The sequence below is a fragment of the Ranitomeya imitator genome, chromosome 2, assembly GCF_032444005.1.
Source record: "Ranitomeya imitator isolate aRanImi1 chromosome 2, aRanImi1.pri, whole genome shotgun sequence".
Lineage (NCBI taxonomy): Eukaryota > Metazoa > Chordata > Amphibia > Anura > Dendrobatidae > Ranitomeya > Ranitomeya imitator.
This window is the reverse complement of record NC_091283.1, coordinates 457,928,987-458,073,165: the sequence shown is the minus strand read 5'-3', so window position 1 is coordinate 458,073,165 and position 144,179 is coordinate 457,928,987.

The following is a 144,179-nucleotide window of genomic DNA, read 5'->3' as shown; positions in this document are numbered from 1 at the left end:
TTATGTTAGGCCTTTGAAGCCTGTCTGCGGCCCGTTCTTTCAACTACTACTACACTGACCTGTCTCCTGCTGCCCGTGTACCCCTGGAACCAATTATAAAGTGCCTACAGCCTGTCCAATTTTATTATGTTAGGCCTTCGAAGCCTGTGTGCGGTCCCTCCTACCACTAGGCCTCCACTGACCTGTCTTCTGCTGCCCGTGTACCCCTGGAACCAATTATAAAGTGCCTACAGCCTGTCCAATTTTATTATGTTAGGCCTTCGAAGCCTGTCTGCGGTCCCTCCTTCCACTAGGCCTCAACTGACCTGTCTCCTGCTGCCCGTGTACCCCTGGAAACAATTATAAAGTGCCTACAGCCCGTCCAATTTTATTATGTTAGGCCTTCGAAGCCTGTCTGCGGTCCCTCACGTGCGACTCCACATTTGTAATATATGTCATAAAATGTCCATGTGGTTTGTTATATGTGGGGGAGACATCACAATGTATCAGGGACAGAATATCTAAACATAAATCCACCATTCGCTGTGACAACTTACTACTACCACTACCCCATCATTTCCATGCAATTAAGATTTCAAATTTTGGAACAAGTCCCCAAACCACGTAGGGGGGGTAACAGAACACTTATGCTCAAGAGACGTGAAGCATACTGGATTCACACACTGGATACTTTGTCACCCAGGGGTCTTAATAGGGAGTATGAGCTGTCTGCGTTTATATGATGAAACTGTATAATATCTTGACTATCTTAGATTTATAATTGGACTGACTGAGTTTTTTGTCTTTTAGAGTCGTCTATATTAATGATTGGCACATCACGAACCACCTGAACAAGCACCACTCTCTGTGCCACCACTCATCACGAAAACGTATCGGTGTATGAATGGCACTACTATCACGAACTAGCCTCAATGGATCCACTCATATAGACCTCTAGACACCACTCAGCACGCACACACTCTGTGCAGAATCATGGTACCCATAGCCATAAAGCAGATTTGTTGCCATGACATGTGTCAACCCCCTTTTTGTAACACTCTTTATCCACAGCGTTCTACCTCAGCCACACTGCAGGATATGTAGCTACACTTCTCTTATTACCCCTCCTCTTTCCAGCTCTCCTTATTTTCCCCTCCCCCTTTCGGTATAGGATTATATCTCCCGGTTTCTTTCTTTCTTTTTTTGTTTCTATATATCCCCGCTACAGCGGCCGCATTATACATCTACCCTGGGGTATTACACACCTATTTTAGATACGTCCACCACATCGTTATTCTAGTGGAACGCACTATCACACAGTGGAACGCACGGCCATCTACTTCTGCTCTGGCCGGGACCGACTGACGTCATTTCCGGTCTCGGCGCTCCACTGCAGGGGATACACACGGCTTTAAATAGCGCGGGCTCCACACATACCTCAGACAAGCGGTGGACACCGCGTCAGTGAGGATACTTCGTATGTCCAGGCGGCCCCCTCCAGGTATGTCTTTTACTACCCCGGCACAGCATACTCTAATAGGCAGATACTAGTGCGTGAAATCCTGTATCCTCATTCCCCTTAGCCCCTGTATTAATGCTTGCTGCTCCAGAGGCCACTGCCCCAATCGATATATTGCACTTATATAAGGTAACTACTTAAGTTTGGGGTTACTTTACCATACGGTCTCAACAGGTCGTTCGCTACACGTTTTTTATATTTATCTCTCTCTTCCCCCTGGCTACTTTTACCCACTTCAGGGGATACACACGGCTTTAAATAGCGCTGATTCCGCACACACCTCAGAAAAGCGGTGGACACCGCGTCAGAGAGGATATTTCGTATATTCAGGCGGCCCCCAATCCAGGTATGGCTTTCACTACCCCGGCATAGCATACTTCAATAGACTGATATCAGTACGTGATCCCTGTATCCTCATTACATTCCCCACAGCCCCCACGCTTGCTGCTCCAGAGGCTACTGCCCCAATATATATACCCCATATGTAAAAGGTAATTATCTAAGTAAGTGGTCACTTTATCATATGGTCCCAACTGGGCGTTTGCTACACTCTTTTATATATATATTTCTCTCTTCCCCCTGGCTATTTTTATCTTAGATTTCAGCTCCCATATACTTTGGGTTTCTCATATTTGATCACCTTTCCTTTACGTAGCAGTGATTGGCTGTGAGTATTATCCCTTTCTATCTGGACCATAGTATCTTCAGCCCCGTCTCTAAAATACCTATTCTTTCTATATACTGCAATAGGCACTTCATACTACCTGTATCCTAACTAAGGACACGACTGACATTTTCTCTAAGGCACAGCACGGTATGTGTGTTTTTTCCTTCCACCATAAAATACATTGAGCGAGTATGTATATGCATGTGTTCACTGCAATGTCATATACTTAATGATTTCCTGTAATAATTTGGCTATTGTAAAACCTTGTATATACTTTTGTTCTTTCTTTGTTTTTGTTTGGACACTGTATTTTATGTATATATCTTTTCTTTGGAAACATTGTAGTGACTGATGAAAGCCTTATAAGGGCTGAAACGTTTCCAGTGCTACCTCAATAAACCTATCACTGAATATGATTTAAGTTGAGTGCGAGGCTTTTATATTAATTGCTGGATGGTTTGGGAACCTAGTCTCTGCACCAAATTATAGCAGTGCACACGGTGTTTGCCTACATACATTTTATTATCTTAGGCCTTCGAAGCCTGTCTGCGGCCCGTTCTTTCAACTACTACTACACTGACCTGTCTACTGCTGCCCGTGTACCCCTGGAACCAATTATAAAGTGCCTCCAGTGTGTCCAATTTTATTATGTTAGGCCTTCGAAGCCTGTCTGCGGTCCCTCCTTCCACTAGGCCTCCACTGACCTGTCTCCTGCTGCCCGTGTACCCCTGGAACCAATTATAAAGTGCCTACAGCCAGCCCATTTTATTATGTTAGGCCTTCGAAGCCTGTCTGCGGCCCGTTCTTTCAACTACTACTACACTGACCTGTCTACTGCTGCCCGTGTACCCCTGGAACCAATTATAAAGTACCTACAGCCTGTCCAATTTTATTATGTTAGGCCTTCGAAGCCTGTCTGCGGTCCCTCCTTCCACTAGGCCTCCACTGACCTGTCTCCTGCTGCCCGTGTACCCCTGGAACCAATTATAAAGTGCCTACAGCCTGTCCAATTTTATTATGTTAGGCCTTCGAAGCCTGTCTGCGGTCCCTCCTTCCACTAGGCCTCCACTGACCTGTCTCCTGCTGCTCATGTACCCCTGGAAACAATTATAAAGTGCCTACAGCCTGTCCAATTTTATTATGTTAGGCCTTCGAAGCCTGTCTGCGGTCCCTCCTTCCACTAGGCCTCCACTGACCTGTCTCCTGCTGCCCGTGTACCCCTGGAACCAATTATAAAGTGCCTACAGCCAGCCCATTTTATTATCTTAGGCCTTCGAAGCCTGTCTGCGGCCCGTTCTTTCAACTACTACTACACTGACCTGTCTACTGCTGCCCGTGTACCCCTGGAACCAATTATAAAGTGCCTACAGCCTGTCCAATTTTATTATGTTAGGCCTTCGAAGCCTGTCTGCGGTCCCTCCTTCCACTACGCCTCCACTGACCTGTCTCCTGCTGCCCGTGTACCCCTGGAACCAATTATAAAGTGCCTACAGCCAGCCAATTTTATTATCTTAGGCCTTCGAAGCCTGTCTGCGGCCTGTTCTTTCAACTACTACTACACTGACCTGTCTACTGCTGCCCGTGTACCCCTGGAACCAATTATAAAGTGCCTACAGCCTGTCCAATTTTATTATGTTAGGCCTTCTAAGCCTGTCTGCGGTCCCTCCTTCCACTAGGCCTCCACTGACCTGTCTCCTGCTGCCCGTGTACCCCTGGAAACAATTATAAAGTGCCTACAGCCTGTCCAATTTTATTATGTTAGGCCTTCGAAGCCTGTCTGCGGTCCCTCCTTCCACTAGGCCTCCAATGACCTGTCTACTGCTGCCCGTGTACCCCTGGAACCAATTTTTAATTGCCTACAGCCAGCCCATTTCATTATGTTAGGCCTTCGAAGCCTGTCTGCAGCCCGTTCTTTCAACTACTACTACACTGACCTGTCTACTGCTGCCCGTGTACTCCTGGAACCAATTATAAAGTGCCTACAGCCTGTCCAATTTTATTATGTTAGGCCTTCGAAGCCTGTGTGCGGTCCCTCCTTCCACTAGGCCTCCAATGACCTGTCTACTGCTGCCCGTGTACCCCTGGAACCAATTTTAAATTGCCTACAGCCAGCCCATTTTATTATGTTAGGCCTTCGAAGCCTGTCTGCGGACCGTTCTTTCTACTACTACACTGACCAGTCTACTGCTGCCAGTGTACCCCTGGAACCAATGTTAAAGTGCCTACAGTCCAATATTTTTTTATGTTAGGCCTTCGAAGCCTGTCTGCGGCCCGTTCTTTCTACTACTCCTATACTGACCAGACCACTGCTGCCCGTGTACCCCTGGAACCTATTTTTTATTGCATAGAGCATCCTTTTTTTAATAGTAGGCGTACAAAGTCTGTCTGCGGTCCACTATTGAAATTGTCCTCCACTGCCCAGAGCAATGCTGCCTGTGTACCCCTCTAACCTTTTTTAAGCTGCAGTGAGCCACATTTTTGGTTTAAGGCCTACTACCTGTGTCTGTCTGCGCCACTCAATTCAGCTGTGTTCCTTTGAAAAAAGCTGAGCGTCAATAGTCTTGTTTTCAGCCTCTAGGAATTTTAAAACTGCATTGGGGGTACAACTTTGGTAGGGCCTACTAACGGTGTCTGCCGCCCCAAGGTGTGCCCCAGGTTTCGTCCACATTGCTTCGGTCTTCCGACTCTCGTTTAGTAGTTGTACAAAACTACACTGCATTAGGCCTACAAATTGGGTATGGGGTGTAGAGAGATGGTGTGTTACACTCCAAGGTGTTCCCCAGGTTTCGTCCACATTGCTTCGGTCTTCCGACTCTCGTTTAGTAGTTGTAGAAAACTACACTGCATTAGGCCTACAAATTGGGTATGGGGTGTACAGAGATGGTGTGTTCCACTCCAAGGTGTTCCCCAGGTTTCCTCGCCATTGCTTCGATCTTAATGCTCTCGTTTAGTAGTTGTTGGAAACTACACTGCATTAGGCCTACAAATTGGGTATGGGGTGTAGAGACGGTGTGTTCCACTCCAAGGTGTTCTCCAGGTTGCCTTTCCTGAGCTTCTATCTTCAGGCTCTCGTTTAGTGGTTGTTGGAAACTACACTGCATTAGGCCTACAAAATGGGTATGGGGTGTAGAGAGATGGTGTGTTCCACTCCAAGGTGTTCCCCAGGTTTCCTCGCCATTGCTTCGATCTTAATGCTCTCGTTTAGTAGTTGTTGGAAACTACGCTGCATTAGGCCTACAAATTGGGTATGGGGTGTAGAGAGATGGTGTGTTCCACTCCAAGGTGTTCTCCAGGTTTCCTCGCCATTGCTTCGATCTTAATGCTCTCGTTTAGTAGTTGTTGGAAACTACGCTGCATTAGGCCTACAAAATGGGTATGGGGTGTAGAGAGATGGTGTGTTGCACTCCAAGGTTTTCCCCAGGTTTCCTCTCCATTGCTTCGATCTTCTGGCTCTCGTTTAGTAGTTGTTGGAAACTACACTGCATTAGGCCTACAAATTGGGTATGGGGTGTAGAGACGGTGTGTTCCACTCCAAGGTGTTCTCCAGGTTTCCTTTCCTGAGCTTCTATCTTCAGGCTCTCTTTTAGTAGTTGTTGGAAACTACACTGCATTAGGCCTACAAAATGGGTATGGGGTGTAGAGAGATGGTGTGTTCCACTCCAAGGTGTTCCCCAGGTTTCCTCGCCATTGCTTCGGTCTTCCGACTCTCGTTTAGTAGTTGTAGAAAACTACACTGCATTAGGCCTACAAATTGGGTATGGGGTGTAGAGAGATGGTGTCTTACACTCCAAGGTGTTCCCCAGGTTTCGTCCACATTGCTTCGGTCTTAATGCTCTCGTTTAGTAGTTGTTGGAAACTACGCTGCATTAGGCCTACAAATTGGGTATGGGGTGTAGAGAGATGGTGTGTTGCACTCCAAGGTGTTCCCCAGGTTTCCTCTCCATTGCTTCGATCTTCTGGCTCTCGTTTAGTAGTTGTTGGAAACTACACTGCATTAGGCCTACAAATTGGGTATGGGGTGTAGAGACGGTGTGTTCCACTCCAAGGTGTTCTCCAGGTTGCCTTTCCTGAGCTTCTATCTTCAGGCTCTCGTTTAGTAGTTGTTGGAAACTACACTGCATTAGGCCTGCAAAATGGGTATGGGGTGTAGAGAGATGGTGTGTTCCACTCCAAGGTGTTCCCCAGGTTTCCTCGCCATTGCTTCGATCTTAATGCTCTCGTTTAGTAGTTGTTGGAAACTACACTGCATTAGGCCTACAAATTGGGTATGGGGTGTAGAGACGGTGTGTTCCACTCCAAGGTGTTCTCCAGGTTGCCTTTCCTGAGCTTCTATCTTCAGGCTCTCGTTTAGTAGTTGTTGGAAACTACACTGCATTAGGCCTACAAAATGGGTATGGGGTGTACAGAGATGGTGTGTTCCACTCCAAGGTGTTCCCCAGGTTTCCTCGCCATTGCTTCGATCTTAATGCTCTCGTTTAGTAGTTGTTGGAAACTACACTGCATTAGGCCTACAAATTGGGTATGGGGTGTAGAGACGGTGTGTTCCACTCCAAGGTGTTCTCCAGGTTGCCTTTCCTGAGCTTCTATCTTCAGGCTCTCGTTTAGTAGTTGTTGGAAACTACACTGCATTAGGCCTACAAAATGGGTATGGGGTGTAGAGAGATGGTGTGTTCAACTCCAAGGTGTTCCCCAGGTTTCCTCGCCATTGCTTCGATCTTAATGCTCTCGTTTAGTAGTTGTTGGAAACTACACTGCATTAGGCCTACAAATTGGGTATGGGGTGTAGAGACGGTGTGTTCCACTCCAAGGTGTTCTCCAGGTTGCCTTTCCTGAGCTTCTATCTTCAGGCTCTTGTTAAATAGTGGTTAAATGGAACAACTGCATTTGGCGTACTAGTTGGTTTGGGGCCTACTAACAGTGTCTGCCGCTCCTTGCTGTTCTCCTGGTTTCCTGTCCTGAAATTCCATTTTCAGGCTCTCGTTAAGTAGTTGTTAATGTTAGACTGCATTTGGCCTACTAGTTGGGTTGGGGCCTACTATCGGTGTCTGCCACTCCTTGCTGTTCTCCTCCACTGAACAAAGCTGTGCCGCCTGTTTACTACGGTTGCCAATTTTGAACTGCATTTCGACTACTTACTGATTTGGGCCTACTCTCTGTGTCAGCCTCTCATTCCAGTTGTCCTCCACTGCAATGCCCCCTGGTTAGTCCTGTGTTACCAATTTGGAACTGCATTTAGCCAACTTTATTCTTTGGGCCTATATCTGTGTTTCCTCCTCATCCTGCCCATTGCCCAGCCAGTGATAGATGAGTCTGCTGGTACATTGACCCATAACGCAAAATTCCCCGTGCACGCTACACAGCAAGATTGTGACCCTGCTGAAAGTCAGGTTCCTCTTCCCGCATACCATACCACCTTACACGGGGACAAAGAGGAAGGTGCAGATGAAAGTGCAGGTTCCTTCATCAGGTAGGGGGAGGGAGGAATACTAGTTGGCGACGTCACTGGCACAGGGCCTCTCATAGTACGCAAAAGTGTTGCTGCCGGTGGGAGGCGCCCCCGCCGTGCAAACACACCGCTGTACTTTGAGGGGCCCTGTGCCAGTGCCAATGCCCACGAGTGGGCCCCCCTGCTTGCTCAGGATCACAGCACTTGCAAAGTTGAAATACTTACCTCTCCCTGCTCCACTGCCGTGACGTGGTCCAGATTTCCTGGGCCCACTAATTACTTGAACCAGCCCTACCCCCCACAACTTTAGCCAAATGACCCCCAATTTCAAATGCCTTCCAATTATTATAAGGTAAATTACGATTGACAAGCTTCTGTAACAAGAATGGATGTTTTTGCCATTAAAATGGGCAGTGTAGGTGTTTTCCTGGCCTCCACTCACTGCCGACTATGCTCCCCCATTGACTTGCATTGGGTTTCGTGTTTCGGGCGATACCCGACTTTTCGCGATAATCGGCCGATTCCACTCGACTCGACTTCTAAGATAGTCGGGTTTCGCGAAACACGACTCGACTCTAAAAAGGTCAAGGTCGCTCAACCCTACTCCAGATGTCTTAAGTGCTGATGAGATGTCTCAACTGTGTCTTAGATGAAGAGATACATTTTAGTTGCTTAATCAGCAATCATATGTGCATAAATCTCAATATTCCATATATATTCAGATAACCAATAACAGAGGAGCTAGACAATATGTTAATTAACTAACCACCCCTAACCACTCCTTTCTATATGCAATTATAAAACTATGTATCAGGAAATAAAGGGTCAGTATTGATGGAATGCTTTCCTGTCACAATGGTGTACAGACTCATTCTTGATGAGCGCTCAAAATACTCAGTCTTATTGGGAACGGCCGCAGCACACACGGGATAGATTTATCCAACCCAAATTTCCATATCAACGTAGCATATAATTGAAAATAAGTCAGTTCTTACCCCCAGTGCTGACACAATATAGAATGGTGATGAAAAATATCTTGACGATCAGCAGCGAGATGGGTAGAGGTAAGTAGAGTAGTTTGAATCAACATGAATAGCTGCCCCGGCCGGTGGCAGCCATTCCTTGCAGAGCTTCGGGTGAAAGTGGGATCCACTAGAGCAGACGCCGCGTGTGATGTGAGCAGTGAAAGCGGCTCATCTGCAGGACCTTCATGACGTGGTGACTCACGTGACCGCTGTGGTGACCCGAAGGTGTGTACGGAACGCAGTAAGGACCAATAACCAATGTGTTTAAGAGACGTCTGTCTCCTTCCTCAGGGATTGTCCTTACCCCGAATAACAGTCCTTATATCTCCTCAAGCAATCAACTTGATTATTGAAAACCAAAAAGTTCTACTCCACTGTTAAGTCCTCTGGGTACAATGGTATCTAATAGAAAAATCCATTTTGTCTCCACTCTAGACATAGCTTTGATATAGTTGCCTAATCTCCAATGGTGGTGTACTATTGCGATACCCACTATCTCCATCTGTTTGACCATTCCATTATGGTGTTCTATGAAGTGCTTAGAAAGGGGATGGCCCAGAAATTAGTTTTTAATATTGCGAATATGTTAGTTAATTCTCACTTTCAAGGGCCGTTTAGTCCTCCCCACATACAGTTTTTTGCATATAGTTTTAACTGCTTCTAGCCCAGGCAATACTTTGGGCCTAGTAGCAGTGTCTGCTACTCAGCAGAGTACCCCACCCATGAAGCAAGCTACACCACCTGTTTATTTAATTGCTAATTTTTAACTGCATCTAGCCCAGGCAATACTTTGGGCCTAGTAGCAGTGTCTGCTACTCAACAGAGTACCCCACCCATGAAGCAAGCTACACCGCCTGTTTATCTAAGTACTAATTTTTAACTGCATCTAGCCCAAGCAATACTTTGGGCCTAGTAGCAGTTTCAGCTACTCAACAGAGTACCCCACCCATGAAGCAAGCTACACCGCCTGTAGATCTAATTACTAATTTTTAACTGCATCTAGCCCAGGAAATCCTCTTGGGCCTAGTAGCAGTGTCTGCTACTCAGCAGAGTACCCCACCCATGAAGCAAGCTACATCGCCTGTAGATCTAATTACTAATTTTTTACTCCAGCCTTTCTTGATTTTAGAGGGGCATGACATGCCTATATCTGTGTCTCCTCCTCCTTTTACTCCTCCATCTCTTTTCTTTTCGCTTGTCTATATGTACTTGTGACTTTTCCATGTGTTTGTTGTGTCTTCTGAGCAGTTTGTCAGCTTTTTTTTCCCAAATATCTATTTTTTTCACTACTAAATTTAAAAAAAATGGACATGTTTGGTATTTCCGTAATTGTACTGATGAGCAGAGTGAAACTGCAAGGTCATTTTAACCACAAAATGCTCACCGTAAAAACAATTCCAAAAAACAATGTCAGAAGTTTTTTTTTCACAATTTCACTGAACTTGAAATTTGTTTTTTCAAGTACACTATGTGTTAAAATCAATGATGTCATTCAAAAGTACAACTCATCCCGGAAAAAGCAAGCCCTCAAATCTCTATATGGACATTAAAATAAAAAATGATGGCTCTTGAAAATAAAGGAAGTGCAAAATGAGAGCTCAAAGCTTCAAAATTGCCCCTTCAAGAAAGGGTTAATTCACATTAATGAACTATTTCCTATTATTAATGTACCATACACAGACACATTTTGTGATCTGTCAGTACAATCAGGGCTACCATCAGGGCATTACTGCCCTGACTGACGTATGGGGCCCGATGAGCAGAGGGGGCCCGCATTGGGCCCTGTCTCTTCTGCCCATTGGGCCCCAGCGGCAGGGTTCTGCCGGTGCAATAACTGAACCTGCGTCCGAGATGCAGGTTCAGTTAAACTCTATTGCCGTGTGGGCCCGCATGGCAATAGTTAAAAGTCGCCAGCCAATCAGAGGCTGGCAGCTGACGTCAGCGTGCACGTCACTGGCGTATGACGTCATTGTCATTTGCCAGCGAGTACGCGCTTGAAATGCCTGGGGTGGAACGTCGGCGCTGGAGCGTGGCCAGGTAAGGAGAAAGTGTTTTTAGTTTTTCATTTTTATTGAAAGCTGCAAGCCCAGGTTAGAATGGAGACAAGGGGCAGAATGGAGACATGGGGGGCAGGATGGGAGACACGGGACAGAGTGGAGACATGGGGGGCAGGATGGAAACACGGAGCAGGATGGAGACACAGGGGGCAGGATGGAGACACAGGGGGCAGGATGGAGACACGGGGCAGGATGGAGACACGGGGCAGGATGGAGACAGATGGGGCAGGATCATGGGGCAGGATCATGGGGCAGGATGGGGACACATGGTGCAGGATCATGGGACAGGGTGGATATGATGGAGACAGATGAGGCAGGATCATGGGACAGATGGGACACATGAGGCAGGATCATGGGACAGATGAGGCAGGATGGTACATCACATGGGGGCAGAATGGATACTCCGGGCAGGATGCGAGAACATATGGCTGGAGCCAGGAATGAGACACAGGGGGGGGCCAGGATGGGGGATATTATCATAGGGGCTGTGAGATAGCGATCACTAATGGGTTGGGGAATACTCGCTTGGCAGCGATAAAACACACAGCAGGACTGTATTTTCTTCAAAAGTTCAACTGGGTTTATTACTCCATAAGCCCTAGCGGCACAAACACAAAATAACAGCCTTCAGATCCGGCAAAACAAAGTAACAGTGTTCATAACATGGTCCTACTCCATCAGGACTGTGACCATACTCGGTAGAGTCCAGTATTCAGAGTCGCTCTGGAGCCAAACACACACAGTCTGGGTTACCTGCTTGACAACGTTGCAGGTTTTCACCGGCTGACATCACATGGGTCCTATCCTCCGGAGAAGCTGCCTTACGGGGATCACCAACTTGCCTGGCAGGCACACATCAGTCAGTTCCAGACCCACCGAAGGACTGTAGCTTCCCCAACACAGTACCCGTCACCGGCTCTGCAGATCCATGGCCTCACCTTGTGCTCTTCAGGGATCCGATCCACACATAGGACCTCCCAAAACAGAGGCTACTTAGGATCACGGCTTCACCTTGTGCTCTTCAGGGGTCCAGTCCACACTCTGGACCTCCCAACACTCAGGCCTTTCCTCTCACAGGACCTTACAGCCAAGAACCAGGTCCATACACTTAGAACCATGCAACCCATACCCTGGTCACATTATGGAGCTGAAACCACCCCCATAGGTGGGAGGTGTGTGTGGTTAGACCCATCCAGCTTTCCGACTATCCCTGCAAGCCTCCATTTAAAGTAAACAAACACTTGTGGAACTACAGGTTCCAGAACAACATTATTGGCTTATAGTGCAGAGGAACTCCTTTGCGACACATACCGGCCATTTACAATAATGCTGGATGTTGTCTCCCCATCATAGATATGCTTCCTGCTGCCATGCATTCCCATGGCCTCAATACGCCTCCGTAACAGGGGTCACTGCATCACAGGGCTAATTAAGGGATATTATTACTGCAGTGATGTATTTATTTTATTTTTGGAGGATATTGTTATAAATGGGGGCAGTCCTATTACTGTGCAGAGCGACACTATGTCGCCTTTTTTTCTTCATTTGGTGTAGGGTAGAAGTTGGGAAAAAATTAAGTAATGTGTTCTGCAAGTGGTGCTCTAGATCAGTGTTTTTCAACCAGTGTGCCGCGGCACACTAGTGTGCCGCGACACATGGTCGGGTGTGCAGCGGGGAACGGGAGTCAGCTGTTCTCTGTGCCGACTGTCAAGCTGACAGCCGGCACAGAGAAGCTGCAGCGCGCCGGCTCCCGGAGATCAATTGTACTCGCAGACATCTACCAGCTGCGAGTACAATTGAGGCTCTGACCGCTGGGTCAGAACGACGCCAGCAGCGTGATCAAGTCATGTGATCACGCTGCTGACGTCACTATCCGGCGCGCAGGAGAAAGAAGAGACTTGGTGGTAAGTGCTCCTGTGCTGTGGAGCTGAAGACACCGAAGATTCAGCGTGGGGTGGGTTTATGGGGAGTATGTGGGGGGATTTATTAAGTGTGTGGGGGGATTTATTCAGCGTGGGGTGGGTTTATGGGGAGTATGTGGGGGGATTTATTAAGTGTGTGGGGGGATTTATTAAGTATGGGGGGATTTATTCAGCGTGGGGTGGGTTTATGGGGAGTATGTGGGGGGATTTATTAAGTGTGTGGGGGGATTTATTAAGTGTGGGGGGATTTATTCAGTGTGTGGGCGGGATTTATTCAGTGTGTGGGGGGGATTTATTCAGTGTGTGGGGGGGATTTATTCAGTGTGTGGGGGGGATTTATTCAGTGTGTGTGGGGGATTTATTCAGTGTGTGGGGGGATTTATTCAGTGTGTGGGGGGATTTATTCAGTGTGTGGGGGGGATTTATTCAGTGTGTGGGGGGGATTTATTCAGTGAGTGGGGGGATTTATACAGTGTGTGGGGGGGATTTATTCAGTGTGTGGGGGGGATTTATTCAGTGTGTGGGGGGATTTATTCAGTGTGTGGGGGGATTTATTCAGTGTGTGGGGGGATTTATTCAGTGTGTGGGGGGATTTATTCAGTGTGGGGGTGATTTATTCAGTGAGTGGGGGGATTTATTCAGTGTGTGGGGGGGATTTATTCAGTGTGTGGGGGGGATTTATTCAGTGTGTGGGGGGGATTTATTCAGTGTGTGGGGGGATTTATTCAGTGTGTGGGGGGGATTTATTCAGTGTGTACGTGGGGGGGGGGCTGGAATTTATTTAGCATGTGTGGGGCAGGGTGCATTTATTCTGTGGAAGGGGATGGATTTATTCTATCGGAAGGGCAGTGGATATATTCTGTGGGGGTGAGTGGGGAGATGGGGGTGGACACAGTAGCGAGGGGAAAAATGTGTGCTGACAGTACTGGGAGCAACGGTGATGGGATGTGTGAGGACAGTATGGGGAGTCGGGGGAATGTGTGAGGGGGGAATATGGAGAGAGCAAAGGGGTATGTTAGCAGGGGGGGGATGTACAGGAGGAGGCTATTAGAAATGTGTGCAGACAGTATGGGGGGATGAAAGTGTGAGTGGACACATAATAGATACTGAGTAGTGTGAGGGTAACAGCCAGGAGGAGACAGTATGCCAAGTAGGAGGAGTGTAATGAAGGGGCACAGTAGAGAGACTGGGCTCTCTATGAGGGACACCGTATGAGAAGGCAGTGTGAAGTATGGAAAAGAGAGAGAGGGTAGTGTGGATGGCATGTACCATAAGAGGGACAGTGAGGGTCATATTATGTGCTGGGAATAAAGTGAGGGGCAATTATTTACTCAGGGGCTCAGCCTAGGGCAGATATTGTTATTCCGGAGCATTATAATAACACTGCTATCTTTAAGGGTGTTGTGTCGGGATGTGCTGCAGAAGACAGGAGAAGATGGAAGTCTGCAGAAACGAGCTCTGCCGGTGGATGAGAAGAGTCATCATGGCATCTGGACAAGGTGAAGATGAAAAGAAAGAGGCGACTCCACAAACAACGTCATCTATCAGGTACCTGGATGTAAATGTGTTTTTTTTGTGATACTAATTCTCATTTTTATTTGTTAGGAACATTAAAGGGGATGTCCAAGGTTGTGATGAGTCTGCAGTCATACTATGTGACTGCAGACTTCTGAATTCTCACAGTGCACACTGCTATCATAATTCTCTGATGTTGGTGATTTACATACATGCGGTCACGTGCTGACTAGACATGTGTGGCCTCATTCAATGAAAATGAATTGACTGAGGCCGGACACGTCTAGTTAGAATGTAACCAGAAGTATCCAAATCACATACTTGTGCTGTCATGACCGTCCACTCTGGCCACCGGCAAGGGAGAATCCTGAAAGTGTGCAGTGCTTGCGCTGTGAGAATTCAGAAGCCTGCAGTCACATAGAATGACTGCAGACTTTCATCTCAAACCTGGACGCACCATTTTGTGCCATTTTGGTTGGTGGTGTGCCTCGGGATTTTTTAAGTATAAAAAGTGTGCCGCAGCTCAAAAAAGGTTGAAAAACACTGCTCTAGATAACTGTGTTATTTCCTGCAGAGACGAGCCCTGGCTGGAAGACGTGATAGCGGTCTGTGCTGGATGAAGATGAAAAGTGAAAATGAAGGACTTGACCTACAGACATCACTGGTGAGTCAGTGTGTTACCTGTATACTGACACTATACACTGTATACTATATACAGAGGTCGTGTGTACAATGTCACTGGTGATCACTGTATTTCCTGTACACTGACAGTATACACAGAGGTACTGTGTACAATGTCACCAGTGATCATTGTATTACCTTTACACTGACATTATATACAGAGCTCCTGAGTATATTGTCACTGGTAATCACTGTATTATCTGTACACTATGCACTATATACAGAGCTCCTGTGTATAATGTCACCACTCACCAGTAATCACTGTATTACCTGCACCAGGACACTGCATACTAGGTACAAATCTCCTGTGTATAATGGCACTTATGGTGATATTAGTATTTTTTTATTAATGATCAGTATTGTAGTATTCAGTCACTATGTGGTGGTGATGTGTTGTCCGGCCATGATGTGGTGGTATTTGTTCCTTGTGTATGCTGTTATTTGGTCACTATGAGATGGTAATATGTTGTCCGGTCATGGTGTGGTGGTATTTGTTCCTTGTATGTGCTGTTGTTTGGTCACTATGTGGTGGTAATATGTGGTCTGGTCATGGTGTGGTGGTATTTGCCACTTGTATGTGGTATTATTGGTTACCATGTGGTGGTAATATGTGGTCTGGACATGGTGCGGTGGTATTTTTCCCTTGTATGTGATATTATCCGGTCACTATGGTGGTAATATGTGATCTAGTCATGGTGAGATAGTATTTGTCTCTTGAATGTGATATTATTGGTCATTTTAAAAATTGAAAAATGAATAAAAATATACCTAAATTGTATTGCATATTTTAACAAATGTTTAATAGGTTAGAGTAGAGTAGGGCCCGGCCAAAAGAGTCTACCTTGTTATGGTGGCAGCTTAAAAAATCTTTTGGCCAAAGAAAAAGCTGCTGGCTATGTATGTGATCTGGTGATGGGAACTGTTAATGTGTGATTCGTGAGGATGTGGTGCAGATGTGGAGTTTTTCTGAGTGTGCAGTGGGAATATAGAAGGTTTGAGGGGTGGAGCCTGGGCGGAGTCTCAAAGGGGCCCTGAAAATTTTTCCAGTATGGGGCCCCAAAATTCCTAGTGGCAGCCCTGCAGCCACCTGTTACATTTCAATGTTTAATTCATAAATGCTGGTCCATGCATACATGCTGTGCAATTATACTATGTGTACTCTGGGTCAGTAGGATGGTTGGAGAGTTGTGACGTGGGGGGGAAACAAGAGTAATAGGGATACCACCTCTGAGGACTGTACTGTGTGTGATATTAAGGTGGAGGAAGAGGAGAAGAGGCCACTTGATGCAGCACTTGCCATCCACTCAATCACACACTCTTTCTGTCCCTCATCTACAAGGTGTACCACTGTGCAGCTGCCAAAGAAAAGTAGTCAAGTAGTCCATCCAGTTACAGAAGTTGTCAGTTCTGTTTGGATAGGAAAGCCGGTGTTTGTTCAGCAGTGCGTTCAGTAACATTACCATCTACTCCATGTATACTTGGAACACCAAGCCTATTCCCCCTTCCACTACAACCTCGCTTTATCCCACTCAAGTTGGATGTATCCTTATCCTTTTTTAACCAGCTGTTTCACAACCCTAGGCTCCTGTTGTGAATTCTGCTCTTGGGTTCCCTCCAGTGGTTGTAGGTGGGAATGCAGTTGTCTCTGAGTCACGGACCTGGCCAGGTGTATCGGATGATTACAATTCTGACTGGGATATTTAAGTGGGCAGGATCCTTTAGCCCTTGCCAGTAGTCAATGTTCCTTGTGAAGTGTTGGATCACTTTCTGGCTTCTCCTGCTCGCAGCCTATTTCAGCAAAGATAAGTGTTTGGATTTTGTTTCTGTGGCACACTGCCAGTGTGCTTGTTTCAGTTTTATTCCTGCTCTGATTGTAGGATTCACTGGAGTTGCAGATTTACGCTCCTACATCTTTTAGTAAAGATGTAGGAAGTTTTTGTATATTCTGCTGTGGATGTTTTGAAGGGTTTTTTATATTGACCGCACAGAACTCTGTCCTATCCTGTACTATCTAGCTAGAGTGGCCTCCTGTGCTAATCCTGTTTTTCTGCCTGTGTATGTTTTTTTCCTCTCCGACTCACCGCCAATATTTGTGGGGGGCTGTCTATCCTTTGGGGATTTTCTCTGAGGCAAGATAGTATTCCTATTTACATCTTTAGGGGTATTTAGTTCTCCGGCTGTGACGAGGTGTCTAGGTGTGTTAGGTACACTCCACGGCTACTTCTAGTTGCGGTGTTAAGTTCAGGATTGCGGTCAGTACAGTGGCCACTTTCTCCAGTGAATGTTCTCATGCAGCTCCTAGGTCACCAGATCATAACAGGCTCCCACCTGTCAGTCACCTCTCAGTAAATTAACATTCTATATTTATTTGCTGGAATAGTGTGGCTGGACCACAGAATTAGCACAAATGATTTAGATGATGAAATGTGGAATCCTGAATGAAGAACACAATTAGTACAAATGATTTAGATGCTGAAATGTATACTGCTGGCTGGAGCACACAATTTGCACAAAGGATTTAGATTCTGAAATGTGTACTCCTGGTTGGACTACATTTTTAGCAAAAACTATTTTGATTATGAATGTTGCCTTTCATCTGCACCAGAGTATTAGTCCAAACTATTTTGATGATCAAATGTGGCCTGTTGCCTGCACCACAGTATTAGCCCAAATAATTTGGATTCTGAAGTGTGAACTCCTAGCTGGACCACAATTTTAGCACAAACGATTTAGAAATTAAATGTGATCTCTTGCCTGCACTACAGCATGAGCACAAATGATTTTGATTATGAAATGTTATCAAAAAAGATATATACATGTGGGTGCATGTATCAGTATTCGTGATGATTTTTAGCCCTTATGGGAGAAAAACAAAGCAGTGGTAGTATATGAATAGCTGTGTGATCTAAAAATCACCGCTATGGCAATTCATCAAATGGATTCAGACCGCCCCTTCAGAATCCCCCTGTGTTTTCCAATGTATGCTACATAAGAGGGTTCTAGAGCACCATTAATGAGCTGATAAAGTGCTTACCCTAATAGGAGGTCCGTAAAGGTGAAGAAAATCTCGCTGGAAAAAATAGTCCAAATGTCCAAATATCAATCGATATCGCTCCTCTGTACCCAGTGTGTAGCAGCGTCCAAACCTGGTGCGATTGGTGGGAGCAGCACTTACGGAGGACCTGCGTGCCAGAGTGAGCAGCGTGACCGCGCACTGGGGCAAAGTACGGATGGCGGTAGGGACCAAACAACCGACGCGTTTCGGAGACGTCTGTCTCATTCCTCAGGAATGGCCCCTACCCCCAAGTAGCAGTCCTTATATCCGCCATCCGCAAAATGAATCACTGAAAACCAAACAGTTCAATTCCACTATTCAATCCTCTAGGAATGATGGTGTCCAATGTAAAAATGCATTTTGTTTCTGCTCTCAACATGGTCTTAACGTAGTTCCCTCCTCTCCAATGTGGATGTATTTTCTCAATGCCTGCAATCTCCATATATTGTGTCATTCCATTGTGATGTTCAGTAAAATGCTTTGAAAGAGGGTGACCCAAGAACTTGTTCTTGATGTTTCGAATATGCTCACTGATTCTTACTCGCAGGGGTCTTTTAGTGCGCCCCTCATATACCTTTCTACATAGGCATGTTATAGTATAAATGACCTCTGTGGTGGAGCAGGTAATGAATTCTTTAATCATAAACTCGGTGTCACCATTAGTGATCTTTATTTGTTTATGTGTTTGGACTTATTTACACATGTTACATTAGCCAAAACAATTTTGATTATGAAATGTGGACTAGTGCCTGCGCCACAGTATTAGCACAAAGGATTTATATTATGAACTCTGGCCTAGTGCCTCCACTAGAGTATTAGCCTAAACAATTTTGATTATGAAATGTGGATTGGTGCCTGCACCACAGTATTAGGCCACACGATTTTGATTGTGAAATGTGGAATGATGCCTGCACCAGAGGATTAACCTAAATGATTTTGATTCTGAAATGTGGCCTGGTGTCTGCACCACAGTATTATCCCAAACAATTTTGATTACGAAATGTGGACTGGCACCTGCACCACAGTATTAGCTCAAACTATTTTGATTATGAAAAGTGGCCTGGTGCCTGCACCAGAATATTAGTCTAAATGATTTTGATTATGATATGTGGCCAGGTGCCTGCACTAGAGTATTAGCCAAAACGATTTTGATTATGAAATGTGGACTGCTGCCTGCACCAGAATATTAAAACCAGAAAAGACTTGGCACTCTGAAGAAAATTTTGGCGTGCAATGAAAATGTTTATTGATATGCATCCATAAAGGCAAGTTGAACATTTTCGGTCCACATCTGAACCTTCATCAGAACAAATATACTGGTATTGAGAGAAAGATGTATCCTGTCTCTATCAGCTCCAAATGACATTTTGGGGTAGCCTGGATGCAGCCGGAATCCTGTATGAGTCAGTGCATGGGGAGAGCGATTGAAGTCGCTTTAGGAGTCGCCACAATATTAGCCCAAGCGATTTTGATTATGAAAAGTGGACTGGTGCCTGTGTGAGAGAACACCAGGGCCGTAATCGTGGCTGAGAATATCTGTTTACACGCGCCCTGGCCTCCTGCCACATTAAAACAATGTTTCCTTTTTAGCGTACCTTCAGCTACATCATCTGCTCCATCAGGATCCCATCTGAATGGCCAAAGTTCTGCTGCTGGCATTGTTGTACAAATAGAGACAGAGTCCACATTCAACTTAAAACAGCTAACTTTACTGGTTTCTTCTCTCAGCGCATCCATGTCTTTTGCAGCATCAACTTAGGGTTCCACTCAGTTTACATCCTTCGCTTTCCGTGTGCTCTCCCTCATGTCCTTCAGCACATTCTTGGATTGGACTGTCGTATCCAGGCTCGCAGCATCCTCCCTGTCCAGCTTCATTACTCTAAGGGTATGTGTCCACGTTCAGGATTGCATCAGGATTTGGTCAGGATTTTCCATCAGTTTTTGTAAGCCAAAACCAGGAGTGGGTGATAAATACAGAAGTGGTGCGTATGTTTCTATTATACTTTTCTGCTAATTGTTCCACTCTTGGTTTTGGCTTACAAAAACTGATGGAAAATCCTGACCAAATCCTGATGCAATCCTGAACGTGGACACATACCCTTAGGAGTTCCCCTGTCCGCTTTACCCCAGACAAAAGGGCATCTGGCCAGGTAGTAAGCTGCTACATGATAGAGCCACCTGCGTTTCTGTGCTGCTGCAATTCCTGATCTCCTGGCCTTGGATGTCTGGGTTTCTAGCTTCAAACGTTATGGGGCGCACTGTGTTGCCTCAGGCTCTAGGACCCTCCAGGACTGCCTGGGCTCTCTGGCGCTCCTGAGCTGTCTGAGCTCCCTGGTTCCAATGAATTGTAACAAGGAAATTCTCCTATCTTATCAACAGCTGGCCCCTCCCACGTTAACTATTTACTGTGCTAAGCACTACCATGTCCCCATCCAGTGGACTAACTAAGGTACTGCACTTTCCCTCTAATAAAGCAATATACATTGTACATCAGCACATAGGGCAACAATAAATACATACATAATAGTACACTTAGTATTGTACACAGAAGTAGAGTCAACATTATGAACTCTGGTATGGTGCCTGCACCACAGTATTAGCCTAAATGATTTTGATTATGAAATGTGGCATGGTGCCTGCACCACATTATTAGCCCAAATGATTTTAATTATGACATTTGGAATGGTGCCTGCATCACAGTATTAGCCTAAATGATTTTGAATATAAAATGTGGCCTGGTGCCTGTACCAGAGTATTAACCCAAACGATTTTGACTATGAAATGTGGCCTGCTGCTTGCACCGCAGTATTAGCCAAAACAATTTTGATTATGAAATGTGGACTGGTGCCTGCACCACAATATTAGCCCAAATTATTTTAACTATGAAATGTGGACTGATAAATGCACCACAGTATTAGCAAAAGGATTTACAATATGAAATCTGGCCTGGTGCCTGCACCACATTTTTTATTTTCACGGCTCTGCGTTATAAACTGTAGTGAAACACTTGGGGGCTCAAAGTTCTCACAACACATCTAGATGAGTTCCTTGGGGGGTCTAGTTTCCAATATGGGGTCACTTGTGGGGGTTTCTACTGTTTAGGAACATTAGGGGCTCTGCAAACGCAATGTGATGCCTGCAGACCATTCCATCTAAGTCTGCATTCCAAATGGCGCTCCTTCCCTTCCGAGCCCTCCCATGCGCCCAAATGGTGGTTCCCCCCACATATGGGGTATCAGCGCACTCAGGACAAATTGGACAACAACTTTTGGGGTCCAATTTCTCCTGTTACCCTCGGAAAAATACAAAACTGGGGGCTAAAAAATAATTTTTGTGAAAAAAAAATGATTTTTTATTTTTACGGTTCTGCATTATAAACTTCTGTAAAGCACTTGGTGGGTCAAAATGCTCACCACACCTCTAGATAAGTTCCTTAGGGGGTCTACTTTCCAAAATGGTGTCACTTGTGGGGGATTTCAATATTTAGGCACATTAGTGGCTCTCCAAACGCAACATGGCGTCCCATCTCAATTCCAGTCAATTTTGCATTGAAAAGTCAAATGGCGCTCCTTCGTTTCCGAGCTCTGTCATGCGCCCAAACAGTGGTTTACTGCCACATATGGGGTATCGGCGTACTCAGGACAAATTGTTCAACAACGTTTGGGGTCCATTTTCTCCTGTTACCCTTGGTAAAATAAAACAAAGTGGAGCTGAAGTAAATTTTTTGTGAAAAAAAGATAAATCTTAATTTTTATTTAAACATTCAAAAAATTCCTGTGAAACACCTGAAGGGTTAATAAACTTCTTGAAAGTGGTTTTGAGCACCTTGAGGGGTGCAGTTTTTAGAATCGTGTCACACTTGGGTATTTTCTATCATATAGACCCCTCAAAATGACTTCAAATGAGATGTGGTCCCTAAAATAAAATGGTGTTGGAAAAATGAGAAATTGCTAGTCAACTTTTAACCCTTATAACTCCCTAACAAAAGAAAAAATGTTGGTTCCAAAATTGTGCTGATGTAAAGTAGACATGTGGGAAATGTTACTTATTAAGTAGTTTGTGTGACATATCTGTGATTTAATTGCATAAAAATTCAAAGTTGGAAAATTGCGAAATTTTCAAAATTTTCGCCAAATTTCCATTTTTTTTTACAAATAAACGCAGGTAATATCAAATAAATTTTACCACTATCATGAAGTACAATATGTCACGAGAAAACAATGTCAGAATCACCGGGATCCGTTGAAGCGTTCCAGAGTTATAACCTCATAAAGGACAGTGGTCAGAATTGTAAAAATTGGCCCGGTCCATAACGTGCAAACCACCCTTGGGGGTAAAGGGGTTAAAGGAACGTTTTGTTTTGAACTTGCTTGGGTCACTGCCATTTCACTGCGTGCTACCATTGCATCACAGGGGCAATCACTTTTTCACACAGGGCCCAGTAGGTTTGGATTTCTTTTTCCGTTAATAATAAAGACCTTCATTTAAAAACTTCCTTTTGTGTTTATTTTTGTTATCTTTGTCGAATATTTAAATTTGTTTGGTGATCTGAAACATTTAAGTGACTAAGAGAAAAATAGGGCGCACTTTCACCTTAATGATTCAAGAAGCATATAACAAAACCATGAGAATATTAATAGGGTGCATCACCTTATTTGGATAGCTGAAACATTTAAGTGTCACAAACATGCAAAAGAATAGGAAATAATCAGGAAGGGGCAAACATTTTTTCACACAACTGTAGCTACATACAGTATGTTGAAAAAAGGTTCATCAAGTTCAACATTTCTCCATCAATTGTACATTGTGTCACTAATTTAACTATAACCCATAATGTTATGTGTATCTAGGAAGCTATGCAGCCATTTTTTAAAAGCTGTTACAGTGTCTGCTATTACTACCTCTTGTGGTCGGGCATTCCACATTCTGAATACTGTTAAGAACCCTTTCCTATTTAGCTGCTAGAATCACCTTTCTTCCACCTCTAATGAGTGCCCCCTGGTCCTTAGTATAGTCTTTAAGAATAATGTCCTTCCGTATTCTAATCAATACAGAATAGCATGGAAAAAGCACTGTTAAAAGATTGCCATTTACAACCAGTGACCTCTAAGTAGTCATAAGGGCCACGCCGTGCATAGACCTTCTCATGACTTGATTAATGTCCTCCAGTCCAGTTTTGTGAATCACAACTATCTCAAGTAGCCAAAAGCGTATATGTAGTGTACAGATGAAGACAATGCTAGTACACCTTGCTTCACTGACACTGGAGCAAGGGGAGCTCTAATATTATTGACTCTTGAGCACACTTTCTCAGTTCTTGCTGCAACTGACCAGTGATCTCACAAAAATATTTAATATTACATTGACAAGTGATGTCGGGCTGTAATCAGAGTCTTCGTCACTACGTTATGCTGCATTTCGGGACGGCAAAAAGCAGGTAATACATGCCCTTTAAATGTGGCTCCTAAAAGGTTAAAGTTTACACCCCATATTGTGATGATCATTGAACAGGTCTGTGATGGTTTAATAATTCTGTAGATTGTCCTGACAAAACATTATACATGATTCAACATTATAGTAGCACAAATCTCGATTTGGAAGTGACAATATTTGACCAATGTGAATAGACGAATACTGAAAGATAATTATATTTAAAGGGAACCTGTCACCCCCAAAATTGATGGTGAGGTAAGCTCACCGTCTTCAGGGGCTTATCTACAGCATTCTGTAATGCTGTAGATAAGCCGCCGATGTAACCTGAAAGAGGAGAAAAAGAGGTTATATTATACTCACCCAGGGGCGGTCCTGCTCCGATGGGTGTCTCAGGTCCGGAACAGCGCCTCCCATCTTCATTCCATGACGTCCTCTTCTGGTCTTCACGCCGCGGCTCCGGCGCAGGCGTACTTTGCTCTGCCCTGGTGAGGGCAGAGGAAAGTACTGCAGTGCGCAGGCGCCGGAAAGGTCAGAGAGGCCCAGCGCACTGCAGTACTTTGCTCTGCCCTCAACAGTACAGACAAAGTACGCCTGTACCGGAGCCGCGGCGTGAAGACCAGAAGAGGACATCATGGAATGAAGATGGGAGGCCCCGTAGCGGACCTGAGACACCCATTTGACCAGACCGCAGCGGGACCGCCCCTGGGTGAGTATAGTCTAACCTCTTTTTCTCCTCTTTCAGGTTACATCGGGGGCTTATCTACAGCATTACAGAATGCTGTAGATAAGCCCCTGATGACGGTGAGCCTACCTCCCCATCGATTTTGGGGGTGACCGGTTCCCTTTAATATGTCCCACTGGGGACAGGGAGCGATGACAATCTCTGTTCTATTGAATATGTTGGCGTCCTGAAACATAAAAACTTGAACATAATATCCAGTATTAAGCACATCGAGAAGCCAGTTTAAATCCCTGGGTAGCTAGGATTTATGGACAGAAGTATTTTTCAAACCCTTCATACTGGAAGTAATATACATATTAAAAAATATAGTAACAAGACCTAAGAGCTTGCACTCCAGTATATAATCACAAGGTGTGCAGGGCTCAGTCATCTGAGGAAACATTGGTCTGAGATGAGAAAGCGCTGTCGGCAGTTTCCTGTGGGAGGAGCAAGACACAACGATCAATTGAAGGATGCATTGTAAAATCAATGCTTTGTATAATCAGGGCACTTCAAGGGTAAAGATGCCAAAACACAAGAAAAAATGTAAAGCCACCCCTTGCACGACTGCTTGTAAGCAGAGCAGGTTCTGGCCTGGATGCAAACACAGCAGGATCCGACCTCTCTGAGGCCAATATCCACCAGACATGGTTAGCATTTTGCAAACGCAGATGTTAACCCCGTCTGCTGCACGGGAGCGGACAATCTGTATAGAAATCAATGAGTCCTTTCTTAAAATCTTGCACATCCCTGACACGTGCTTGCTGGAACAAAGCGAATACAGATCTGCACGTAATCTGCTGACAAACATATGGATGTAAGCAATTTTTGCATTACTGATGTGTAGTGTATAATGAATATTTTATTCTTGCACATTTACACAATAATAACAGCGTAAGTGGTAACTCTTTCACTGCTGGAGAAATTGCCCTGCATAGAGTGAAGCTTCACTGAGTGGCCGGATGATGGAAACTAATTGAAATAGGAGAGGGATCCGTCAGAGGAACTGCAGGGAAAGCACGAGGAAAGATTTGTTGCTTATACGCACTGATAGCTTCATCCGATTCATTGTTCCAGGATCACGCAAGTGGGTAAATTAATTACGTTCTGAATCTGAATCTCAAAGATAATAGTGGTATAAAAAATATAATGGAAGTGTGTAGAAAAAAAATGTTGTGATCAAGCTAAGTTCATACGAGTGTATAAAAAAACAAATCGTACAATTTTCATTTGGAAAAAGTGGACGATCTTTGATCTGTATTGTCATCCGTGTGGAATTCCTATTTATACTTTAGCAGATTGAATATAAGACCAAAAAATGGCAATATATCCATAAAAAGTGGATGCATTATGGTTAATTTGTAGGAGATACAACATTTTTTTGCACACCCATAGACTTTAATAAGCGAGTCTCATCCGAAATAGGGAAGAGAACAATACATTCTGCAATTTTTTTTAAGTGGATATTTGGTCCATGCAGGAGTGGACACAGACTAAGGCCGGAGTCACACTAGAGCATAATACGAACGAGTGCTAGGCGATAAAAAATCAGATAGCACTCGGACCAATGTTAATCTATGGGGCAGCTCCTATCATCAGTTGTTTTCTCAGCCATATTCAGGATCCGAGTGAAATCGCAGCATGCTGCGATTGTCAGTGTATCTCGGCCAAGACTCGCCAATGCAAGTATATGGGTGCGACAAAAAATCGCACACCATACGGACCAACAGTGTGACATCCGTATTGCATCCGTATGCAATGTGATTTTAATATGAGCTTTTACATAGAGAGAACTGCTGTATGTAAAAGCTCATGTTAAAATCGCATTGCATACGGATGCCATACGGATGTCACACTGTTACTAGATGCGAGGAAATCACATCCTTGCATTACACACAGATGAAATACGGATCACTGTTCGGGAACATTTGTGCGATTTTCGGCCGTCAAAATCGGACCGATTTTTTATACGGTAAGTGTGACTCCGGCCTAAAGAGGACCCTCAGGCTATGTGCACACGTTGCAGATTGGTGTGCGGATTTTTCCTCACTGTTTTTGTAAAATCCGCAGGTAAACCGCACTGCAGATTACCCGTGGATTGCCCTCGGATTTACTGCGGTTTTTGTGCGGATTCCACCTGCGGTTTTACACCTGCAGATTCCTATTAGGCCAGTTTCACACGTCCAGATAATTCCGGTACAGGAGAAATCGGTACCGGCGTTATCCGTGTCCCTGTGTCCGTGTGCTCACGTAGCACATCAGTGTGGCACACGTGCAGCAGCCGTGTGCCGACTGAGGACCACACGGACCTTGCAGGAGACAGCGCTACAGTTAAGCTCTGTCCCCTGCTTTTGGTGCTGAAGCCGGCATTCATTCCTTCTCCCCAGCAGCGTTCGCTGGAGAGAAGGAATGAAAAATCAAGGTTTTTGGTTTTTTTTTGTTAAAAATAAAGTTTCGGATCATTTCCCGCCTCCCATCCCACGTGCGCCCGCCCGCTTGCCGAGAAATACTCACCCAGCTCCTGCGATGTATGCTCTCAGCGCCGGCAGCCTGTCCTGTGTGAGCGGTCACGTGGTACCGCTCATTACAGTGATGAATATGCACATATTGCCGGCACTTGGGAGCGGAGCGTGCGGCTGCATAGCAACACATGGAGCTGCACTCACCGCTCTGGAGTTCCGGCGCCACAGCTTGGTTTTCACATGCGAGACATGGACGTTTATCTCACAAGTGGAAAGGAGCCCTTAGGCTGTGTGCACACGTTCAGGATTTTTCTTTTTTTTTTTTCGCTATAAAAACGCGATAAAAACACATACATATGTATCCCATCATTTATAATGCATTCTGCAATTTTTTTGCACATGTTGCATTTTTTTCCGCGAAAAAAAACGCATCACGGTAAAAAACGCAGCATGTTCATTAATTTTGCAGATTTTTTGCGGATTTCCCACTATATTATTGCATTGCAAACCTCCGGAAAAAAACCCAAAAAATCCGCAAGAAAAACGCATGCAGATTTCTTGCAGAAAATGTCCGGGTTTGTTCAGTAAATTTCTGCAAGGAATCCTGACGTGTGCACATAGCCTTATAGAAACCTAGTGCCCACTATGATATTTTTTTTTTACACAGCGTAAATTGACCTGCGGTGCATGTTTCAAATCCTCAACATCAATTTTTCTTGTGGATATAGTGAGTTTTATGTGCTTTTTCTCCTAGTAAAGGTGCATTAGAATTAGATGGTTAAAAAAATGCATGTAATTCACTCCACCCATGACTGTATCAATAAAGGTTTGTCAAAGTCAAATACTGGGAATTGTCAAACATAAAGCAATTTTACTTCAAACATGACATACCAAAAAGAGACAAAAACGCAGTAACAACGCATTTTTAAAAAACGCATTCATGAACACAATGAAAATAACAGAAGGAACTTAATTTAGCTATTATGTTTAGAGAAAATCTGCAACAAAAACTTACTAAATACTTTGTGTAATTGTTGCATAAGGCCACGTTCAGTATTTGGTCAGTTTTTTACCTCAGTATTTGTAAGTCAAATCCACGAGTGGAACAATCAGAGGAAAAGTATGATAGAAACACGTCACCTCTTCTGTATTTGTCACCCACTCCTGGTTTTGGCTTACAAATAAATGTAAAATACTGACAAAATACTGCTAGTGTGAACATGGCCTAAAGGGATATTCTGATTTCACATATTTGGCATATTCACTTGCTTTGCCATAAATGACTGATTGATGTGAGTCCCACTTCTAAAAACTACACTTACAGGTGCTTCTCACAAAATTAGAATATCATAAAAAAGTTAATTTATTTCAGTTCTTCAATACAAAAAGTGAATCCCATATATTATATAGAATCATTACAAACAGAGAGATCTATTTCAAGTGTTTATTTCTGTTAATGTTGATGATTATGGCTTACAACCATTGAAAACCCCAAAGTCATTATCTCAGTAAATTAGAATACTTTATAATATATAAAATAATACATATATAATATAATAAAATGCACTCAATACTTGGTCGTGGCTCCTATTGCATCAATTACTGCATCAATGTGATACAGGAAAGATATATATCTTGGTACCGTGTTAGCCAGTGGAATTTGCTCTTCAGACCATGTGGGGTCATCATAACAGAAAAAAAAAGGGATTGAGATCCAGCTCCTAAAATTCGGTAATTTTTATTAGATTCCAAAGACGATAAAATCCACAAACATGGAATAACCAAACTCCCTCCCGGTGGGTGCCCCTGCACATGAAGGGCTATACGGCCGTATAGCCCTTCATGTGCAGGGGCACCCACCGGGAGGGAGTTTGGTTATTCCATGTTTGTGGATTTTATCGTCTTTGGAATCTAATAAAAATTACCGAATTTTAGGAGCTGGATCTCAATCCCTTTTTTTTCTCTGGAGGACTTGTTCGTTTACCTGCAATGGAGATCCGTGCACCTGTGATCGTCATCGGTGAGCTGGCTTATTTCTTTTCTCTTGTTGTATCATCATAACAGAACCAGACCTCAATCAGAGGACAATAAAACATTCACACTCCTTATCTATGAACTGGCCCAATATTTATGGACATAACTGTTTATCACTCACATAATGGCAATTCTCCTTCACGTCACCTGTCTTATCTATGGCATTTTTCTGTGCCGCGTTGTGCATAAATATGTGATTCTTCAGAATTTCTTTTAGTCTATGCCTGATGAAGAGACCTGAGTAGTCTGGAAAGCTTGCAATTTGTTACTATCTTTTCAGTTAGCCATTAAAAGGTATCAACCACTGAGGACTCTCAGTTCTAAATATTTTGCATCAATGTGGCGGGCATGGAGGCGAACACGGGTCATCAACCTATTAACTGTCTAACTGGATATGACGGTCACCTCCATCAGGACGTTGCATGGAGCTCAGTGACCAGGTGACACTCAACGTCATGATGTCATAGAGCCAGACAGTAATATATCGGATGAGCAGTAGCCTACTTACGATGCACAATTATCGTGAACGAGCATTGCAGAGCATTGCACCTTTACTAATATATATTACAGGTTCTTCTCCTCTTCTTGTTGCACATCCAGATTTGTCAATGAGTATTCTCGAAATGAAAAATACTTCACATAGCAAAGATGTTTTTCGGTTGGACGAGGCCGATAGAGTAGCATAGGATCAGATAAATCCATCAGCTGACATTTTGCTGGCAGGAGAGCTGTGCGGTTTGGAAAGATTGCTTCGCTACCAAGAAGAGGAGAAGTGCCTGTAAGGGTGATTTCACATTGTGTTCAGGCACCCATTCGGTGGCCCCATCAAGGCTTACTTCCAAACCACCAGCAAAATGGGATATGGATGTGTGCGTGGACGGGGTCATAGACTATTATTGGAACATGCGCTCTATCATGCATCATTTTCAGGAGTGTGCGCTTACTGGAGGTGGACACCTAGATGCAGTACTAGACAGGGTGCCTGAACACAATGTGAAAGCACCCTAACACTTATTAATGCATAAGTGCCAAACAATCTTGTCCTCAATACACTTGTTAAAATATATTGGCCAACTTTTTTACGCTTTCAAGTCAATATATATAGTCATTGAACACATTATATATAAGGTAAGTTAGTTTTCATTTGCAGCAGCAAATGAACTTTGATGATTATTACAAATCTGCCTTAGATCTACACTTTGCTGCTAAGATCTTGAATTTACATATTATTGGTGCAGGTCCTGGCTATTCACCACTTTGGCCAGTAGAGAGCATTCTTGAGTAGTGTAAACCGTGATATGGTGTCATTGGCTGGCAACTCAATGATCTTTAGAGAATTAGAAAAGAGTCGGTTGGAGAGTCATTGAGTCCAATGGAGCGGTGATGTGTCATTAAACCTCACAGAGGACCTGGCATCAGCACTTCACTGTTCTATGCATTGAAGGCTAATGAATACACTGTGGCCGAGAGTATTTCTGCATCTGTATTCCTGAATGTTCACACATTAATTGCCCTTCAATTGTCAAGGAACATATGAAGTGTATATATATATATATATATATATATATATATACACACACCAGTATGTATAGTATATATATATATATGTATATATACATATACTGTATATGTATATATATATACAGTATATATATATATATATATATATATAACTTTTTGTTTCTCGAGCGATCAGTCCAATGGTAGAGTAAAACATACCTTTTAATTATCCATTAAAAAGTTCCAGATTTCTTCAGTAACAATATTGCATACATATGAAGTGTATATATATATGGACTATCTACTATATAATTGTCTAAGGGTCACTTCAGTCTGTCTGTCTTTCTGTCTGTCTTTCTGTCACGGATATTCATTGGTCGCGGCCTCTGTCTGCCATGGAAATCCAAGTCGCTGATTGGTCGTGGCAAAACGCCCACGACCATTGCCACGACCAATCAGCGACGGGCACAGTCCGGCGGCAACATGGCCGCTCCTTCCTCCCCGCAGTCAGTGCCCGCTCCATACTCCCCTCCAGTCAGCACTCACACAGGGTTAATGGCAGCGCTAATGGACCGTGTTATGCCGCGGTGTAACGTACTCCATTAACGCTGCTATTAACCCTGTGTGACAAACTGTTTTACTATTGATGCTCCCTATGCAGCATCAATAGTAAAAAGATCTAATGTTAAAAATAATTAATAAAATAAAAAATCGTTATATACTCATCGTCCGTCGGCCCCTCGGATCCAGAACAATCCTTTCCTGCTCCTCGTGACGCTCCGGTGACCGCTCCATGCATTGCGATCTCGTGAGATGATGACGTACCAGTCTCGTGAGACCGCTACGTCATCATCTCGCGAGACCGCAATGCACTCTTGAGACCGGAGCGCGCGAGGAGCGTCGGTAAACGCTTCCTGGATCCAGGGGCCAACGGAAAGTGAGTATATAACTTTTTTATTTTCTTTTTTTTAACAGGGATATGATGCCCACATTGCTATATACTACGTGCATCTTGAAACAGCCATATCGCTAGTTTTCAAAGAGTCCTGTATTTTAGATTATGTTATTCGTGGGTTTTTATTTGCATCCCGAACAATTTTCCTGGCAGTTGTGGATGACATTTTTGTTGGTCTACCTGACCGTGGTTTTGTTTTTTTCATAGGCCCCTGATTTCCCATTTGTTAATCACAGTTTGAACGCTGCTGACTGGCATTAGTAATTCCTTGAATATCTTTTTGTGTCCCTTTCCTGTTTTATACAGTTCAACTACCTTTTCCCATAGAACTGTTGACAATTCTTTTGCTTTCCCATTGACTCACAATCCAGAAACGTCAGTGGCTGGATGAAAGATGCAAGAGTCTGTCTGGATCCCAGAAACTCACTCAGCTTTTATACACACACACTGATTACAAACAAACAGGACACAGGTGAGGATATTACCTTTAGTAGTCATTCAAACCCATTTGTGTCAACTTCTGTGCATGCTATCAGTCTAAAATCACCAGGGTATGTAAACTTTTGATCAGGGTCATTTGAATGTTTTGGGTTGTCACTATGATTTAAAAAGAGAAAACATAGTAGTTTGACAATAAATGGCTTCTAAAGTCAGTCAATCAAGAAACAGCTGACTGCAACACCAAGACGCTGAACTCATGAACCCACAGGCTGTCAGCATGAGCCGGCGACTAGATCTCGGGTGCTGAACCGAGAAAACATCACAATGCAGCTGCGAGTAAGGGAGGAGATGGCAGCACTCACCGATCTTCAACAGGTTTGTGTTGAAGCGCTTGAGCAGCACGAAACGGCCGTTGTTTGACCTGTACACTCTGCTGTATATGCTCCCCCGAGCCGTGAAGATTTTACTGCAATAAAGTTTTACCAGCACTGAAGATTGGTGAGTGCTGCCGTCTCCTTCCTTACTCGCAATAAATGGCTTCACCCAACCATTAACCATGAGTGGAGAAAAAGTTTTGGTGTTATCATTCATATTCTCTGAAAAAGGCCAAGAAAGCAAAAATTATGTGAGTATGTAAACTTTTGAGCACAGCTATATATATATATATATATGTATATATATATATATATATATAAAGACACATATGCTTGTTTATCTCAATATCTGACATGAAATCAGAATAAACCTTTCCCGTTTTAGGTCAATTAGGATTACCATAATTATTAATATTTTCCAAACGACAGAATACTGGGAGACAATGTTTTAAGGCAGTTTTATTACGTACTACAAAGTCAAAAGTTTACATACATTTATTTCATTAGTATTTGGTACCATTGCTCAAAACTGAATGACTTGGGTCAAACGTTTGGGATATCCCTCCACAAGCTTCTCACAATAGTTGGTCGGAATTTGGGCCTATTCCTCCTGACAAAACTGGTGCAACTGATCCAGGTTTGTTGGTCGCCTTGCTCGCACCTGCCTTTCCAGCTTTGCCAATAAATTTTTAATAGGATTGAGATCAGGGTTTGTGATGGCCATTCCAAAACATTGACTTTGTTATCCTTAAGCCACTTTATTACCATTTTGGCAGTATGCTTCGGGTCATTGTCCATTTGGAAAACCCACTTCGCCCAAGCTTTAACTTCCTGGCTGATATCTTGAGATGTTCAATATTGCCACATAATCTTCTTTTGTCATGATGCCATCTATTTTGTGAAGTGCATCAGTCCCCCCTGCAGCATAACAACCTGAAAACGTGATGCTGCCACCCCCGTGTTTCACAGTTGGGATGGTGTTCTTAGGCTTCCAAGTTTCTCCCTTTTTCCTCAAAGCGTAATGATGGTTATTATGCCCAAAAAGTTCAATTTTAGTTTCATCAGACCACAGGACATGTCTTCAAAAATTAACGTCTGTGTTCCTGTGTGCATTTGCAAACATTAATCTGTCTTTTTATGTTTGAAGTAATGGCTTCTTCCTGGCAGAGTAGCCTTTCAGCCCATGTTGATAGAGTACATGTTTCATGTGGATATTGACATAATCTTACCAACTTCTGGCATCATCTTCACAAGGACTTTTGCTTTTGTACTCGGGTCAAGCATATTGGAATGCTCGGGTGCTCGAGCAGCCTGTGGGAAAGTCGAGCATTTTTGTCGCGCCCCCCCGGAGGTCTTTAGAGGGTCTAAACACAGCAGAAATCATTGGGAACATTGCTCAAATGACATGGGGAAGACCCCTGGAAGCGTTTCTGAATCCCAGGATACTGCTGTGAACAATGTTATCTGAGTGTTATGTCACTTTTACAGAATTACCAAAAAACATACCAAAACGCAACCAAAATGGGTTTTCCTGGGAAATATGTTAAAAAACAAAACAAAATGCTCCTCCACACCTTGGGCTATGTTCACACCTATTGTTTTTGATGCATTTTTCAACTTGAGTATTCCTTTCAACCAAGACAAATGCATTCAATGGGAAATGTCATTTTAACATTTGACAACCTTATCTGCCCATGTGGTGTGTGCCACATCATCAGACAAATCCTGTTTCATTTATGAAGGAGAGACTCTGAAAGTCTCAAAGCCTATTTTTATACGGTCCTCAGGGGACCTATACTATTCTTAAAGGGCCAGCAGTCGGCCCTCACTATTCTTATAGAGTCATGAGGCGGCTATGCTTTGTTGTTCTCATTATTAAACAGTGTGCCTCTTATCATGTTATTGCATATGCAGTGAGTGGCAGGGCTGCCCAAAACTTGGATGCACCCCAATACCCTTTTGATGAGACTTACAGGAGGGCCACCTGAAAGCAATGTTCCCATTATTAGGAAGTTGGTAATCCCATACTGTTTGCTTATACATTGCATGCAAGGCCCTAATATCCCTTTAAAGAGACATGAAACCAAAGTTCTCATTATTATGAATTTTGTATTTCCATACAGTTTGCCCATGAAGTGAATGCAAGGCCTGCTCCAAATTTGGACACACCCCAATAACCAAAAAAACAGATGTCCTGGATGGCCACATGAAACCAAAGCTCCCATTATTCTTGTTTTTTTTTACTCCCATACAGTTTGCCCATGAAGTGAATGCAAGGCCTGCTCCAAATTTGGACACACCCCAATAACCATTTGAACAGACGTCCTGGATGGCAACATGAAACCAAAGTTCCCAGTATTATGATTTTTGCACTCCATACAGTTTGCCCATGAAGTGAATGCAAGGCCTGCTTCAAATTTGAACACACCCCAATAACCCAAAAAACAGATGTCCTGGATGGCCACATGAAACCAAAGTTCCCATTATTAGAAATATGGTATTCCCATAGTGTTTGCCTATGCATTTAATGCAAGGCCTGCCCTGCCCCATAGTTACATGCACCACCAATAACCCCTTGAACAGACGTACTGGATGGCCACATGAAACCAAAGTTCCCATTATAATGAATTTTGTACTCCTATAAAGTTTGCCCATGAAGTGAATGTAAGGCCTGGTCCAAATTTGGACGCACCCCAATAACTCAATAAACAGACGTCCTGGATGGCCACATGAAACCGAAGTTCCCATTATTCTTATTTTTTTTTACTCCCATACAGTTTGCCCATGAAGTGAATGCAAGGCATGCTCCAAATTTGGACGCACCCCAATAACCTTTGAACTAATGTACTGGATGGCCAATTGAAAGCATTGTTCCCATTATTTGTAATTTGGTACCCTGATACTATTTGGCTATGCAGTAAATTGTTGAGCCAGAAGAACCTGCATTGGAGAATGTCAGTGTTGAGGATGAAGACACGGCCTTTGAGCATTGCAGTTTTGAGGCTAAACACCCGGCAGTGTAGCATTTCAGTGTTGAGCATGAAGAACATGCATTGGAGAATTACAGTGTTGAGGATGAAGACCCGGTTTGAAGAATGTCAGTGTTGAGGATGGAAAACATGCAGTGTAGATTTGCAGTGTTGAGGCAGAAGACACTGTTGTGGAGAATTGCAGTGTTGAGGATGAAGACCCGGCAGTGGAGCATTGCAGTTTTGAGGCTGAAGCTCCAGCATTTGCAAATTGCAGTGTTGAGGCTGAAGAACCTGCATTGTTGAATTGCAGTGGTGAGCCAGAAGAACCTGCAGTGGGGAATTGCAGTGTTGAGGCTGAAGAACCAGCAGTGGAGAATTGCAGTGTTGAGGCTTAAGAACCAGTACTGGAGAATTGCAGCGTTGAGGCTGAAGAAACTTCAGTGGAGAATAGCAGTGTTGAGGCTGAAGAAACTGCATTGGATAATTGTAGTGTTGAGGCTGAAGAACCAGCAGTGGAGAATAGCAGTGTTTAGGATAAAGACCCGCCAGTGAAGCATTGCAGTGTTGAGGCTGAAGCCCAGGCATTTGCGAATTGCAGTGTTGAGGCTGAAGAACCTGCATTGTTGAATTACAGAGGTGAACCAGAAGAACCTGCAGTGGAGAATTGCAGTGATAAGAGAACCTGCATTGGTGAATTGCAGTGGTGAGCCTGAAGAACCTGAAGTGGAGAATTGCAGTGTTGAGGTTGTGGAACCTGCAGTGGAGAATTGCAGTGTTGAGACTGTAAAATCTGCAGTGGAGAATTTCAGATTTGAGACTGAAGAACCGGCAGTGGAGAATTGCATTGTTGAAGCTGACCAACCCCTACAGTTCCCATTATTAGGAAGTCGGTCTCCCACACTGTTTGTTTATCCTGTGAATGCAAGGCCTGGCCCAAATTTGGATGCACACCAATATCCCTTGGAAGAGACGTGTAGGAGGGCCTCCTAAAAATATGTTCCCATTACAAAGGAACAGGTCTCCTATACTTGTAATGCCCATGCAGTATGGTATGGGCTGACAAACATTTCCCCCTGGGGGTATACATCAACATAGTGATAAAAAATATACTTTATGGGCATCATAAACACCCTTTAAAGCAATAATGTGGGTGCTGCATCATGGACTACGGTCACCCTGGTGATATAGTGGTGGTGGATAAAGAGACGTGGAGGAGGGCCTCCTAAAAAATCTGTTCCCATTACAAAGGAGTGGGTCTCCTATACTTGTAATGCCCATGCAGTAAGGGTATTGGTTAACAAACATTTCCCCAAGGGGGGTATACACAGCATAGTGTTTAAAATTTACTTTACGGGCATCATAAACACCCTTTAAAGCAATAATGTGAGTGTTGCATCACAGTCACCCTGGTGATCTAGTGATGGTGGGTGAAGAGACGTGGAGGAAGCCCTACTAAAAATCTATTCCCAGTACAAAGGAGTGGGTCTCCTATACTTATAATGCCCATGTAGTAATTGTATGGGCTGACAAACATTTCTCCAAGGGGGGTATACAGCAACATACTGTCCAAAAGTTTATTTGCGGGCATCATAAACACCCTTCAAAACAATAACGTGGGTGTTGCATCATGGATCACGGTCATCCTAGTGATATAGTGGTGGTGGATGAAGAGACGTGGAGGAGGGCCACCTAAAAATCTGTTCCCATTACAAAGGAGTGGGTCTCCTATATTTGTAATGCCCATGCAGTAAAGGACTGTGAGCGCCAGCCGGAAAGCACAGCGTTGACGTCACCGCTGTGCTCTGCTTTCCGGCTGGCCGGCGCTCACAGTGCAGAGAAGCACAGCGCCGGAGGACAGACACCGGAATGTAAGTATGTAGTGTTTTTTTTTTTTTACGTTTACGCTGGTAACCAGGGTAAACATCAGGTTACTAAGCGCGGCCCTGCGCTTAGTAACCCAATGTTTACCCTGGTTACCAGTGAAGACATCGCTGAATAGGCGTCACACACGCCAATTCAGCGATGTCTGCGGGAGTCCAACGACTTTCTGCTCCGACCAACGATGGCACAGCAGGATCCTGATCGCTGCTGCGTGTCAAACTGAACGATATCGCTAGCCAAGACGCTGCAACATCACGGATCGCTAGCGATATCGTTCAGTGTGAAGGTACCTTAAGTGTATGGGCTGACAAACATTTCCCCATGGGGGGTATACAGCAACATACTGTCCAAAAGTTTATTTGCGGGCATCATAAACACCCTTCAAAACAATAATGTGGGTGTTGCATCATGGATCACGGTCATCCTGGTGATATAGTGGTGGTAGATGAAGAGACGTGGAGGAGGGCCACCTAAAAATCTGTTCCCATTACAAAGGAGTGGGTCTCCTATACTTGTAATGCCCATGCAGTAAGTGTATGGGCTGACAAACATTTCCCCATGGGGGGTATACAGCAACATACTGTCCAAAAGTTTATTTACGGGCATCATAAACACCCTTCAAAACAATAATGGGGGTGTTGCATCACAGACCACGGTCACCATGGTGATCTACTAGTGGTGGATGATGAGGATGAGGAGAATGAGGAGGACTACAACAGTGAATAGGCCAAATCAGGAAGCATTTACCCATGTGTGGGTGTGAAGAGGTGCATGGTAATAGAGTTCCCAAAAAAAGACACCGGATTTCAGTTTATGTTTCGCTGCTATCATTCGGTGGTGTACAGAAGTCTGTCCCAATCAAGCCCTTGATCATTTTTATAAGAGTCAGCCTGTCAGCATTTTCAGTTGACAGGCGGATGTGCTTATCAGTTATAATTCCACCAGAGGCACTAAATACCCGCTCTGTCAAAACGCTAACTGCAGGGCAGGCCAGGACCTCCAAGGCATACAGAGACAGTTCATGCCACATGTCCAGCTAGAATACCCAATAATTATAAGGCACAGAGGAATCACAGAGGATGTTGGTATGGTCAACAAGGTACTCCCTCAGCATCTTCCAAAACTTTGGACTCCTTGTGAGAGTACCACGTGCCTCAGGGCCTGTGCGATGGGAGGGTCTGAGAAAACTCTCCCAGGATTTTGCCAGTGTTCCCTTCCTCTTCTGGATTGGAGTTGTGTCTCTCTTACCTATACTCCTTGGTTGTCCAACGACTTGTGACCTCTGCTGCCAGCGTTTTCAGATGGGAATTTTTTAAATAATTCCTGAACAAGGGCCCTCTGGTACTGCACCATTTTAGTACACCCGTCTGCCTCTGGAATAAGAGATAGAAAGTTCTCCTTGTAGCGTGGGTCTAGAAGTGTCACCAACCAGTAATGACTGTCACCCAAAATTTTGAGAATGCGAGTGTCACGGGAAAGGCAGCGTAACATAAACTCAGCCATTCGTGCCAGACTGCTAACAGGCAAGACTTCTGTGTCCTCACCAAGAGGACAACTGACCATGCTCTCCTCCTACATGTCCTCAGGCCTTCCACGCTGACCAGTCGGTATGACAGTTGTGCTTGTAGTACCATCTATAGCACCTGTTCTTCCTCCTCCTCCTCATTGTCACCCAATCCATGTTGGGATGAGATGAGGCTGGGCTGTGTGTAATCACCTTGTATGGTTCCTTGCTCCGTCTCATCAATCTCCGCCTGCAATGAATCCTCTTTAATTGTGAGCAGAGAGCTTTTCAGAACACAGGGAAGTGGGATGGTGATGCTAATTAAGGCGTCATTGCGGCTCACCATCTTGGTGGAGTCTTCAAAGTTTTGGAGGACTGTACATATGTCTGACATCCATGTCCACTCCTGAGGTTTTATGCGTGGAGTCTGAACTGAATACCGATGGCCTTGTTGATGCTGATAGTCAACAACTGCCCTCTTCTACTCACAAATCCTTTTCAACATCTGCAGTGTAGAGTTCCAACGCGTGGGGACATCACACAATAGTCGGTGAGCCGGCAGCTGCAAATGCTGCAGAAGCACAGCAAGGGCAGAGGAAGCTGTAGCTGACTTTCCAAAATGGGTACACAGGAGGCATACTTTGATAAGCAGATCCGGTAGCTCTGCGTAGCTTTTGAGAAACTGTTGAACAATGAGTTTAAGCACAAGGGCCAGGCATGGTATGTGTGTGAGCTTGCCTCACCTCAGAGCCGCCACCAGATTCCTGCCAGTGTCACACACAACCATGACTGACTGGAGGTTCAGCGGTGTCAGCCACAGATCTGCCTGCTCTTTCAGAGATGTCCACAACTTTCAGCATTGTGCGGTTTGTCACCTAAGCATATTAGCTTCAGCACAGCCTTTTGACGCTTGGCTGAAGCAGTGCTGCAGTGCTTCCAGCTTGTGACTGTTGTGGTCATTTCGGAGTTGGAAGTTGAAGAGGAGGAGGTGCAGGAGCTGTAGACTGTAGGGGCAACCATGATTGATGTAGGGCCCGCAATCCTTGGCATCAGGAGGATGTGTTCCATCCCAAGGTCCAACAGGGTCCCAGCTTCTAGAGTGAAAAATTTAAAGGGGTCTGAATACTCTCTGCACCCACTGTATATGTAATATGGCCATACAGGTGATGGAAATGTTAAACTAGTTCTACTTGTATGCCTCATATTAGCAGTCTTGTTTTTGAGAAATTGTATTTTATTCCTGTATGCTAATGATTTCTTCTAGGCTCCGGGAATGTCTTCATTATCATACCACCCCACTCCCATCAGCATCACAATGTCCTGTGATGCATAATGGTGGCCGTGGAAGTAGGCACGCCGGAGGACACTGCAACGGAAATAGCAGGGACTCGCCGGCGCCAGCACAGAAGAATGATGAAACCAATGCCCATAGAAGGATGGGATAGATACATATAACACACTATGGCATGGTGGAGGCGTGGGATTCCGGGGTGACCAGTAAGCATCACAGGACACTGACGGTGATGGGAGGGAGGTGGTATGATAATTAATACAGGAGGAAGAGATTTCTTCCAGGCACCGCAGGAAGAAATCATTAGCATACAGAAATAAAATACAATTTCTCAAAAACAAGACAGCAAATATGAGGCATACAGGAAGAACTAGTTTAACTTTTCTAATTCTGTCACCCATATGCCCATATAATTAGGTTATATTCCCTTTAAGCTCTTCTTAAGTTTTTAAAATTTGCTCGATATATACTTTGACAGCACATTTCATAGTCATCTCCATAGACTTTAAGGTCTCAGACAAGTGAATGTACTATGCATATTTTGTAGAAAGCAGTAATACGACGCCTACTATAGTGGATGAGGCTTCTGTGTGACTACAATTTCATACATACTCATACACTACCGTTCAAAAGTTTAAGGTCACCCAGACAATTTTGTGTTTTCCATGAAAACTCATACTTTTATTAACCTTCGTCCGGCTGACTAGGTACAATTGTAACTATTCCGTTTTAAAATTGCAATAACTTTTTTTCGAAAAGTCGTAGAGGGCTGAAATTTCGTGACATCTCTGCAGTTTTGGTCCAAAATATATTGGCCAAATATCACAATTGTACCTCTGCAGCCAGTTAACGTTGTAAAATTATGCAGCCTGACGAAGGTTAAAGGGAACCTGTCACCTGAATTTGGCGGGCTCTGTTAACAGTCCGATGGGCGATGTTTTCTGTTCTTTCATGCACCCCTTCCTTTCCCGCTGGCTGCAATATTGTCTTGAATTTGATTAGGTTTCCTCCATAGTACACGTGTGCGCAAAGCAATCTCGCCTTGCGCATGAGCAGTATGCTTTGCCCAACTGCGCGCAAAGCCGAAAAGCATTAGTGCGCATGCGCCGGCGCACTATGTCCCGGAGCACAGCAAAATACTTCCGGGACATAGTGCGCCGTCGCATGCACACTAATGTTTTTCGGCTTTGCCCGCAGTTGGGCAAAGCATACTGCGCGTGCGCAAGGCGAGATTGCATTGCGCACGCGTGTACTATAGAAGAAACCTAAACAAATTCAAGACAATATTGCGGCCAGCGGGAAAGGAAGGGCATGAAAGAACAGAAAACACCGCCCATCGGACCGTAAACAGAGCCCGCCAAATTCAGGTGACAGAGTCCCTTTAATCAAATTAGTTGCCAAATGAATTGAAAATCTAGTCAAGACATTGACAAGGTTCGAAAAAAAGATTTTTATTTGAAATAATAATTTTCTCCTTCAAACTTTGCTTTCGTCAAAGAATGCTCCCTTTGCAGCAATCACAGCATTGCAGACCTTTGGCATTCTAGCAGTTAATTTGCTGAGGTAATCTGGAAAAATTTCACTCCATGCTTCCAGAAGCCCCTCCCACAAGTTGCTTCCTGCTTCTTCCCTAAATAGTTCTTGCATAATTTGGAGGTGTGCTTTGGGTCATTGTCCTGTTGTTAGATGAAATTGGCTCCAATCATACCCTGTATGGCATGGCGTTGCAAAATGGAGTGATAGCCTTCCTTATTCAAAATCCCTTTTACCTTGTACAAATCTCCCACATTGCCAGCACCAAAGCAACCCCAGACCATAACATTACCTCCACCATGCTTGACAGATGGCGTCAGGCAATCTTCTAGCATCTTTTCAGTTGTTCTGCATCGCACAATTGTTCTTCTGTGTGATCCAAACACCACAAACTTGGATTCGTCTGTCCATAACACTTTTTTTCCAATATTCCTCTGTCCAATGTCTGTGTTGTTTTGCCCATATTAATCTTTTCCTTTTATTAGCCAGTCTCAGTTATGGTTTTTTCTTTGCCACTCTGCCCTGAAGGCCAGCACCCCAGAGTCGCCTCTTCACTGTAGATGTTGACACTGGTGTTTTGCATGTACTATTTAAGGAAGCTGCCAGTTTAGAACCTGTGAGGCGTCAATTTCTCAAACTACAGACTCTAATGTACTTGTCTTGTTGCTCATTTGTGCAGCGGGGCCTCCCACTTCTCTTTTTACTCTGGTTAGAGCCTGTTTGTGCTTTCCCCTGAAGGGAATAGTACACACCGTTGTAGGAAATCTTCAGTTTCTTGGCAATTTCTCGCATGGAATATCCTTCATTTCTAAGAACAAGAATAGACTGTCGAGTTTCACAAGTTTCACATGAAAGTTATTATTTTCTGGCCATTTTGAGAGTTTAATGGAACCAACAAATGTAATGCTCCAGATTCTCAACTAGCTCAAAGGAAGGTCAGGTTTATAGGTTCTCTAATCAGCCAAACTGTTTTCAGCTGTGCTAACATACTTGCACAGGGGTTTTCAAGGGTATTCTAACCATTCAATAGCCTTCTTACACAGTTAGCAAACACAAAGTACCATCAGAATACTGGAGTGATGTTTGTTGGAAATGGGCTTCTATACTCCTATGAAGATATTGCATTACAAACATAACGTTTGTAGCTAAAATAGTCATTTACCACATTAACTATGTATAGAGTATTTCTGATTTAATTAATGTTAGCTTCATTGGAAAAAACTGTGCTTTTCTTTCAAATATAAGGAAATTTCTAAGTGAACCAAAACTTTTGAATGGTTGTGTAGATCTTTTTTTTCTCTAAACTTCTGTGTAAATCTGACAGCAATCATCATCTGATTCCATATGTGCAGACATGTTGAAGCATTACATGTGTAGCCAGCATTGAAGGGGGGTAGTTGAAGACGTCGTGGCAACACAGGGTTCAATGTGATGTTTGATACAGTGGGTACGGAAAGTAGTCAGGCCCCTTTACATTTTTCACTCTTTGTTTCATTGCAGCCATTTGGTAAATTCTCAAAAGTTAATTTTTTCTCATGAATCTACACTCTGCACCCCATCTTGACTGAAAAAAACATACTGTAAATGTAGTAATTTTTGCTAATTTATTTAAAAAGAAAAGCTGAAATATCACATGGTCATAAGTATTTAGACCTTTTGCTCAGTATTGAGGAGAAGCACCCTTTTGAGCTAGTACAGCCATGAGTGATGAGCAGTGCCTGATTTTCTCCACACATACCACTTAGAATTATCACCAAAAAGATCTATCTTTGTTTCATCAGACCAGAGAATCTTATTTCTCATAGTCTGGGAGCCCTTCATGTGTTTTGTTAGCAAACTATGTGGGCTTTCATATGTCTTGCACTGAGGAGAGAAGTCCGTCGGGCCACTCTGCGATAATGCCCCAACTGGTGGAGGGCTGCAGTGATAGTTGACTTTGTGGAAATTTCTTCCATCTCCCTACTGCATTTCTGGAGCTCAGCCACAGTGATCTTGGAGTTCTTTTTTACCTCTCTCACTAAGGCTCTTTTCCCACGATTGCTCAGTTTGGCTGGACGGCCAGGTCTAGGAAGACTTCTGGTGGTCCCAAACGTCTTCCATTAAGGACTATGGAGGCCACTGTGTTCTTAGGAACCTTGAGTACTGCAGAAATTCTGTTGTAACCTTGACCAGATTTGAGCCTTGCCACAATTCTGTCTCTGAGCTCCTTGGCCAGTTCCATTGACCTCATTATTCTCATTTGGTCTGACATGCACTGTGAGCTGTGAGGTCTTATATAGACAGGTGTGTGCCTTTCCAAATCAAGTCCTATCAGTTTAATTAAACACAGCTGGACTCCAATGAAGGAGTAGAACCATCTCAAGGAGGATCACAAAGAAATGGACAGCATGTGACTTAAATATGATTGTCTGAGCAAAGGATCTGAAATAATACTTATGACCATGTGATATTTCAGTTTTCTTTTTTCTTAAATTTGCAAAACATTCTACATTTCAAAAAAGAAGAACAAAAAAAAGATAAAGCGCACTCACCGGTGATAAACCCACAGATTTATTCGGACATAACTATATGTGCTGCAGGGAGGGTAGTGAACACACAGGGACGACGGCCGTTTCATGCTTAAAGCACTTCAACAGGTCTGTTGAAGTGCTTTAAGCACGAAACGGCCGCCGTCGGTGATAAATCTGTGGGTTTATCACCGGTGAGTGCGCTTTATCTTTTTTTTGTTCTTCTTTTTTGAGATTCTTTCTGAACTGTGGCAATAGCAGCACCCCGGTGAAACACTTTTGTGTTTATAAGGCTATATGCGGCATGAAGTTACAGCTTAAGAGTGGCATAAAGGTCTAACTAATAACAGCAGTGCGGATGTATATATTTTCTCTCTTTTTTGCATAAAGCTGTCCGGACATTCTACATTTCAGCCAAGGTGGTTTTTTTCATCCAAGATGGGGAGCAGAATGTACATTAATGAGAAAAAATTAACTTTTTTGAATTTACCAAATGGCTGCAATGAAACAAAGTGAAAAATTTAAAGAGGTCTGAATACTTTCCATACTCACTATATATTAACATATTGTCTTATATATGAGAAAAGGTGTTGTATTTTATCTGTATGGCTGCTTTGCGTCTCGGTTCTCTTGGAGGCTCTGCCTCAAAGCCGTCCCTGGGAATGGGGTGACGACTGTTCACTAGGGGGACCATTACCATAATAGGGATATAGTTTTCACTACACAGGAAAACATAGGTAATACAATAATTAGTCCATTAGTTTTAAAAAATGGCATGGGGACAACCCTATTCTTGATAGCCATGATAAAGCTTACAGCTGACGGTTGCAGCCTACAAGAATAGTGGTCCCATCAGCCTACGCCTGTGACCGGATGCAAACTTTTTAACTGTTAAGTCGAACCCACCTGTTATGATCAGGTGACCTTGGAGCAGCATGAAAACTTTCACTGGAGTAGATGGTAACTATACTGACTGCAAATCCTGATCTTAACACCGCAACTAGAAGTAGCCGTGGGGTGTGCCTAACAAATCCTAGACACCTCGACACAGCCGGAGGACTAAATACCCCTATAGATGGAAATAGGAATTCTACCTTGCCTCAGAGCAGAACCCCAAAGGATAGGCAGCCCCCACAAATATTGACTGTGAGTAGTAGAGAAAAAGACACATGCAGACAGGAAACAGGATTTAGCAAAAGAGGCCACTCTAGCTAAAATAGGAAAGGATAGGACAGGATACTATGCGGTCAGTAATAAAATCCTTCCAAAAATATCCAGAGCAGAAAATACAAAAACTCCACCATCTAACTAAAGATGTGGAGCGTATATCTGCAACTCCAGAGAATCCAACAAGACTGTGAAAACACTGACACAGTCTAAGCTGGACAAGAGAAAACAAATGAATAGCACAGAATATAAGCACACAGATTGTGTGCCACAGAAAAAGAAACAGACACTTATCTTTGCTGAATTGGCAGCTAAGCAGGAGAAGCCAGACAAAGATCCAACACTTCCCAAGAAACATTGACAACTGGCAAGGACTAATGAGTCCTGCAAACCTAAATACCCCAGTCAGAATTGCAATCAGCAGATACACCTGTCCAAGACTGCAGCCCATGGACAACTGCATTACCACCTACAACCACCGGAGGGAGCCCAAAAGAAGAATTCACAACAGTACTCCCCCCTTGAGGAGGGGTCACCGAACCCTCACCAGAGCCCCCAGGCCAATCAGGATGAGCCAGATGAAAGGTACGAACCAAATCAGCAGCATGGACATCAGAGGCAAAAACCCAAGGATTATCCTCCTGGCCATAACCCTTCCATTTGACAAGGTACTGAAGCTTCCACCTCGAAAAACGGGAATCCAAAATCTACTCAACAACATATTCCAACTCCCCATCAACCAACACAGGGGCCAGAGGATCAACAGAGGGAACAACGGGCTCCACTGTTATGTAGGCAATCCAGTAACACAGTGTGCAGCAATCAGAGCACATACAGTGATCTGACAATAACCCAAAAACAATAGAACGAGCTCTGAGACGTGGAATCTCTGTAGACCGCAATACCTGAACCTATCCTAACACAACTAAAGGCAGCTGTGGATTGCGCCTGTCACTACCTATGCAACTCGGCACAGCCTGAGGAGCTGACTAGCCTGAAGATAGAAATACAAGCCTGACTTGCCTCAGAGAAATACCCCAAAGGAAAAGGTAGCCCCCCACATATAATGACTGTTAGCAAGATGAAAAGACAAAACGTAGGGATGAAATAGATTCAGCAAAGTGAGGCCCGATATTCTAGATAGAGCGAGGATAGCAAAGAGAACTATGCAGTCTACAAAAAACCCTAAAGCAAAAACCACGCAAAGGGGGCAAAAAGACCCACCGTGCCGAACTAACGGCACGGCGGTACACCCTTTGCGTCTCAGAGCTTCCAGCAAAAACGAATAGACAAGCTGGACAGAAAAAACAGCAACAAAAGCAAAGAAGCACTTATCTAAGCAGAGCAGCAGGCCACAGGAAAGATCCAGGAGCTCAGATCCAACACTGGAACATTGACAAGGAGCAAGGAAGACAGAATCAGGCGGAGTTAAATAACAAGGCAGCCAACGAGCTCACCAGAACACCTGAGGGAGGAAGCCCAGAGGCTGCAGTACCACTTGTGACCACAGGAGTGAATTCAGCCACAGAATTCACAACAGTACCCCCCCCTTGAGGAGGGGTCACCGAACCCTCACCAGAGCCCCCAGGCCGACCAGGATGAGCCACATGAAAGGCACGAACAAGATCTGGAGCATGGACATCAGAGGCAAAAACCCAGGAATTATCTTCCTGAGCATAACCCTTCCATTTTACCAGATACTGGAGTTTCCGTCTAGAGACACGAGAATCCAAAATTTTCTCCACAATATACTCCAATTCCCCTTCCACCAAAACAGGGGCAGGAGGCTCAACAGATGGAACCATAGGTGCCACGTATCTCTGCAACAACGACCTATGGAATACATTATGTATGGAAAAGGAGTCCGGGAGGGTCAGACGAAAGGACACAGGATTGAGAATCTCAGAAATCCTATACGGACCAATAAAACAAGGTTTAAATTTAGGAGAGGAAACCTTCATAGGAATATGACGAGAAGATAACCAAACCAGATCCCCAACACGAAGTCGGGGACCCACACGGCGTCTGCGATTAGCGAAAAGTTGAGCCTTCTCCTGGGACAAGGTCAAATTGTCCACTACCTGAGTCCAGATCTGCTGCAACCTGTCCACCACAGAATCCACACCAGGACAGTCCGAAGACTCAACCTGTCCTGAAGAGAAACGAGGATGGAACCCAGAATTGCAGAAAAATGGAGAGACCAAGGTAGCCGAGCTGGCCCGATTATTAAGGGCGAACTCAGCCAACGGCAAAAAGGACACCCAATCATCCTGGTCTGCAGAAACAAAACATCTCAGATATGTTTCCAAGGTCTGATTGGTTCGTTCGGTCTGGCCATTAGTCTGAGGATGGAAAGCCGAGGAAAAAGATAGGTCAATGCCCATCCCACCACAAAAGGCTCGCCAGAACCTTGAAACAAACTGGGAACCTCTGTCAGAAACAATATTCTCAGGAATGCCATGCAAACGAACCACATGCTGGAAGAACAAAGGCACCAAATCAGAGGAGGAAGGCAATTTAGCCAAGGGCACCAGATGGACCATTTTAGAAAAGCGATCACAGACCACCCAAATGACTGACACCTTTTGAGAAACGGGAAGGTCAGAAATGAAATCCATCGAAATATGTGTCCAAGGCCTCTTCGGGACCGGCAAGGGCAAAAGCAACCCACTGGGACGTGAACAGCAGGGCTTAGCCCTAGCACAAATCCCACAGGACTGCACAAAAGTACGTACATCCCGTGACAGAGATGGCCACCAGAAGGATCTAGCCACTAACTCTCTGGTACCAAAGATTCCTGGATGACCAGCCAACACCGAACAATGAAGTTCAGAGATAACTTTACTAGTCCACCTATCAGGGACGAACAGTTTCTCGGCCGGACAACGATCAGGTTTATTAGCCTGAAATTTTTGCAACACTCGCCGCAAATCAGGGGAGATGGCAGACACAATGACTCCTTCCTTGAGGATACTCGCCGGCTCAGATAAACCCGGAGAGTCGGGCACAAAACTCCTAGACAGAGCATCCGCCTTCACATTTTTAGAGCCCAGAAGGTACGAAATCACAAAATCGAAGCGAGCAAAAAATAACGACCAACGGGCCTGTCTAGGATTCAAGCGCTTGGCAGACTCGAGATAAGTAAGGTTCTTATGATCAGTCAATACCACCACGCGATGCTTAGCTCCTTCAAGCCAATGACGCCATTCCTCGAATGCCCACTTCATGGCCAGCAACTCTCGGTTGCCCACATCATAATTACGCTCAGCAGCAGAAAACTTCCTGGAAAAGAAAGCACATGGTTTCAACACTGAGCAACCAGAACCTCTCTGTGACAAAACCGCCCCTGCTCCAATCTCAGAAGCATCAACCTCGACCTGGAACGGAAGAGAAACATCTGGTTGACACAACACAGGGGCAGAACAAAAACGACGCTTCAACTCCTGAAAAGCTTCCACGGCAGCAGAAGAACAATTAACCAAATCAGCACCCTTCTTGGTCAAATCGGTCAATGGTTTGGCAATGCTAGAAAAATTACAGATGAAGCGACGATAAAAATTAGCAAAGCCCAGGAACTTTTGCAGACTTTTCAGAGATGTCGGCTGAGTCCAATCCTGGATGGCTTGGACCTTAACCGGATCCATCTCGATAGTAGAAGGGGAAAAGATGAACCCCAAAAATGAAACTTTCTGCACCCCAAAGAGACACTTTGATCCCTTCACGAACAAAGAATTAGCACGCAGTACCTGGAAAACCATTCTGACCTGCTTCACATGAGACTCCCAATCATCAGAGAAGATCAAAATGTCATCCAAGTAAACAATCAGGAATTTATCCAGATACTCACGGAAGATGTCATGCATAAAAGACTGAAAAACAGATGGAGCATTGGCAAGTCCGAACGTCATCACTAGATATTCAAAATGACCCTCGGGCGTATTAAATGCCGTTTTCCATTCATCTCCTTGCCTGATTCTCACCAGATTATACGCACCACGAAGATCTATCTTAGTGAACCAACTAGCCCCCTTAATCCGAGCAAACAAGTCAGATAACAATGGCAAGGGATACTGAAACTTAACAGTGATCTTATTAAGAAGGCGGTAATCAATACACGGTCTCAGCAAACCATCCTTCTTGGCTACAAAAAAGAACCCTGCTCCCAGTGGTGATGACGATGGGCGAATATGTCCCTTCTCCAGGGATTCCTTCACATAACTGCGCATAGCGGTGTGTTCAGGCACGGACAAATTAAATAAACGACCTTTAGGGAATTTACTACCAGGAATCAAATTGATAGCACAATCACAATCCCTATGCGGAGGTAGGGCATCGGACTTGGGCTCTTCAAATACATCCTGAAAATCAGACAAGAACTCTGGGACCTCAGAAGGAGTGGATGACGAAATAGACAAAAATGGAACATCACCATGTACCCCCTGACAACCCCAGCTGGATACCGACATAGAGTTCCAATCCAATACTGGATTATGGGTTTGTAGCCATGGCAACCCCAACACGACCACATCATGCAGATTATGCAGCACCAGAAAGCGAATAACTTCCTGATGTGCAGGAGCCATGCACATGGTCAGCTGGGCCCAGTACTGAGGTTTATTCTTGGCCAAAGGTGTAGCATCAATTCCTCTCAACGGAATAGGACACCGCAAAGGCTCCAAGAAAAAGCCACAACGTTTAGCATAATCCAAATCCATCAGATTCAGGGCAGCGCCTGAATCCACAAACGCCATGACCGAATACGATGACAAAGAGCATATCAAGGTAATGGACAGAAGGAATTTGGACTGTACAGTACCAATGACGGCAGACCTATCGAACCGCTTAGTGCGCTTAGGACAATCAGAAATAGCATGAGTGGAATCACCACAGTAGAAACACAGCCCATTCAGACGTCTGTGTTCTTGCCGTTCAACTCTGGTCATAGTCCTATCGCACTGCATAGGCTCAGGTTTAATCTCAGACAATACCGCCAGATGGTGCACAGATTTACGCTCGCGCAAGCGACGACCGATCTGAATGGCCAAAGACATAGACTCATTCAAACCAGCAGTCATAGGAAAACCCACCATGACATCCTTAAGAGCCTCAGAGAGACCCTTTCTGAACAAAGCTGCCAGCGCAGATTCATTCCACAGAGTGAGTACAGACCACTTCCTAAATTTCTGACAATATACTTCTATATCATCCTGACCCTGGCACAAAGCCAGCAAATTTTTCTCAGCCTGATCCACTGAATTAGGCTCATCGTACAGCAATCCGAGCGCCAGGAAAAACGCATCGACACCACTCAATGCAGGGTCTCCTGGCGCAAGAGAAAATGCCCAGTCCTGAGGGTCGCCGCGCAAAAAAGAAATAATAATCAAAACCTGTTGAACTGAATTACCAGAAGAATGAGGTTTCAAGGCCAGAAATAACTTACAATTATTTTTGAAGCTCAGAAACTTATTTCTATCACCAAAAAACAAATCAGGAATAGGAATTCTTGGTTCTAGCATAGATTTCTGATCAATTGTATCCTGAATCTTTTGTACATTTATAACGAGATTATCCATTGAAGAGCACAGAGCCTGAATATCCATGTCCACAGCTGTGTCCTGAAGCACCCTAATGTCTAGGGGAAAAAAAAGACTGAACACAGAGCTGAGAAAAAAAAATGATGTCAGAACTTCTTTTTTCCCTCTATTGAGAATCATTAGATTGGCTCCTTGTACTGTTATGTAGGCAATCCAGTAACACAGTGTGCAGCAATCAGAGCACATACAGTGATCTGACAATAACCCAAAAACAATAGAACGAGCTCTGAGACGTGGAATCTCTGTAGACCGCAATACCTGAACCTATCCTAACACAACTAAAGGCAGCTGTGGATTGCGCCTGTCACTACCTATGCAACTCGGCACAGCCTGAGGAGCTGACTAGCCTGAAGATAGAAATACAAGCCTGACTTGCCTCAGAGAAATACCCCAAAGGAAAAGGCAGCCCCCCACATATAATGACTGTTAGCAAGATGAAAAGACAAAATGTAGGGATGAAATAGATTCAGCAAAGTGAGGCCCGATATTCTAGATAGAGCGAGGATAGCAAAGAGAACTATGCAGTCTACAAAAAACCCTAAAGCAAAAACCACGCAAAGGGGGCAAAAAGACCCACCGTGCCGAACTAACGGCACGGCGGTACACCCTTTGCGTCTCAGAGCTTCCAGCAAAAACGAATAGACAAGCTGGACAGAAAAAACAGCAACAAAAGCAAAGAAGCACTTATCTAAGCAGAGCAGCAGGCCACAGGAAAGATCCAGGAGCTCAGATCCAACACTGGAACATTGACAAGGAGCAAGGAAGACAGAATCAGGCGGAGTTAAATAACAAGGCAGCCAACGAGCTCACCAGAACACCTGAGGGAGGAAGCCCAGAGGCTGCAGTACCACTTGTGACCACAGGAGTGAATTCAGCCACAGAATTCACAACACTCCACATATTTCCGCAATAAAGATCTATGGAAGACATTATGGATAGCAAAAGAGGCCGGAAGCGCCAGTCGAAAAGACACCGGATTAATAATCTCAGAAATCCTATAAGGACCAATAAACCGAGGCTTAAACTTAGGAGAAGAAACCTTCATAGGAACATGACGGGAAGACAACCAGACCAGATCCCCAACCCGAAGCCGGGAACCAACACACCGACGACGGTTAGCAAAACGTTGAGCCTCCTCCTGAGACAACACCAAATTGTCCACCACATGAGCCCAAATCTGCTGCAACTTGTCAACCACAGAATCCACACTAGGACAGTCAGAAGGCTCAACCTGCCCAGAAGAAAAACGAGGATGAAAACCAAAATTACAAAAGAAAGGCGAAACTAAAGTAGCCGAACTAGCCCGAATATTAAGGGCAAACTCGGCCAATGGCAAGAAAGCCACCCAATCATCCTGATCAGCAGACACAAAGCATCTCAAATAAGTCTCCAAAGTCTGATTAGTTCGCTTGGTCTGGCCATCTGTCTGAGGATGAAATGCAGAAGAAAAAGACAAATCAATGCCCAGCCTAGCACAAAAGGCCCGCCAAAACCTAGAAACAAACTGGGAACCTCTGTCGGACCCAATATTCTCCAGAATAACATGCAAACAGACCACATGCTGAAAAAACAACGGAACCAAATCCGAAGAGGAAGGCAATTTAGGCAAAGGCACCAAATGAACCATCTTAGAGAATCGGTCACAAACAACACAGATAACAGACATCTTCTGGGAAACAGGAAGATCGGAAATAAAATCCATAGAAATATGCATCCAGGGCCTCTCAGGGACCGGCAATGGCAAAAGCAACCCACTAGCACGGGAACAACAAGGCTTGGCCCGCGCACAAGTCCCACAGGACTGCACAAAAGAACGCACATCACGCGACAAAGAAGGCCACCAAAAGGACCTGCCAACCAAGTCTCTGGTACCAAAAATGCCAGGATGAGCAGCCAACACGGAACAGTTAACCTCAGAAATCACTCTACTAGTCCATCTATCAGGAACAAACAGTTTCCCCACAGGACAGCGGTCAGGTTTGTCAGCCTGAAATTCCTGAAGAACCCGTCGTAAATCAGGGGAAATGGCAGAAAGGACCACCCCTTCTTTCAGAATACCGACCGGTTGTAAGAACTCAGCAGAATCAGGCAAAAAACTCCTAGAGAGGGCATCAGCCTTAATATTCTTAGAACCCGGAAGGTACGAGACCACGAAATCAAAACGGGAAAAAATCAAGGACCATCGAGCCTGTCTAGGATTCAGCCGTTTGGCAGACTTGAGGTAAATCAAATTCTTATGATCGGTCAAGACCACAATACGGTGCTTAGCTCCCTCAAGCCAGTGTCGCCACTCCTCAAACGCCCACTTCATAGCCAACAACTCTCGATTGCCGACATCATAATTGCGTTCAGCAGGCGAAAACTTATGGGAAAAGAAGGCACACGGTTTCATTAAGGAACCAACAGGATCCCTCTGAGACAAAACGGCCCCTGCCCCAATCTCAGAAGCGACAATCTCAACCTGAAATGGAAGAGAAACATCCGGTTGACGCAATACCAGAGCAGAAGTAAATCGACGTTTAAGCTCCTGAAAGGCAGAGACAGCCGCAGAGGACCAATTCGCCACATCAGCACCTTTCTTCGTCAAATCGGTCAAGGGTTTAACCACGCTGGAAAAATTAGCAATGAAACGGCGATAAAAATTTGCAAAACCCAAAAATTTCTGAAGGCTCTTCACGGATGTGGGCTGAATCCAATCATGAATGGCCTGAACCTTAACCGGATCCATCTCTATAGACGAGGGAGAAAAAATAAAGCCCAAAAAAGAAACCTTCTGCACCTGTTATGTTTGCTAATGACAGGTGTTATGAAGGCAATCCAGAAACACAGTGTGCTTAGCGATCAGAGCGCACACAGTGATCTGACAAATACCCAAAAATACAAGAACGAGCTCTGAGACGTGGAAACTCTGTAGACTGCACACCTGATCCTATCCTAAACACAACTAAAAAGCGGCTGTGGATTGCGCCTAACAACTACCTAGGCAACTCGGCACAGCCTAAGAAACTAGCTAGCCTGAAGATAGAAAAATAGGCCTGACTTGCCCCAGAGAAAATCCCCAAAGGAAAAGGCAGCCCCCCACATATAATGACTGTGAGTAAGATGAAAAGACAAAACGTAGGGATGAAATAGATTCAGCAAAGTGGGGCCCGATATTCTAGGACAGAGCGAGGACAGTAAAGCGAACTTTGCAGTCTACAAAAAACCCTAAAGCAAAACCACGCAAAGGGGGCAAAAAAAAACCCACCGTGCCGAACTAACGGCACGGCGGTACACCCTTTGCGTCTCAGAGCTTCCAGCAAAACAAAAGACAAGCTGGACAGAAAAAAAAGCAACAAAAAAGCAAAAAGCACTTAGCTATACAGAGCAGCAGGTCACAGGAACAATCAGGAGAAGCTCAGATCCAACACTGAAACATTGACAAGGAGCAAGGATAGCAGCATCAGGCGGAGTTAAGTAATGAAGCAGTTAACGAGCTCACCAGAACACCTGAGGGAGGAAGCTCAGAAGCTGCAGTACCACTTGTGACCACAGGAGTGAATTCAGCCACAGAATTCACAACAGTACCCCCCCCCTTGAGGAGAGGTCACCGAACCCTCACCAGAGCCCCCAGGCCGACCAGGATGAGCCGCATGAAAGGCACGAACAAGATCGGAAGCATGAACATCAGAGGCAAAAACCCAGGAATTATCTTCCTGAGCATAACCCTTCCATTTAACCAGATACTGGAGTTTCCGTCTAGAAACACGAGAATCCAAAATCTTCTCCACAATATACTCCAATTCCCCCTCCACCAAAACCGGGGCAGGAGGCTCAACAGATGGAACCATAGGTGCCACGTATCTCCGCAACAACGACCTATGGAATACATTATGTATGGAAAAGGAGTCTGGGAGGGTCAAACGAAAAGACACAGGATTGAGAACCTCAGAAATCCTATACGGACCAATAAAACGAGGTTTAAATTTAGGAGAGGAAACCTTCATAGGAATATGACGAGAAGATAACCAAACCAGATCCCCAACACGAAGTCGGGGACCCACACGGCGTCTGCGATTAGCGAAAAGTTGAGCTTTCTCCTGGGACAAGATCAAATTGTCCACTACCTGAGTCCAGATCTGCTGCAACCTATCCACCACAGAATCCACACCAGGACAGTCCGAAGACTCAACCTGTCCTGAAGAGAAACGAGGATGGAACCCAGAATTGCAAAAAAATGGAGAAACCAAGGTAGCCGAGCTGGCCCGATTATTAAGGGCGAACTCAGCCAACGGCAAAAAGGACACCCAATCATCCTGGTCTGCAGAAACAAAACATCTCAGATATGTTTCCAAGGTCTGATTGGTTCGTTCGGTCTGGCCATTAGTCTGAGGATGGAAAGCCTCCTCCTACCACAAAAGGCTCGCCAAAACCTTGAAACAAACTGGGAACCTCTGTCAGAAACAATATTCTCAGGAATGCCATGCAACCGAACCACATGCTGAAAGAACAAAGGTACCAAATCAGAGGAGGAAGGCAATTTAGCCAAGGGCACCAGATGGACCATTTTAGAAAAGCGATCACAGACCACCCAAATGACTGACATCTTTTGAGAAACGGGAAGGTCAGAAATGAAATCCATCGAAATATGTGTCCAAGGCCTCTTTGGGACCGGCAAGGGCAAAAGCAACCCACTGGCACGAGAACAGCAGGGCTTAGCCCTAGCACAAATCCCACAGGACTGCACAAAAGTACGTACATCCCGTGACAGAGATGGCCACCAGAAGGATCTAGCCACTAACTCTCTGGTACCAAAGATTCCAGGATGACCAGCCAACACCGAACAATGAAGTTCAGAGATAAGTTTATTAGTCCACCTATCAGGGACGAACAGTTTCTCTGCTGGACAACGATCAGGTTTATTCGCCTGAAATTTTTGCAGCACCCGCCGCAAATCAGGGGAGATGGCAGACACAATGACTCCTTCCTTGAGGATACCCGCTGGCTCAGATAAACCCGGAGAGTCGGGCACAAAACTCCTAGACAGAGCATCCGCCTTCACATTCTTAGAGCCCGGAAGGTATGAAATCACAAAGTCGAAGCGGGCAAAAAATAACGACCAACGGGCCTGTCTAGGATTCAAGCGCTTGGCAGACTCGAGATAAGTCAAGTTCTTATGATCAGTCAATACCACCACGCGATGCTTAGCTCCTTCAAGCCAATGACGCCACTCCTCGAATGCCCACTTCATGGCCAGCAACTCTCGATTGCCCACATCATAATTACGCTCAGCGGGCGAAAACTTCCTGGAAAAGAAAGCACATGGTTTCATCACTGAGCAATCAGAACCTCTCTGTGACAAAACCACCCCTGCTCCAATCTCAGAAGCATCAACCTCGACCTGGAACGGAAGAGAGACATCTGGCTGACACAACACAGGGGCAGAACAAAAACGACGCTTCAACTCCTGAAAAGCTTCCACAGCAGCAGAAGACCAATTAACCAAATCAGCACCCTTCTTGGTCAAATCGGTCAATGGTTTGGCAATGCTAGAAAAATTACAGATGAAGCGACGATAAAAATTAGCAAAGCCCAGGAACTTTTGCAGACTTTTCAGAGATGTCGGCTGAATCCAATCCTGGATGGCTTGGACCTTAACTGGATCCATCTCGATAGTAGAAGGGGTAAAGATGAACCGCAAAAATGAAACTTTCTGCACACCGAAGAGACACTTTGATCCCTTCACAAACAAAGAGTTAGCACGCAGGACCTGAAAAACCATTCTGACCTGCTTCACATGAGACTCCCAATCATCTGAGAAGATCAAAATGTCATCCAAGTAAACAATCAGGAATTTATCCAGATACTCACGGAAGATGTCATGCATAAAAGACTGAAACACAGATGGAGCATTGGCAAGTCCGAACGGCATCACTAGATACTCAAAATGACCCTCGGGCGTATTGAATGCAGTTTTCCATTCATCTCCTTGCCTGATTCTCACCAGATTATACGCACCACGAAGATCTATCTTAGTGAACCAACTAGCCCCCTTAATCCGAGCAAACAAGTCAGATAACAATGGCAAGGGATACTGAAATTTAACAGTGATCTTATTAAGAAGGCGGTAATCAATACACGGTCTCAGCGAACCATCCTTCTTGGCTACAAAGAAGAACCCTGCTCCCAGTGGTGATGACGATGGGCGAATATGTCCCTTCTCCAGGGATTCCTTCACATAACTGCGCATAGCGGCGTGTTCGGGCACGGATAAATTAAATAATCGACCTTTAGGGAATTTACTACCAGGAATCAAATTGATAGCACAATCACAATCCCTATGCGGAGGTAGAGCATCGGACTTGGGCTCTTCAAATACATCCTGATAATCAGACAAGAACTCTGGGACCTCAGAAGGGGTGGATGACGAAATCGACAAAAATGGAACATCACCATGTACCCCCTGACAACCCCAGCTGGATACCGACATGGAATTCCAATCCAATACTGGATTATGGGTTTGTAGCCATGGCAACCCCAACACGACCACATCATGCAGATTATGCAACACCAGAAAGCGAATAACTTCCTGATGTGCAGGAGCCATGCACATGGTCAGCTGGGCCCAGTATTGAGGTTTATTCTTGGCCAAAGGTGTAGCATCAATTCCTCTCAATGGAATAGGACACCGCAAAGGCTCCAAGAAAAACCCACAACGTTTAGCATAATCCAAATCCATCAGATTCAGGGCAGCGCCCGAATCCACAAACGCCATGACAGAAAACGACGACAAAGAGCATATCAAGGTAATGGACAGAAGGAATTTGGACTGTACAGTACCAATGACGGCAGACCTAGCGGACCGCTTAGTGCGCTTAGGACAATCAGAAATAGCATGAGTGGAATCACCACAGTAGAAACACAGACCATTCAGACGTCTGTATTCCTGCCGTTCAACTCTAGTCATAGTCCTATCGCACTGCATAGGCTCAGGTTTAACCTCAGGCAGTACCGCCAAATGGTGCACAGATTTACGCTCGCGCAAGCGTCGACCGATCTGAATGGCCAAAGACAAAGACTCATTCAAACCAGCAGGCATAGGAAAACCCACCATGACATCCTTAAGAGCCTCAGAGAGACCCTTTCTGAACAAAGCTGCCAGCGCAGATTCATTCCACTGAGTGAGTACTGACCATTTCCTAAATTTCTGACAATATACTTCTATATCATCCTGACCCTGGCACAAAGCCAGCAAATTTTTCTCAGCCTGATCCACTGAATTAGGCTCATCGTACAGCAATCCGAGCGCCAGGAAAAACGCATCGACACTACTCAATGCAGGGTCTCCTGGCGCAAGAGAAAATGCCCAGTCTTGAGGGTCGCCGCGCAAAAAAGAAATAATAATCAAAACCTGTTGAATAGGATTACCAGAAGAATGAGGTTTCAAGGCCAGAAATAGCTTACAATTATTTTTGAAACTTAGAAACTTAGTTCTATCTCCAAAAAACAAATCAGGAATAGGAATTCTTGGTTCTAACATAGATTTCTGATCAATAGTATCTTGAATTTTTTGTACATTTATAACGAGATTATCCATTGAAGAGCACAGACCCTGAATATCCATGTCCACACCTGTGTCCAGAATCACCCAAATGTCTAGGGGAAAAAAAAAAAGTGAACACAGAGCAGAAAAAAAAAAAAATGATGTCAGAACTTTTTCTTTCCCTCTATTGAGAATCATTAGTTGGCTCCTTGTACTGTTATGTTTGCTAATGACAGGTGTTATGAAGGCAATCCAGAAACACAGTGTGCTTAGCGATCAGAGCGCACACAGTGATCTGACAAATACCCAAAAATACAAGAACGAGCTCTGAGACGTGGAAACTCTGTACACTGCACACCTGATCCTATCCTAAACACAACTAAAAAGCGGCTGTGGATTGCGCCTAACAACTACCTAGGCAACTCGGCACAGCCTAAGAAACTAGCTAGCCTGAAGATAGAAAAATAGGCCTGACTTGCCCCAGAGAAATTCCCCAAAGGAAAAGGCAGCCCCCCACATATAATGACTGTGAGTAAGATGAAAAGACAAAACGTAGGGATGAAATAGATTCAGCAAAGTGGGGCCCGATATTCTAGGACAGAGCGAGGACAGTAAAGCGAACTTTGCAGTCTACAAAAAACCCTAAAGCAAAACCACGCAAAGGGGGCAAAAAAAACCCCACCGTGCCGAACTAACGGCACGGCGGTACACCCTTTGCGTCTCAGAGCTTCCAGCAAAACAAAAGACAAGCTGGACAGAAAAAAAAGCAACAAAAAAGCAAAAAGCACTTAGCTATACAGAGCAGCAGGTCACAGGAACAATCAGGAGAAGCTCAGATCCAACACTGAAACATTGACAAGGAGCAAGGATAGCAGCATCAGGCGGAGTTAAGTAATGAAGCAGTTAACGAGCTCACCAGAACACCTGAGGGAGGAAGCTCAGAAGCTGCAGTACCACTTGTGACCACAGGAGTGAATTCAGCCACAGAATTCACAACAGTAAAGCAAAAAGCACTTAGCTATACAGAGCAGCAGGTCACAGGAACAATCAGGAGAAGCTCAGATCCAACACTGAAACATTGACAAGGAGCAAGGATAGCAGCATCAGGCGGAGTTAAGTAATGAAGCAGTTAACGAGCTCACCAGAACACCTGAGGGAGGAAGCTCAGAAGCTGCAGTACCACTTGTGACCACAGGAGTGAATTCAGCCACAGAATTCACAACAGTAAAGCAAAAAGCACTTAGCTATACAGAGCAGCAGGTCACAGGAACAATCAGGAGAAGCTCAGATCCAACACTGAAACATTGACAAGGAGCAAGGATAGCAGCATCAGGCGGAGTTAAGTAATGAAGCAGTTAACGAGCTCACCAGAACACCTGAGGGAGGAAGCTCAGAAGCTGCAGTACCACTTGTGACCACAGGAGTGAATTCAGCCACAGAATTCACAACAGCACCCCAAAGAGACACTTAGACCTTTTCACGAACAAAGCATTGTCACGAAGGATCTGAAATTCCATCCTGACCTGTTGCACATGAGACTCCCAATCATCGGAAAAAATCAAAATATCGTCCAAATATACAATCAAGAATTTATCAAGATAAGTCCGGAAGATATCATGCATGAAGGACTGAAAAACAGATGGAGCATTAGAGAGCCCGAATGGCATCACAAGGTATTCAAAATGGCCTTCGGGCGTGTTAAACGCAGTTTTCCATTCATCACCCTGCTTAATACGAACAAGATTATATGCCCCCCGAAGGTCAATCTTCGTAAACCAACTAGCTCCCTTAATCCTAGCAAACAAATCGGTAAGCAAAGGTAAAGGGTATTGAAACTTGACCGTGATTTTATTCAAGAGGCGATAATCAATACAGGGTCTCAAGGAACCATCTTTTTTAGCAACAAAAAAGAACCCCGCTCCCAACGGTGAAGAAGATGGTCGAATATGCCCTTTCTCCAAAGACTCCTTAATATAGCTCCGCATGGCGGTATGTTCAGGCACAGACAGGTTGAAAAGTCGACCCTTAGGAAACTTACAGCCTGGAATCACGTCAATAGCACAATCGCAGTCCCTGTGCTGTGGAAGGAAACTGGACTTAGGCTCATCGAATACATCCTGAAAATCAGACAAAAACTCTGGAATTTCAGAAGAGGAAGAAGAGGAGATTGACATCAAAGGAACATCATTAGGAACCCCCTGACAACCCCAACTAGTCACAGACATGGACTTCCAATCCAACACAGGATTATGTACCTGCAACCACGGAAAACCCAGCACGATAGCATCATGCAAATTATGCAACACCAGAAATCCACAATCTTCCTGATGGGCTGGCGCCATGCGCATGGTCACCTGTGTCCAAAACTGGGGCTTATTTTTAGCCAAGGGTGTAGCATCAATGCCCTTTAAAGGAATAGGGTTCTGCAAAGGCTGCAAGGGAAAATCACAACGCCTGGCAAACTCAAAGTCCATTAAGTTCAAGGCGGCGCCTGAATCCACAAACGCCATGACAGAAAATGATGACAATGAGCATATTAAGGACACAGATAACAGAAATTTAGGTTGCACAGTACTAATGGTAAATGAACTGGCGATCCTCTTTGTCCGCTTAGGGCAGGCAGAAATGACATGAGAAGCGTAGCCACAATAATAACACAACCTATTCTGACGTCTGAAACCTTCTCGTTCCGTTCTAGACGGAATCCTATCACACTGCATTGGCTCAGGAATTTGCTCTGAGGATAACGCCACAGCGCCACAGTTCTGCGCTCCCGCAAGCGCCGGTCAATCTGAATGGCCAGAGACATAGAATCACTCAGACCGGAAGGCGTGGGAAACCCCACCATAACATCTTTAACGGATTCAGAAAGACCCTTTCTGAAAATTGCCGCCAAAGCATCATTATTCCATTTAGTCAACACAGACCATTTTCTGAATTTCTGACAATACAATTCTGACGCCTCTTGACCCTGAGACAGGGCCAACAAGGTCTTCTCAGCTTGATCCACAGAATTAGGTTCATCATATAATAATCCTAAAGTCTGAAAAAAGGAGTCTACATTAAGCAAAGCCGGATTCCCAGATTCCAGGGAAAATGCCCAATCCTGCGGGTCGCCACGCAGCAGGGAGATGACGATTTTAACCTGCTGAATGGAATCACCGGAGGATCGAGGTCTCAAAGCAAAAAACAGTTTACAGTTGTTTTTAAAACTCAAAAATTTGGACCTGTCACCAAAAAACAAATCAGGAGTAGGAATCTTCGGTTCTAAAACAGGAGTCTGAACAATATAATCAGAAATACCCTGTACTCGAGTAGCAAGCTGGTCTACACGAGAAGCTAATTCCTGAACATTCATGCTAGCACAAGGCTCCTCAGCCACCCAGAGATAAAGAGGGAGGAGAAAACAAAGCAGACTGAAGAAAAAAAATGGCTCAAGACCTTTCTTCCCTTCTTCTGAGATGCATTTAACTCATTATTGGCCAGTTGTACTGTTATGATCAGGAGACCTTTGGAGCAGCATGAAAACTTTCACTGGAGTAGATGGTAACTATACTGACCGGAAATCCTGATTTTAACACCGCAACTAGAAGTAGCCGTGGGGTGTGCCTAACAAATCCTAGACACCTCGACACAGCCGGAGGACTAAATACCCCTATAGATGGAAATAGGAATTCTACCTTGCCTCAGAGCAGAACCCCAAAGGATAGGCAGCCCCCCACAAATATTGACTGTGAGTAGTAGAGGAAAAGACACACGCAGGCAGGAAACAGGATTTAGCAAAAGAGGCCACTCTAGCTAAAATAGGAAAGGATAGGACAGGATACTAAGCGGTCAGTATTAAAATCCTTCCAAAAATATTTAGAGCAGAAAATACAAAAACTCCAGAGAATCCAACAAGACTGAGAAAACACTGACACAGTCTAAGCTGGACAAGAGAAAACAAATGAATAGCACAGAATATAAGCACACAGCTTGTGTGCCACAGAAAAAGAAACAGACACTTATCTTTGCTGAATTGGCAGCTAAGCAGGAGAAGCCAGACAAAGATCCAACACTTCCCAAGAAACATTGACAACTGGCAAGGACTAATAAGTCCTGCAAACCTAAATACCCCAGTCAGAATTGCAATCAGCAGATACACCTGTCCAAGACTGCAGCCCAGGGACAACTGCATTACCACCTACAACCACCGGAGGGAGCCCAAAAGCAGAATTCACAACATCCACCACACCTGAACATGCAAGGGTTCGCCCATCACTAGTGAGGGACTGATAATACACAGGACCAAGGGAACATCACCAAAAAAGGATTCTGTCTCAATTTATATGCTGCAGTTGCTTGTATCCGTATTATACAGTAAAGCCGAACCTGTTGAACTGGACCTATTTTCTCTTGTCATATCAGTTGCTGCAGCTGGATCTGGTCCCATGGATGGGAAGGTTACAAGGACTCTCAAACTACAAGTAAGTAAAGAATGAACTCCACAGCACAACAACACACGGTGGACTCCGCGTCTGAGAGGACCTCCCACACAACGCAGCGGCGTCATTCCAGCCCCTGTCCCACTTTTGGCAGTCAGAGGTCACTACCTCAAGCCGAATATACTACCTTGTGAGTTTACGCATACTCCTCTTATCTACTACTCTATTCCTATACCAGGCGGTCACTATCTGCACCAAGCATTGCTGCATCTGTATACAAGACTTGTCGCCACACTTTTGTGGGAACAACACGGCATCACAATTGTCTGCATCTGAGTATAGGACCTGTCGCCACACACTCTTTGGCACAGCACGTGACTGATGAAAGTCCGGTTGGGCTGAAACGTTTCTCCAGTGCTACTTCTAATAAATCTACAAATATGAAAAATTAAGTTGAGTGCGAGACTCTTTCACATTTTGTGTGAGAAAAGAGACAGGAAAGGAGCTGAGAGGAGTGATTAGGAGCTCAAGGAGGTGACGATTGGGCCTTCTGTGAACCAGAGCGCAGAAACCGGGCACCGGGAGCCCGAGATTGTGGATAACTGCAAGGTCCACAGTAGAACCGAAGGGCATAGGACTATACATAAATTGCCCATACTAAACCTGAGGCTCAGCAACAGTTAGAGCCTGGAGTCACCGTGTCAGAGACCCCAAGAGAACAGCTCAAGTTGCCTACCGTGCAGGTACTGTCCCAGGACAGGAGAGAGAAAAGGGTACTTTACCAGCAAGCTACAGGTAGCAAGGGACCAGAAAATCAGCGCATAGTGGAAAGCTCCCAACCTGACCTGCCAAGGGGTTTTCTACTTGTTTTCAGGCTGCCTGGAGTCCTTCTGCACCTGTTGCCAGTACCCTGGACTGAGGCTGACTACTACTTCACTAAACCAGGTAAAGACTGCAACCCTGTGTCCTCCGTTATTTACCGGCAACCCACCATCCTTGCCATACACCCTGGGAGCCCTGGGGACCCCGCTTCACCTGTGAGAAGCGCCACCATCTTGCTGCAACAACATCACCCCAGAGGACCCTTTTAAGCAGTGTTGGTCCGCTCTGACCAAGAACCACAGGTGGTGTCATAAATAGACTTTATTCCAAAATACAACTTAAAGACCTTTCCCATTTAATTGAGTGCCCAGGGCCACGGACCGGGTCGCAGCCACCGTGACATCCCCTTTAAGTGCAACCGGACCCGGAACAGAGTACCCCAGGCCCTGGCAGGCGACTCATATCCCATAGAAGAAGACTTTTCTCAACTCTCTAAGGAGAACCTTCCTTTTCCAGGGAGTCTCCTGGACATTATAGATGAGTTGGCCAGTATGATTACATGCTTCAATATGTTTCATATGTATGCAATCAGAAGGATTACATCATATTGACTACTGCAGACTTTACAATCTATTTGTAGCTAAGGATATTCCAACTACTGTCTGCCCATATTACAATGGAAATTGGATTTTCCAAGAATATAATAATTTTATTGGGCATAGCGATTCAAAGAAAAACTATGCAGAGGTTACAGTAATAAACTAATTGAATGACATTTTATCCAAAATTGTGTTTATAAAATGGAAGCATTATGACTTTTATTACTGGAGCTGAATAACAATTTGATTACAAACTGGCTTGTTTTCCATTAATTTCACTGCAGAGCTGAGGAAAGCAAATTCCTGTATAGGTTCCGAGGACAACTGAAGCATTAAAATGCTGACAGGGAAAAGACAAATTAAGAAGCTGGACACCTGGTGGCTTTGTAAAAGAGTAACAGGAAAATGTGTGAATGAACCAGTGAAAATATAACTATTTATCAAAATAAGTAATTTCATTAAAGGGGTTGTCCAGGCTTGGGGCTCAAGGCTACAGTGTGTTGTCAGGATTGTCCGATGCCGAAACCAGGCATGTGACCACCAGTATGTGATTTGCATACTCTGGCCACATTCCGACTAGACATGGATAAGCAGATTAGGAGATGCAGTGACAGACAGAGGCAGAGCAAGGGTTAACACAAAATGTAATTTTTACAATAACTATTCCCCTCAGGGAGAAAACACAACAGGGATAACAGGTCAGCAGAACATGGAATCGGGAGCAAGGAGAAAAAAGAGAAAAGAAAAAAAAATAGTTCCAGGGGAGAAAACATATAAAAGCAAAAATAATTTCTTAAACTACCATCGACTTCAGGAAACTGGTTCGTTACAGAGAGTTCATTGGCGTCAAAACTGTGACGCATAGATGTCCTTTATGATCCTCAGAATAATGACGTCTCTGATCCTGGTGATGGTGTTAATCCTTCGGGATCTGGAGTATTTCTCTTAACGTTGACGTACTGTATAACCTCCTCGGGATTCCCTGAAGTATGGTCGGTGTGCAATCGATAGGGACGTGATGAGCTAGGTATCACAAAATTTCCTCAGCATACCGAGATCTCGTGTCACCTGTTGTGAATTCCGCTCTTGGGCTCCCTCCGGTGGTTGTAAGTGGCACTTTTGTGAGTTCTGCTCTTGGGCTCCCTCTTGTGGTTTCAAGTGGTATGGCTGCTCCTTGGAGTTAGCTGTCATCAGCTGCCTCCACTTATCTTCTCTTCTGCTCGGCTATTTAGGCCTGGCTGTTCCTTCAGCCAGTGCCACTTGTAAATGGTTCCTGGTTGGATTCACATCTCTTTGGATTTCCCTGTTATCCTGACCAGTTCAGCAAAGCTAAGTTTTTGCTTGCGCTTTTCTGTTCACAGATTGTGGACTTATCCGTTCAGTGCTTTCTATGTTTGTCCAGTGTTATCAGTATGAATTAATTCTGTCTTGCTGGAAGCTCTGGGAAGCAGATTTACCCTCCACACCTTTAGTCAGGTGTGGAGATTTTTTGTAAACTCTGCGTGGATTTTTGTAGTGTTTTATACTGACCGCACAGTATTCCATCTTGTCCTATCTATCAAGCTAGACTGGCCTCCTGTGCTCATCCTGGTTTCATTCTGTGTATGTCATTTTCCTCTCCACTCACAGTCATTATTTGTGGGGGGCTAATCTATCCTTTGGGGATTTTCTCTGAGGCAAGATAGTTTTCCTGCTTCTGTCTTTAGGGGTAGTTAGCTCTTAGGCTGTGATGAGATGCCTAGGGAGAGTTAGGAGCATTCTATGGCTACTTCTAGTGTTGTGTTGAGCTTAGGGACTGCGGTCAGTACAGTTACCACTTCCTTCAGAGCTCGTTCCCTGTTGCTCCTAGACCACCGCATCGTAACAGTACAAGTGGCCAAAAATGAATTAAATGCATCTCAAAAGAAGGAAAAGAAAGTTCTGAACCATTTTTTTTTCGGTGCTCTGGTTTGTCTTTTTTTTCCTCTTGATATCTGGGTGGTTCAGGATATATGCTTTGGCATGGATGTTCAGGGTTTGTTTTCTCGTGTGGATCAACTTGCTGCAAGAGTACAGAGTATCCAGGACTATGTTGTCCAGACTCCGGCTTTAGAGCCTAGAATTCCTACTCCTGATTTGTTTTTTGGGGACAGATCCAAGTTTTTGAACTTTAAAAATAACGGCAGATTGTTTTTTGCTTTGAAACCCCATTCTTCTGGTGATCCCATTCAGCAAGTAAAAATCATCATATCCTTGCTGCGTGGTGACCCTCAAGACTGGGCTTTTTCTCTTGAAACAGGGGATCTGGCATTATTGAATGTTGATGCATTTTTTCAAGCGCTCGGATTATTGTATGACGAACCTAATTCTGTGGATCATGCAGAAAAAACCCTGTTGGCCTTGTGTCAAGGTCAGGAAGCGGCAGAGTTATACTGCCAGAAATTTAGAAAATGGTCTGTGCTCACTAAATGGAATGAAGAAGCTCTGGCTGCTATTTTCAGAAAAGGTCTTTCTGAAGCCCTTAAAGATGTTATGGTGGGCTTTCCTACGCCTGCCGGTTTGAGCGAATCTATGTCTCTAGGCATTCAGATCGATCGGCGTCTGCGCGAGCGCAAAGCTGTGCACCATATGGCAGTATCCCCTGAGCAGAGTCCAGAACCTATGCAATGTGATAGGATTTTGACTAGAACAGAACGGCAGGAATTCAGACGTCAGAATAGGCTGTGTTTTTACTGTGGTGATTCTGCTCATGTTATCTCTGATTGCCCTAAGCGTACTAAGAGAGTCGCTAGGTCTGTTACCATTAGTACTATACAGCCTAAATTTCTCTTATCTGTGACCCTGATTTGCTCATTGTCGTCCTTTTCTGTCATGGCATTTGTGGATTCAGGCGCTGCCCTGAACTTAATGGACTTAGAATTTGCCAGACGCTGTGGTTTTTCCTTGCAGCCTTTGCAGAGCCCTATTCCTTTGAGGGGTATTGATGCTACACCCTTGGCCAAGGATAAACCTCAGTACTGGACACAGATGACTATGTACATGGCTCCAGCACATCAGGAAGATTGCCGTTTTCTGGTGTTGCATAACCTGCATGATGTTGTTGTACTGGGTTTTCCATGGTTACAGGAACATAATCCGGTGCTGGATTGGAAAACTATGTCGTGACTAGTTGGGGTTGTCAAGGGGTACATAGTGACGTTCCTTTGATGTCAATTTCCTCTTCCCCCTCTTCTGAGCTCCCTGAGTTTTTGTCGGATTTCCAGGATGTATTTGATGAGCCCAAGTCCAGTTCCCTTCCTCCGCACAGGGACTGTGATTGTGCTATTAACTTGATTCCTGGTTGCAAGTTCCCTAAGGGCCGACTTTTCAATCTGTCTGTGCCAGAGCATGCCGCCATGCAGAGTTATGTTAAGGAGTCTTTGGAGAAGGGGCATATTCGGCCCTCTTCGTCACCATTGGGAGCGGGTTTCTTTTTTGTTGCTAAGAAGGATGGCTCCTTGAGACCCTGTATTGATTATCGTCTTCTTAATAAGATCACGGTCAAATTCCAATATCCCTTGCCTTTGCTTACTGATTTGTTTGCTCAGATTAAGGGGGCTAGTTGGTTTACTAAGATTGACCTCCGAGGGGCATATAATCTTGTTCGTATTAAACAGGGTGCGAATGGAAAACTGCATTTAATACGCCCGAAGGCCATTTTGAATATCTTGTGATGCCATTTGGGCTCTCTAATGCTCCATCTGTGTTCCAGTCTTTCATGCATGATATTTTCCGCAATTATCTTGATAAATTCATGGTCGTATATTTGGATGATATTTTGATTTTTTCCGATGATTGGGAGTCTCATGTGAAGCAGGTCAGGATGGTGTTCCAGATCCTTCGTGATAATGCTTTGTTTGTGAAGGAGTCTAAGTGCCTATTCGGAGTTCAGAAGGTCTCTTTTTTGGGTTTTATTTTTTCTCCCTCGTCTATAGAAATGGATCCTGTTAAGGTCCAAGCTATTCATGACTGGATCCAACCCACATCTGTGAAGGGCCTTCAAAAATTTTTGGGCTTTGCTAATTTCTATCGCCGTTTCATTGCCAACTTTTCCAGTGTGGTTAAGCCCCTTACTAATTTGACGAAGAAAGACGCTGATGTGACGAATTGGTCCTCTGAGGCTGTTGAGGCCTTTCAGGAGCTTAAACGCCGATTTACTTCTGCCCCTGTGTTGCGTCAGCCGGATGTTTCTCTTCCTTTTCAGGTTGAGGTCGACGCTTCTGAGATTGGGGCAGGGGCCGTTTTGTCTCAGAGGGAGTCTGATGGTTCTTTGATGAAACCGTGTGCTTTTTTTTCCAGAAAGTATTCGCCTGCGGAACGCAATTATGATGTCGGCAATCGGGAGTTGTTGGCTATGAAGTGGGCGTTTGAGGAGTGGCGACATTGGCTTGAGGGAGCTAAACACCGCGTTGTGGTCCTGACTGAACATAAGAATCTGATTTACCTCGAGTCGGCCAAGCGGCTGAATCCTAGACAGGCTCGATGGTCCCTGTTTTTCTCCCGTTTTGATTTTGTGGTCTCGTATCTTCCGGGATCTAAGAATGTTAAGGCTGATGCCCTCTCTAGGAGTTTTTCGCCTGATTCTCCTGGAGTCCTTGAGCCGGTTGGCATTCTTAAGGAGGGGGTGATTCTTTCTGCTATCTCCCCTGATTTGCGGCGGGTGCTTCAGGAATTTCAGGCTGATAGGCCTGACCGCTGTCCAGTGGGGAAGCTGTTTGTTCCTGATAGATGGACAAGTAAGGTTATTTCTGAGGTTCATTGTTCAGTGTTGGCTGGTCATCCTGGGATTTTTGGTACCAGAGATTTGGTTGCTAGGTCCTTTTGGTGGCCTTCCTTGTCGCGCGATGTGCGTGCTTTTGTGCAGTCCTGTGGGACTTGCGCCCGGGCCAAGCCTTGCTGTTCCCGCGCTAGTGGGTTGCTTTTGCCCTTGCCGGTCCCTGAGAGGCCCTGGACGCATATTTCCATGGATTTTATTTCAGATCTTCCTGTTTCCCAGAAGATGTTTGTTATCTGGGTTGTTTGTGACCGGTTCTCTAAAATGGTCCATCTGGTACCTTTGCCTAAGTTGCCTTCCTCCTCAGATCTGGTTCCATTATTTTTTCAGCATGTGGTTCGTTTGCATAGCATTCCGGAGAATATTGTCTCTGACAGTGGTTCTCAGTTTGTTTCTAGATTTTGGCGGGCCTTTTGTGCTAGGATGGGCATTGATTTGTCTTTTTCTTCGGCGTTTCATCCTCAGACTAATGGCCAAACTGAGCGAACTAATCAGACCTTGGAGACCTATTTGAGATGCTTTGTGTCTGCTGATCAGGATGATTGGTGGTCTTTCTTGCCGTTGGCCGAGTTTGCCCTTAATAATCGGGCTAGTTCGGCTACTTTGGTTTCACCTTTCTTTTGTAATTTTGGTTTTCATCCTCGTTTTTCTTCTGGACAGGTTGAGCCTTCTGATTGTCCTGGTGTTGATTCTGTGGTGGACAGGCTGCAGCAGATTTGGACTCATGTGGTGGACAATTTGACGTTGTCTCAGGAAAGGGCTCAACGTTTTGCTAACTGCCGTCGGTGTGTTGGTCCCCGGCTTCGTGTGGGGGATTTGGTTTGGTTGTCTTCTCGTCATGTTCCTATGAAGGTTTCTTCCCCTAAGTTTAAGCCTTGGTTTATTGGTCCTTATAAAATTTCTGAAATTATTAATCCGGTGTCTTTTCGTTTGGCTCTTCCAGCCTCTTTTGCCATTCATAATGTTTTCCATAGATCTTTGTTGCGGAGATATGTGGTGCCCGTTGTTCCCTCGGTTGACCCTCCTGCCCCGGTGTTGGTTGAGGGAGAGTTGGAATATGAGGTTGAGAAGATTTTGGATTCTCGTTTTTCGAGGCGGAGGCTTCAGTATCTTGTCAAGTGGAAGGGTTATGGCCAGGAGGATGATTCTTGGGTTGTTGCCTCCGATGTCCATGCCACCGATTTGGTTCGTGCTTTTCATTTGGCTCGTCCTGATCGGCCTGGGGGCTCTGGTGAGGGTTCGGTGACCCCTCCTCAAGGGGGCGGTACTGTTGTGAATTCTGCTCTTGGGCTCCCTCCGGTGGTTGTAAGTGGCACTTTTGTGAGTTCTGCTCTTGGGCTCCCTCTTGTGGTTTCAAGTGGTATGGCTGCTCCTTGGAGTTAGCTGTCATCAGCTGCCTCCACTTATCTTCTCTTCTGCTCGGCTATTTAGGCCTGGCTGTTCCTTCAGCCAGTGCCACTTGTAAATGGTTCCTGGTTGGATTCACATCTCTTTGGATTTCCCTGTTATCCTGACCAGTTCAGCAAAGCTAAGTTTTTGCTTGCGCTTTTCTGTTCACAGATTGTGGACTTATCCGTTCAGTGCTTTCTATGTTTGTCCAGCGTTATCAGTATGAATTAATTCTGTCTTGCTGGAAGCTCTGGGAAGCAGATTTACCCTCCACACCTTTAGTCAGGTGTGGAGATTTTTTGTAAACTCTGCGTGGATTTTTGTAGTGTTTTATACTGACCACACAGTATTCCATCCTGTCCTATCTATCAAGCTAGACTGGCCTCCTGTGCTCATCCTGGTTTCATTCTGTGTATGTCTTTTTCCTCTCCACTCACAGTCATTATTTGTGGGGGGCTAATCTATCCTTTGGGGATTTTCTTTGAGGCAAGATAGTTTTCCTGCTTCTGTCTTTAGGGGTAGTTAGCTCTATTTTTTTGCATTAACCCCTTAGTGACCACTTTATGCGTAAACATGTGCTACTGATTTTGAGATTGTTTTTCGTGACACATCATACTTTATGATAATGATAAATTTAGGTCGATATGTTTTGCATTTATTTATAAAAAATATCAGAAACTTGGCTAACGTAAAAAAATATCATTTTCAAACGTTGAATGTTTATCTCTTTAAGGGCTCATACTCACATGTGAGAAACTCGGACGAGTCTCGCATTTCAATACCCATCACTGCCGCCGACACTCGGGACCGAAGCGTTCAGCTACATAGAAATGCATGCAGCCACACACTCAGGGCCCGAGTGCCGGCGGCAGTGCCGGATATTGATGTGCGAGACTCGTCCGAGTTTTGTGCATGTCAGTATGAGCCCTAATCCGAATAGTCATACCACACAAAAACATTAATAAATAACATTTCCCTCATGTCTGCTTTACATCTGCACCATTTGTAAAATGTTTTATTTTGTTAGCAGTTTAGAAGTTGTTTTTTTCACTGGAATTTATAAAACTTATTTTTTTAGGGACCTGTTCAGTTTTAAGTGACTTAGGGAGTCCAACATATTGGAAACCCCCCAAAGTGATATAATTTTACAAACCGCATCCCTCAATGTATTCAAAATTGCTTTCAGATAGTTAATTAAGCCTTCAGATGCTTTTCCAGAATTAATGCAAAGTGACGTGACAAGAATTAAGAAATTTATTTTTACCACCTAATTTTTGATAAGTTCTGAACAGGCCACTGTAGCTGGAAGACTTTAAACATGTTATTTGGCCATGAACAGCCATGGCGAACATCAGGACCATACAATCAAGACCTCAGGGTGCCATTGGGATTAAATAGGAAACCCCCACACCCTGTTAACCATCTAGATGCCATAGTCACTATTGATCGCAGCATTTAAGGGGTTACATGACCATAATCTGAGCCAATACGGATCATGGCTGATGCAGCAAGTTGTCAGCTATAGTGTACAGATGATGGCTACAGGATTATCACCTGTATGGGGATGCTAGTCTCTTATATCACAAGTCAGTAAAAAGACATATCGGTGGTCACTAAGGGGTTAAACTATTATATACACGCAAATTCCAACACCAAGAAGGAAAAGTTGTGGAATTATAGAAAGCACAGGATGGATAGACATGTTAATGATATGCAAATTATGAAAAAAATGGAAACAAAATTTTAAAAATATCTCAATTTATTCAGTATTGAGTTTGAGTTCGCCTTGTGATGCTATCAATGAGGTGATTAATGATTGTCTGAGAAAAGGATTGTTACACTTAATGCATTTTGACTCACAAACCATCAAGATCCACTGCTGGCAACGCTTGATGGGAGACAAGTCCACTGATGCTGCAGGCTACGGAAACATGTTTAGGCCATGCAAGCTGCTCACAGTAGTCCAGGCAACCTGTAGCCTGCCATTTTCACTTTGGAGATATGGCTGCTCAATGCATGACTAAATCAATGTAATGTTGAGCTGTTGTACCTGGAAAGAAGACTAGAGGGGTCCGACTATCGTATGCTATGCCAGTTCACATTATTATCTCGGGAGGAGGACTATTGTGATGTTCCGTCATGAAAGGCGTCTTCATGAGGTTGTCCACGTGGTCTCCAGTCCAATCTGTAGCTATCATTGTATCTAAGATAAATGCATGATTCATCGCTGAAGAAGATAAATCTCCATTCCAGCCTTTATTGCCATTTTGTTCTGAACCACGATATACATAGAGAGTGGAGTCACAATGGCACAATACCCACAGTGAAGCACGGTGAAGGCAGCATTATCCTTTGGGGCTGTTTTCAGAAGTTTGATCTGAGGCTTTAATCAACATGAAGAGAATTATGAACAGTTCTAAATACTAGTCAATTTTGTATCAAAATATTCAGGCCTCTGCTAAAAGGCTAAAGATGAAGAGAAATTTTACCCTTCAGCATGACAATTAGCCTGGGTATACTTCCAAATCCACAAAAGAATGGCTTCGTCAGAGGAAGTTCAAAGAAGCTCAAAGTTTTGGAATGGCCCTGTCAGGGGGATATTGCAAAAGAACGGAATCAGAAGACCTCGTCATCTGATTTCACATATTCCTGCACTGGTTAGAAGTACTTCACCTTCATATTAAGCTGTGCAGGTTTTTTCCTTGCTAGCCATGCATGGGTTCAGTTGAAGCTCCTGTGGCTTTCCTACTTGGATTGCCTCAGATGTTCAGTGTTGGCCACTCCCAACTGCTATACAGTTAGGGCCAGAAATATTTGGACAGTGACACAAGTTTTGTTATTTTAGCTGTTTACAAAAACATGTTCAGAAATACAATTATATATATAATATGGGCTGAAAATGCACACTCCCAGCTGCAATATGATAGTTTCCACATCCAAATCGGAGAAAGGGTTTAGGAATCATAGCTCTGTAATGCATAGCGTCCTCTTTTTCAAGGGACCAAAAGTAATTGGACAATGGACTCTAAGGGCTGCAATTAACTCTGAAGGCGTCTCCCTCGTTAACCTGTAATCAATGAAGTAGTTAAAAGGTCAGGGGTGGATTCCAGGTGTGTGGTTTTGCATTTGGAAGCTGTTGCTGTGAGCAGACAACATGCGGTCAAAGGAACTCTCAATTGAGGTGAAGCAGAACATCCTGAGGCTGAAAAAAAATAAAAAATCCATCAGAGAGATAGCAGACATGCTTGGAGTAGCAAAATCAACAGTTGGGTACATTCTGAGAAAAAAGGAATTGACTGGTGAGCTTGGGAACTCAAAAAGGCCTGGGCGTCCACGGATGACAACAGTGGTGGATGATCGCCGCATACTTAATTTGGTGAAGAAGAACCCGTTCACAACATCAACTGAAGTCCAGAACACTCTCAGTGAAGTAGGTGTATCTGTCTCTAAGTCAACAGTAAAGAGAAGACTCCATGACAGTAAATACAAAGGGTTCACATCTAGATGCAAACCATTCATCAATACCAAAAATAGACAGGCCAGAGTTAAATTTGCAGAAAAACACCTCAAGAAGCCAGCTCAGTTCTGGAAAAGTATTCTATGGACAGATGAGACAAAGATCAACCTGTACCAGAATGATGGGAAGAAAAAAGTTTGGAGAAGAAAGGGAACGGCACATGATCCAAGGCACACCACATCCTCTGTAAAACATGGTGGAGGCAACGTGATGGCATGGGCATGCATGGCTTTCAATGGCACTGGGTCACTTGTGTTTATTGATGACATAAGAGCAGACAAGAGTAGCCAGATGAATTCTGAAGTGTACCGGGATATACTTTCAGCCCAGATTCAGCCAAATGCTGCAAAGTTGATTGGACGGCGCTTCATAGTACAGATGGACAATGACCCCAAGCATACAGCCAAAGCTACCCAGGAGTTCATGAGTGCCAAAAAGTGGAACATTCTGCAATGGCCAAGTCAATCTCCAGATCTAAACCCAATTGAGCATGCATTTCACTTGCTCAAATCCAGACTTAAGACGGAAAGACCCACAAACAAGCAAGACCTGAAGGCTGCGGCTGTAAAGGCCTGGCAAAGCATTAAGAAGGAGGAAACCCAGCGTTTGGTGATGTCCATGGGTTCCAGACTTAAGGCAGTGATTGCCTCCAAAGGATTTGCAACAAAATATTGAAAATAAAAATATTTTGTTTGGGTTATGTTTATTTGTCCAATTACTTTTGACCTCCTAAAATGTGGAGTGTTTGTAAAGAAATGTGTACAATTCCTACATTTTCTATCAGATATTTTTGTTCAACCCTTCAAATTAAACGTTACAATCTGCACTTGAATTCTGTTGTAGAGGTTTCATTTCAAATCCAATGTGGTGGCATGCAGAGCCCAACTCGCGAAAATTGTGTCACTGTCCAAATATTTCTGGCCCTAACTGTATATGTTCGCCTCTGGCACCAAGGGATTGCCAGTATTAGTTTACACTCTGTTGTTTGGTGTGTGTATTTTGTATGGTTGGTATTTCATTTATCCCTGTCCTTCCTCCCTTGTTTGTCTGGTTACTGTGTTTCTATACACTACAGCTTCCCATTATCTTGGGAGCGGGAAGGAGGGGACAGATATAGGAGCATAGCAAGGCACAAGAACCCGGCATCTCCACCTTCAGGAGTAATTTGGGTGACAGGGATAGACTAGGGCACCCCTAGTTTTAGGGACCTGGATAGCGCCCATAGTCCCAACATCATCATGACATTAACACTGGCCCATACTTTTTTGATCCATTATGGATCCGGTGCCTCCTTTGGCAGGGCAACAGCAGCATCTCAGCCTAAAGGTGGCAGACTTACACACCGTTCTTTGGCAGCATCCAAACAAACTCAGGTTTAGGGCCTGTGGTTCTCAGGCAACCCCTGGTGGAGCCCAAGATCACTCTACCAGAAAGTTTTTCTGGGGGTTGGGATAGGTTTCTTGTTTTCAGGGAGGCCTGTAAATTTTTTAAAATTATGTCTTCACTCCTCAGGTACCGAGGCACAATGGGTGGGAATCGTAATTTCTCTTCTCCAGGATGACCCACAAGCTTGGGCATTTTCGCTCCTGTCAGATTCTCAGTTGCATCGGATGGTTGAGGAATTTTTTCTGGCTCTGGGTCATATATATGAGGACCCTCAACTGCGTCTCTCTGAATTTACACTATGTCAGCTTTAGCAGGGAGACTAGCCAGTGGAGGAATATTTTTCTGAGTTCTGCAGGTGGTCTACAGATACTAAGTGGAATGACCCTGCGCTCTGAAGTCTGTTCTGTCAGGGGCTTTCTATGAGGGTTAAGGACGCCTTTGCTCTGTATGAGATAAAGTGATTTAATGGTGTCCACGGTAAATAACAGAAGAAACGTTTCAGTCCTACAGCCGGACGGACTTGCGATGGATACAGCGTCCTCCACTGACCAGGACACGCAGGCTCTATACCACAGAAGGCAATGCCGCCGGACTTATCCCCCTGAGACACTGGCTGTGTCCACCCATATCTATGACCTTAATGAAAACCCATAATCTTTCGGGTCCACTAGCTTCCGTTCACGATCAAATATTGTGACTGATGAAGGTCCGGCTATAGGACCGAAATGTTTCTTCTGTTATTTACCGTGGACACCATTAATCACTTTATCTGATTAAGTCTGAGTGCCGAGTTTTTTTGCTATTATTCATGGTATTGGAACCTACTCTGGCACCTCTCTAACGGCTGAGCACGAGTTTATTCTTATATATTTGCTCTGTATGAGACCCCAGTTTCTCTGGAGGCAGCCATGTCTCTGGCTATGCATGTGGACTGCCGCCTTTGTCAGAGACATAATGAGACTCTCCAACTTTTGGGGGGTTTGAGAGAATGGGAACCTAGGGCTGAGTCAAACGTGAGACCCATGCAATTGGGGAGAACGACTCGTTTCACTGGTCCTCCCATAGTTCAGTGTAAATAGTGAGTGTGTTTTTTCTGCGGTGGTGTGAAGACACAGCATTGCATCTTAATTAACTAGATGACTATTTTTGGCAAGCCAGATAGAATAGACTGTTATCTATATGTTGACTTTAGAATAATAAGTGTTTCTCTGTTGTTGGTCAAGAAAACAGATTTACGCTTGTGAAAGCAAGTAATATTGACTTGTAAGTTGGCATTTCAAATAACATATTATGCTTTTAAATGTGATGACTAAAGGTACCTTCACACATAACGATATTGTTAACGATATCGTTGCTATTTGTGACGTAGCAACGATATCGTTAATGAAATCGTTATGTGTGACAGCGACCAACGATCAGGCCCCTGCTGGGAGATCGTTGGTCGCTGAATAAAGTCCAGAACTTTATTTCGTCGCTGGATCTCCCGTGGACATCGCTGGATCGGCGTGTGTGACACCGATCCAGCGATGTCTTCACTGGTAACCAGGGTAAACATCGGGTAACTAAGCGCAGGGCCGCGCTTAGTAACCCGATGTTTACCCTGGTTACCATGCTAAAAGTAAAAAAAAACAAACACTACATACTTACCTACCGCTGTCTGTCCTCCAGCGCTGTGCTCTGCTCTCCTCCTGTACTGTCTGTGAGCCGGAAAGCAGAGAAAGGTCATTTTTTGGGTACTTGTCCTTCCATACATAACCGAAAACAGTTGCTGGAAAACTAAGGAGCTTGGGTGGCGTAGAAGTTACCGAACCAGGTGTACATATTTCCTCAGTGGGGAGGTCACAATTTTTTTTACTGGCCGAGATCTATTTTGACAAAAGTAAAGTTTTTTTTCAGCCTTTCTGGACAGTGGCTCATGGTTTAATCTGATTGACGCTAGGTTTGTCCAGGACCTGGGTCTCCAGCCACATAAACTATTCAGATTTATACTCATAAGTGCCATTGACTCCACCCTAGAGCTATTGATATTTTACTCAGGTTGACTGAGGGATACAGTGGGTACGGAAAGTATTCAGACCCCTTTAAATTTTTCACTCTTTGTTTCATTGCAGCCATTTGGTAAATTCAAAAAAGTTATTTTTTTCACATTAATGTACACTCTGTACCCCATCTTGAATGAAAAAAAACAAATGTAGAATTTTTTGCAAATTTAATGAAAAAGAAAAACTGAAATATCATATGGTCATAAGTATTCAGACCCTTTGCTCAGACACTCATATTTAAGTCACATGCTGTCCATTTCCTTGTGATCCTCCATGAGATGGTTCTACTCCTTCAATGGAGTCCAGCTGTGTTTATTTAAAGTGAGAAGACTTGATTGGAAAGGCACACACCTGTCTATATAAGAACTCACAGCTCACAGAGCATGTCAGACCAAATAAAAATCATGAGGTTAAAGGAACTGGCCAAGGAGCTCAGAGACAGAATTGTGGCAAGGCACAGATCTGGCAAAGGTTACAAAAGAATTTCTGCAGTACTCAAAGTTCCTAAGAACACACTGGCCTCCATAATCCTTAAATGGAAGAAGTTTGGGACCACCAGAAGTCTTCCTACACCTTGTCATCCAGCCAAACTGAGCAATTGTGGGAAAAGAGCCTTGGTGAGAGAGGTGAAGTAGAACTTAATGATCACTGTGGCTGAGCTCCACAGATGCAGTAGGGAGATGGGAGAAAGTTCCACAAAGTCAACTATCATTGTAGTCCTCCACCAGTTGGGCCTTTATGGCAGAGTGGCCCGACGGAAGCCTCTCCTCAGTGCAAGACATATGAAATCCCGCATAGAGTTTGCTAAAAAACACATGAAGGACTCCCAGACTATGAGAAATAAGATTCTCAGGTCTGATGAGACGAATATAGACTATTTTGGTGATAATTCTAAGCGGTATGTGTGGAGAAAACCAGGCACTGCTCATCACCTGCCCAATACAATCCCAACAGTGAAACATGGTGTTGGCAGCATCATGCTATGGGGGTGTTTTTCAGCTGCAGGGACAGGATAACTGGTTGTCACTAAAGGAAACGTGAATGTGGTCAAGTACAAAGATATCCTGGATGAAATCCTCTTCCAGAGTGCTCTTGACCTCAGACTTGGTTGAAGGTTCACCTTCCATCAAGAAAATGACCCAAAGCGCACAGCAAAAATAACAAAGGAGTGAACAACTTTGTGACCATTCTTGACTTGCCCAACCAGAGCCCTGATCTAAACCCAATTGAGCCTCTCTGGAAACACCTGAAAATGGCTGTCCACCAATGTTCACTATCCAAGCTGACGGAACTGGAGAGAATCTGCAAGGAAGAATGGCAGAGGATCCCCAAATCCAGGTGTGAAAAACTTGTTGCATCATTCCCAAGAAGACTCGTCTGTACTAGCTCAAAAGGGTGCTTCTACTCAATATTGAGCAAAGGGTCTGAATACTTATGATGATGTGATATTTCATTTTTTCTTTTTAAATAAATTTGCAAAAATTACTACGTTTCTGTTTTTTTCAGTCAACATGGGGTGCAGAGTGTATATTAATGAGGAAAAAAATGAACTTTTGTGAATTTACCAAAGGGCTGCAATGAAACAAAGAGTAAAAAATTTAAAGGGGTATGAATACTTTCTGTACCCACTGTACATCTGCTGGAAGGTGAAATGTACTCAAAGTTTATGGTTATGTGCTAGAGGGCTTGCCTTCTACTTCTGTGAATCTTGGACTACCCTGGCTGGCATTGCATAATCCTGTAGTGGACTGGCAGACTCTGGAGTTGGTAAGGTGGAGTGAGTACTGTCAAGGACACAACTTGGGCACCCGGTTAGTCAGGCTGGATACCCAGTGTCTGCCAAAATACCTGTCGAACTTCGGGGATGTGTTTTCGGAACATGGGTGTCAAGAACTCCCTTCTCATTGTCCTTATAATTGCACTGGTAATCTTATTGCTGGGGCCAAGCTGCCTACGAGCAGGTTACATAATATTTCAGGTTCAGAGACTCAGGCCATGAAGGACTATATCGCCAAAAGTCTGGCAAAGGGTCATATCAGACCTTCCTCATTTCCCGTTGCAGCCGGTTTTTTCTTTGTTAAGAAAAAAAAGATGGTTCCGCCCCTGTGTAGATTTCCATGAACCATTTGGGTTGACTAATGCTCCCGCCATCTTTCCATACTTTGTAAATTACATTTTTTGTCACCTGTCAAGTAGATTTGTGGTCATCTGTCTTGATGACATGTTGATTTATTTGCCTGACCTTGAGTAACATCAGGCATATATCAGACAGGTTTTACAGATACTCAGACAGGGAGGACATAGCACAGATACAGCCGGTGCAGCTGTATCGGGGCCTGGAGGTGGAAGGGGGCCCTTACAGGGCGATTAACAATGAAAGCAATATGGCCATAGGCGGCATGCCGGGCAGGGATTGTCCTTGAGGCTCCTCTGCCTATGGTAGAAAATGGTAGCAGAGATACAGGAACACGTTCTTAGCTTCCTGCCTGGCGCTTTCTCTGTGACAAGTGCGTGTCATCACTGACTGTGCACGCCTGTATGATTTAGAAAGTTACCAGCAAGAAAAAGGAAGCGATGCTGCGGTGGTGGAATGGACCGGGAGGTGAGTGAGTGAATGAATGTCTGTGTGTGTTTTGTTTTTTTATAATACAGTGTGAGCAATAAACTGGGGACCGGAGGCCATAAATATGGGGGAGCAATAAACTGGGCGACAATACAGTGGGAAGCAATAATCTGGGGAGGAACTACAGTAGGGAGCAATAAACTGGAGGAGCAATAAACTGGGGAGGCAATACACTGGGGAAACAATAAACTGGGGAGGTAATACAGTGGGGAGCAATAAACTGGGGAGGCAATACAGAGTGGAGTAATAGACTGGAGGAGCAATAAACTAGGGAGGTAATAGATTTTCATAGATCCGCTCACATATCTTTGAAGATCACAGATCCAAGAATGAGATCTGCGAGACTCATAGCATGTCATATTGAATATCAGAATAGCCGATTCCCTTGGCTGAGAAGCAACCCCACACATGAATGGTTTCAGGATGCTTTACAATTGGCATGAGACAAGACTGGTGGTATCGCTCACCTCTTCTTCTCCGAATAAGCTGTTTTCCAGATGTCCCAAACAATCGAAAAGGGGATTCATCAGAGAAAATGACTTTGCCCCAGTCCTCAGCAGTCCACTCCCTGTACCTTTTGCAGAATATCAGTTGGTCCCTGATGTTTTTTCTGGAGAGAAGTGGCTTCTTTGCTGCCCTCCTTGAAACCAGGCTTTGCTCAAAGAGTCTCCACCTCACAGTGCGTGCAGAAGCACTCACACCAGCCTGCTGCTATTCCTGAGCAAGCTCGGCACTGCTGGTAGACTGATCCCGCAGCTGAAACAGTTTTAAGGTTCTGGCATTTGCTGGTCTTTCTTGGGCGCCCTGGAGCCTTTTTGACAATAATGGAAGCTCTCTCCTTGAAGTTCTTGATGATGCTATAGATTGTTGACTGAGGTGCAATCTTTGTAGCTGCGATACTCTTCCCTGTTAGGCCATTTTTGTGCAGTGCAATGATTGCTGCACGTGTTTCTTTAGAGATAACCATGGTTAACTGAAGAGAAACAATGATACCAAGCACCAGCCTCCTTCTAAAGTGTCCAGTGATGTCATTCTTACTTAATCATGACTGATTGATCGCCAGCCCTGTCCTCATCAACACCCACACCTGTGTTAATGGATCAATCACTAAAACCATGTTAGCTCCTCCTTTTAAGGCACCAATGCAATGATGTTGAAATGTGTTTTGGGGGTTAAAGTTCATTTTCTGGGCAAATATTGACTTTGCAAGTAGAGTAATTGCTGTTAAGCTGATCACTGTGTCATTCAGGAGTATATGCAAATTGCCATTAGAAAAAATGAAGCAGTAGACGTTGGAAAAATTAATATTTGTCTCATTATCAAAATTTTTGTCCATGACTGTATTCAGAGTGTCTGTGTTCTGTCTGAGAAAAAAATTGAGCAACACACAGACACAGAAATTTATTTATTATATATATACTGTATATATATAGTGATGTCTCTTAGTGTATAGTGTATTCACTTATTATGTATAGCGCAGTCCTTAAATATTCCCATTCCAAGATCCTATCCCTATATGTACAGTTGTGGCCAAAAGTATTGACACCCCTGCAATTCTGTCAGATAATACTCAGTTTCTTCCTGAAAATGATTGCAATCACAAATTATTTGGTATTATTATCTTTATTTAATTTGTCTTAAATGAAAAAACACAAAAGAGAATGAAGAAAAAAGCAAAATATTGATCATTTCACACAAAACTCCAAAAATGGGCCAGACAAAAGTATTGGCACCCTCAGCCTAATACTTGGTTGCACAACCATTAGCCAAAATAACTGCGACCAACCGCTTCCGGTAACCATCAATGAGTTTGTTACAATGCTCTGCTGGAATTTTAGACCATTCTTCTTTGGCAAACTGCTCCAGGTCTCTGATATTTGAAGGGTGCCTTCTCCAAACTGCCATTTTTAGATCTCTCCACAGGTGTTCTATGGGATTCAGGTCTGAACTCATTGCTGGCCACCTTAGAAGTCTCCAGTGCTTTCTCTCAAATCATTTTCTAGTGTTTTTTGAAGTGTGTTTTGGGTCACTGTCCTGCTGGAAGACCCATGACCTCTGAAGGAGACCCAGCTTTCTCACACTGGGCTCTACATTATGCTGCAAAATTTGTTGGTAGTCTTCAGACTTCATAATGCCATGCACACAGTCAAGCAGTCCAGTGCCAGAGGCAGCAAAGCAGCCCCAAAACATCAGGGAACCTCCGCCATGTCTGACTGTAGGGACTGTGTTCTTTTCTTTGAATGCCTCTTTTTTTCTCCTTTAAACTCTATGTTGTTGCCTTTGCCCAAAAAGCTCTACTTTTGTCTCATCTGACCAGAGAACATTCTTCCAAAATGTTTTAGGCTTTTTCAGGTAAGTTTTGGCAAACTCCAGCCTGGCTTTTTTATGTCTCGGGGTAAGAAGTGGGGTCTTCCTGGGTCTCCTACCATACAGTCCCTTTTCATTCAGACGTCGACGGATAGTACGGGTTGACACTGTTGTACCCTCGGACTGCAGGTCAGCTTGAACTTGTTTGGATGTTAGTCGAGGTTCTTTATCCAGCATCCGCACAATCTTGCGTTGAAATCTCTTGTCAATTTTTCTTTTCCGTCCACATCTAGGGAGGTTAGCCACAGTGCCATGGGCTTTAAACTTCTTGATGACACTGCGCACGGTAGACACAGGAACATTCAGGTCTTTGGAGATGGACTTGTAGCCTTGAGATTGCTCATGCTTCCTCACAATTTAGTTTCTCAATTCCTCAGACAGTTTTTTCGTCTTCTTTCTTTTCTCCATGCTCAATGTGGTACACACAAGGACACAGGACAGAGGTTGAGTCAACTTTAATCCATGTCAACTGGCTGGAAGTGTGATTTAGTTATTGCCAACACCTGTTAGATGCCACAGGTAAGTTACAGGTGCTGTTAATTACACAAATTAGAGAAGCATCACATGATTTTTCGAACAGTGCCAATACTTTTGTCCACCCCCTTTTTTATGTTTGGTGTGGAATTATATCCAATTTGGCTTTAGGACAATTCTTTTGTGTTTTTTCATTTAAGACAAATTAAATGAAGATAATAATAACAACATAGAATTTGTGTTTACAATCATTTTCAGGAAGAAACTGAGTATTATCTGACAGAATTGCACGGGTGTCAATACTTTTGGCCACAACTGTAGTAGGTGTAGTAATATTAGCAAATAACTACAATTAGAAATGAACTATAATTATAGTGATTAGCTATATTGCTTACCCCACTTACCCCATGTACAGCTATTGCAGGAGCTTAGGTATCCTTGGCTATGGCTATACACATTGTGAAAGTTAGTTAGTCAGCTGATATTAGTTGTAACCATGGATACCGAAGCTATTGCAGTGCCTGCACATGAGGTAAATGCAGCGCCCCAGAGTCTTGGTCGTTGCAGTAATGTCATTCTTCCACCAGGGAGGGCGATGTTACGTCTGATGGCACCGAAGGAGTTCACCCTGCCAGGTATCACAGTCACACACACACTTCACACGTCGGCCACCAGGGGGAGCTAAGGATTCTATCTATTAGGCCACTCCTCACACTTGGGTAAAACTGGGGGTTTGGTTAAGAAGTGAGGCAGTTCTGACTGGAGGGAGAAGGAGATAGTCAGTAGGAGAGAAGAGGAGCAGACTGGGCTCAGCCCAGGAAGGAAAGAAGGACACGGAGCTGCACCTGCAACCCATGCGGCAGACTCCTAAGAAAGGACAAGAAAGGAAGTGTGCTGTAGTGAGTGAGCACAGAAGTCGTAGCAACAGGAGTAAAACACCAGTGGGAGACCAGCTAGGAGCAGGCTGCCTCCCACTGAGCGCAGATCCGGTAGCCGGAACACCGAGGGAGTAATAGACTCTACGCTTTACTTCAGAGACCGGCAGGACAGTCGATTCCAAGTTGGCTGCCCTACCTAAGAACCTAAGCAGACAAGGTGGCAACGCGGAGGAGGGGCGACGCTAGGGTCCTTATAAAATAGCCTCAGGCCACCACCGTCATACGGGTTGGTCCTATCCATCTGGGGGACCAAGAGAAGAGTAACAAGAGTGAGGACCCTATGGGAGCTAATGCACGTAGGGACCTACTACGTTACTGTGTGCAAGGGGAAGGCTACTGATTTCCACCTGGATAAGGGGACTCTGGAATTGCCATCAGACCGGCCGGACTCTGCCTACCCTGTCATCCGGCACCCTGGACTGTGGATGCTGAAGCCTTCAGTTAAGGTAAAGAGACTGCACCCATTGTGTCCTCGTTATTCTCCGTGCCTTGCAGCACCCACTATCAACATCTACACTTCTGGGAAGCCCTGGGGATATACTTCACCTGTGGGAAGGTATACCATCTAGCTGCCATTCCATCACCCCAGCGGACCCGTAAGCAGCGTCGGTCACCCTGACCGAATACCACAGGTGGCGTCACGAACACAACCGTTATCAACAAACTATTTGAACTCTCTATTCCATTTGGGCGCCCCTCATCTAGGGCCACGGTCCGGGTCGGGCCACCGTGACATCCCAGCTGAGGGAACTGAAGGACCTGGTACCGAGTAAACCATTGCCCTTACGTGGGGGCGCGCCGCATAAGCAACATAGCTAATTAGAAGTGCTATACTACATTTCTAATTGGAGGTATTTGCAAATATTACTACACCTACTACATATTGGGATAGGATCTTGGCAATGGGAATACCCCCTTTACTTAAACTAGTTTCCTTTATTACCGCATATACTCGAGTATAAACCGAGATTTTCAGCCCATTTTTTTGCGCTGAAAGTCCCCCTCTCGGCTTATACTCGAGTCATACCCAAGGGTCGTCAGGGGAGGGGGAGTCGGGGCTGTCTAATAATACTCACCTGCTCCTTGCACGGTCCCTGCAGGTCCCTGGCTCCCCGGCGCCCCAGCTTCTTCCTGTGCTGAGCGGTCACATGGTACCGCTCATTACAGTAATAAATATGCTGCTCCACCTCCCATAGGGGTGGAGCCGCATATTCATTACTGTAATGATCTCTAACGGTAACCGCTCAGTAGAGGAAGAAGCTGTGGCGCTGGGCAGGGCCGGCTCCAGGTTTTTGAGGGCCCTGGGCGAAAGAGTCTCAGTGGGCCCCCCCTTTAACACATACCACGATTCATGATTGCATATAAACACAGCCCACGTAGTATATAGCACAGCCACATAGCATATAACACAGCCATGTAGTATATAACAGCCCACGTAGCATATAACACAGCCACGTAGTATATAGCACAGCCCACGTAGCATATAACACAGCCATGTAGTATATAGCACAGCCCATATAGTATATAGCACAGCCATACAGTATATAACACGGCCCACATAGTTTATAGAACAGCCATGTAGTATATAGCACAGCCAAGTAGCATATAACAACCCACGTAGCATATAACAGCCCACGTAGTATATAACACGGCCCACGTAGTATATAGAACAGCCATGTAGTATATAGAGACACTTGCCCCATATAGTGCTGCACAAACGTTATGGCCCCATAGTTGCTCCATACAGACACTTGCCCCATATAGTGCTGCACAAACGTTATGGCCCCATACAGACACTTGCCTCATATAGTGCTGCACAAACGTTATGGCCCCATACAGACACTTGCCCCATATAGTGCTGCACAAACGTTATGGCCCCATAGATGCTCCATACAGACACTTGCCCCATATAGTGCTGCACAAACGTTATGACCCCATACAGACACTTGCCCATATAGTGCTGCACAAACGTTATGGCCCCATACAGACACTTGCCCCATATAGTGCTGCAGAAACGTTATGGCCCCATAAGATGCTCCATACAGACACTTGCCCCATTTGCTGTTGCTGCGATAAAAAAAAAAAATCACATACTCACCTCTCCGTCGCTCAGGCCCCCAGCACTTTCAATATTCACCTGTCCTCGTTCCGGCGCCACTCCATTTTCTTCAGCATCTTCTGCACTGTCGTTCAGGCAGAGGGCACGCACTAATCACGTCACCGCACCCTCTGACCTCAGCGTCACTGCAGAGGACGTGGAAGACGGAGCGGCGGCTGGAACGAGGAGCAGGTGAATATCGCGCAGCGCTGCGCTCCCCTCCCCGTTATACTCACCTTCTCCTGGCGCCGTGCAGGCCCTGCTCCCCGGCGCCGGCAGCTTCTTCCTGTATTGAGCGGTCACCGTTACCGCTCATTACAGTAATGAATATGCGGCTCCACCCATATGGGAGGTGGAGCCGCATATTCATTACTGTAATGAGCGGTACCATGTGACCGCTCAGACAGGAATAAGCTGGGGTGCCGGGGACCTTCAGGGACCGCGCCAGCCGCCAGAAGTAGGTGAGCATAATTAGACAGCCTCCGGCCGCTCCCCCTCCCCTGCCGAGTCAGCTCCGTGATGTGCCGCTAGCTGAGGGCCCCTGCTGTGGGAGCGGTGGTCCTAGGCACTGGCAGCTGCCTGCCCTTAACGCCGGCCTTGAATGGGCCCCCCTGTCTCGCCAGGGCCCCGGCACTTGCCCGGGTACGCCGGGTGCTGACGCTGGCCCTGGCGCTGGGGAACCAGGGACTGCACCGCGCCAGGAGCAGGTGAGTATAATGGGGAGTGGGAGTGCTGCGCGATATTCACCTGCTCCCCATTTCGGTGCCGCTCCGTCTTCAGCGTCTTCTGCAGTGACGCTCAGGTCAGAGGGCGCGATGACGTGGTCAGTGCGCGCCCTCTGCCTGAACGTCAGTGCAGAAGATGCTGAAGATGGAGCGGCGCCAGAACGAAGTCAGGTGAATATTGAAAGGGCCTGAGCGACGGAGAGGTGAGCATGTGATTTTTTTTTATCGCAGCAAGAGCAAATGGGGCAAGTGTCTGTATGGAGCATCTTATGGGGCCATAACGTTTGTGCAGCAATATATGGGGCAAGTGTCTGTATGGGCCATAATCAACGTTTGTGCAGCACTATATGGGGCAAGTGTCTGTATGGGGCCATAATCAACGTTTGTGCAGCACTATATGGGGCAAGTGTCTATATGGAGCATCTTACGGGGCCATAATCAATGTTTGTGCAGAACTATATGGGGCAAATATCTTTATGGAGCATCTTATGGGGCCATAATCAACATTTGTGCAGCATTGTATGGGGCAAATGTCTGTATGGAGCATCTTATGGGGCTATAACGTTTGTGCAGCACTATATGGGGCAGACATCTTTATGGAGCATCTTATGGGGCCATAATCAACATTTGTGCAGCATTATATTGGGCAAATGTGTCTATGGAGCATCTTATGGGGCCATTATTAACCTTTATGCAGGATTATATGGGGCATTTTTTAATATGGAGCATCTTATGGGGCCATCATAAACTTTATGGAGCATAATATGGGGCTCCTGATTCAATATGGATATTCAAAAACACTTAACCTACTGATGTCTCAATTAATTTTACTTTTATTGGTATCTATTTTTACTTTTGACATTTACCGGTAGCTGCTGCATTTCCCACCCTAGGCTTATACTCGAGTCATTAAGTTTTCCCAGTTTTTTTGTGGCAAAATTAAGGGGGTCGGCTTATACTCGGGTCAGCTTATACTCGAGTATATACGGTATATGTAATACCGTGTCTTATTATGTAGCATCCTCTCTAGCTATGTATGGCAGCATCCCTTATTATGTAGCATCCTCTCCTCTACAGGAGGAGGTGTATTGCCCGCAGATCCGCCAGCATTGGGGTCCTTTCCATGGCAACCACTGACATGTAAACTACTACTTTTTGTGGCTCTTTCTTCATTGTTATGAGCCAATTGTGCAGCTTTGGTTTCATTCTCTGGCTGTGCTATTTTCCAGCCATACTTGTAGCTTCTGTTTATTGTGTGGATGTTGTCTTGTGCACATATCCATAGTGGCTTGCTTTTTTGTGCCCCCTTGCTGATCCAGCCTACAACCCCTTGTTTTTGACCCTCTGTTCCCCTGTGATAGATTATCAGCTACAGTCACAGGGTTTCTTACACATAGTGATTATTTCACATGGTTGGGTTTGGCTTATGGTGTGATAACTTTGGGGACGCCCATATGTTATCGGGATCTGTGTGGTCTTATTTATGATTTATCTTTTCATTTATTTATCTAGGTCACAAATGTTCGGCCCTTATTTATTTAGATATCTAGCTATGCATTTATACATGTGATTATATGAGCATTTTCTATCATGTTGGGCTTTTCGCTGTATTACTATAATAGGAGAATGGTGTGTTTGTTTTATGATCCCTATTGGATATGGTTTTATGTTTTTATATTTTGTAGGTTTTTTGCCTTATAATAAAGTTGTTATTCATTTTTTGATACATAGGTGTGCACACATTTATGCAGTGTCTTTCTTCTCTGGTTTAGTATCCCTTATTATGTAGCATCCTCTCTAGCTATATATGGCACCGTGCCTTATTATATATTATCCTCTCTAGCTATGGTTGCTGCCGTCCCTTAATATATAGTGTCCTCTGTAATGTTCAGTGTTGTCCCATTATTAGCAGTATTATTAGTAGTATCATCTCTTGTTATATATAGCACTGTACCTTACATAGTGTATTCTCGTTATTTTTGTTATTCACAACGTCTTCTCTCTATCACATAGTCCTCTCTTGTTATTAGTGTTGAGTGATACCATCCGATATTTGAAAATATCGGTATCGGATGGTATCGGCCGATATCCGAAAAATATCGGATATCGCCGATACCGATATCCGATACCAATACAAGTCAATGGGACACAAATATCGGAAGGTATCCTCTATGGTTCCCAGGGTCTGAAGGAGAGGAAACTCTCCTTCAGGCCCTGGGATCCATATTCATGTGTAAAATAAAGAATAATAAAAAAAAATATTGATATACTTACCCTCGGACGCGCCCTGGTTGTAACCGCTGCAACCGCCATGATTCCCTTCCTAAGAATGAGCGCGTAAAGTACCTTCGATGACGTCGCGGCTTGTGATTGGTCGCGTGACCGCTCACGCGACCAATCACAAGCCGCGACGTCATCGAAGGTCCTTCACGCGATCATTCTTAGGAACAGAAGCATGGCGGTTGCAGCGGTTACAACCAGGGCGCATCCGAGGGTAAGTATATCAATATTTTTTATTTTTATTCTTTATTTTACACATCAATCTTCATCCCGATACCGATTCCCGATATCGCAAAAATATCGGAACTCGGTATCGGAATTCCGATACCGCAAATATCGGCCGATACCCAATACTTGCGGTATCGGAATGCTCAACACTACTTGTTATATATAAAATGACTGCTGTTGGGGCAACATCTGACCAGAAGACAAGCCCTTAAGCGCCTGCATCAGAAAAGCTTTCCCATGCTCCATCAGCCGTCATTGTATTATATATCTAACAAGAAGAGGATGGAGTGTAATAAAGAACAGAGAGCTATAAATAACAAAAATAACAAGAGACATATAAGACACCTATCCATTACTAATCCTATAGTTGTATTGTAAATAAAGACACAGCCAAAATAAAGTATTTTATTAAACATAAAACAAAACACAGTTTTCCATTTTTGTTTAAAAATAACAAACACGAAACCCAATGCAAGTCAATGGAGAATCAAAGTCGGCAGTGAGTGGAGGACAGAAAAACACCTACAATGCCCATTTTAATGCCAAAAACATCAATATAATAATAGTTAGGCATTGAAAACAGGGGGTCATTTGGCTAAAGTTGTGGGGGGTAGGGCTGGCTCAAGATTTTCGTGGGCCCAGGAAACGCGGAATACGTCACGGCGGTGGAGCAGGGAAAGGAAGTATTTCAACTTTGCAAGTGCTGTGATCCTGAGCAAGCAGGGGAAACCCACTAGTTGGCCCTGGCACAGGGTCCCTCATAGTACGGCGGTGTGTTTGACGATAGGCGGCGCCTCCCACTGCCAGAGACACTTTTGCATACTATGAGGGGCCCTGTGCCAGTGCCAACGAGTATGCCCCCCTACCTGATGAAGGAACCTGCACTTTCATCTGCACCTTCCTCTTTGTCCCCATGTAAGGTAGTATAGTATGCGGGGAGGGGAACCTGACTTTCAGCAAGGTCAGATTCTGGCTGTGTAGAGTGCAAGGGGAATGTAGTGGTCTGGGTCAATGAACCAGCAGACTCATCTAGCAGTGGCTGGCCAATGGGCAGGATGAGGAGGAAACACAGATATAGGCCCAAATAAGAAAGTAGGGTAAATCCAGTTCAAAATTAGTAACAGGACTAAACAGGCGGCATTGCTTTGTTCAGCGGAGGACAACTGTAATGAGAGGCTGACACAGTTAGTAGGCCCAAATAAGAAAGTAGGCTAAATGCAGTTCAAAATTGGTAACAGGACTAAACAGTCGGCATTGCTTTGTTCAGCGGAGGACAACTGTAATGAGAGGCTGACACAGTTAGTAGGCCCAAATAAGAAAGTAGGCTAAATGCAGTTCAAAATTGGTAACAGGACTAAACAGTCGGCATTACTTTGTTCAGTGGAGGACAACTGTAATGAGGGGAAGACACAGTTAATAGGCCCAAATAAGAAATTAGGCTAAAAGCAGTTCAAAATTGGTAACAGGACTAAACTGGCGGCATTGCTTTGTTAAGAGGAGGACAACTGCAAGGAGTGGCTGACACAGTTACTAGGCCCAAATAAGTAAGTAGGCTAAATGCAGTTCAAAATTGGTAAGAGGAGTACACAGGCGGCATAGCTTTTTTCAGCGGAGGAGGACAACTGTTATGAGAGGCTCACACAGTTACTAGGCCCAAGTACCGTATATACTCGAGTATAAGCCGACCCGAGTATAAGCCGACCCCTCTAATTTTGCCACAAAAAACTGGGAAAACTTATTGACTCGAGTATAAGCCTAGGGTGGAAATGCAGCATTTACCGGTGAATTTCAAAAATAAAAATAGATCATTATTGCCCCATAGCTGTGCCATATAGTGCTCTGCACCGTTCATATTTCCCCATAGCTCTGCCATATAGTGCTCTGCACCGTTCATATTTCCCCATAGCTCTGCCATATAGTGCTCTGCACCGTTCATATTTCCCCATAGCTCTGCCATATAGTGCTCTGCACTGTTCATATTGCTCCATATCTGCCCCATATAGTGCTCTGCACCGTTCATATTGCCCCATATCTGCCCCATATAGTGCTCTGCACTGTTCATATTGCCCCATATCTGCCCCATATAGTGCTTTGCACTGTTCATATTGCCCCATATCTGCCCCAAATAGTGCTCTGTACTGTTCATATTGCTCCATATCTGCCCCATATAGTGCTCTGCACTGTTCATATTGCTCCATATCTGCCCCATATAGTGCTCTGCACTGTTCATATTGCCCCATATCTGCCCCATATAGTGCTCTGCACTGTTCATATTGCCCCATATCTGCCCCATATAGTGCTCTGCACTGTTCATATTGCTCCATATCTGCCCCATATAGTGCTCTGCACCGTTCATACTGCCCCATAGATGCTCGGTATAAATCTGTGCCGCCGCTGCTGCTGCTGCAATAAAAAAAAAAAAGCCATACTCACCTTTCTTGATTGCAGCTCCCAGCGTCCGGTCCCGGCGTCTCCCCGCTCTGACTGATCAGGCAGAGGGCGCCGCGCACACTATATGCGTCATCGCGCCCTCTGACCTGAACAGTCAGAGCGCAGATAGACGCCGGGAAGATGGAGCGGCGCCCGGCGGCTGGAACGCGGACAGGTGAATATTACATACTTACCTGGTCCCGACGTCCGGCACCCCCTGCCGTCCCACGGTCTTCTGTGCCGCAGCCTCTTCCTCTATCAGCGGTCACCGGCACCGCTGATTAGAGAAATGAATAGGCGGCTCCACCCCTATGGGAGGTGGAGCCGCTTATTCATTTCTCTAATGAGCGGTCCCACGTGACCGCTGATAGAGGAAGAACTGCAGCACCGAAGACCGTGGGAGGGCAGGGGGAGCGTCAGGATCGCTGGGACTAGGTAAGTATACCTCAGCGCCCTCTCCCCCTCACCCGCCGACCCCACCGCTACCGTGACTCGAGTATAAGCCGAGAGGGGCACTTTCAGCCCAAAAATTTGGGCTGAAAATCTCGGCTTATACTCGAGTATATACGGTAAGTAAGTAGGCTAAATACAGTTCAAAATTGGTAAGAGGAGTACACAGGCGGCATAGCTTTGTTCAGTGGAGGAGGACAACTGTTATGAGAGGCTCACACAGTTACTAGGCCCAAGTAAGTAAGTAGGCTAAATGCAATTCAAAATTGGTAAGAGGAGTACACAGGCGGCACAGCTTTTTTCAGCGGAGGATGACAACTGTTATGAGAGGCTCACACAGACTTAGTAGGCCTAAAATAAAAAAGTAGGCTAAATGCAGTTCAAAATTGGTAAGAGGAGTACACAGGCGGCATAGCTTTTTTCAGCGGAGGACAACTGTTATGAAAGGCTCACACAGGCTTAGTAGGCCTAAAATAAAAAAGTAGGCTAAATGCAGTTCAAAATTGGTAACAGGAGTACACAGGCAGCATAGCTTTGTTCAGCGGAGGAGGACAACTGTTATCGGAGGCTCACACAGACTTAGCAGGCCTAAAATAAAAAAGTAGGCTAAATGCAGTTCAAAATTGGTAAGAGGAGTACACAGGCGGCATAGCTTTGTTCAGCGGAGGAGGACAACTGTTATGAGAGTCTCACACAGACTTAGTAGGCCTAAAATAAAAAAGTAGGCTAAATGCAGTTCAAAATTGGTAACAGGAGTACACAGGTGGCATAGCTTTGTTCAGCGGAGGAGGACAACTGTTATGAAAGGCTCACACAGGCTTAGTAGGCCTAAAATAAAAAAGTAGGCTAAATGCAGTTCAAAATTGGTAACAGGAGTACACAAGCAGCATAGCTTTGTTCAGCGGAGGAGGACAACTGTTATCGGAGGCTCACACAGACTTAGCAGGCCTAAAATAAAAAAGTAGGCTAAATGCAGTTCAAAATTGGTAAGAGGAGTACACAGGCGGCATAGCTTTGTTCAGCGGAGGAGGACAACTGTTATGAGAGTCTCACACAGACTTAGTAGGCCTAAAATAAAAAAGTAGGCTAAATGCAGTTCAAGATTGGTAACAGGAGTACACAGACGGCATAGCTTTGTTCAGCGGAGGAGGACAACTGTTATGAGAGGCTCACACAGACTTAGTAGGCCTAAAATAAAAAAGTAGGCTAAATGCAGTTCAAGATTGGTAACAGGAGTACACAGACGGCATAGCTTTGTTCAGCGGAGGAGGACAACTGTTATGAGAGGCTCACACAGACTTAGTAGGCCTAAAATAAAAAAGTAGGCTAAATGCAGTTCAAAATTGGTAACAGGAGTACACAGGTGGCATAGCTTTGTTCAGCGGAGGAGGACAACTGTTATGAAAGGCTCACACAGGCTTAGTAGGCCTAAAATAAAAAAGTAGGCTAAATGCAGTTCAAAATTGGTAACAGGAGTACACAAGCAGCATAGCTTTGTTCAGCGGAGGAGGACAACTGTTATCGGAGGCTCACACAGACTTAGTAGGCCTAAAATAAAAAAGTAGGCTAAATGCAGTTCAAAATTGGTAACAGGTGTACACAGGCGCATAGCTTTGTTCAGCGGAGGAGGACAACTGTTATGAGAGGCTCACACAGACTTAGTAGGCCTAAAATAAAAAAGTAGGCTAAATGCAGTTCAAAATTGGTTACAGGAGTACACAGGCGGCATAGCTTTGTTCAGCGGAGGAGTACAACTGTTATGAAAGGCTCACACAGAGTTAGTAGGCCTAAAATAAAAAAGTAGGCTAAATGCAGTTCAAAATTTATTAAGAGGAGTACACAGGCGGCATAGCTTTGTTCAGCGGAGGAGGACAACTGTTATGAGAGGCTCACACAGACTTAGTAGGCCTAAAATAAAAAAGTAGGCTAAATGCAGTTCAAAATTTATTAAGAGGAGTACACAGGCAGAATAGCTTTTTTCAGCGGAGGAGGACAACTGTTATGAGAGGCTCACACAGTTACTAGGCCCAAGTAAGTAAGTAGGCTAAATGCAGTTCAAAATTGGTAAGAGGAGTACACAGGCGGCATAACTTTTTTCAGCGGAGGAGGACAACTGTTATGAGAGGCTCACACAGACTTAGTAGGCCAAAAATAAAAAAGTAGGCTAAATGCAGTTCAAAATTGGTAAAAGGAGTACACAGGCGGCATAGCTTTGTTCAGTGGAGGAGGACAACTGTAATAAGTGGCTCAGACAGACTTAGTAGGCCTAAAATAAAAAAGTAGGCTAAATGCAGTTCAAAATAGGTAAGAGGAGTACACAGGCGTCATTGCTTTGTTCATTGGAGGACAACTGTAATGAGTGGCTGACACAGTTAGTAGGCCAAAATAATAAAGTGGGCTAAATGTTAGAGCAAAAAATGTTCATAAATAAACTGGTGGCATCAGGGGCGGATTATCAGAGGGTCAATATGGGCGGTAGCCCAGGGCCCAGTGGTCTGGGGGGGCCCTGGGCTACCGCACAGATTGACCCTCTGATAATCATCTGTGAATGCCGGCGGCCGCCGCCGGCATTTATGTGCCCCCGCCGTACCCGGTGGGCAGAGAGAGGGGGCCCGCATCGGGCCCCTTCTCATCTGCTCACCGGGCCCCTTCCGGCGCTGCGGCGGTTTCCTATTGACGTGCGGGCGGGCGCCCGCACGTCCATAGTTAACAACAGCCGCCAGCCAATTGGATGCTGGTGGCTGATGTCGGCCGCAGGCGCACACGTCGCCGGCGTCTGACGTCATTGTCAGTCGCCGGCAAGTGTGCTCTGGTTGAGGGAGCTCACCGCTGGAGCGCGGACAGGTGAGGAGACTTTGTTTTTTTTTTTTTGTTTTTTTTTTATAACGGTGGACACACTGAGGGCAATGCGGGAGGACACTGGGGCAGATTGCTGGAGGACACTGGGGCAGATGGCTGGAGGACACTGGGGCAGATGGCTGGAGGACACTGGGGCAGATTGCTGGAGGACACTGGGGCAGATTGCTGGAGGACACTGGGGCAGATTGCTGGAGGACACTGGGGCAGATTGCTGGAGGACACTGGGGCAGATTGCTGGAGGACACTGGGGCAATGCTGGAGGACACTGGGGCAATGCTGGAGGACACTGGGGCAGATGGCTGGAGGACACTGGGGCAGATGGCTGGACGACACTGGGGCAGATTGCTGGAGGACAATGGGGCAGATTGCTGGAGGACACTGGGGCAGATTGCTGGAGGACACTGGGGCAATGCTGGGGGACACTGGGGCAGATGGCTGGAGGACACTGGGGCAGATGGCTGGAGGACACTGGGGCAGATGGCTGGAGGACACTGGGGCAGATGGCTGGAGGACACTGGGGCAGATTGCTGGAGGACACTGGGGCAGATTGCTGGAGGACACTGGGGCAGATTGCTGGAGGACACTGGGGCAGATTGCTGGAGGACACTGGGGCAGATTGCTGGAGGACACTGGGGCAATGCTGGAGGACACTGGGGCAATGCTGGAGGACACTGGGGCAGATGGCTGGAGGACACTGGGGCAGATGGCTGGAGGACACTGGGGCAGATTGCTGGAGGACACTGGGGCAATGCTGGAGGACACTGGGGCAATGCTGGAGGACACTGGGGCAATGCTGGAGGACACTGGGGCAGATGGCTGGAGGACACTGGGGCAGATGGCTGGAGGACACTGGGGCAGATGGCTGGAGGACACTGGGGCAGATGGCTGGAGGACACTGGGGCAGATGGCTGGAGGACACTGGGGCAGATCGCTGGAGGACACTGGGGCAGATGGCTGGAGGACGCTGGGGCAGATGGCTGGAGGACACTGGGGCAGATTGCTGGAGGACACGGGCAGATTGCTGGAGGACACTGGGGCAATGCTGGAGGACACTGGGGCAATGCTGGAGGACACTGGGGCAATGCTGGAGGACACTGAGGCAGATTGCTGGAGACACTGGGGCAATGCTGGAGGACACTGGGGCAGATTGCTGGATGACACAGGGGCAGATTGCTGGAGGACACTGGGGCAATGCTGGAGGACACTGGGGCAATGCTGGAGGACACTGGGGCAATGCTGGAGGACACTGGGGCAGATTGCTGGAGGACACTGGGGCAGATTGCTGGAGGACACTGGGGCAATGCTGGAGGACACTGGGGCAGATTGCTGGAGACACTGGGGCAGATAGATTGCTGGAGGACACTGGGCAGATTGCTGGAGGACACTGAGGCAGATTGCTGGAGACACTGGGGCAATGCTGGAGGACACTGGGGCAATGCTGGAGGACACTGAGGCAGATTGCTGGAGGACACTGAGGCAGATTGCTGGAGACACTGGGGCAATGCTGGAGGACACTGGGGCAATGCTGGAGGACACTGGGGCAGATTGCTGGAGACACTGGGGCAGATTGCTGGAGACACTGGGGCAGATTGCTGGAGACACTGGGGCAATGCTGGAGACACTGGGGGAAATGCTGGACATACTGGGGGAAATGGTGGACATACTGGGGCAGATTGCTGGACACACTGGTGGTAATATTCTGGACACACTGTCTGGGGGCAATGCTGGACGCACTGGGGCAGATTGCTGGACACACTGTCTGGGGGCAATATGCTGGACACACTGGGACAATATGCTGGACATACTGGGGCAGATTGCTGGACACACTGGGGGTAATATGCTGGACACACTGGGGCAGATTGCTGGACACACTGGGGCAGATTGCTGGACACACTGTCTGGTGGCAATGCTGGACACACTGGGGGCAATATGCTGGAGACACTGGGGCAGATTGCTGGACACTGGGGCAATATGCTGGACATACTGGGGCAGATTGCTGGACACACTGGGGGCAGGACTGGAGGCATGGGCAGAATGTAGACACGGGGCATGATTGGAGACACGGGGCAGAATGAAAGACATGGGGCAGGATTGGATCATGGGGCAGGATGGATACGATGGAGACATATGGGGCAGAATGTGGAGATCATATGAGGTAGAATGGATACTCAAGAGGGCAGGATGCGAGAACATATGGCTGGAGCCAGGAATGAGACACACGGGGCCAGGATGTGGAATATTATTACCATAGGGGCTAATTAAGGGATATTATTACTGCAGTGATGTATTTATTTTATTTTTTGAGTATACTGTTTTAAATGGGGGTCGGTCCTGTTACTGTGCAGAGTGACACTATATCGCCTTTTTTTCTTCATGTGGTGTAATGTAGAAGTTGTGAAAAATTAAGTAATGTGTTCTGCAAGCGGCGCTCGAGATAACTGTGTTATTTCCTGCAGAAACGAGTCCTGGCTGGAAGAAATGATGGCAGTCTGTGCTGGATGAAAGATGAAGGACTTCACCTAGAGACGTCACTGGTGAGTCAGTGTTACCTATACACTGACACTATACACTATATAGAGGTCCTGTGTATAATACCACCAGTGATCTCTGTATTACCTCTACACAGACACTGCATACTAAGTACAGATCTCCTGTGAATACTGGCACTTATGGTGATAGTATTGTGTTGTTGTTTTTTACTGATCAGTATTGTAGTATTCAGTCACTATGTGGTGGTAATATGTGGTCTGGAAATGGTGTTGTGGTATTTGTCCCTTGTATGTGATATTGGGTCACCAAGTGGTGGTAATATGTGGTCTTGACATGGTGCGGTGGTATTTGTTCCTTGTATGTGATATTATTCGATCACTGTGGTAGTAATTTGTGGTCTGGTCATGGCGCGGTGGTATTTGTTCCTTGTATGTGATATTATTGGTCAAAATATACCTAAATTGTATTGCAGATTCTAACAAATATTTAATAGGATACAGTAGAGTAGGGCCCGGCCATTTTTCTGGAATAATCTGGTTCGGGTATATCATGACCCCCGTCACATGACCCCTGTCACATGACCCCCGTCACATGACCGGGGGGCCCACAGTGTCTGAACAGCCCGGGGCCCTGGCTACCCTTAATCCACCCCTGGGTGGCATAGCTAGGTATAGGGGTGGGCTCCTCTGCTGAGTAGTAGACAGTGGTAGTTGGTGCAAAGTATTAAAGGGACTCTGTCACCTGAATTTGGCGGGACTGGTTTTGGGTCATATGGGCGGAGTTTCGGGTGTTTGATTCACCCTTTCCTTACCCGCTGGCTGCATGCTGGCTGCAATATTGGATTGAAGTTCATTCTCTGTCCTCCATAGTACACGCCTGCGCAAAGCAATCTTGCCTTGTGCAGGCGTGTACTATGGAGGACAGAGAATGAACTTCAATCCAATATTGCAGCCAGCATGCAGCCAGCGGGTAAGGAAAGGGTGAATCAAACACCCGAAAACTCCGCCCATATGACCCAAAACCAGTCCCGCAAAATTCAGGTGACAGGTTCCCTTTAACTGGTCTAAATGGAGGCCAGGGCCCCTGTATATTTTTACTATCATCTATCATTTCAACAAATTTGTATTGGCAGTGCCATTGAAGGATTTAACAGCACAGACTACACAGTGGTGGAGCAGGGAAAGGTAAGTTTTGCAAGTGGTAGAGCACTGTTCGAGCTAGGGGGGAACACTCTCTCATGGGTGGCGGTACTGGCACAGGGCCCCTCATATTATGATGGTGTGTCTGACGTTGGTTGTGCACCACCACCATCAGAGACACTTCATTGTACTATGAGGGACCCTGTGCCAGTGCTGTCACCCAAGAGTGGGCACACCCACCTGTGCAGGCAAACGGCACTCGCACAGGTGCTTGCGCCAAGTGGTGACCACGGCCCTGTGGGGGGAGTCAGCCCATTTAAGGAGGTATAAAAATGGCCTATGGTGGACATTCAGCAGTTGCAAATGGAGGAATTGGAGCAGTCAGTAAGAGGAGGCCAAAAGCAAGACATTTTTCAGGCCAGCTACGTGTCAGCAGGGGAAGGTGGGGCAAAATAATTTGAAATCCATGATTGGTGTTAGGGTTGGCGGAACGCACCGAAAATATTTATTAGATGGGATTGGTGCGTTCGCAACCCGGGATCCACCGTGCAGGAAAGAACCTGCTGCTAAGTAAATGGCGGCACTATATGGCGGTAAGAACCAGCTCTGTTAGCTTCACAGAGCAGCCAAGAAAGCAAAGCTCTGTGCCCTGTTAGACTTTCACAGAGGCACAGGCTAACTACCCAAACGAGAGCAGTCACTGGTCATGCATGCACACAAAACTCCTCGCCGGAGATGCCAGCATTCTAGGGGCTTATTTCAGCCAGGTCCCTGAATACACACAAACACAATCTCCTCGCCGGATGTGCCAGCATTCTAGGGGCTTATTTCAGCCGGGTCCCTGAACACATACAAACACATGACCACACTGGCGCAAAGCACATAACATAGGAAGATACTAGCGCATGGCCGTGCGGCCATGCGAGCCTTAAATAGTTGCAGCACGGACAGGACCTTCCTAGAAGGACCAATGGAAGTTGCTTCAGTACTGAGCATGTGACCCTAGATCTCCACTGAGAGATCTTGCCCTGGGCATGCTCAGTGTGTGTAAAGCAGGACTTAGTCCTAGCACCTACAGGACCTTCCAAGAAGGACCAATGGAAATTGCTGCAGTACCTGAGCATATGACCCTTGATCTCCACTGAGAGATCTTACCCTGGGCATGCTCAGTGTGTGCAAAGCAGGACTTAGTCCCAGAAAAGCCTGCTCGCCGCAGATCAGTGCAGGGTACAATAGCAGAGCCTGGAGAGGCAGCAGTAACCCTTTGCACAGTATCAGTCCCAGCGAGACGTTGGGACTGTCGTCTCCGCTGAGCAGGCTCCACTGCGGCCGATGCAGAATGGGAGACTGCAGCAGACAAGGATCGAGATTCCCCCTGTGCAGCAGAGGAAACTCGACTCCTAACAATTGGTTTATTTTAATGAAGGTTAGATCATCAACATTTTGGGTAGCCAGACGTGTCCTTTTTTCGGTCAGTATTGAACCAGCAGCACTGAAGACTCTTTCTGATGGCACACTAGCAGCTGGGCAAGCGAGCTCCTGTAATGCATATTCTGCCAATTCAGGCCAGGTGTCTATTTTAGATGCCCAGTAATCAAAGGGGAATGACCTGTGAGGGAGAACATCGATAAGGGAGGAAAAATAGTAGGTAACCATACTGGACAAATGGTGTCTCCTGTCACTTTGAATTGATGCAGCAGTACCTGTCGTGTCTGCGGTCATTGCGAAATCACTCCACAAACTGGTCATAAAACCCCTCTGTCCAACGCCACTTCGGATTTGTGCACCTCTAACACCTCTGCCATGTTGCCCCCTACAGCTCGTGTGAGAACCATCACCGCCTCTGTGTGCTGGGAATGCCGGAACCAAATGGTCTACAAGAGTTACTTGTTTGGTAGCCAATATTTGCTCAAGGTTCTCATGTGGCATGATATTTTGTAATATTCCTTTGTATCATGGATCCAGGAGGCAGGCCAACCAGTATTCATCATCGGTCATCATTTTGATAATGCGGGGGTCCCTTTTTAGGATACGCAAGGCATACTCTGCCATGTGGACCAATGTTCCAGGTGTCAATTCACTGCTTGTGCTGGGTTGAGGAGCACTTTCTTGCAAATCAACATCACTTGTAGCCCGCAAAAACCCTGTACCTGACCTTACAATGCCACCAGTTTCTATTGCCCCCTGAGAAGCATCCTCCTCCCATAAATATTCATCCCCATCCTCCTCCTCCTCCTCGTCATCCGCCACCTCGTCCAGGAGAGTTCCCTGACCAGACAATGGCTGACTGTCAACAAGGCTTCCCTCCTCCTTGGCTGCAGACGCCTGCTCCTTGATGTGCGTCAAACTTTGCATCAGCAGACGCATTAGTGGGATGCTCATGCTTATGATGGCGTCGTCTGCACTTACCAGCCATGTGCATTCCTCAAAACACTGAAGGACTTGACAGAGGTCTTGGAGCTTCGACCACTGCACACCAGACAACTCCATGTCTGCTATCCAACTGCCTGCCCGTGTCTGTGTATCCTCCCACAAATAAATGACAGCACACCTTGTTGCAACGTCGATTATTAGGCGGTGCTGGGAAAGATTCAGCGATCGCTGATGGTTCTGCATACGGCTGGAGTGTACGGGCGACCGGTGGATGTGCGAGCAAAGTCTTCGCACCTTCAGGAGCAGGGCTGGTAACTCTCGATAATTTTTCAGGAAGCACTGCACCACCAGGTTCAAGGTATGAGCCAGGCAAGGAATGTGTTTCAGTTCTGAAAGGGCTATGGCAGCCATAAAATTCCTTCCGTTATCACTGACTACCTTGCCTGCCTCTAGATGTACACTGCTCAGCCATGACTGCGTTTCTTGCTGCAAATATGCAAGTACTCGGCCAGTAGTTCCGCAGTGTGTCTGCTGTCACCCAAACACTTCATTTGTAGCACAGCCTGCTGACACTTACCACTAGCTGTTCCATAATGGGACACCTCGTGTGCAATACTGGCAGCTGCGGATGGAGTGGTCGTGCAACTGCGCTCTGTGGACGAGCTTTCACTTCTGGAGGAGGAGGAGGGGTGGCGAATGCCTACAGCAAACTGTTTCCTAGACCGCGGGCTAGGCAGAACTGTCCAACTATGGCTGTCCCCTGTGGACCCTGCATCCACCACATTAACCCAGTGTGCCGTGATGGACACGTAACGTCCCTGGCCATGCCTACTGGTCCTGTTGTGAGGTGCACCTTTCTACTGACTGATTGCCTCAGTGCATGGACAATGTGGTCTTTGACATGCTGGTGGAGGGCTGGGATGGCTTTTCTCGCAAAGAAGTGTCGACTGGGTAGCTCATAGCGTGGTACTGCGTAGGCCATCAGGGCTTTGAAAGCTTCGCTTTCAACCAACCGGTAGGGCATCATCTCTAACGAGACTAGTCTAGCAATGTGGGCGTTCAAACCCTGTGTACATGGATGACAGGATGAGTACTTTCTTTTCCTAACGACAGTCTCTTGTAGGGTGAGCTGGACTGGAGAGCTGCATATGGTGGAACTAGCGGGGGTGGTGGTGGACATGGCAGATTGAGAGAGGGTTGGTGAAGGTATTCTTGATGTTGGCCTAACTACAGTGTTTCCTACCAAGAACCTTGTGATTCCCTGACTGCTTTTGCCTTGCGACGATACCTCCACATTTGCTGCTGGTGGTGTCCTAACCGGTGGGCTTACTGTGAGGGAAGCAATGTAGCGTTGCTGACTACCTTCATTCTGAGCAGGTGCACCAACGGTACTGGACGGTTGGTAGTTAGTCCAGGCTTGCAAGTGGATGCTGGTTAAATGTCTACACATGCACGTTGTATTTAAATTTAGGAGATTCTTCCCTCTGCTAAAGGTCTTTGAGCACTTCTTACAGATAACTTTGTACTGATCATTTGGATCTTGGTTAAAAAATTCCCACACTGCACTCTTCCTACTATGGATTATCTTTTCAGGCATTGCATGCTGTGCTACTTTCACCGGATGGCCACGCTGTCCTAAAACTGTTTTTGGTTTTGACAAACATTTTTGGCCAGATACGGGCCTGCCAGATGAAAGCTGTTGCGATGTAGATGGCTGCTGCGGATCACCCTCCTCCGCTTCTGAGCTACTGGCAATGGCACCCTCTTCCTCCAATGGCTGCCAATCTGGGTCAACAACTGGGTCATCTATCACCTCCTCTTCAATGTCATGTGCACCTTCCTCTGTGTCACCGTGTAAGGTGCTATAGCGTTCGTGACGGGGCACCATAGTCTCATCAGGGTCAGATTCTGGCTCAGTACACTGCGAGGGCAATGTAGTGATCTGAGTCAATGGAACAGCATAATAATCTAGCTGTGGCTGTGCATCTATGCACTCCATGTCCAATTCATCTTGTAATGGGATTTTAACAATTTCCCTTTCTAACCGAGGCACGGTATGTGTAAAGAGCTCCATGGAGTAAACTGTCATTTCGCCTGCCGCATCCTTCACTTTTGGTTTGGGTGAAGGACACAAGGAAGCAACTTGTTCCTGACCGGGAGCATCCACTGATGACTCTCTGCTTTTAGATTTCGAACCTTCTGACAAGGAGGCGAAAGAGCTAGAGGCTGAGTCAGCAAGGAAAGCCAAAACTTTTTCCTGCTGCTCCGGCATTAAAAGCTGTTTTCCTACTCCCAAATAAGGGCGCCTTCGAGACCTTGTGTAGCCAGACAAGGACACTGGCTCAACACCTCGAGCCTTTGGTGCTATTTTGCTTTTCCCACTACCACCAGATGCTCCACCACCACCACCATCAGTACCAGCTGGCAACGACCGCCCACGGCCTCTTCCACCAGACTTCCTCATTTTTGGAAAAATCTAACCAAAATAACAACCGTTATATGGTACTGTGAAACAAGGTAGAAGGTGTATATAAACTTGTGGAGAATTTAAATCTCCCTTTTTTGGGAGTGAGACTGCAACAAAACTCAGGCGTAGTGTATTACACTACACAATGTAAGTGGCAGAACGTGGCTGGAAGATGTACGACAAACTAACAGAACTGTGACATAGATCCACTTAGTGCCAATTTAAATCTCCCTTTTTTGGGGGGAAGACTGCAACAAAACTCAGGCCCAGTGTATTACACTACACAATGTAAGTGGCAGAACGTGGCTGGAAGATGTACGACAAACTAACAGAACTGTGACGTAGATCCACTTAGTGCCAATTTAAATCTCCCTTTTTTGGGGAGAGACTGCAACAAAACTCAGGCCCAGTGTATTACACTACACAATGTAAGTGGCAGAACGTGGCTGGAAGATGTACGACAAACTAACAGAACTGTGACGTAGATCCACTTAGTGCCAATTTAAATCTCCCTTTTTTGGGGGGAGACTGCAACAAAACTCAGGCCCAGTGTATTACACTACACAATGTAAGTGGCAGAACGTGGCTGGAAGATGTGCGACAAACTAACAGAACTGACGTAGATCCACTTAGTGCCAATTTAAATCTCCCTTTTTTGGGGGGAGACTGCAACAAAACTCAGGCGTAGTGTATTACACTACACAATGTAAGTGGCAGAACGTGGCTGGAAGATGTACGACAAACTAACAGAACTGTGACATAGATCCACTTAGTGCCAATTTAAATCTCCCTTTTTTGGGGGGAAGACTGCAACCAAACTCAGGCCCAGTGTATTACACTACACAATGTAAGTGGCAGAACGTGGCTGGAAGATGTACGACAAACTAACAGAACTGTGACGTAGATCCACTTAGTGCCAATTTAAATCTCCCTTTTTTGGGGGGAAGACTGCAACAAAACTCAGGCCCAGTGTATTACACTACACAATGTAAGTGGCAGAACGTGGCTGGAAGATGTACGACAAACTAACAGAACTGTGACATAGATCCACTTAGTGCCAATTTAAATCTCCCTTTTTTGGGGGGAAGACTGCAACCAAACTCAGGCCCAGTGTATTACACTACACAATGTAAGTGGCAGAACGTGGCTGGAAGATGTACGACAAACTAACAGAACTGTGACGTAGATCCACTTAGTGCCAATTTAAATCTCCCTTTTTTGGGGGGAGACTGCAACAAAACTCAGGCCCAGTGTATTACACTACACAATGTAAGTGGCAGAACGTGGCTGGCTGATATACAACAAACTAACAGAACTGACGTAGATCCACTTAGTACCAATTTCAATCTCCCTTTTTTGAGGGGGAGACTGCAACAAAACTCAGGCCCAGTGTATCACACCTCAAAATGTAAGTGGCAGAACGTGGCTTGAAGATATATCAAAAAATACAAGGGCTGTAGTAAATCTCAATCTCCCTACAATGATCTCAGGCAGGGCCGGACTGGGACTAAAATTCAACCCTGGCATTTGAAGTCACACAGGCCCACTTGTCACATGGTGACTGTATAATATCTTTGTACACTTGTAGGTTACAAGAAGTGAGGGGAGTGTAACACAACTATATAACATATAATTACAGCTGTATCCAGCATTACAGCTCAGCCCCCATAGAATGTAATGCAGCCAGTCCCCATAGAATGTAATGCAGCACAGCCCCATAGAATGTAATGCAGCACAGCCCCCATAGAATGTAATGCAGCACAGCCCCATAGAATGTAATGTAGCCAGTCCCCATAGAATGTAATGCAGCCAGTCCCCATAGAATGCAATGCAGCCAGCCCCCATAGAACGTAATGCAGCAGAGCCCCATAGAATGTAATGCAGCCAGTCCCCATAGAATGTAATGCAGCCAGTCCCCATAGAATGTAATGCAGCACAGCCCCATAGAAAGTAATGCAGCCAGCCCCCATAGAATGTAATGCAGCACAGCCCCCATAGAATGTAATACAGCACAGCCCCCATAGAATGTAATGCAGCACAGCCCCCATAGAATGTAATGCAGCCAGTCCCCATAGAATGTAATGCAGCACAGCCACCATACAATGTAATGCAGCGCTGCCCAGCCCAATAGAATGTAATGCAGCCATGCCATGCAATAATAAAAAAATAAAAACACTGACTCTACTCACCTTTCCTCTTGCCCCGCGCTGCTCCTGGCTCCGGTCTCAGCAGCTGCAGTCTGCCCGCCTGGTCACACAGCAGGTGCGCGATGATATGACGTCATTGCGCACCCGCAGTGTAAGCGGCAGACAGAGCGGGGAATGATGGGAGAGGGAGCGACAGCAGACGCTCTCTCCCCATCATTGCATTCAACTGTACCGGCGTCTACGACGCCGGTACAGTTGAATGCGGGGCTGGGAGTGTGCAGACAGTGGGGGGAGTGTGCCGACAGCGGCACACTCGAGCGGCCCACTACTGCCATCGGCCCTTCTGGCCTTTGCCAGAACGGCCCGATGGGCAGTCCGGCCCTGATCTCAGGACAAGTATGGCAGCCATAAAAAGGACTGCTGCACACAAAAGTGTGGACAAATAAACAAGATAACTGTGCAGAAAGGAGCAGCAGGATTTTTGCTTTTAACCCCTTTACCCCCAAGGGTGGTTTGCACGTTATGGACCGGGCCAATTTTTACAATTCTGACCACTGTCCTTTTATGAGGTTATAACTCTGGAACGCTTCAACGGATCTCGGTGATTCTGACAAAGTTTTCTTGTGACATATTGTACTTCATGATAGTGGTAAAATTTATTTGATATTACCTGCGTTTATTTGTGAAAAAAATGGAAATTTGGCAAAAATTTTGAAAATTTCGCAATTTTCCAACTTTGAATTTTTATGCAATTAAATCACAGAGATATGTCACACAAAATACTTAATAAGTAACATTTCCCACATGTCTACTTTACATCAGCACAATTTTGGAACCAAAATTTTTTTTTGTTAGGGAGTTATAAGGGTTAAAAGTTGACCAGCAATTTCTCATTTTTACAACACCATTTTTTTTTAAGGACCACATCTCATTTGAAGTCATTTTGAGGGGTCTATATGATAGAAAATACCCAAGTGTGACACCATTCTAAAAACTGCACCCCTCAAGGTGCTCAAAACCACATTCAAGAAGTTTATTAACCCTAGCCCCAACCCTAACCCTAGCCCTAACCCTAATCCTAGCCCTAACCCTAGCCCTAACCCTAGCCCTAACCCTAGCCCTAGCCCTAACCTTAACCCTATCCCTAACCCTAGCCCTAACCCTAATGGGAAAATGGAAATAAATACATTATTTTTACTTTTTTATTTTTCCCTACCTAAGGGGGTGATGAAGGGGGGTTTGATTTACTTTTATAGCGGGTTTTTTAGAGGATTTTTATGATTGGCAGCCGTCACACACTAAAAGACGCTTTTTATTGCAAAAAATATTTTTTGCGTTACCACATTTTGAGAGCTATAATTTTTCCATATTTTGGTCCACAGAGTCATGTGAGGTCTTGTTTTGTGCGGGACGAGTTGACGTTTTTATTGGTAACATTTTCGGGCACGTGACATTTTTTGATCGCTTTTTATTCCGATTTTTGTGAGGCAGAATGACCAAAAACCAGCTATTCATGAAATTCTTTTGGGGGAGGCGTTTATACCGTACCGCGTTTGGTAAAATTGGTAAAGTAGTTTTATTCTTTGGGTCAGTATGATTACAGCGATACCTCAATTATATCTTTTTTTTATGTTTTTGCGCTTTTATACGATAAAAACGATTTTATAGAAAAAATAATTATTTTTGCATCGCTTAATGAGAGGACTATAACTTTTTTATTTTTTTGCTGATGATTCTGTATCGCGGCTCGTTTTTTGCGGGACAAGATGATGCTTTCAGGAGTACCATGATTATTTATATCTGTCTTTTTGATCGCGTGTTTTTCCACTTTTTGTTTGGCGGTATGATAATAAAGCGTTGTTTTTTGCCTCGTTTTTTTTTTTTTCTTACGGTGTTTACTGAAGGGGTTAACTAGTGGGACAGTTTTATAGGTTGGGTCGTTACGGACGCAGCGATACTAAATATATGTACTTTTATTGTTTGTTTTTTTAATTTAGATAAAGAAATGTATTTATGGGAATAATATATATATTTTTTTATTATTTAGGATTTTTTTTTTTTTTTTACGCCACCTCCCTCCCTGCAGGACCCGGATGCCGCGGCCATCTTGGATCCGGGCCTGGAGCAGGGAGGGAGGTAAGGAGACCCTCGCAGCAACACGATCACATCGCGTTGCTGCGGGGGTCTCAGGGAAGCCCGCAGGGAGCCCCCTCCCAGCGCGATGCTTCCCTGTACCGCCCACACACCGCAATCATGTTTGATCGCGGTGTGCTGGGGGTTAATGTGTCAGGGGCGGTCTGTGACCGCTCCTGGCACATAGCGCCGGATGTCAGCTGTGATAGGCAGCTGACACGCGGCCGATCGCGCTGGACGTACTATTCCATTCTTGGGAAGTAGGGCCCACCCCACATGGACGGAATAGTACGTCCAATGGCAGAAAGGGGTTAAAAAAGCAGTTGGTTTGCACAGCGGCGTACAAACAGTAATGCAGCTATCAGGGAGCCTTATAGGGCAGCCTAATAATCTACAGCGCTGAGGCACAAAAATATAAACTCCACTGTCCCTGCAAAGAAAAGGTGGTGTTGGACAGTGGAAATCGCTACAGCACAAGCAGTTTCGGGGTTAATCTTCCCTCCCTAACTATATCCCTTCTTATGATGAAGCTGCAGCAACCTCTCCCTATGCTAATATCGGCAGAAGTAAGATGGCGGTCGGCGTGCACGCCCCTTTATAGCCCCTGTGATGCCGCAGAAAGCAAGCCAATCACTGTAATGCCCTTCTCTAAGATGGTGGGGACCGAGACCTATGTCATAACATTGCCCACACTCTGCGTCCTCCTTCATTGGATGAGAAATGGTGCTGAAAATGTCATACGAAACGCGACTTTGGCACGCTGATCGCCGACCTCATGGCCAATCCCACACTAGGAATGGGTCGGGTTTCACGAAACCCAACTTTGCCGAAAGTCGGCGACTTTTGAATTTGTCCGATCCGTTTCACTCAACCCTATCCATCACCTATCAATCGTTCTGTCCCACGCCGTAATCCATGTCTGGGGATAAATAGTTTTCAACCTGGACTGTGCCAAGATGTGACCATCCAGGCTGAGAACCACCAATGAATGAGCGGCAGCGACTGCAACATCAGTGACCAGCGGCAACATTATCATGGTTTCCGACGGTCAGTGAGGCTGCATTCTTAGCAGGGAGGAATTGCAGTGACCTCAGCACCATGGGAAAAAGTCAGTGATTAGGTTACCACAGTTTAAACTCTGTCTGCACAGAATTTGTCACCGTGAGAATTTTTCCCGATGATCTGCTGCGAAGACACTGAGCTTGAACTGTGATGACCTCATGGGGAAGACTTGACAGATGTCCAAAATGCAGTCATTGACACACTCCACAAGGAGGGTAATAATAATAATCTTTATTTTTTATGTGGCTAAGCCACAAAAGGTCATTGGTAAAGAAGCTGGCTGTTCACAGAGTGCTGAATCCAAGCATATTAATGGAAAGTTGAGTGGAAGGAAAAAGTGTGCTAGAAAAAGGTGCACAAGCAATCAGCATAACTGTAGCATGAAAAGATTGTTAAGAAAAGGTCATTCAAAATTTTGGGGGGATTCACAAGGAGTGGACTGCTGCTGGAGTCATTGCTTCAAGCGCCACCACACCCAGATGTATCCAGGACATAGGCTACAAGTGTCGCATTCCTTGTGTCAAACTACTCATGACCAATAGACAACGTCAGAAGCATCATACCCGACCAAGGAAAAAAAAAACTCGACTTTTGCTCAGTGGTCCAAGGTGTTGTTTTCATATTAAAGTAAATTTTGTATTTCATTTGGAAATTAAGGTCCCAGAGTCTGGAAGAAGAGTGGAGAGGCACAGAATCCAAGCTGCTTGAGGTCTAGTGTGAAGTTTCTACAATCAGTGACAGTTTGGTTAGCCATGGCAAAGGGAAGGACAGCATCCAATCCAGGTGAAAAAAAAATTCTTTATTGTGCCAAATGCGACGTTTCAACCATACAAGGTCTTTTTCAAGCATACAAAACAATCAAAATGGTGGCCTTAAATAGGAAGTGAGTGGACAACCACCAATCCCCATTCCAGGAACTACCCACATAATTAACATATAAGCGTTTTAATAATTCAACAAACACATAATCAAATACAACATCTTAAATACAATATAAAACTAAAATCAATACATAGTGTTATAAGTATCGGTAAGCTCCTATAATTGTTGTCACAAACCTCCCGAGTGACACATGGCTAGGGCTAAAAGTAAATAAACAAATACATACGGCCCCATCCCGACCAACTGTCCTAATCCCAACAGAGCACATCTAAAGCACCCACCAATGTGGTATCACGTAACATGCAATAGTCATCATATCAGGGCTGCACCAATCAAAGGTTTGGATATCATAGCCAATCATCAGACTCGTATCAGCATCACCTCCTATCAGCGTCATTCAAGTATGCGGACTACCCACCGCTCATATGTCCCCAGAGCACAAATCACTCACTCACAGTAGCGAGGCGCGTCACCTGATCCGACCTCCAACAGCGTGTCTAGATCGGCAAACGCCGCCGCCCACTCCACTACATCTGACTCTACCTCGGAGTCAGATGTTAAGGGTCCAAAGAATAGTAACTGATGACTCATTGTTGGATGCTAGGCTTGATGGGATGTGTAAGAAATTTACAAGTAGGGGTTACCCTAGTAATGGAGTTATTGAACATAGGCAAAGGGTTAAAGATGTGCCAAGATCAGATGTAAGGAAGAAAAGAGTGAAGACCGATGATAGACGGATTCCGTTTGTATCTACATACAATACAGCTAATCGTCAAATGAATAGTATTTTGGTTAAATCAGGTGATGCTGATACGAGTCTGATGATTGGCTATGATATCCGGACCTTTGATTGGTGCAGCCCTGACGATGACTATTGCATGTTGCGTGATACCACATTGGTGGGTGCTTTAGATGTGCTCTGTTGGGATTAGGACGATTGGTCGGGATGGGGCCGTATGTATTTGTTTATTTACTTTTAGCCCTAGCCATGTGTCACTCGGGAGGCTTGTGACAACAATTATAGGAGCTTACCGATACTTATAACACTATGTATTGATTTTAGTTTTATATTGTATTTAAGATGTTGTATTTGAATATGTGTCTGTTGAATTATTAAAACGCTTATATGTTAATTATGTGCGTGGTTCCTGGAATGGGGATTGGTGGTTGTCCACTCAGTTCCTATTTAACGCCAACTTTTTGATTGTTTTGTATGCTTGAAAAAGACCTTGTATGGTTGAAACATCGCATTTGGCACAATAAAGAAAACTTTTGTCACCTGGATTGGATGCTGTACTTCACTTTGCCATGGTATGTACTTGTCCACTTGGGTCCGGTGGAACTAGGACGGGCATTCTCCTGCCGGTTGTGCTGTGAGCTTCCTTCTAATATTTGGTTTGGTTAGCCATGTCAACTGCTAGTGTAGGTCCACTGTGTTTTATCAAGACCAAACCCAGCACAGCTGTCTACCAGGAAATTTTAGAGCACTTCATGCTTCCTTCTGGCGACAAGCTTTTTGAAGATGGAAATTTAATTCTCCAGCAGGACTTGGAACCTGTCCACACTGCCAAAAGTACCAACACCTGGTTTAAAAACAACAGTATCACTGTGCTTGATTGGCCAGCAAACTTGCATAACCTTAAGGTACCGTCACACTAGACGATATCGCTAGCGATCCGTGACGTTGCAGCGTCCTGGCTAGTGATATCGTCCAGTGTGACAGGCAGCAGCGATCAGGCCCCTGCTGTGCTGTCGCTGGTCGGGGAAGAAAGTCCAGAACCTTATTTTGTCGCTGGACTCCCCGCAGACATCGCTGAATCGGCGTGTGTGACACCGATTCAGCGATGTCTTCACTGGTAACCAGGGTAAACATCGGGTAACTAAGCGCAGGGCCGCGCTTAGTAACCCGATGTTTACCCTGGTTACCATCCTAAAAGTAAAAAAAAACAAACACAACATACTTACCTACAGCCGTCTGTCCTCCAGCGCTGTGCTCTGCACTCCTCCTGCTCTGGCTGTGAGCGTTGGTCAGCCGGAAAGCAGAGCGGTGACGTCACCGCTCTGCTTTCCGGCCGCTGTGCTCACACAGACAGTACAGGAGGAGTGCAGAGCACAGCGCTGGAGGACAGACGGCTGTAGGTAAGTATGTACTGTTTGTTTTTTTTTACTTTTAGGATGGTAACCAGGGTAAACATCGGGTTACTAAGCGCGGCCCTGCGCTTAGTTACCCGATGTTTACCCTGGTTACCGGCATCGTTGGTCGCTGGAGAGCGGTCTGTGTGACAGCTCTCCAGCGACCAAACAGCGACGCTGCAGCGATCCGGATCGTTGTCGGTATCGCTGCAGCGTCGCTAAGTGTGACAGTACCTTTAACCCCATAGAGAATCTATGGGGTATTGTCAAGAGGAAGATGAGAGACACCAGACCCAACAATACAGATGAGCTGAAGGCTGCTATCAAAGCAACCGGGGCTTCCATAACACCTCAGTAGTGCCACAGGCTGATCACCTCCATTCAACACTGCATTGATGCAGTAATTGATGCAAAAGGAGCCCGACCAAGTCCTGAGTGCATTTACTGAAGATACGTATCATTGGGCCAACATTTTGGATTTTAAACTAATTTTTCAAGCTGATGTTATAAAGTATTCCAATTTACTGAGATAATGACTTTTAGGTTTTCATTGGCTATATGCCATAATCATGAACATTAACAGAAATAAACAATGGAAAAAGATCACTCTGTTTGTAATGACTCTATATAATATATGAGTTTCACTTTTTATAATGAAGAACTGAAATAAATTAACTTTTTGATGATATTCTAATTTTGTGAGAAGCACCTGTATCTGCAGTCGTTCAGCTCACAGTTTAACAATAAGCATACAGGCATTTTAGAGAATTTCATGTGAGAATAATATGAAAAATCAGGAAATAGTAATCATTCAAATTACATAAATGAACAGTTTTCTCATTTCCTAAAGGCAGTGATTGAGTTAACAGAATGGGCATGGTTGATCATTCTCTAATGCCGACCCAGTACTCATACAGTTGGGCTGCGCCTCTGTCTGACATATTTGTCTTAGCATTTCATTTTCCACTGCAGCAAAGTAATGCCATCCAACTCTAGAGCTTAAGTCATATCACACCAGTGGTGCCAAATGCTGTAACCGTGTTCCTTTTATTCTGAAGGACTTTGGCACAAGTATAAGAAATCACCCGGGACTATGCGTTTTGGACAAGGGGATCTAAAGAGTCTGGCATCATTCTAATGTCCTGACAAAGTCAAATTAATATGAATCAATGGTATCAAAGATGTATACTTCCTTAATCTGGTTTTATAGGGTTAAAAAGATTTAACCCTAGCATCTCTATTCTTCCAACAGGTATGTTTATCCAGCCAGCCCCCCTGCGCTGTCTGTCTATGAAGTGCACATAATTACATCACCCAGCTTTCCACACAGACTTTCCTCTGCTCCTAGCATTCTCATGGTATGCTTTTCAGCTAACCCCAGCTTACCCTGTGTTATTTATGACCTTGTTTACGCAGGCCTGATTGTATGCATCTGGTCCACTCTTAATTCTCTGACCAAGATGAGCAGAGACCACTCCTCTCTGCTTCACACCTGAACGCACTTAGTTTGCCATATATTGCATAGTATAAGTCTGCATGGACTTCAGTCTGCAGTGTAATTCCTTAGAAGTGTGTCCTTAAAAGTGTGGATTACAGTAGAATTAAAACCTGAATTAAACCTGAAGAGAACTGAAGGTAACTGGCCACAGTCTTTGAAAAGAATGTTTCTGTTTGTTTTCACTTTCACCCCTATAATCCTTCACTTTCTGCTACCTCCCCTGATCCCTACACCAAGTAAGGAACTATTCATCTCCTCTTCAATCCTCCCCATCCACCTCACCTCCTCCTCCAAACTGTTCCTTAACATACAATCCTCTGTCTCCAAGCACAGACAGCCCCCTCACACCCTCTCCTGCTCCCACCTGCTAACACTTTCTCTGCTCCTTCTTACTGCTGGTGATATCTCTCCAAATCCTGGTCCTCCTCACTATATTCCCACAATCATTTCTACCTCCCATCCACGCTCTAGCACAAACTTCGTAACCTCTCTAACCTAATACCCATTCACCCAGCCCCCGCTTCACCAGTCCCACTAACTGGAGCTCTGTGGAATGCTCGCTCTGTCTGCAACAAGCTCTCCTACATCCATGATCTCTTTGTTACTACCAAACTTTCCTTCCTCGCCATCACCGAAACCTGGCTCACCCCCTCTGACTCAGTCTCCCCTGCTGCACTCTCTTACGGTGGCTTCCACCTTTCCCACACACCCCGCCCCAGCAGCAAACATGGCGAGGAGTTGGTTTTCTCCTGTCAGATAACTGCTCCTTCACCCCAATCCCACTGCCACCCTCTGTTACCCTCCCTTCCTTTGAGGTGCACTCTATGCGCATCTATTCCCCCACCAACCTCCAACTGGCTGTCATTTACCGCCCCCCAGGGCCAGCCACCATCTTCTTTGACCACTTCACCACCTGGCTACTTCATTTCCTTTCTGCGGACATCCCCACTATCATCATGGGCGACTTCAACATACCCATTGACACTTCCCTCTCAGCTGCCACTAAACTTCTATCTCTCACTTCCTCCTTCGGCCTCACGCAATGGTCTTCTGCAGCCACTCACAAAGACGGTCACACACTGGACCTCATCTTCACCCGCCTCTGCTCTCTATCTAACCTCTCTAACTCACCTCTTCCACTCTCTGACCACAACTTTCTCAGATTCTCATCTCTCTCCACTCCATGTCTACAATCCCCACCCCACAAACTTTCACACCCTCGCAGAAATATTAAACATCTTGACCTACATTCATTCTCTGAATCCCTCCTCCCCCTCACAGGCATAAGTTCCATACACAATGCGGATGACGCTGCTGCTCTATATAACACCACAATAGCTGTAGCTTTGGAATCTGCTGCCCCACTTACACATACCAAAGCTCGCAAAATGAACAGACAGCCCTGGCACACCAGCCTGACCAAAGAACTTAGGCGAGCTTCCAGGGCTGCTGAGCGCAGATGGAAAAGATCCAACTCTAACGAGCACTTCATCACATTCAAACAGTCCCTCACTACTTTCAAGACCACACTCGCCACAGCTAAACAAACCTACTTCTTATCTCTCATATCCTCTCTCTCTCACAACCCTAAACAGTTATTCAACACCTTCAATTCTCTCCTCCGTCCCCCAGCACCTCCTCCCTCCCCACTTATCTCTGCTGAAGACTTTGCCTCATTTTTCAAGCAGAAGATTGATAGCATTAGAGACAGTTTTGGTCAACAACCCCCAGAGCTCTTCCTCCCGATTTCCCAGCCCTCCACCTCCAAAACCAACTTCTCCACCATTACAGAAGATCAACTCTCCACTCTACTCTCAAGATCACATCTCACCACCTGTGCACTTGACCCACTCCCATCCCACCTCATCCCAAACCTCACCACAATCTTCATCCCAACCCTAACCCATCTCTTCAACTTATCACTAACAACTGGTGTTTTCCCCTCAAGCTTTAAACATGCCTCCATCACACCTATCCTCAAAAAGCCCTCTCTTGACCCATCCTCTGTATCTAGCTATCGCCCTATATCACTTCTCCCCTATGCCTCCAAACTACTGGAACAACACATCTACCTTGAACTGCCCTCCCATCTCTCTTCTTGCTCCCTCTTTGACCGCCTACAATCTGGCTTCTGGTCACACCATTCCACCGAAACTGCCCTAACTAAAGTCACCAATGACCTCTTAACCGCCAAGAGCAAGCGACACTACTCTGTCCTCCTCCTCCTCGACCTGTCGGCTGCCTTTGACACAGTGGACCATTCCCTATTATTACAAACCCTCTCATCCCTTGGCATCGCAGACTTGGCCCTATCCTGGATCTCATCATACCTAACAGACCGGACATTCAGCGTCTCCCACTCACACACCACCTCCTCACCTCGCCCTCTATCTGTCGGAGTCCCACAAGGTTCAGTCCTTGGGCCCTTGCTCTTCTCCATTTACACCTTTGGCCTGGGACAGCTCATAGAATCTCATGGCTTTCAATATCACCTCTATGCTGATGACACACAGATCTACATCTCTGGACCAGATATCACCTCCCTTCTAACCAGAATCCCTCAATGTCTGTCCACTATTTCATCCTTCTTCTCCGCTAGATTTCTGAAACTTAACATGGACAAAACAGAATTCATCATCTTTCCCCCATCTCACGCGACCCCCCCAACGAACCTATCCATTACAGTAAATAGCTGCCCACTCTCCCCAGTCCCACAAGCTCGCTGCCTCGGGGTAATGCTTGACGCTGATCTCTCCTTCAAACCACATATCCAAGCCCTTTCCACTTCCTGCCGACTTCAACTCAAAAATATTTCACGAATCCGTTCATTCCTCAACCATGAATCTGCAAAAACCCTAGTCCATGCCCTCATCATCTCTCGCCTTGACTACTGCAACCTCCTGCTCTGTGGCCTCCCCTCTAACACTCTCGCACCCCTCCAATCTATTCTAAACTCTGCTGCCCGACTAATCCACCTGTCCCCCCGCTATTCCCCGGCCTCTCCCCTCTGTCAATCCCTTCACTGGCTCCCCATTGCCCAGAGACTCCACTACAAAACCCTAACCATGACGTACAAAGCCATCCACAACCTGTCTCCTCCATACATCTGTGACCTCGTCTCCTGGTACTTACCTACCCGCAACCTCCGATCCTCACAAGATCTCCTACTCTACTCCCCTCTTATCTCCTCTTCCCACAATCGTATACAAGATTTCTCTCGCATATCACCCCTACTCTGGAACCCTCTACCACAACACATCAGACTCTCGCCTACCATCGAAACCTTCAAAAAGAACCTGAAGACCCACCTCTTCAGACAAGCCTACAACCTGCAGCTACCACCGATCGACCAAACCGCTGCATGACCATCTCTACCCTCACCTACTGTATTCTCACCCATCCCTTGTAGATTGTGAGCCCTCGCGGGCAGGGTCCTCATTCCTCCTGTACCAGTTATGACTTGTATTGTTTAAGATTATTGTACTTGTTTTCATTATGCCTCACCAACACCGGAGCTACCGCCTCACCAACACCGGAGCTACCGCCTCACCAACACCGGAGCTACCGCCTCACCAACACCGGAGCTCCTGCAACCCTCAACCTACTGTCTCCTTCCCCATAATCCTGTAGAATGTAAGCCCGCAAGGGCAGGGTCCTCGCCCCTCTGTATCAGTCCGTCATTGTTAGTTTGTTTACTGTATGTGATATTTGTAACTTGTATGTAACCCCTTCTCATGTACAGCACCATGGAATCAATGGTGCTATATAAATAAATAAATAATAATAATAATAATTATGTATACCCCTCCTCACATGTAAAGCGCCATGGAATAAATGGCGCTATAACAATAAATAATAATAATAATAATTTAATGAAAAAATGTATTGATAAGGCTGTAATAATATCATACAAAATGTAGGTATATAATACTAGTGGTGGAGAAGGATTGTTTCAACATTCTATAGTTATTTTAGTATCCTGCCTATGTGATAGTATTACTTTGACTATAGTTATTAATAAGTCATTGGTCATTGTTAGTTATAATGGGAGCACATGTTTATTAAAAATAAGTGGTAATACTTCAAAAGAAAAACAATAATGCAGTCAGGTGGAAGGTAGTAATAATGCAGTCAGAAGCGTAGCTAGGGTTTTGGCTCAGGGGGGGCGAAGCTTCTGAGTGGGCCCCTAACCAGGTAACCTTGATTACAACTCAATGACGCCCCTTATAGTGGAGAACCTCAGCAGATGACCGCGCTATTACTGGAGATAATCTCTATATAACGACCAACATGGATATTACAGCGATATGGTCAGTGGTAGATACCAGAACATATAAGAGATCACAGTACAGTTATAGATAATGACTTACCATTTACGTTCTTCATGATGGAATCGTCACTTTTCCCGTCTTTTCCATCTGGCCCAGACCGACATGATAACTTCTTCCAGCTACAACTTGTCTGCAGAGAAAACAACAAAGACACATTTCACTTCTCACATTCCAGCCCTATCACCATCTATTCCCAACCTGCGCAAACCCCTCATCCTGCTGATACCCCAATACTGAGCCGCTGCTGCCGTATGTGTCCCTATTACTGCACCTGATACCCCAATACTGAGCCACTGCTGCCGTATGTGTCCCTATTACTGCACCTGATACCCCAATACTGAGCCACTGCCGCCGTATGTGTCCCTATTACTGCACCTGCTACCCCAATACTGAGCCGCTGCTGCCGTATGTGTCCCTATTACTGCACCTGATACCTCAATACTGAGCCACTGCTGCCGTATGTGTCCCTATTACTGAACCTGATACCCCAATACTGAGCCGCTGCTGCCGTATGTGTCCCTATTACTGCACCTGATACCCCAATACTGAGCCACTGCCGCCGTATGTGTCCCTATTACTGCACCTGCTACCCCAATACTGAGCCGCTGCTGCCGTATGTGTCCCTATTACTGCCCCTGATACCGCAATACTGAGCCGCTGCTGCCGTATGTGTCCCTATTACTGCACTTGATACCCCAATACCGAGCCTCTGCTGCTGTATGTGTCCCTATAACTGCACCTGATACCCCAATACTGAGCCACTGCTGCCGTATGTGTCCCTATTACTGCACCTGATACCCCAATACTGAGCCTCTGCTGCCGTATGTGACCCTATTACTGCACCTGATACCCCAATACTGAGCCGCTGCTGCCGTATGTGTCCCTATTACTGCACCTGATACCCAAATATTGAGCCGCTGCTGCCGTATGTGTCCCTATTACTGCACCTGATACCCCAATACTGAGCCGCTGCTGCCGTATGTGTCCCTATTACTGCACCTGATACCCCAATACCGAGCCTCTGCTGCCGTATGTGTCCCTATTACTGCACCTGATACCCCAATACTAAGCCGCTGCTGCCGTATGTGTCCCTATTACTGCCCCTGATACCCCAATACTGAGCTGCTGCTGCCGTATGTGTCCCTATTACTGCACCTGATACTCCAATACTGAGCCGCTGCTGCCGTATGTGTCCCTATTACTGCACCTGGTACCCCAATACTGAGCCGCTGCTGCCGTATGTGACCTTATTACTCCACCTGATACCCCAATACTGAGCCGCTGCTGCCGTATGTGTCCCTATTACTGCACCTGATACCCCAATACTGAGCCGCTGCTGCCGTATGTGTCCCTATTACTGCACCTGATACCCCAATACCGAGCCTCTGCTGCCGTATGTGTCCCTATTACTGCACCTGATACCCCAATACTAAGCCGCTGCTGCCGTATGTGTCCCTATTACTGCCCCTGATACCCCAATACTGAGCTGCTGCTGCCATATGTGTCCCTATTACTGCACCTGATACTCCAATACTGAGCTGCTGCTGCCGTATGTGTCCCTATTACTGCACCTGGTACCCCAATACTGAGCCGCTGCTGCCGTATGTGACCCTATTACTCCACCAGATACCCCAATACTGAGCCGCTGCTGCCGTATGTGTCCCTATTACTGCACCTGATACCCCAATACTGAGCCACTGCTGCCGTATGTGACCCTATTACTCCACCTGATACCCCAATACCGAGCCGCTGCTGCCGTATGCGTCCCTATTACTGCACCTGATACCCCAATACTGAGCCTCTGCTGCCGTATGTGACCCTATTACTGCACCTACTCTGTGGTTCTCTGTACCCTCTAAATTCTAAAGCACCCCTCTATAATATAGTAATGCCGGGTGCAAGTGCCCTAGAAAACAGAGCCCACATTTTTCCCCCTAGAAAGTAATAATGCCGTCTGTGTGCCCTTTTGATAGTCACAGTAACCTGAGTTCCCCTATTACAATAAGTGCCCACTTTAAATTTAATAATGTCCTGAGTCTCCCCCCGTACAGCTCCCCTATACACACTATAATGCCCCTAATAGTACCACCCACACAGTATACTGACCCCTTAGTAGCCTCCAACACTGTAATCCCCACACTGTATGATGGCCCCATAGATAACCGCTATATAGTATAATGTGCCAGATAGTCCTCAATATAGCACAAGGCAGCACCCCCATAGGCAGACCCTGTAGTATAAGGCAGCACCACCCCATAGGCAGATCCTGTAGAATAAGGCAGCAGTCCCCCCCTATAGGCAGATCCTGTATATAAGGCAGCACTCCCCCCTATAGGCAGATCCTGTGTATAAGGCAGCACTCCCCCTATAGGCAGATCCTGTATATAAGGCAGCACTCCCCCCCCCTATAGGCAGATCCTGTATATAAGGCAGCACTCCCCCTATAGGCAGATCCTTTATATAAGCCAGCACTCCCCCCCCCATAGGCAGATACTGTATATAAGGAAGCACTCCCCCCTATAGGCAGATACTGTATATAATGCAGCACTCCCCCTATAAGCAGATCCTGTATATAAGGCAGCACTCCCCCCCTATAGGCAGATACTCTATATAAGGCAGCACTCCCCCCCTATAGACAGATCCTGTATATAAGGCAGCACTCCCCCCCTATTGGCAGATCCTGTATATAAGGCAGCACTCCCCCTATAGGCAGATCCTGTATATAAGGCAGCACTCCCCCCCATAGGCAGATACTGTATATAAGGCAGCACTCCCCCCTATAGGCAGATACTGTATATAAGGCAGCACTCCCCCCCATAGGCAGATACTGTATAAAAGGCAGCACTCCCTCCCCTTAAGGCAGATACTGTATATAAGGCAGCACTCCCTCCCCCATAGGCAGATACTGTATATGAGGCAGCACTCCCCCCCTATAGGCAGATACTGTATATGAGGCAGCACTCCCCCCTATAGGCAGATACTGTATATGAGACAGCACTCCCCCCCTATAGGCAGATATTGTATATGAGGCAGCGCTCCCCCCTATAGGCAGATATTGTATATGAGGCAGCACTCCCGCCCTATAGGCAGATATTGTATATGAGACAGCACTCCCCCCTATAGGCAGATAATGTATATGAGGCAGCACTCCCCCCGATAGGCAGATAATATATGAGGCAGCACTCCCCCCTATAGGCAGATATTGTATATGAGGCAGCACTCCCCCCTATAGGCAGATATTGTAATGAGGCAGCACTCCCCCCTATAGGCAGATACTGTATATGAGGCAGCACTCCCCCCTATAGGCAGATATTGTATATCAGGCAGCACTCCCCCCCCATAGGCAGATATTGTAATGAGGCAGCACTCCCCCCCTATAGGCAGATATTTTATATCAGGCAGCACTCCCCCCCTATAGGCAGATATTGTAATGAGGCAGCCCTCCCCCCTATAGGCAGATATTGTAATGAGGCAGCACTCCCCCGCTATAGGCAGATAATGTATATCAGGCAGCACTCCCCCCTATGGGCAGATATTGTAATGAGGCAGCACTCCCCCCCATAGGCAGATATTGTATATCAGGCAGCACTCCCCCCCTATAGGCAGATATTGTAATGAGGCAGCACTCCCCCCCTATAGGCAGATATTGTAATGAGGCAGCACTCCCCCCTATAGGCAGATAATGTATATCAGGCAGCACTCCCCCCCTATAGGCAGATAATGTATATCAGGCAGCACTCTCCCCCTATAGGCAGATATTGTAATGAGGCAGCACTCCCCCCCATAGGCAGATATTGTAATGAGGCAGCACTCCCCCCCCTATAGGCAGATAATGTATATCAGGCAGCACTCCCCCCTATAGGCAGATAATGTATATCAGGCAGCACTCCCCCCTATAGGCAGATATTGTATATGAGGCAGCCCCCATAAAAACACAGCAAATAAATACTCACCTCTCTTCCTCCTTGTTCCAGCGGTGCTTCCTGCTCCTGCTCATCTGACAGCGGGCGCTGGGCTGTGACGTCATCGCGCCCGCTGTCAGAAGGTGTGGGGGATGATGGGAGGAGTGCAGCGCTCCTTCCCTCATCACTGCGGTGAGCGGTATTGGCTAGATGCTGATACAGCTCACCAGGCCATGACAGGCGGGGGGCCCACTGCTGGCATCGGGCCCCCCCCGCCTGCCCAGGGGCCCCATAGCCGCAGGGCAGGGAGATCGATTCTCCCTGCTCTGCTGCAGAATGTAACTGCATCGGCGCGCTGCGCGTGCCGATACAGTTACAGTAGCGTAGCTCCCGGTAGGCCCCCTCAGAGCGTGGGGCCCGGGGCGATGGCCCCCTCTGCCCCCCCGGTAGCTACGCTACTAAATGCAGTAACAAGGTGCAGTATTCTGTACAGGTGGAGGGTAGTAATAATGCAGTAACAAGGTGCAGTATTCTGTACAGGTGGATGGTAGTAATAATGCAGTAACAAGGCGCAGTATTCTGTTCAGGTGGATGGTGGTAATAATGCAGTAACAAGGCGCAGTATTCTGTACAGGTGGATGGTGGCAATAATGCAGTAACAAGACGCAGTATTCTGTACAGGTGGAGGGTGGTAATAATGCAGTAACAAGGTGCAGTACTCTGTACAGGTGGAGGGTAGTAATAATACAGTAACAAGTCGCAGTATTCTGTACAGGTGGAGGGTAGTAATAATGCAGTAACAAGGTGCAGTACTCTGTACAGGTGGAGGGTAGTAATAATGCAGTAACAAGTCGCAGTATTCTGTACAGGTGGAGGGTAGTAATAATGCAGTAACAAGGTGCAGTATTCTGTACAGGTGGAGGGTAGTAATAATGCAGTAACAAGGCACAGTATTCTGTACAGGTCGATGGTGGTAATAATGCAGTAACAAGGTGCAGTAATCTGTACAGGTGGAGGGTAGTAATAATGCAGTAACAAGGCGCAGTATTCTGTACAGGTGGATGGTGGTAATAATGCAGTAACAAGGTGCAGTATTCTATACACGTGGATGGTAGTAATAATGCAGTAACAAGGCGCAGTATTCTGTACAGGTCGATGGTGGTAATAATGCAGTAACAAGGTGCAGTAATCTGTACAGGTGGAGGGTAGTAATAATGCAGTAACAAGGTGCAGTATTCTGTACAGGTGGATGGTGGTAATAATGCAGTAACAAGGTGCAGTATTCTATACACGTGGATGGTAGTAATAATGCAGTAACAAGGCGCAGTATTCTGTACAGGTGGATAGTGGTAATAATGCAGTAGCAAGGTGCAGTATTCTGTACAGGTGGAGGGTAGTAATAATGCAGTAACAAGGTGCAGTATTCTGTACAGGTGGAGGGTAGTAATAATGCAGTAACAAGGTGCAGCATTCTGTACAGGTGGAGGGTAGTAATAATGCAGTAACAAGGCGCAGTATTCTGTACAGGTGGATGGTGGTAATAATGCAGTAACAAGGCGCAGTACTCTGTACAGGTGGAGGGTAGTAATAATACAGTAACAAGTCGTAGTATTCTGTACAGGTGGAGGGTAGTAATAATGCAGTAACAAAGCGCAGTATTCTGTACAGGTGGAGGGTAGTAATAATGCAGTAACAAGACGCAGTACTCTGTACAGGTGGAGGGTAGTAATAATACAGTAGCAAGTCACAGTATTCTGTACAGGTGGAGGGTAGTAATAATGCAGTAACAAGGTGCAGTATTCTGTACAGGTGGAGGGTAGTAATAATGCAGTAACAAGGCGCAGTATTCTATACACGTGGATGGTGGTAATAATGCAGAAACAAGGCACAGTATTCTGTACAGGTGGATGGTAGTAATAATGCAGAAACAAGGTGCAGTATTTTGTACAGGTGGAGGATAGTAATAATGCAGTAACAAGGTGCAGTATTCTGTACAGGTGGAGGATAGTAATAATGCAGTAACAAGGTGCAGTATTCTGTACAGGTGGAGGGTAGTAATAATGCAGTAACAAGGTGCAGTATTCTGTACAGGTGGAGGGTAGTAATAATGCAGTAACAAAGTGCAGTATTCTGTACAGGTGGATGGTAGTAATAATGCAGTAACAAGGCGCAGTATTCTGTACAGGTGGAGGGTAGTAATAATGTAGTAACAAAGTGCAGTATTCTGTACAGGTGGAGGGCAGTAATAATGCAGTAACAAAGCGCAGTATTCTGTACAGGTGGAGAGTAGTAATACTGCAGTAACAAGACGCAGTACTCTGTACAGGTGGAGGGTAGTAATAATACAGTAACAAGTCGCAGTATTCTGTACAGGTGGAGGGTAGTAATAATGCAGTAACAAGGTGCAGTATTCTGTACAGGTGGATGGTAGTAATAATGCAGTAACAAGGTGCAGTATTCTGTACAGGTGGATGGTAGTAATAATGCAGAAACAAAGTGCAGTATTCTGTACAGGTGGAGGGTAGTAATAATGCAGTAACATGGTGCAGTATTCTGTACAGGTGGAGGGCAGTAATAATGCAGTAACAAGGCGCAGTATTCTGTACAGGTGGAGGGTAGTAATAATGCAGTAACAAGGCGCAGTATTCTGTACAGGTGGAGGGTAGTAATAATGCAGTAACAAGGCGCAGTATTCTATACACGTGGATGGTAGTAATAATGCAGAAACAAGGCGCATTATTCTGTACAGGTGGAGGGTAGTAATAATGCAGTAACAAAGTGCAGTATTCTGTACAGGTGGATGGTAGTAATAATGCAGTAACAAGGTGCAGTATTCTGTACAGGTGGAGGGTAGTAATAATGCAGTAACAAGGTGCAGTATTCTGTACAGGTGGAGGGTAGTAATAATGCAGTAACAAGGCGCAGTATTCTGTACAGGTGGAGGGTAGTAATAATGCAGTAACAAGGTGCATTATTCTGTACAGGTGGAGGGTAGTAATAATGTAGTAACAAAGCGCAGTATTCTGTACAGGTGGAGGGTAGTAATAATGCAGTAACAAGGTGCAGTATTCTGTACAGGTGGAGGGTAGTAATAATGCAGTAACAAGGCGCAGTATTCTGTACAGGTGGAGGGTAGTAATAATGCAGTAACAAGGTGCAGTATTCTGTACAGGTGGAGGGTAGTAATAATGCAGTAACAAGGCGCAGTATTCTGTACAGGTGGAGGGTAGTAATAATGCAGTAACAAGGCGCAGTATTCTGTACAGGTGGAGGGTAGTAATAATGCAGTAACAAGGTGCAGTATTCTGTACAGGTGGAGGGTAGTAATAATGCAGTAACAAGGTGCAGTATTCTGTACAGGTCGATGGTGGTAATAATGCAGTAACAAGGTGCAGTAATCTGTACAGGTGGAGGGTAGTAATAATGCAGTAACAAGGCGCAGTATTCTGTACAGGTGGATGGTGGTAATAATGCAGTAACAAGGTGCAGTATTCTATACACGTGGATGGTAGTAATAATGCAGTAACAAGGCGCAGTATTCTGTACAGGTCGATGGTGGTAATAATGCAGTAACAAGGTGCAGTAATCTGTACAGGTGGAGGGTAGTAATAATGCAGTAACAAGGCGCAGTATTCTGTACAGGTGGATGGTGGTAATAATGCAGTAACAAGGTGCAGTATTCTATACACGTGGATGGTAGTAATAATGCAGTAACAAGGCGCAGTATTCTGTACAGGTGGATAGTGGTAATAATGCAGTAGCAAGGTGCAGTATTCTGTACAGGTGGAGGGTAGTAATAATGCAGTAACAAGGTCAAGTATTCTGTACAGGTGGAGGGTAGTAATAATGCAGTAACAAGGTGCAGTATTCTGTACAGGTGGATGGTAGTAATAATGCAGTAACAAGGCGCAGTATTCTGTTCAGGTGGATGGTGGTAATAATGCAGTAACAAGGCACAGTATTTTGTACAGGTGGATGGTGGCAATAATGCAGTAACAAGACGCAGTATTCTGTACAGGTGGAGGGTAGCAATAATGCAGTAAGAAGGCGCAGTATTCTGTACAGGTGGAGGGTGGTAATAATGCAGTAACAAGGTGCAGTACTCTGTACAGGTGGAGGGTAGTAATAATACAGTAACAAGTCGCAGTATTCTGTACAGGTGGAGGGTAGTAATAATGCAGTAACAAGGTGCAGTACTCTGTACAGGTGGAGGGTAGTAATAATGCAGTAACAAGTCGCAGTATTCTGTACAGGTGGAGGGTAGTAATAATGCAGTAACAAGGTGCAGTATTCTGTACAGGTGGAGGGTAGTAATAGTGCAGTAACAAGGCGCAGTATTCTGTACAGGTCGATGGTGGTAATAATGCAGTAACAAGGTGCAGTAATCTGTACAGGTGGAGGGTAGAGTTGAGCGACCTTGACCTTTTTAGAGTCGAGCCGGGTTTTGCGAAACCCGACTATGTCCAAAGTCGGGTCGAGTGAAATCGGCCGATTATGACGTAAAGTCGGGATCGACCGAAACACGAAACCCAATGCAAGTCAATGGGGCAGCATAGTCGGCAGTGAGTGGGGGCCAGGAAAACACCTAGAGTGGCCATTTTAATGTCAAAACCATCCATTCTTCTTAATGAAGCTTGTCAAGCGTAATTTACCTTATAATAATTGGAAGGCATTTGAAATTGGGGGTCATTTGGCTAAAGTTGTGGGGGGTAGGGCTGGTTCAAGTAATTAGTGGGCCCAGGAAATCTGGACCACGTCACGGCAGTGGAGCAGGGAGAGGTAAGTATTTCAACTTTGCAAGTGCTGTGAACCTGAGCAAGCAGGGGGGGCCCACTCGTTGGCATTGGCACTGGCACAGGGCCCCTCAAAGTACAGCGGTGTGTTTGCACGGCGGGGGCGCCTCCCACCGGCAGCAACACTTTTGCGTACTATGAGAGGCCCTGTGCCAGTGACGTCGCCAACTAGTATTCCTCCCCCCACCTGATGAAGGAACCTGCACTTTCATCTGCACCTTCCTCTTTGTCCCCGTGTAAGGTGGTATGGTATGCGGGAAGAGCAACCTGACTTTCAGCAGGGTCACAATGTTGTTGTGTAGCGTGCACGGGGAATGTTGCGTTATGGGTCAATGTACCAGCAGACTCATCTATCACTGGCTGGGCAATGGGCACGATGAAGTGGAAACACAGATATAGGCCCAAAGAAGAAAGTGGGCTAAATGCAGTTCAAAATTGGTAACACAGGAATAACCAGGGGGCATTGCAGTGGAGGACAACTGGAATGAGAGGCTGACACAGAGAGTAGGGCCAAATCAGTAAGTAGTCGAAATGCAGTTCAAAATTGGCAACCGTAGTAAACAGGCGGCACAGCTTTGTTCAGTGGAGGAGAACAGCAAGGAGTGGCAGACACCGATAGTAGGCCCCAAACCAACTAGTACGCCAAATGCAGTTGTTCCATTTAACCACAATTTAATGAGAGCCTGAAGATAGAAGCTCAGGAAAGGCAACCTGGGGAACACCTTGGAGTGTAACACACCATCTCTCTCCACCCCATACCCATTTTGTATGGCCTAATGCAGTGTACTTTTCTACAACTACTAAACGAGAGTCGGAAGACCGAAGCAATGGCAAGGAAACCTGGGGAACACCTTAGAGTGTAACACACCCTCTCTCTACACCCCATACCCAATTTGAAGGCCTAATGCAGTGTAGTTTCCAAGAACTACTAAACGAGAGCCGGAAGATCGAAGCTCAGGAAAGGCAACCTGGGGAACACCTTGGAGTGTAACACACCCTCTCGCTACACCCCATACCCAATTTGAAGGCCTAATGCAGCGTAGTTTCCAACAACTACTAAACGAGAGCCGGAAGATCGAAGCTCAGGAAAGGCAACCTGGGGAACACCTTGGAGTGGAACACACCATCTCTCTACACCCCATACCCAATTTGAAGGCCTAATGCAGAGTAGTTTCCAAGAACTACTAAACGAGAGCCGGAAGATCGAAGCTCAGGAAAGGCAACCTGGGGAACACCTTGGAGTGTAACACAACGTCTCTCTACACGACGGAAGGGCTGATTCTTAGGAAGGAAGGCTGTTGGAAATAAGCATTGCGCGTCCGAGGGTGATTATATTCTTATTAGGTATATACTCACCCTCGGACGCGCCCTGCTTCTTTATTTGGAATGAATGTTTATTTGCAATGTGGTGTTGACTTTCTCTATTATTTTGGTAATTAATGATTTTATTATTTTCATTATTTTGCATCTTCTCGGCAATAATATAAAGAAGACGCGACAGGACAACACTCGGTGGATGCCATATGTGTGTTTTCAATTTAAAAAAACTTTCAGTTAACTACTTGCAGGAGAAAGTAATTGTAGCTGGTGGCCATTTTTAGTACTGTACCAGATTAGAGTTGTGTGTTTGTTTTTAATGTTAAAATGTCTGCATTTGATATCTCACCAGTATTTTCTTTTTTATAAGCAAAATACTTATTTTTATATTTTCTGATGTTGGTTCCAGGGGTACACGGCCAGCAGTGCCCTGGTCAGTGTAGTAGTAGTTGAAAGAATGGACCGCAGACAGGCATCGAAGGCCTAAAATAATAACACATGGCTGTAGGCAATTTTAAATTGGTTCCAGGGGTACACGGACAGCAGTGGTGTGGTCAGTGGAGGCCTAGTGGAAGGAGTGACCGCAGACAGGCATCGAAGGCCTAAAATAATAACACATGGCTGTAGGCAATTTTAAATTGGTTCCAGGGGTACACGGACAGCAGTGGTGTGGTCAGTGGAGGCCTAGTGGAAGGAGTGACCGCAGACAGGCATCGAAGGCCTAAAATAATAACACATGGCTGTAGGCAATTTTAAATTGGTTCCAGGGGTACACGGGCAGCAGTGACCTGGTCAGTGTAGTAGTAGTTGAAAGAATGGACCGCAGACAGGCATCGAAGGCCTAAAATAAAAAAATTGGGCTGGCTGTAGGCAATTTTAAATTGGTTCCAGGGGTACACGGGCAGCAGTGACCTGGTCAGTGTAGTAGTAGTTGAAAGAATGGACCGCAGACAGGCATCGAAGGCCTAAAATAAAAAAATTGGGCTGGCTGTAGGCAATTTTAAATTGGTTCCAGGGGTACACGGGCAGCAGTGACCTGGTCAGTGTAGTAGTAGTTGAAAGAATGGACCGCAGACAGGCATCGAAGGCCTAAAATAAAAAAATTGGGCTGGCTGTAGGCAATTTTAAATTGGTTCCAGGGGTACACGGGCAGCAGTGGTGTGGTCAGTGGAGGCCTAGTGGAAGGAGTGACCGCAGACAGGCATCGAAGGCCTAACATAACAAACTTGGGCTGGCTGTAGGCACTTTTAAATTGGTTCCAGGGGTACACGGGCAGCAGTGGTCTGGTCAGTGGAAGTCTAGTGGAAGGAGTGACCGCAGACAGGCATCGAAGGCCTAAAATAATAACACATGGCTGTAGGCAATTTTAAATTGGTTCCAGGGGTACACGGACAGCAGTGGTGTGGTCAGTGGAGGCCTAGTGGAAGGAGTGACCGCAGACAGGCATCGAAGGCCTAAAATAATAACACATGGCTGTAGGCAATTTTAAATTGGTTCCAGGGGTACACGGACAGCAGTGGTGTGGTCAGTGGAGGCCTAGTGGAAGGAGTGACCGCAGACAGGCATCGAAGGCCTAAAATAATAACACATGGCTGTAGGCAATTTTAAATTGGTTCCAGGGGTACACGGGCAGCAGTGACCTGGTCAGTGTAGTAGTAGTTGAAAGAATGGACCGCAGACAGGCATCGAAGGCCTAAAATAAAAAAATTGGGCTGGCTGTAGGCAATTTTAAATTGGTTCCAGGGGTACACGGCCAGCAGTGCCCTGGTCAGTGTAGTAGTAGTTGAAAGAATGGACCGCAGACAGGCATCGAAGGCCTAAAATAATAACACATGGCTGTAGGCAATTTTAAATTGGTTCCAGGGGTACACGGACAGCAGTGGTGTGGTCAGTGGAGGCCTAGTGGAAGGAGTGACCGCAGACAGGCATCGAAGGCCTAAAATAATAACACATGGCTGTAGGCAATTTTAAATTGGTTCCAGGGGTACACGGGCAGCAGTGACCTGGTCAGTGTAGTAGTAGTTGAAAGAATGGACCGCAGACAGGCATCGAAGGCCTAAAATAAAAAAATTGGGCTGGCTGTAGGCAATTTTAAATTGGTTCCAGGGGTACACGGGCAGCAGTGACCTGGTCAGTGTAGTAGTAGTTGAAAGAATGGACCGCAGACAGGCATCGAAGGCCTAAAATAAAAAAATTGGGCTGGCTGTAGGCAATTTTAAATTGGTTCCAGGGGTACACGGGCAGCAGTGACCTGGTCAGTGTAGTAGTAGTTGAAAGAATGGACCGCAGACAGGCATCGAAGGCCTAAAATAAAAAAATTGGGCTGGCTGTAGGCAATTTTAAATTGGTTCCAGGGGTACACGGGCAGCAGTGACCTGGTCAGTGTAGTAGTAGTTGAAAGAATGGACCGCAGACAGGCATCGAAGGCCTAAAATAAAAAAATTGGGCTGGCTGTAGGCAATTTTAAATTGGTTCCAGGGGTACACGGGCAGCAGTGGTGTGGTCAGTGGAGGCCTAGTGGAAGGAGTGACCGCAGACAGGCATCGAAGGCCTAAAATAATAACACATGGCTGTAGGCACTTTTAAATTGGTTCCAGGGGTACACGGGCAGCAGTGGTCTGGTCAGTGGAAGTCTAGTGGAAGGAGTGACCGCAGACAGGCTTCGAAGGCCTAACATAACAAAATTGGGCTGGCTGTAGGCACTTTAAATTGGTTCCAGGGGTACATGGGCAGCAGTGTATGGTCAGTGGAAGTCTAGTGGAAGGAGTGACGGCAGACAGTCTTCGAAGGCCTAACATAACAAAATTGGGCTGACTGTAGGCACTTTTAAATTGGTTCCAGGGTAACACGGCCAGCAGTGGCCTGGTCAGTGTAGTAGTTGTAGAAAGAAGGGACCGCAGACAGGCTTCGAAGGCCTAACATAACAAAAATGTCAAAACAATGGTATTGTCAGTGCCAGGCATTGAAGGATGTCAGCGGCTAGACTACACATTGGTGAAGCTGTGAGAGATAATTTTGCTAGTGGTAGAGCACTGTTTGAGCTGGGGGGGGGAACTGTCTTGTGGCCGGCGGTACAGGCACAGGGCCCCTCATATTACAACGGTGTGTCTGACGTTGGGTGCGCACCACCACCGCCAGAGACACTTTATTGTACTATGAGGGACCCAGTGGCAGTGCCGTCGACCAAAAGCGGCCACACCCACCTCTTCAGACAAACAGCACTCTCAAGGGTCCAAGCGCAAAGTGGCGATAGCACGGCCCCGTGTGGGGAGTTTGGCCATTTCGTGAGGTGGAAACATGTCGTATGCTGGACAATCAGGTGAAGAAAATTACGAGATTGGAAAAGTCATTCAGAATAGTCCACAGGCAAGACCTTTTCATAGGAAAGCTAGGTGTCAGCCGGGCAGGGTGGGGCAAAAGATTTTGAAATCCAGTTGTGGTTCATTTTAATGAAGGTTAGATCATCTACATTTTGGGTAGCCAGACGAGTCCTTTTTTCTGTTAGTATTGAACCTGCAGCACTGAATACTCTTTCTGATAGGACACTAGCTGCCGGGCAAGCAAGCTCCTGCAATGCATATTCTGCCAATTCTGGCCAGGTGTCTAATTTGGATGCCCAGTAATCAAATGGGAATGACGGTTGAGGGAGAACGTCGATAAGGGATGAAAAATAGTTTGTAACCATACTGGACAAATGTTGTCTCCTGTCACTTTGAATTGATGCTGCAGTACCTGTCCTGTCTGCGGTCATAGAAAAATCACTCCACAACCTGGTCAGAAAACCCCTCTGTCCAACGCCACTTCTGATTTCTGCCCCTCTAACACCTCTGGTCTGCTGGCCCCTGGAGCTCGTGTGAGAACGATCACGGGCGCTGTGTGCAGGGAATGCCAGAAGCAAACGGTCAACAAGAGTTGATTGTTTTGTTGCTAATATTAGTTCCAAGTTCTCATGTGGCATAATATTTTGCAATTTGCCTTTATAGCGAGGATCAAGGAGGCAGGCCAACCAGTAATCGTCATCGTTCATCATTTTTGTAATGCGTGTGTCCCTTTTGAGGATACGCAAGGCATAATCCGCCATGTGGGCCAAAGTTCCCGTTGTCAAATCTGCGGTTGTGCTTGGTTGAGGGGCAGTTGCAGGCAAATCTACGTCACTTGTGTCCCTCAAAAAACCAGAACCCGGCCTTGCCACGCCACCAATTTCCCGTGCCCCCGGGAAAGCTTCCTCATTAAAAATATACTCATCCCCATCATCCTCCTCATCCTCCACCTCCTCTTCGCCCGGTACCTCGTCATGTACACTGCCCTGACCAGACAATCGCTGACTGTCATCAAGGCTTTCCTCTTCCTCTGGTGCAGACGCCTGATCCTTTATGTGCGTCAAACTTTGCATCAGCAGACGCATTAGGGGGATGCTCATGCTTATTATGGCGTTGTCTGCACTAACCAGCCGTGTGCATTCCTCAAAACACTGAAGGACTTGACACATGTCTTGAATCTTCGACCACTGCACACCTGACAACTCCATGTCTGCCATCCTACTGCCTGCCCGTGTATGTGTATCCTCCCACAAAAACATAACAGCCCGCCTCTGTTCGCACAGTCTCTGAAGCATGTGCAGTGTTGAGTTCCACCTTGTTGCAACGTCTATGATTAGGCGATGCTGGGGAAGGTTCAAAGAACGCTGATAGGTCTGCATACGGCTGGAGTGTACAGGCGAACGGCGGATATGTGCGCAAAGTCCACGCACTTTGAGGAGCAGGTCGGATAACCCCGGATAACTTTTCAGGAAGCACTGCACCACCAGGTTTAAGGTGTGAGCCAGGCAAGGAATGTGTTTCAGTTGGGAAAGGGAGATGGCAGCCATGAAATTCCTTCCGTTATCACTCACTACCTTGCCTGCCTCAAGATCTACAGTGCCCAGCCACGACTGCGTTTCTTGCTGCAAGAACTCGGACAGAACTTCCGCGGTGTGTCTATTGTCGCCCAAACACTTCATAGCCAATACAGCCTGCTGACGTATGCCAGTAGCTGCCCCATAATGGGAGACCTGGTGTGCAACAGTGGCAGGTGCGGATGGAGTGTTTGTGCGACTGCGGTCTGTGGACGAGCTCTTGCTTCTGCAGGAGGACGAGGAGGAGGAGGAGGAGGGGGTGCGAACGGCTACAGACAACTGTTTACTAGACCGTGGGCTAGGCAGAACTGTCCCAAACTTGCTGTCCCCTGTGGACCCTGAATCCACCACATTTACCCAGTGTGCCGTGATGGACACGTAACGTCCCTGGCCATGCCTACTGGTCCATGCATCTGTTGTCAGGTGCACCTTTGTGCTCACAGATTGCCTGAGTGCATGGACGATGCGCTCTTTAACATGCTGGTGGAGGGCTGGGATGGCTTTTCTGGAAAAAAAGTGTCGACTGGGTAGCTCGTAGCGTGGTACAGCGTAGTCCATCAGGTCTTTGAAAGCTTCGCTTTCAACTAACCGGTAGGGCATCATCTCTAACGAGATTAGTCTAGCTATGTGGGCGTTCAAACCCTGTGTACGCGGATGCGAGGCTAAGTATTTCCTTTTTCTAACCATAGTCTCATGTAGGGTGAGCTGGACTGGAGAGCTGGAGATCGTGGAACTAGCGGGGGTGCCGGTGGACATGGCAGACTGAGAGACGGTGGGAGATGGTATTGTTGCCGCCGGTGCCCTAGATGCAGTGTTTCCTACTACGAAACTGGTGATTCCCTGACCCTGACTGCTTTGGCCTGGCAAAGATACCTGCACAGATACAGCAGGTGGTGCGCTAAATGGTGGTCCTACACTGCCGGAAGGGATGTTGCGTTGATGACTAGCTTCATTGGCCGAGGGTGCAACAACCTTAAGGGACGTTTGGTAGTTAGTCCAAGCTTTCAAATGCATGGTGGTTAAATGTCTATGCATGCAACTAGTATTGAGACTTTTCAGATTCTGACCTCTGCTTAAGGAAGTAGAACATTTTTGACAGATGACTTTGCGCTGATCAATTGGATGTTGTTTAAAAAAATGCCAGACTGCACTCTTTCTAGCATCGGATACCTTTTCAGGCATTGCAGACTGAGCTTTAACCGGATGGCCACGCTGTCCTCCACCAGGTTTTGGCTTTGCCACGCGTTTTGGGCAAGATACGGGCCCGGCAGATGGAACCTGTGGCGATGTTGATGCCTGCTGCGGCCCCTCCTCCTCCTCTGCTTCAGAACTGCTGCCGCCTGCACCCTGTTCCCCCAATGGCTGCCAATCGGGGTCAAGAACTGGGTCATCTAATAACTCTTCTTGTACCTCCTGCGCAACTTCGTCTGTGTCACCGTGTCGTTCGGTGGTATAGCGTTCGTGATGGGGCAACATAGTCTCATCAGGGTCTGATTCTTGATCAGCACCCTGCGAGGGCAATGTTGTGGTCTGAGTCAAAGGACCAGCATAGTAGTCTGGCTGTGGCTGTGCGTCAGTGCACTCCATGTCAGATTCAATTTGTAATGGGCATGGACTGTTAACTGCTTCACTTTCTAAGCCAGGGACGGTATGTGTAAAGAGCTCCATGGAGTAACCCGTTGTGTCGCCTGCTGCATTCTTCTCTGTTGTTGTTTTTGCTGAAGAGGACAAGGAAGTGACTTGTCCCTGACCGTGAACATCCACTAACGACGCGCTGCTTTTACTTTTACCAGTTTCACGAGATGAGGCAAAAGAGCTAGAGGCTGAGTCAGCAAGATAAGCCAAAACTTGCTCTTGCTGCTCCGGCTTTAAAAGCGGTTTTCCTAATCCCAGAAAAGGGAGCGTTCGAGGCCTTGTGTAGCCGGACGACGAACCTGGCTCCACAGCTCCAGACTTAGGTGCAATATTTTTTCCCCCACGACCACCTGATGCTCCACCACTACCACTACCCTCATTACCAGCTGACAATGAACGCCCCCGGCCACGACCTCTTCCACTAGACTTCCTCATTGTTTTAAAAACGTAACCAAACTAACGTTATTTGTTGCAGTCACACAACTTACACGGTGAGCTATAACTTCTGTATGATTTAGCTACCCCTTTACAGGTTGGTGAGACCACAGCGAAAATCAGGCCCAATGTTACACACTCTTTTTTTGGTGGCTGCAAATTAGAGAGATGCCCCACACGCAGGACTGTCACTGAAGCACAAATGTTAATATTAATGTCACACTATTATTTTTTTTTTATTTTTATTTTTTTCAGGAACACTTTAGAAACCCCCCAAAAAAAAAAAAATAGATTTTTGCAGGGAGAATTTAGAAAACAAATGTAACAAACTATATGCTTTCTATGGGCCACTGAGTGAGAGATGACGCACACAGGAATCAGGAGTGGCACACAAGCCCAGAGGCCAATATTTTTCTACCAATGATTGATGGAGTTATTTTCTCTGGTAGATTTTGGAACCCAAATCAAGGAAAAAAAATGTAGGCTTTCTATGGACCACAATTGGAGAGAGAGAGAGAGAGAGATGGCACACCCAGGAGTCAAGACTGGCACACAAGCAGAAAGGCCAATATTAATCTCCCACTGTTTTTTTTGGTTGTTTTTTTTTTTTTTTTTTTCAGGGAGACTTTAGAAAAAAAAATAATAAAAAAAATATGATTTTATCAGGAAGAATTTAGAAACCAAATAAAATAAAATGATTTTTTCAGGGAGAATTTAGAAAACAAATAAAACCAAAAATAGGCGTTCTATGGCCCACTGACTGAGAGATGACGCACCCAGGAGTCAAGACTGGCACACAAGCAGAAAGGCCAATATTAATCTCCCACTGTTTTTTTTGGTTGTTTTTTTTTTTTTTTTTTTCAGGGAGACTTTAGAAAAAAAAATAATAAAAAAAATATGATTTTATCAGGAAGAATTTAGAAACCAAATAAAATAAAATGATTTTTTCAGGGAGAATTTAGAAAACAAATAAAACCAAAAATAGGCGTTCTATGGCCCACTGACTGAGAGATGACGCACCCAGGAGTCAAGACTGGCACACAAGCAGAAAGGCCAATATTAATCTCCCACTGTTTTTTTTGGTTGTTTTTTTTTTTTTTTTTTCAGGGAGACTTTAGAAAAAAAAATAATAAAAAAAATATGATTTTATCAGGAAGAATTTAGAAACCAAATAAAATAAAATGATTTTTTCAGGGAGAATTTATAAAACAAATAAAACCAAAAATAGGCGTTCTATGGCCCACTGACTGAGAGATGACGCACCCAGGAGTCAAGACTGGCACACAAGCAGAAAGGCCAATATTAATCTCCCACTGTTTTTTTTTTTTTTTTTCAGGGAGACTTTAGAAAAAAAAATAATAAAAAAAATATGATTTTATCAGGAAGAATTTAGAAACCAAATAAAATAAAATAATTTTTTCAGGGAGAATTTAGAAAACAAATAAAACCAAAAATAGGCGTTCTATGGCCCACTGACTGAGAGATGACGCACACAGGAGTCAGGAGTGGCACACAAACCCAGAGGCCAATATTTTTCTACCAATGATTGATGTAGTTATTTTCTCTGGTAGATTTTAGAACCCAAATCAAGGAAAAAAAATATAGGCTTTCTATGGACCACAATTGGAGAGAGAGAGAGAGAGAGAGAGAGAGAGAGAGAGATGGCACACCCAGGAGTCAAGACTGGCACACAAGCAGAAAGGCCAATATTAATCTCCCACTGTTTTTTTGGTTGTTTTTTTTTTTTTTTTTTTTCAGGGAGACTTTAGAAATAAAAATAATAAAAAAAATATGATTTTATCAGGAAGAATTTAGAAACCAAATAAAATAAAATGATTTTTTCAGGGAGAATTTAGAAAACAAATAAAACCAAAAATATGCGTTCTATGGCCCACTGACTGAGAGAGAGAGAGAGATGGAACGCTTAGTACTGGCACACAAGCCCAAAGGGCAATATTAATCTCCCTTTTTTTTTCCAGGGAGAATTTCTGAAACCCAAAAAAAAAATAAAATAGGCTTTCTATGGCCCACTATTTGTGAGAGAGATGGGACGCTCAGGACTGGCACAGATGGCACGCTCAGGACTGGCACAGAAGCCCAGAGGCCAATATTAATCTCCCTTTTTTTCTGGGAGAATTTATAAAACCAAAAAAATATTTAAATAGGCTTTCTATGGCCCACTATTTGTGAGAGAGATGGCACGCTCAGGACTGGCACAGATGGCACGCTCACAACTGGCACAGAAGCCCAGAGGCCAATATTAATCTCCCTTTTTTTCTGGGAGAATTTATAAAACCAAAAAAATATTTAAATAGGCTTTCTATGGCCCACTATTTGTGAGAGAGATGGCACGCTCAGGACTGGCACAGATGGCACGCTCACAACTGGCACACAAGCCCAGAGGCCAATATTAATCTCCCTTTTTTCAGGGAAAATTTATAAAACCAAAAAAAAAATTAAATAGGCTTTCTATGGCCCACTATTTGTGAGAGAGATGGCACGCTCAGGACTGGCACAGATGGCACGCTCACAACTGGCACACAAGCCCAGAGGCCAATATTAATCTCCCTTTTTTCAGGGAAAATTTATAAAACCAAAAAAAAAATTAAATAGGCTTTCTATGGCCCACTATTTGTGAGAGAGATGGGACGCTCAGGACTGGCACAGATGGCACGCTCAGGACTGGCACAGAAGCCCAGAGGCCAATATTAATCTCCCTTTTTTTCAGGGAGAATTTATAAAACCCAAAAAAAAATAAAATAGGCTTTCTATGGCCCACTATTTGTGAGAGAGATGGCACACTCAGGACTGGCACACAAGCCCAAAGGCCAATATTAATCTCCCACTGTATTTTTATCAGGGAGAATTTATACACCCCACAAAAAAAAATACAGAAAAATGAAAAGGCTTTCTATGGCCCACTATGTGAGAGAGATGGCACACACAGGGATGGCACTCTAGCAGAAATGCCAAATTGCCAATCTTAATCTCCCACCAAAAAAAAAAAAAAAAAAAAAACAGGGAATGTCCTACAATTACTATCTCCCTGCCTGCAGTAATCTCAGCCAGGTATGGCAGGCAGCTACTATCTCCCTGCCTGCAGTAATCTCAGCCAGGTATGGCAGGCAGCAATAAGGAGTGGACTGATGCACAAATGAAATAAAAAGTGTGGACAAACAAAAAAGATAGCTGTGCAGAAAGGAAGGAACAAGAGGATTTGTGCTTTGAAAAAAGCAGTTGGTTTGCACAGCGGCGTACACACAGCAATGCAGCTATCAGGGAGCCTTCTAGGGCAGCCCAATGAGCTACAGCGCTGAGGGGAAAAAAAAAAAAAAAAAAAATTCCACTGTCCCTGCACACCGAGGGTGGTGTTGGACAGTGCAAATCGCTGCAGCACAAGCGGTTTTGTGGTTAATGGACCCTGCCTAACGCTATCCCTGCTTCTGACAAAGCGGCAGCAACCTCTCCCTAAGCTCAGATCAGCAGCAGTAAGATGGCGGTCGGCGGGAACGCCTCTTTATAGCCCCTGTGACGTCGCAGACAGCAAGCCAATCACTGCAATGCCCTTCTCTAAGATGGTGGGGACCAGGACCTATGTCATCACGCTGCCCACACTCTGCGTTTACCTTCATTGGCTGAGAAATGGCGCTTTTCGCGTCATTGAAACGCGACTTTGGCGCGAAAGTCGCGTACCGCATGGCCGACCCCGCACAGGGGTCGGATCGGGTTTCATGAAACCCCGACTTAGCCAAAAGTCGGCGACTTTTGAAAATGTTCGACCCGTTTCGCTCAACCCTAGTGGAGGGTAGTAATAATGCAGTAACAAGGTGCATTATTCTGTACAGGTGGATGGTGGTAATAATGCAGTAACAAGGTGCAGTATTCTATACACGTGGATGGTAGTAATAATGCAGTAACAAGGCGCAGTATTCTGTACAGGTGGATGGTGGTAATAATGCAGTAACAAGGCGCAGTACTCTGTACAGGTGGAGGGTAGTAATAATACAGTAACAAGTCGTAGTATTCTGTACAGGTGGAGGGTAGTAATAATGCAGTAACAAAGCGCAGTATTCTGTACAGGTGGAGGGTAGTAATAATGCAGTAACAAGATGCAGTACTCTGTACAGGTGGAGGGTAGTAATAATATAGTAGCAAGTCACAGTATTCTGTACAGGTGGAGGGTAGTAATAATGCAGTAACAAGGTGCAGTATTCTGTACAGGTGGAGGGTAGTAATAATGCAGTAACAAGGCGCAGTATTCTATACACGTGGATGGTGGTAATAATGCAGAAACAAGGCACAGTATTCTGTACAGGTGGATGGTAGTAATAATGCAGAAACAAGGTGCAGTATTCTGTACAGGTGGAGGGTAGTAATAATGCAGTAACAAGGTGCAGTATTCTGTACAGGTGGAGGGTAGTAATAATGCAGTAACAAGGTGCAGTATTCTGTACAGGTGGAGGGTAGTAATAATGCAGTAACAAGGTGCAGTATTCTGTACAGGTGGAGGGTAGTAATAATGCAGTAACAAAGTGCAGTATTCTGTACAGGTGGATGGTAGTAATAATGCAGTAACAAGGCGCAGTATTCTGTACAGGTGGAGGGTAGTAATAATGTAGTAACAAAGTGCAGTATTCTGTACAGGTGGAGGGCAGTAATAATGCAGTAACAAAGCGCAGTATTCTGTACAGGTGGAGAGTAGTAATACTGCAGTAACAAGACGCAGTACTCTGTACAGGTGGAGGGTAGTAACAATACAGTAACAAGTCGCAGTATTCTGTACAGGTGGAGGGTAGTAATAATGCAGTAACAAGGTGCAGTATTCTGTACAGGTGGATGGTAGTAATAATGCAGTAACAAAGTGCAGTATTCTGTACAGGTGGAGGGTAGTAATAATGCAGTAACAAGTCGCAGTATTCTGTACAGGTGGAGGGTAGTAATAATGCAGTAACAAGGTGCAGTATTCTGTACAGGTGGATGGTAGTAATAATGCAGTAACAAAGTGCAGTATTCTGTACAGGTGGAGGGTAGTAATAATGCAGTAACAAGGTGCAGTATTCTGTACAGGTGGAGGGCAGTAATAATGCAGTAACAAGGCGCAGTATTCTGTACAGGTGGAGGGTAGTAATAATGCAGTAACAAGGTGCAGTATTCTGTACAGGTGGAGGGTAGTAATAATGCAGTAACAAGGCGCAGTATTCTGTACAGGTGGAGGGTAGTAATAATGCAGTAACAAGGTGCAGTATTCTGTACAGGTGGAGGGTAGTAATAATGTAGTAACAAAGCGCAGTATTCTGTACAGGTGGAGGGTAGTAATAATGCAGTAACAAGGTGCAGTATTCTGTACAGGTGGAGGGTAGTAATAATGCAGTAACAAGGCGCAGTATTCTGTACAGGTGGAGGGTAGTAATAATGCAGTAACAAGGTGCAGTATTCTGTACAGGTGGAGGGTAGTAATAATGCAGTAACAAGGCGCAGTATTCTGTACAGGTGGAGGGTAGTAATAATGCAGTAACAAGGCGCAGTATTCTGTACAGGTGGAGGGTAGTAATAATGCAGTAACAAGGTGCAGTATTCTGTACAGGTGGAGGGTAGTAATAATGCAGTAACAAGGTGCAGTATTCTGTACAGGTCGATGGTGGTAATAATGCAGTAACAAGGTGCAGTAATCTGTACAGGTGGAGGGTAGTAATAATGCAGTAACAAGGCGCAGTATTCTGTACAGGTGGATGGTGGTAATAATGCAGTAACAAGGTGCAGTATTCTATACACGTGGATGGTAGTAATAATGCAGTAACAAGGCGCAGTATTCTGTACAGGTCGATGGTGGTAATAATGCAGTAACAAGGTGCAGTAATCTGTACAGGTGGAGGGTAGTAATAATGCAGTAACAAGGCGCAGTATTCTGTACAGGTGGATGGTGGTAATAATGCAGTAACAAGGTGCAGTATTCTATACACGTGGATGGTAGTAATAATGCAGTAACAAGGCGCAGTATTCTGTACAGGTCGATGGTGGTAATAATGCAGTAACAAGGTGCAGTAATCTGTACAGGTGGAGGGTAGTAATAATGCAGTAACAAGGTGCAGTATTCTGTACAGGTGGATGGTGGTAATAATGCAGTAACAAGGTGCAGTATTCTATACAGGTGGAGGGCAGTAATAATGCAGTAACAAGGTGCAGTATTCTATACACGTGGATGGTAGTAATAATGCAGTAACAAGGTGCAGTATTCTGTACAGGTGGAGGGTAGTAATAATGCAGTAACAAGGTGCAGTATTCTATACACGTGGATGGTAGTAATAATGCAGTAACAAGGCGCAGTATTCTGTACAGGTGGAGGGTAGTAATAATGTAGTAACAAAGTGCAGTATTCTGTACAGGTGGAGGGCAGTAATAATGCAGTAACAAAGCGCAGTATTCTGTACAGGTGGAGAGTAGTAATACTGCAGTAACAAGACGCAGTACTCTGTACAGGTGGAGGGTAGTAACAATACAGTAACAAGTCGCAGTATTCTGTACAGGTGGAGGGTAGTAATAATGCAGTAACAAGGTGCAGTATTCTGTACAGGTGGATGGTAGTAATAATGCAGTAACAAAGTGCAGTATTCTGTACAGGTGGAGGGTAGTAATAATGCAGTAACAAGGTGCAGTATTCTGTACAGGTGGATGGTAGTAATAATGCAGTAACAAAGTGCAGTATTCTGTACAGGTGGATGGTAGTAATAATGCAGTAACAAAGTGCAGTACTCTGTACAGGTGGAGGGTAGTAATAATACAGTAACAAGTCGCAGTATTCTGTACAGGTGGAGGGTAGTAATAATGCAGTAACAAGGTGCAGTATTCTGTACAGGTGGATGGTAGTAATAATGCAGTAACAAAGTGCAGTATTCTGTACAGGTGGAGGGTAGTAATAATGCAGTAACAAGGTGCAGTATTCTGTACAGGTGGAGGGCAGTAATAATGCAGTAACAAGGCGCAGTATTCTGTACAGGTGGAGGGTAGTAATAATGCAGTAACAAGGTGCAGTATTCTGTACAGGTGGAGGGTAGTAATAATGCAGTAACAAGGCGCAGTATTCTATACACGTGGATGGTAGTAATAATGCAGAAATAAGGCGCATTATTCTGTACAGGTGGAGGGTAGTAATAATGCAGTAACAAAGTGCAGTATTCTGTACAGGTGGATGGTAGTAATAATGCAGTAACAAGGTGCAGTATTCTGTACAGGTGGATGGTAGTAATAATGCAGTAACAAAGTGCAGTATTCTGTACAGGTGGAGGGTAGTAATAATGCAGTAACAAGGTGCAGTATTCTGTACAGGTGGAGGGCAGTAATAATGCAGTAACAAGGCGCAGTATTCTGTACAGGTGGAGGGTAGTAATAATGTAGTAACAAAGCGCAGTATTCTGTACAGGTGGAGGGTAGTAATAATGCAGTAACAAGGTGCAGTATTCTGTACAGGTGGAGGGTAGTAATAATGCAGTAACAAGGCGCAGTATTCTGTACAGGTGGAGGGTAGTAATAATGCAGTAACAAGGTGCAGTATTCTGTACAGGTGGAGGGTAGTAATAATGCAGTAACAAGGCGCAGTATTCTGTACAGGTGGAGGGTAGTAATAATGCAGTAACAAGGCGCAGTATTCTGTACAGGTGGAGGGTAGTAATAATGCAGTAACAAGGTGCAGTACTCTGTACAGGTGGAGGGTAGTAATAATACAGTAACAAGTCGCAGTATTCTGTACAGGTGGAGGGTAGTAATAATGCAGTAACAAGGTGCAGTACTCTGTACAGGTGGAGGGTAGTAATAATGCAGTAACAAGTCGCAGTATTCTGTACAGGTGGAGGGTAGTAATAATGCAGTAACAAGGTGCAGTATTCTGTACAGGTGGAGGGTAGTAATAATGCAGTAACAAGGCGCAGTATTCTGTACAGGTCGATGGTGGTAATAATGCAGTAACAAGGTGCAGTAATCTGTACAGGTGGAGGGTAGTAATAATGCAGTAACAAGGCGCAGTATTCTGTACAGGTGGATGGTGGTAATAATGCAGTAACAAGGTGCAGTATTCGATACACGTGGATGGTAGTAATAATGCAGTAACAATGCGCAGTATTCTGTACAGGTCGATGGTGGTAATAATGCAGTAACAAGGTGCAGTAATCTGTACAGGTGGAGGGTAGTAATAATGCAGTAACAAGGTGCAGTATTCTGTACAGGTGGATGGTGGTAATAATGCAGTAACAAGGTGCAGTATTCTATACACGTGGATGGTAGTAATAATGCAGTAACAAGGCGCAGTATTCTGTACAGGTGGATAGTGGTAATAATGCAGTAGCAAGGTGCAGTATTCTGTACAGGTGGAGGGTAGTAATAATGCAGTAACAAGGTGCAGTATTCTGTACAGGTGGAGGGTAGTAATAATGCAGTAACAAGGTGCAGCATTCTGTACAGGTGGAGGGTAGTAATAATGCAGTAACAAGGCGCAGTATTCTGTACAGGTGGATGGTGGTAATAATGCAGTAACAAGGCGCAGTACTCTGTACAGGTGGAGGGTAGTAATAATACAGTAACAAGTCGTAGTATTCTGTACAGGTGGAGGGTAGTAATAATGCAGTAACAAAGCGCAGTATTCTGTACAGGTGGAGGGTAGTAATAATGCAGTAACAAGACGCAGTACTCTGTACAGGTGGAGGGTAGTAATAATACAGTAGCAAGTCACAGTATTCTGTACAGGTGGAGGGTAGTAATAATGCAGTAACAAGGTGCAGTATTCTGTACAGGTGGAGGGTAGTAATAATGCAGTAACAAGGCGCAGTATTCTATACACGTGGATGGTGGTAATAATGCAGAAACAAGGCACAGTATTCTGTACAGGTGGATGGTAGTAATAATGCAGAAACAAGGTGCAGTATTTTGTACAGGTGGAGGGTAGTAATAATGCAGTAACAAGGTGCAGTATTCTGTACAGGTGGAGGATAGTAATAATGCAGTAACAAGGTGCAGTATTCTGTACAGGTGGAGGGTAGTAATAATGCAGTAACAAGGTGCAGTATTCTGTACAGGTGGAGGGTAGTAATAATGCAGTAACAAAGTGCAGTATTCTGTACAGGTGGATGGTAGTAATAATGCAGTAACAAGGCGCAGTATTCTGTACAGGTGGAGGGTAGTAATAATGTAGTAACAAAGTGCAGTATTCTGTACAGGTGGAGGGCAGTAATAATGCAGTAACAAAGCGCAGTATTCTGTACAGGTGGAGAGTAGTAATACTGCAGTAACAAGACGCAGTACTCTGTACAGGTGGAGGGTAGTAATAATACAGTAACAAGTCGCAGTATTCTGTACAGGTGGAGGGTAGTAATAATGCAGTAACAAGGTGCAGTATTCTGTACAGGTGGATGGTAGTAATAATGCAGTAACAAGGTGCAGTATTCTGTACAGGTGGATGGTAGTAATAATGCAGTAACAAAGTGCAGTATTCTGTACAGGTGGAGGGTAGTAATAATGCAGTAACAAGGTGCAGTATTCTGTACAGGTGGAGGGCAGTAATAATGCAGTAACAAGGTGCAGTATTCTATACACGTGGATGGTAGTAATAATGCAGTAACAAGGCGCAGTATTCTGTACAGGTGGATGGTGGTAATAATGCAGTAACAAGGCGCAGTACTCTGTACAGGTGGAGGGTAGTAATAATACAGTAACAAGTCGTAGTATTCTGTACAGGTGGAGGGTAGTAATAATGCAGTAACAAAGCGCAGTATTCTGTACAGGTGGAGGGTAGTAATAATGCAGTAACAAGATGCAGTACTCTGTACAGGTGGAGGGTAGTAATAATATAGTAGCAAGTCACAGTATTCTGTACAGGTGGAGGGTAGTAATAATGCAGTAACAAGGTGCAGTATTCTGTACAGGTGGAGGGTAGTAATAATGCAGTAACAAGGCGCAGTATTCTATACACGTGGATGGTGGTAATAATGCAGAAACAAGGCACAGTATTCTGTACAGGTGGATGGTAGTAATAATGCAGAAACAAGGTGCAGTATTCTGTACAGGTGGAGGGTAGTAATAATGCAGTAACAAGGTGCAGTATTCTGTACAGGTGGAGGGTAGTAATAATGCAGTAACAAGGTGCAGTATTCTGTACAGGTGGAGGGTAGTAATAATGCAGTAACAAGGTGCAGTATTCTGTACAGGTGGAGGGTAGTAATAATGCAGTAACAAAGTGCAGTATTCTGTACAGGTGGATGGTAGTAATAATGCAGTAACAAGGCGCAGTATTCTGTACAGGTGGAGGGTAGTAATAATGTAGTAACAAAGTGCAGTATTCTGTACAGGTGGAGGGCAGTAATAA